Raw genomic sequence first — 144,179 nt, forward strand, 5'->3', positions numbered from 1 at the left:
TTACTTATCCAATCTTACCTCATGATTAAACATTTTCATTTTTGACAGAATCATTACTGCAGTGACACTCTCATCAAAAGGAAAATACTTTAATCCTATCACTTGTATATGTAGTGCTTGTCTTCCACGCAAAGCAATTCTCTCTCACTTAAGCATGCTGTGTATTGCAATTATTGAAAAAATATTAATTTCAGATTTACTTAGGCATCTTAATCTTTTTACTTAAAATCTTAGACAGTGCATGTGAAATGTGATTCATTGACTGATTTCAAATTCCTATGTGGATTAAACAGTCCAAAACCTGAGGTTAAAAAATGAGATTTTTCTTCAGATACAAACCTTTAAGATTTTAATGGAAGACAGGAAAAGCATACAATTAGGATGGACGTCTGCATAATTAAGTGTGACTGAAATATGCCCTGGGTTATTATTTCAGTAACTTTGCTTTGCCTCTTACACATGGAGAAATTCCACTACCAAAGCTACCTAAAGAGTTCAAACATATAGCCTTGCTGCAAAAAGCCCACCAGGAGATCCTTGCATTGTCATCATCTCCGTTATTACCTTTTGCAGCGTGGACATGGGGGTGCACATAATATATTGCATAATGCCATATGGGAAATGCTTATTGTATTGTACTGCAATTGTATTTAAATAGCACTTACTTACCACTGAAGAGGCGTTGAAGGGCTTTTCGGCAAGTAGCATGCTACTCCAGAACCCAAAAGGATTAGTGATGGCTTACTATAGGGAAATATGAGTACATTATTAGTATTAGTATGAGTTGATTTGGGCAGAGGATAAGTGAGTTTGTTAATCGGTTTAAATAGAATAAATGGAGGAATAGAGGAGGGAAGAATTCAGAAGTGTTAACTGGGAATTTATAGCATTAGGATGAGGCTTGGGATGAGTAAAGGAGAGATGGAGAAGGAAAGAGTCTGCAGAAAGGGGTTAAGGAGATCATAGCAGTAGAAGGGGTTTTGGGTGAGTCAAAGGTGAGATAAATGAGATAATTTAGTAGGGTTGTTTGGGAGATCAAACTTGTAAACTGAGGTTTGGGGTGAGCCAGAAACAGTAGAGGAGGGAAGAACTTAAGTAGTGTTATTTTGGAGATCATAGTAATAGAATGAGTTTGGGTAGAATCAGAGAGTGGGGATGGAGGATAGATTGATAAAGGTATAGGGTGATGGGAGACAGAGTAAAGCTTACGAGAGAGATTCTGAAAACATTTTTTTATGTATTTATTTTTCCCCCTCTTGTAAAGTAAGGCTAAAGTAATAAATAAATACTCCATGTCCCAGGCACCTCCGTGCTTTCCCTACACCTGGGAACACTTGCAGATGCTACAAAGCGCACTGCGCAACGCCGCTGCCTCCTGCTAGTGCCTGGTGGGACTCCAAGTCCCAGGCACCTCTGTGCTTTCTCCACACCTGGGGACACTCGCGGGCGCTACAAAGCGCACCGTACAACGCCGCTGCCTCCTGCTAGTGCCTGGTGGGACTAAAAGTCCCAGGCACCTCCGTGCTTTCTCTACACCTAGGGACACTCGCAGGCGCTACAAAGCGCACCGCGCAATGTCACTGCGTGGGACGCGCGCGGGCCGCGCTCGGCAAAGCCTGGGCCAAGGGCAGGCCTGTCTTTCACCCGTCAGCGACCGACTGAGGCCGGGCCATCCCTCTTTAATTTTTGCTTCGGCCCTAGTCTTTGGTTGTGGATACCACGCAGTCAGTAATGGGGAAGTGGAAGGCAGATGATGTTCCTGCGCCACACTCCGGTGCTAAAAAACACAAGAAGCGAGCTAGTAGGAAAGCAGACGACCCTCCTAAGCCCATTAGGAATCAATTTCAAACTATTGACTCCTTGTTTGAGGAAGTAGAGGCAATATTGAGGAGTCCATCTATCACTACCCCCCATTTCTGCCACTTTGACCCATAGGAAGATTCCGGATCTATTTAATAAAAAACTGCGGACACCTCATTCGTCTGTGAAAGTGGACCTCCATTCACCTCCCATATCCCAGGCTGCAATTCTTTCACCACTAATGAGGCATACTTCGAACGCTGAAGTTGTAGAATGTACCCAATCCAGGGACTCTCTGCATTCAGGCTCCAAGACTGTAATTTCTAGTGATATTCCCTGTTCAAACAGATTTCAACCCCTATCTACTTCTAGTGAGAGCCTAGGTTGCTCTCCACCTTTAATTCCAGCGGAACCTGTTACAGAGGAATTGGACTGGCCGACCCAACGCAAAAGGTCACTTGAACTGGAAACTGTTTCCCAGAAGCTGGATGACTTAAAATCCTTGGTAATGGTAATTTTGGGTAAAATTTCTGGACTATCTGATCAGAAGGTAATATGTAATTGTAAATTGCCCAGTACGAATGACCACATCCCTGAGCTGACCGGGGGGTCCAACAAGCTAGCAACATTAGACACTGGGGATAACTTAACTTCTTTCCCCAAATGCCTAAAGGGCATGGCAACAAATTAAAAGGGGAGTTGTCTATTTTTTCCCGTTGATAACCCCATAGATACCGGCCGTATGCTTAATCCTGCCTCAAAAAATAATGATCAGCATCTTCCCTGTATAAATCCCTTGTCCATGGAAGCCAAGGACGGTAAGGGTGCACAAGTGCCTGTAAGTCCACTCAGAGTTTTACGTCAAGGTCAACCTAGACTAACTCAGGCAACTGATTCAAAGGGGAGATATGACCAGAGTAAAAAGGATGCTTACATTTGCATGACAGGGGTCCCCAGGTCTGCTGGTCAGAAAGAGTCTCACAAATCTCTCATTAATAAAGTTATTTATTTGATTTGCATACAGAAGAAATGTCTGTCTGTTATCCGTTCTGATATTCGGGAAGTACGCAGATATGCCCAACCAGACTCACATTTTGATTATATCTCAATTCTTCTTTTCGATACCTCCATGGTCGATAATCTTATGGCTTTCAATTTACGGACCAGTTTTCTGAAATCTGGTAGAGTAATCGGAATTGGCCTCTGTATGTATTCTCCGGGGGTGAAACATGAAGGATTGATAGACCATCTAATGTCCTTGTGGGAGGGGTTCAGGGTCCACTCAAGAGTAATCGACCAGTTTTGACCGAGATCCGTTCCCCCGGGTTATCTGATTTAGACTGACTAAATGCTGTTCCTCCCTCAGTGTTCCCCATTGCAGTTGCTACAGCCCACAGAGGCAAACGACCAAGGGCTTTCAATTTCACTGTACCCCTGAGAGCTAGGCCCACATTTGTGCTTCCTGAACTTAACATTATGGGGGTGATTCTGATTGAGGCGGGCGGCGGTAGCCGGCCGCCTCGCGGGAACCGCCATATGGCTGCTCCGCGGTCGAAAGACCGCGGAGGCCATTCAGGCTTTCCCGCTGGGCTGGCGGGCGACCGCCAGAAGGCCGCCCGCCAGCCCAGCGGGAAACCCCTCCCCACGAGGAAGCCGGCTCCGAATGGAGCCGGCGGAGTGGGTATGTGCGACGGGTGCAGTGGCACCCGTCGCGTATTTCAGTGTCTGCATAGCAGACACTGAAATACATAGTGGGGCCCTCTTACGGGGGCCCCGCGGCACCCCCTACCGCCATCCTGTTCCTGGCGGGTCTCCGCCGCCATGCAGGATTCACAAGGGCAGCGGAAAACCGGCGGGAGACCGCCGGTTTTCCGCATCTGACCGCGGCCGAACCGCCGCGGTCAGAATGCCCTGCGGGGCACCGCCGGTCTGTCGGCGGTGCTCCCGCCGACCCTGGCCCCGGCGGTCTCTGACCGCCGGGGTCAGAATGACCCCCTATGTCTTGGAATGTGGCTGGAATGGAGAAAAAGATGGGAGATCCCGGATGGGCCTAGGCCCACATTTGTGCTTCCTGAACTTAACATTATGTCTTGGAATGTGGCTGGAATAGAGAAAAAGATGGGAGATCCCAGATGGGCCAACCTTATCACTAAGCAAGATTTATGTCTTTTTCAGGAAATCTGGGCGGAAGAGATAATATATGTTGAGGGGTTTACAACATATTTTGTCGCAGCTCAACCTGCCTCTGGAGGCTTTGGTAGACCTATGGGTGGGCTCATGATTTTAGTGAATAAGAAATTGCAATGCGACCATTCTGCACTATCCCTCAACTCGTTAGACTTATTGGGTGTTAGACTTACATTTCAGCCTGGTTTTATAGTGATTATGGTCAATGTGTACGCAAGGTCCATCCCCCGCAGCATGGAATCTAGGGTACTTGCTCAGCTAGCTGAGTATATGGAACTTTTGCATCCATCTAATCATCTGGTGATGGGGGCGATATAAATTGTTCCTTCATATTCAAGAACCTTATAGGCAATTTGACAACTGAAGAAGATGAATCTTGGGGTATTCCCCAAACGAAGGATGATACTCTCAGCATCAGTTCATGTGTTGCCGCGCTGATGGCCTCCGTCTGTTTACGTTTTGGACTCAGAGAATGTAATGGTCGCACTAGATCTGATCCAAATCGTGCCCCCACTTTTAAGCGTGATTGTTCTTCCAGCATTATTGATTATTTTTTGGTCGACATTAGGCTCTGGTCAAACACTCTGGATTAGAGGTGGAACCCCGCTATGATAGCAACCACCACCCCCTATGTCTTACTTTATCCTGATGTTCCGATCCCTTGCCTGAACCTTAGGCAAACTCACGTCAGTTTGCCAAAAGTTACATCTAATCCATTCCTGATCAAGCTAATTTATTCTTCCTTTCTACAGCTGTTCTCCGGTTTTGATGAGCAAGAGGTCGATAGCATTCCAATCTTGAAAATCCACGTCGAATTTATAAATATCCTACAGAACTTTTTCTATAAAGAAACCACTTTTAGGTATACTCTCGATACCATCCGATCTAGAGAATGGTTCAACAAAGATTGTGACCTTGCGAGGCTCAATCTCAAATTGGCCCTCCATAAGCACTCACAGGAGGAGATCAGGGCCGCTAGATCTAGTTACACCAATGCCCTGGATCTAGCAAAGAAGAATTGGGAATTTGAGATCTGGCAGAAGCTGCTGGAGGTAGTCGAAAATCGAGACAAGGGCTCTTTTTGGAGGTTGCTGACCAACAGGCATAGGGAGGGTAATGTCACTTTAAATCTCCATATCCAGCCCGAAAGATGGGTGGCTCATTTCTTCGAGATCTACACTTCATCCATACAGCAGGACCATGAGGACCATAGGGGCGATGAACGCAGACCTCTCATTGAAGGATCTACGGAGGGCATTGTTTTCACAATTGCTGAAACTACAGCAGCTATTAGTTCTCTGAAATCCGCTAAGGCTCCTGGTCCTGACAAGATACCGGGGGACCTGTTTAAGTCAGAACCCGTTATTTGGGTGTGGTATATAAATACATTATCAAATGCCATCGCAGCAGGTGGCCCTATTCCGGATTCGTGGCTCAGGCTGAAATTATCCCTATCTATAAAAAAGGAGATGTGGGACTGCCCGTAAATTACCGCCCAATTAGTCTCATTGACAATCTACAAAAGATTTTCTCTAAGCAAGTCCTAGACAGGCTTATGGACTGGGTCCAAGCAAACCAGGTCCTATCCCCCCTCCAGGCTGGTTTCCGTTCAAGAATTAGTACTATGGACCAAGTTTTTAGATTCTTCCTGCTACTCTGGAAATACATTACTTTGGCCAAACAAAACTTGTATGTTGCTTTTGTTGACCTAAAGTACGCTTTTGATCTCGTTCCAAGAGAGAAATTGTGGGAAGTCCTAAAAAAAATTGGTGTCCCGAGGAATCTGGTGCACCTAATCCAAAGATTGCACAAGAACACCTATGCTCGAGTAAGATGGGGTAGTCAGGGGGAACTTACCGATCATATTAATATCAGACGGGGGGTACGCCAGGGCTGTGTCCTGGCACCCACTCTTTTTTCCTTGTTCATTAATGAGGTGGTGCAAGTTGTAACTGATTGCCAAAATGATGGTCCTTCATTGAACAACCTAAAAGTTCCAATTCTCTTATTTGCTGATGACTCCCTCTTGATCTCTAAAACACCCATGGGCCTTCAGGTTCTCCTGGATAGGTTCAGTGTGTTCTGTGCAGACCATGGATTGGAGCTCAATTCTAGTAAAACTAAACTTATGATCTTTGGTCTGGGTTGCACCAAACGATGCAATATCTTATATAATGAGGTTCCTCTCAGCAAGGTATGTTCTATTGATTACCTAGGGGTGAGAATCAGCAATGACATGAACTGGCAGGCCCAGGTAGGAAAAAGTTGAGCTCTTTTAGCACATAGGTCAGGGGCAATTTTGCATTTTCAAAAGTCTAATACTGTGAACGTTGTTTCCCCAGCTATTAAAATGTATCTAGCAAAGGCTCAGAGCGCCGTGGTTTATGGCGCAGAGGTTTGGGGCTGTTTTAAAACTAGATCGCTCTTGGTTATGTCCTCGTAGTACGCCCTTGGTTCCAGTGTTTTTGGACTTAGGGTTCCCCCACATTTCTGATGTAATAGCCCTAAGGCCTCTAACTTTTTGGGTTCGTATCTGGAACACCCCTGAATTAGTTATATATAAGGAGTCCTTGCAAGATTTATTGGATAGACCAAACATACTCTCTATCCCTTGGTTTAAGTACATTTCGGAATGGTTTCACACCCTGGGACTTAGTGACTTTTGGAGCCAGCCAAATAATTTAAGGAGTGCTCACAAGGATCATTTAAAAAATCAGTTTACTGGTCCCATGTTAGGAAAAATTATCTGTTATGCACTTCATATGGTAGGTTGACGTCTCAATTTCTTGATTTCAAGTGGTTTCCCCACTTTGAACCCTTTTTAGATTTGATTACCGATCAACTAAGCAAAAGTTTGTATGTTCGGTTTAGGTATGGATGCCTCCCCCTGAAGTCTTTTACTAGTTCATGGTGCTCTACCCCGCTAATCGATCAATGCCCAAGTTGTAACGGCTCTGTAGAAACTGTAGTGCACTTTATGTTTATTTGTCCTGCCTATGGCCTTGTTCGGCGGAAATGGCTCCATCCCGCTTGCAGGAATATGGGGTTGAGAACGCGCAAAGATGCCCTAAGGTTGATGTTGAGAGACTGTTCCCCCTTCCTAATTTGTGCAGTCAGCAAGTTCCTTGCGTCCGCATGGCATATATGTACACATTTCTTAAAAAATCATAGTGAATTGCTATTAAATGAACTTTGATCTTAACTTATTTAATTTTATTACTGTTCATATGATAGTTTTAAACCCAATTAATTTTTTATCAAATTATCGATGAGGAAGTTAAAGGTAGCTAAAATTTGACGATTCCTCCTCATATATAGGATGGGAGACACATGTGAAGATTTTTATAAACACCTTTTTGTATACTCGCAGATCTTTTATTTTATCCTCATTATTACTTTCAAACTTTTATTATATATTTATTATATACAGATCATGGTTTTATTGTTGTAGTTATTGCTTTGATGGTTTAATTGGACCGAATAAAGCTTGTGTGACTTGATACATAAATACATAGTGAGAGAATATATGTGTAAGGAATATAATAATGGATATACTATTTTGAGATTTAAAGTTGTGTTGTATAAACACAGACTTTCAAGATTAGCAATATTTGAGATCAATTTATTTGTGTACTTTTCTAACATTATTTTATCTTTTTTCAGTTTTCAATAGCAACTTATCTAGGAACTATGCAATGACCTATGAACATGTTAAGTACAGAATAATGTACACATTAATACATATCCATACACATACATTATACATATTTGTATATACATATACACATGCATATATACACACATACACATATACATTTAACTGTGGGTAAATATACATTTGTTCAACAGGGTTAAAGAGTATGTACATATTTTATTATAATGAAATAGTAATTATACATATTTCTTAAAGAAATTCACATAGCTAGCTATATACAAATAATCAGATTATAAATGTTTACCAACTCGGGCATATGCAGTCCGTTGCTATTAGGATATGGTGGTCATAAAGGAAAGAGCCAACTCTTGAGTAGTCTTCTGAAGACAAGATAGTTATCTGTGGATATTATATTTGGGGTTAATGAATTCCATAGTTTGGCCGATTGAACAGAGATGGATGTACTAGCTATGTTCTTTTCCTTATATCGTGGTGGTTTAAGGTGGGTTGCCAATCTTGAGCAGAAGTTTCTTTGTTGAATTTATTTGGTGATTTTATTCCTGATGAGAAGCGGTCCTGTTCCATGTATTGCCTATGGTTATACTCAGGGTCTGCTATGGTAAATTACTTTGGGATTTCGAAGCATACCATTCACAAAATCAAAAGCTTTGCAACTGCAAAACATGTATCACAATGTAGCAAAAATAATTTGCGAGTCAGAAAAGTGCTTCTAACAACCAAATTGCATGCTGTAACACTTACTGAATCGGAAAGGTAATGCACAAAGTCAAGGACAGTCCCTTCACCATTGTAAGTTAGTAAGCAACGCATTAGTGATTTGTAACATAAATTATGGATGCAAACAATTGTAGTTTTACGGAGACTCAAAAGTTGTTGGTGAAAGCTATCACAGAGGGACAGCTTCCACCTTGTAGATGAAGGCTGCTGACATCAAGACGAGTAGAAAGTGGAAAATGCTACAGGGGACTGTGATGTCTTCAACATGTGAGTTCTAACTTGGAATCACAGGCATAGAAGAATAAGAACGTGGAATGTAATGATGTGATGTGTTCTTTGTCAGTTGCTCTGACTTGTTTTCTAGTGTCAGTTGCTCTTAGCTGTATATAGGAAAGTTAATCTAAAATTAACTTGCACTTTAGTTTTCACCTATCTCCTGTGTAAGTGCAGTTTCATTAAATTTCACAGGGGTCAATGTCATTCACTGCATGCTAACCTTTCATTTTGATTTCTGTTCTTCTCCAAAACACAAAGGTTTGTTTTTAACAAACAGTTGCAGTGAATGTGAATACAGGTATATAGGTCTGCTGACCTTCACTGGCCTTCCTCTCTGCATTTGCAGTATCCACATGACTTACAAGCAGACTTCTTCCTACTGAATATTAATGAGTCAAGGGTTTTGCAACACCTAGCAGATCAGCATTTTGTGATGTGAAACACAATCGGAATTCTCATATTACACTGCCTGACTTGAAACCCTATTCCTTATAATACCATTACTCTCTCATAGCCCTCCCTTAGATAATTTGCGTTTGACAGATTGCTGTAGTGTTTGTCTCAGTCATAGAGAAAAATTCTCCTTATCCTCAACTACTCAATACAGGTCTACTGCTCATGCTCTGTGCAAGAGGTTGGTACACATTTTCCACCATATGCCACCTCATGTACCCTGGCAAAGTAGGTCCTTGACTGACCAATACTAATGACTGGGTTGTGAGTTGCCAATTACATTTTGAATCTGTAGACCAAAGGTGGACCACCTGTCATGGTAAGAAAAGCTGATCTTAGCCTGTCTTTTACCAGTCAGTGGAGTCCTTCCATCTTCTCCACTAGCCTTACAAAATTAAAGTTGAGCTACTTGTGACAAATATAATCTGTTTATGCCACTTTGTAGCAGTTAGCTACTCTCAAAAATGAGCTGTCAATTATATATATAAAATACATGGTCGGTTTCAATACCTGTATTAAAAATGCATCTCATTTCCTTATTACAATCCAGTTTTAATAATAAGAGTTCTGACATCACAGTGCCTATTACCAGAGCCAGCAAAGTGTGAAAGCAGGTCACGTAGCAGCATTACAATTGCCCCTTACACATTTAACTGGATAATTAGCTTTGCAGTTTTCTGTCTTTTAAAGCTATTACCATGAAAATACAGATTTACTTGAAGGTGAACGACATTCATGTTCCAGTTTTAATGTTGTAATTGATTACAAGAAAGTAGGAAAATGTCAGCATGTTATGACATGTTCTTACCCACAATAGGTTTGAAAAGTATCTTACATTTCACTCCTTAAGATGTATGCTTATGACCCAGAGACAGCGAGAGCGAAAAGCCCAATACCCCAGCATAAGTAAATGATTCCAAATTGAAGGAAGTAATGTTGATACATTGAATGAAAATTACAGCAACTTCACTGCATTTCTTCATTCGGCAAAGAAGGTGAAAAATCGTATATCCCAAGGCACTCGCTGCTGCCTGATCTGAAAGGACAGTATCAGTAGTCCACTCCGCCGTCACAAAAACTAAGCCAAACCTATGATGTCTAATGAGATCACAGACGTCCATTGGATTTTTAACCAATAACCATAGCTGCCTGTAACCCCCACCCTGGAAAGACGATAGGCCCTTCTGTCCACTAAAGAAGGACTGCTACCCTTTGCCTTGCCCTGGGTTACATGCCAGAGGCCTTTCTCAATAACCCCCACCTGACCCAATTCTTCAACCATTTTTTAAATGTTGACTAACTTTCCCCTTGACTAAACCAAGCGAGTAGCAGTACTAACCCTCAAAAGTAGGCCCTCATTATGAGTGTGGTGGTGTTAAGACCGCCACACTTGTGGTGGTGGTTGGACCACCGCCAAAGTGGCGGTACGACTTCCACATTACAACTGCAACAAAAGTGCCACGGTCGGACCACTTTTGGCAGTGCAGGCGGTCTTAATCCGCCAGGGCAATGCTGTTAGCAGCGAAGATTCTGAAGATTATGACCCCTTAGCATGGCAGTGCAGGGGCCCCCATGGACAGCCCCGTTGAGCTTTTCTCTGCCTGAATTACAGGGAGTGAAAAGCGTGATGGGTGCTTTCGCACCTGATGCACCACAACATTGCCGCTGGATCGATTATGAGCCAGTGTCAATGTTGTGGTGAGTTCCCACTGGGCCAGCGGGTGAAAACAATGTTTCCACCTGCCGGCCCAGCAGGACACTTGTAATAGGGCCAGCGGGTAAAACCTGAGTGGTGATGTTCCGGCCCAAAGAGTTTGGCGGGCAGCCTCCTCCGCCGCCTGCCAAACTCGTAATGCGGCCCGTAGTCTCCTAATGTACAGGTCTCGGCAGCAGTGATGGTGCTTTGCAAAGACAGTGCATGGTCGGGCACAAACAGGCTTGTCTTTGGCATGCCGCTGGCAGTGGTATAGCAGGCTCACCTAGGTAGCTGACCAAGGGTCCTGGCAACTAGACCACCAACAAAAATGTCATTCAGTCACATCTAGGCCAGCAGAGAAGAATGATAGATAGATACCTCTCACCAATCTAAAGATGTATGCTGAACAGAGAATGAGAGTCATTCCAGGTACAACGTCAACAGTACAGGAGTATCATGTGGAAAGGAAAACCAAGGGAGTCTCGTCTTGACAACCTTAAAGACATTATGTTAAATTATGTAAAACAGGTATAAAAACAGTAACAAATGAAATATACCAACATCACAATAAATGACTAAACATAGGTTTACTCAGGCACTCTGAATATTTCATAGGTGTAACCAATTAACAACTGACTAACAACTAGCTCACCACCCTCTAAAATTAATTTAGGTGGAATATACTGCCAAACCACACTGCTTATGGTTGTTGCCTGTGTGCAGAGGTGGTTGTCTAACTGTAGAGGGGTGTGTGCTGAATCTGTCCGAATGCCAAGTGTTATGGCCCACCCCAGTCACTTATGGCCAAAGGCCATGTACTGTGGTGGTTGACTCCATGCAGGGCTGGGTGCAGGGCCTGGCCACCAGTCTGTCCCTATTTCCAACCACATCAGTGCATGGCTCAAAGCCATGCTAATCTCAGGATGAGTGGTTGTTTGAACAAAAGAACCGTTGCACATGGAATATAGTAGCAAACACTGAAAGAACAATGGTGAAAGGGGATTTGAGGGTAGCTTTGGTAATGTGACATGTCTTCTCATCTGTAAGATGATTTACATTTGTAAGTCCATCTATTTCATTAAGGGTAAGGTCAAGTCCATTGTACATAGTGTGTGAGTTATGGTTTGCATGGCTGTTGTGTGAGTTATGGATTGTGGTCCTAACCATACCTTGTGAATTTCACTAGCTTTTAATTCTTAACCATAACTGTCCTTTAACTGTGTATTTGTTTAGTGAATAAATATGTCATGTTATGTTATGTTTTTTGGATTTATATGCCCAAAGGCCTCGCAGCGCTCAAACTTGAAGCAAAAACATAGAGCAAAAATAAATAAAAGTTCAGACCCTGAATAGCTATGTTTTGAGGGCTTTGCGGAAAGATAGTTCATGGTCCATTGCTCATATGCTAGTCGGCAGTGAGTTCCACAACCTTGCCCTCTTATATGCCAGAGAGCTTTCCCCCATCTGGCGTTCTTCACTTTAGGAATGACTGATGAGGATCTAAGTGATCTGTTGGGGAGGTAAAAGGTCGCTAATGAGCTCAGCATTACAGGACCACGGTTGTGCAGAGTTCTATGCATATGGCATAAAGTTTTGAACTGTATCCTCTTGTCTACTGGCAGCCAGTGCAATGATGAAATTCCATCTTTAATGGATTCCTGTTTAGGAATATTCACTACCAGACGTGCTGTAGCATTTTGGACTCTCTGCAATCTTTTAATGACATAATCCCTGGAGCCCATAAACAGCACATTACCATAATCAATTTGGGAGCCATTTAATGCCTGTGCAATTATCCTTCTAGCTGTGAGCAGTAGGGTGGTAAAGACCCTTATCAACAATCTAAGAAGGCCAAAAGAGGAAGACACTATTTTATTAGCTTGATGTGCCATTGACAATTGTGGATTGAGCCAAAACCCTAGACTTTTAATAAAATCCTTAGGTGAGGGTAGAAAACGAATTTCTTCAGTCACGGAAGGATTCATTATGGGCTTTCCTGATTGTCCGAAAATCATCACCTCTGTTTTATTGTCATTCAATTTGAGTTTACTTTCAGTCATCCATGCTGCCACCGCTTGGAGACATGGACCAAATGCTGACTCTATAGAGCAGGAATACTGTGAAAGAGATATAACTGGTTGTATGTAATCTGCGTAAGACACCAAAGTTAGCCCAAAGGGCTGGACTATTTCTGCCAATGGTAACATGTAAATATTGAATAGCGTGGGGCTGAGAGAAGACCCCTGTGGAACTCCACATCGGCTCTGCGTATGATCTGAGAAATATGACCTATCTAGGACCCGAAAAGACCTATTTTTAACAAATGATCCAGTCTAGAGCTGTCCCGGATAGTCCAATATCTTGTATCCTATTCATTAGTACTGTATATCTAGGTCTACTGTATCAAAAGCGGCACTGAGATCTGGAATAATAATAGCTGTTTCTATGCCCCTATCTAGTCGCTTTTCAACTTCTTCCGTAACAGCAATTAACACAGTCTCTGTCCAATGTAGTGGTCTGAAGCCCATTTGAGTAGCATGTAGAATGTTATACGCTTCCAAAAAAATAGACAATTGAGTTTGAACATGTTTTTCAGCTATTTTAGACAGAGGGGGTTATTCTAACTTTGGAGGAGGTGTTAATCCGTCCCAAAAGTGACGGAAAAGTGACGGATTTACCACCAGCCGTATTACGAGTCCATTATATCCTATGGAACTCGTAATACGGCTGGTGGTATATCCGTCACTTTACAGTCCCTTTTGGGACGGATTAACACCCCTCCAAAGTTAGAATAACCCCCAGAATCGGCAATAGAGAAATAGGCCTATAGTTACTGAGAAGTTCTGGATCAAGATTAGGCTTCTTCAGCAGAGGCTTGACAATGGCATGTTTCCACTGCTTCAGCACTATACCAGCAGTCATTGAGAAATTAATGGCATTTGTCATAAAAGGAACTTTCATAGTTTCGCCTAGTAGTAGTACCTGGGGAGGAGCTGGGTCCAAAGGTGATCCTGATTTAATAGCTTGAAGGTGTTTTTCACATCATCCTCCAATATCGAAGGAAAAGCTGATAAGGAAGTAGTGTACCCTGATTCTTGTTTAGAAGCCTTCTGTCACTGGTTCATGACATCAGGAAAGGTTAGGTATATATCTAGCACTTTTTGTTGGAAATATGATGCAAGATTATTGACATGCTCCTTGGATGCATCCAAAAGTATCTTATTCTCTTGGGGCTGAGTAATCTCATTGAGAACGCAGAAGATCTATTTAGTCGAGTTAGCTGCCTGTTCAATCTTTTCTGTGTAGTATCTGGTTTGAGCTGATTTAATTTCAGTATGATAAATCCGAACGGCTTTTTTATATTCATACTTAAAAGATTTAGTATGTGACTTCCTCCACCTCCTTTCCCATTTCCTGGATTCTCTTTTGAGAAATATATATATATATATATATTTTTGTAAAAAAAACACTTACCTTGAAAGACAGAAAGAAAAGGTGCTCTTGGTGTAATAATACCTGATGTAAAAATATGTGATGTAAAAATGGCATTCATTAATGTATCGCATACAGGTTATGTGATACTTTTTGCTACCTAAAGCTTTTTAGATGAGTACACTTTGCAGTCTGCAGGTTTTCAGGTCATAAAAATGGTTTTCAAGGTAAAACTATAAGCTCTAGAATACAATGTGCTTTAAAGTCACAAAATCCTGCACTATTCTAGTTCCCAGTGATTTATCACATTTAATATGCACTTTAGAGGAGAATCTTACATTGTTCGAATCCCTCCACTTTTTCCTCTGCTCTGCTACTACTAATATTTTTCTATGGGAATTTTTACATTGTTTTGTTTCATTTGCTGCATAATATATATGGAAGTGAAATTTTTATTTTCCCTATTGCACTAAAATCATCTATTCACATATTCAACAACTGTCTTCACCCCAAATCTAACCATAAAAGTCCTAAGGTAGTCAGAAGTGTCTTATGACTCTAGAGCGAAGTTAAGTGAATATTTGGAAGAGAAATTAACTATTTGACCCACTTTTTCCAAAACGTTCTTGTGCAGAATCCCTCTGAACCTCTTTTCATGAAGGTAGGGTCACTCACTTCACTAGATTGCTACAAGTCAGCATTGGGTACTGTCTATGTGGCTGTGGGTGGTGCTTTATCAGTGCTAAACATTGACAGTGTCAATGATGAAAGTAGGTGCCACCAGTGGGAAAGTGGATGATGGTGGCTGCCTAAGCAACTTTCTACGTATCTCCATTTTTTTTTTCTTTTTTACAAATTAAGCATTGCACCTAGTTTTTATTCCCCGGATTTGAGTGCAATGTTTTCTTGGGGTTCTTAAACTGTCAGGACCATGATGGGTGTTAACTTGTCCTTAGACTTCCAAATGAAACAAAGCACCTTCGTCTTTTTTTGAGGTTCTGCTTACCTCCAGCTTAAGTTCATGCCTCTCTGGAAAATGTGGTGATATTCATGTGAGATGAATTATGGGCATCAACCCGTTCTAGCAGACAGCAATTTCACAACCTGTTTCCTTGATAGCACTACGGCTTGAAGTAGCAAAATACTATGAGTCACTCACATTAAGGGACAGATTTATACTTTTTGACACAAAACTGTGCAAACGCAATAGCATCAAAAAGCTACACTAATAGAACAAACGGTGCGAAGGAGAGGCAAAGCCAGGAGAGACCCCAGACAACCAGGAACCAGCCAAGAGGACATTGAAAAGACCTAGGGGAGAGACAAGAAAAAGAAAAAGTGTTGCTTCAGCGCAGTTGAGCATGAAATACTGCTGAGAGAGGTGACGGAGCACCAACATAAACTCTTTATCAACTCTAAAAGGCCAATTGGAAGGAGAGAGGCAATTTGGCAGCAGATTGTGGACAAGAATAACAGTGTGGCAGAGGTCAGGAGAACTGTCATTGAGTGCAAGAAATGCTGGCATGACTGAATGTGGAGGACAAAGGAGAAAATGGCAAGAAACAGGAAGGGAGCACTGCAGACTGGAGGTGGGAGTCCAGCACCACAAGAGGATCTGGACGAGATGGAGGAGATGGTTGTAGCCACCATCCTGGAGGAAATCGTCACTGGTATCACAGGACAGGACAGCACAGATTACTAGGAAATAACAAATATGCAGGGTAAGTTGCATGGGGGACAAAAATGACAAAATGGCAGGTGTAAGAAGGTAGAGGCACATAGCTACTACACAATGCATGTTAGTCCTGCAAATCTGCCAGGTGCTTGGGCGGTGCAGGGGCATCCAGGGGCAAAACACAACACCAACAACCTTGCAGGGGGGGGGGTACACAACCATGCCAAGGCTGGTGGAAATACTGAAGCAGACCAGGAGGGTAGTGTAGAACGTAAAACTGGTCTTGTTTCACAGGACAGCTCGTATTGTCAGAATGTAACCTATAGCAAAAGTGGCTCAAGCGGCATTCCCCATTGACAACCGTTGCCACAACTACCTGTGATGTTTGCGCTGGTCAAGTAGGAAATGGCAATTAGGTGCCCAAAGAACAAACACACTTGAAATGAGGGTTCAGTATGACTACATGATCAATCCCAATCAATCCCTATCCAAGTGCAACTCCTGTCAACTGGTCATGTCCATAGACTCAAAAACCATCAGGCACTGTCACATACATAATGATGTACACAGCAGTAATCTCATACCCATGTTGGCCATCCCTGGGTTTACTGGGTTTACCCCAGTGCCTGTGTCACATTAGCTGCAATGCCACCATGCCACATCTCAGGTATCATGGTGCAAAGACAACTGCATTGAGGACATATGTGTGTAGGACGGCAATCACACCTGCACAGTCACAAGAGGAAATGGAACTCTGCCAGGTCCATCAGTGCAATGCAATGTAGCACACGTATGCAAACATCAACATGAGAAACTAACAATTGTAACAAGTGCATTGTCTCCTGGAAATGCCATGCATGGTGTGGTGTGGTGCAAGGTCTCTGCACCACATTGGTGTATGTGGAAAATTAAAGACTGGGACAGGGCCATATTGTCATGTGTGGTGCTGTGGCATTAGCACACCAACATTGATTGCATGGTCTCACCATGCAAATGGAAGCAAAGGGAGGGTTGATGGGGACAAGAAGGTGGCAACCCACACCTAGAAGAAGTGACAAATACAATTGCGCAAACTGCCCTTGACTACATGTGACATGCAGGTGGGGCATAGGGCTGAGAGACTGCAAACATTAATGACAAGAACAATGCAAGGGTACCAAGATGACAATGTACCACCAATAGGAAGTCAGTGACGTCACATTACAACTGGCACAAAAAAGACACACTAATTGTACAATATCTCATTGCAGAGGACAATGGATCACCTGTGGATCTGCCTGTCCTGGGCGACCCTGATGACCTGCATGACCAGCTGACAACCATCAGCCAAGAAACCCTCCAAAAGGCCCTGTGAACCCTCCAGACACCACCTCCAGTCATAAGGAGGAGCATTTATGTAGCAGCCATCCCAGAGGACCCACCCACCACCCCAATAGAATGACCTGCCAGCTCAAATGCAGCTAAGGACTCTGGTGACACAGGGACCACCTTTGAGTGGACAGTACTGGGAGTCCAGCGGGAGCTGGCGAAAGAGGTGCAGGTGGGGATGCAAACTATGGCAGCCAGCCTTGAGGGTTTGCACATGTGCATGATAACAGCTAATGAACAGACAGCAGCCAAACCAGGCACACAATCACCACTGCATGGAGTCCAACAGTGTGTGAGGGACTTAACCACTGCCATGAGGGAGTTGCCACAACACCTGCCTTCCCAATCTTGCTGCTGCATGCATGACAACAAACAGGACTCTATGCACCGGGAACTGGACTCCCTCAGGGAAGACATGGCTGCCTACCACACGGATGTTGCTGCCATACTCGATAATCAGCAGCTCCTCCTTGCTGCAGTGATGTCATATGAAGTTCCACAGATGGTAGCTGCCGGGAATTTGGTGTCCACTTCTCCAGCCACTGAAGTGTGTGTGGCCCCCCCAACCCCACCACCACCACCATCAAGGACAGAGGAGACACATCAGAGGATGAAGATGTGGAACAGATCATTTTTACCCATAGGAGTACCCGGTAGCACCAGCCCATGTCACTTTGGCAGTGATTTCCTTTTGTCCTGTGCTTGACAACATGCCAGTGTTGCTACAGCTGGTGACATGCACTCTTCACCAACACACTGTTAACCTTTACACTATGGACTGCAACTGTCTCTCACTACTCCATTGGCAAATCATGTTCCCCTGCATGGAATGACACTTCACCTCAACATGTCCAATGACATGTCCCTCAAGCCTGCACTTATGTTGTGTCACAATAGAATGGTTTACACTAATTGGGTCACAGACCTGGAAACTTTAAATATTGCACTACAGCGCTTTAAAATAAACAGCTCCTACACAACCACTTTGTCTCTGTGTAATGTGACACATCTACTTTGCAGGAGATTTGTGATGTTTGTAACATTTCTATAGTCACAGAGTGTCAGTACAAGAGTGCCAAAATATTGTAGGCACATATCTATGCACAAGGTATATACATTATGATCGTCAATGCTGGCTACATCTCCTACAAGTAAGTCACTGTGTATGTGACATTTGTTTCAAAACACATATGCCTCACCCACTAAATACAGCAGGAATGGCTGTGTAAGAGTGCTCGGCCAATAATGTCAGCTGGGAGTACAAATGAAATACATTGGTGTGAAATAATTATACTTGACCTCGTCTGAATTTGGCACTGCTGAGTTTAGCAGTGTTGACATGAACTTCAGGCTGCAGGCAGACACCCCACAGTGCCCAACAACCCGATACTGGATCCAAACAATTACAGCTTCAAAAGCACACCTACCTGTTCAATACATGGGAACCAGAGTCACATTGAGTGGTGAGTACATTGGATGGCTGATGCATTTAGAAGTAGGTTTGTTGTATCTGCCAGTGTGACAGCTCAGTTGGACGTGGGAATTCACATGTTAAGAGAGGGATCTGGATGTAGGACAGAATCCCCAGGCCAACAGACAATTGGCACTGTACACTCATGCGAAGACACTGAGCCCCCAGCGTATTACACATGCAGTAAGGGAGTACCCACATTTGTATTACATATGTATGAAGCTGAACTTAAAACTATGTTAAAAACCTATACTAACCTAATCAATCCTACCTATACATTACCCACAACTGGCCCTAACTAACCTATGCTAAGCTTACTTATCACATTTAACAACACACTCTAAACATTGCCCCCCCACCCCCTTATATGACAAGAAAAATGCAGGACAACATATACCAACCTAAACATATACTACCTAATCCTAAACAAATATATATATATTTATTTTTTATATATATTTTTTTTATACACAAATTCCCCAACATTAACTCCATACCCACAAACTAACACGTAATAATATGAAAAACAACCCCCAAACCTACTTATCCTATCTAAATAACTAACCTATCACTGACCCCTTTAAACCCGCTACAGAACGTGATGAGGAATGAGGAGGAAGGGGACTGAACTAGGGGTGAAGGGAGGCAGTGGTTCAGAGGTTGGCCCTCCTGAGTGTCCTTTTGATGGCCTTCAGTCTCTTCGTATTGCGTCCACATCCGTCTGTAGGCTGTCCAGCTTTTTAAGGACCTGTTTCATGTCCCTCTGAAGCTCCTTTATTTCTGCCATGCCCATTGCAGCAGGCGTGGTGGGCAGTGATGCTAATATTGATGGTGCTGCAGGTGGGTCAGAGTGACGGTGGCGGCTGTGGTCCCCTGTGCTGGTGTGATGCTGGGTCCACTCTTTGAGGCCAATGCGGGACCCCTTTGGCTGAATGCCCTCCATTCCCCAGTGACTCGCTCTTTTCAATAGCGTCATGCCATCTTGCTGTACCCAGACTCAACATCCAATATGTGGCGATATCACACTGCCCTCTTTTGGAACACTCTGGGCCATATTTATACTTTTTGACGCAAAACTGCGCTAACGCAGTTTAGCGTCAAAAAATTTAGCGCCGTCTAACGCCATTCTGAAGCGCCATGCGGGCGCCGTATTTATTGAATGGCGTTAGCCGGCGCTACCAGACCGGCGCTGCCTGGTGTGCGTGGAAAAAAACCACATACACCAGACAGCGCCGGCGTAGGGGGAAAATGGCGTATGGGCGTCTTAAAATGGGGCAAGTCAGGTTGCGTCGAAAAAATCGTCTTAACCCGACTTGCCCCATTTTTTAACGACGCCCATCCCCCATCAACATGACTCCTATCATTGTAAAGATAGGAGTCATGCCCCCTTGCCCAATGGCCATGCCCAGGGGACTTCTGTCCCCTGGGCATGGTCATTGGGCATAGTGGCATGTAGGGGGGCACAAATCAGGCCCCCCTATGCCACAAAAAAAAAAAAAAATACTTACCTGAACTTACCTTAATGTCCATGGGATGGGTCCCTCCGTCCTTGGGTGTCCTCCTGGGGTGGGCAAGGGTGGCAGGGGGGGTCCCTGGGGGCAGGGGAGGGCACTCTGGGCTCATTTTGAGCCCACTTGTCCCTTAACGCCATGCCTGACCCAGGCGTTAAAAAGCGGCGCAAATGCGCCGTTTTTGGCCACGCCCACTCCCGGGCGTCATTTTTGCCCGGGAGTATAAATACCACGTAAAGGCCTGGGAGTCATTTTTTAAGACGGGAACGCCTCCCTTGCATATCATTAACGCAAGGAAGGGGTTCACGCTAAAAAATGACGCACACTCCGGGCACTTTGGCGCCCGAAGCGTCTAACGCCATAGTATAAATATGGCGTTAGTTGGCGTTAGTTTAGCGTCGAATTTGCGTCGAAAAAAACGACGCAAATTCGGCGCAACCAGAGTATAAATACGGCCCTCTGAGTTCCGCAACATCCATGTTGGCATTTGTAAAATTGAGACAGGCAACCATCAGTGTGTGATGTATGTACACATGATATTCTAACACTTTGCCTTGATTTGCACATGCAGTCTGAGTCACAGTTCAGATAATACAATGTCCCTGACGAAAGTAATGGCAACGCTGCCCACCCAACATGTCATTCACACCAAAGCAAAGCACAACAAGAGTTGGAATCAAAAAAACTAATCTGTGCATTGATTCAATGCAATGTGTCAAACAATGCAAATGGCAGCAACTACTTCACATGGGCCAGGCCCACTAATGTCTATCATCTGAGTAAACTTCAAAGCACACAACACCAGTGACTAGTAGACGTAATTGGCAGCATGTTATACAGTTGCTAATCATAAGGGGTCAGTGTTGATTGGGACACATGCAAGCCTGAATGAGATGACTGACATCTACACTGTGACCATCACATCTACCTATATATATGTTGTTCTCCTACCCCTGTGCTTCGAGGTCAGCCATGAAGACATATACACTTATACATGGATTTAGTGAGTAGAACACATGTGAAGAGGGCTGCCACCTAGGAATAAAGTATCCATAGGTCATTCATTTCTGCATTCATGTGTCCAGGTGTGGACACCCATCAACACCTGATCTGCCAACACAATTCCAAAAACACCCACATTGATGCCAGCACACGCCTGGCCTTGACCTGCATGCACGTGTATTACATACCACATAAGTGTCACGTAAATGGAGTACTACTTATGGGGCTACATGCTGGGGGACTGTTACCCATACAGTCCTACATGTACATTACAATAGAGGGATGCACCAATTTGTGTGGATAACTGGTGCCTCACAGTGTTGTGAGAATGATGGTATGACCAAGTGCAAATATACTGACACTGGTGCACTTCCAAGTCACATGTGGGCCTACATGTGGCTACTAATCACCTTGTTCACATGCTGCTGCCTATTGCACATCACAAGACTCCCAAGATATGACCCTCTGCTTGTAAACGTGTAACCCTTGTACAGGACATTACGTCACCATCCAGCCTACTAAGATATCTGATCACGTGCCAGCTCATCATATCTTGCAATGAGTTCAACACACAAGAGTCACTCACACAACAGCAGCAATCACTACACGGACAGACATTATCACACTTATGGGCATATTCATACTCTGTTTGCACCAAATTTGCGTCAAATTTCTTTTTACTCTAATTCGCTGCAAAACTAACTCCATATTTGCACTTTGGTGCTATACCCGTCTAGCGCCAAATTTATGGAGTTATAGTCATTTTTTGGAAGTGGAAACCTTCCTTGCCTTAATGAGATGCAAGGTAGGCGTTCCTATGCAAAAAATGCCTCTATGGCCTTAACACCATATTTATACTCCCATGCAATAATGGTGCATGGGAGGGAGGAGGGGTCAAAAAATGGTGCAAAGCTTGCTTTGCCCCATTTTCTAATGCCTGGGTCAGGCTTTAGGGGACCAGTGGGCCTATTTCCATGGTAGAACACCATGGAGTAAGCCTCCCCAGGTGCCAGGAACACCCCCCCCCCCCCCACACCAGAGGGACTGTGGAGGATGGGTCCCCTGTGCTGGCCTTTGGGGTGGTGGGCAGAACTCCTGTCTTTTCTAAGACAGGAGTCATGTGGTATGGATGGTTTTGCATCAGAAAATGACTCTAGGCTGGTTAGAGTCATTTTGTGGACTCTAACCTGCCTGGCATGATTTTGTGGTGCAAACCCCCTTCTTCCATAGTGCCAGCCCCACCCAACTAATGTCATTTTTTAGCCCACCCTTTGCACTGGATTGCACCATTCCATAAATATAGTGCCTGGCTGGTGCACAGAAATGGTGCAAGCAGGTGAAAAACCTTTTGGTGCAAAACTGCGTTAGTGCAGTTTTGCACCAAGAAGGATAAATCAGGGCCTTACTGGATACATTTGGGTCCTGAAATCTGGCTACTTCTCCGATGGTATAGGGGGAGGCCCACCTGCAACACATGGATGGAAATATATGCTCAATGTCAATTCACTGTACATACGAGTGGACAACATATCACAGTGTGTAACATTTTACATGAGTGAGCTAGTGATCCTGCATGTAGACAGTACAACAGACATACCACTGCAAACTCACATTGACACTGACACTCCGGTGAGTGAGAGCCACACATCCTCCCACATGCACTGGGCCTAACAATCATGTGGTGATAAACCCTACAGCAACCATATGTGGCTAATCCACTTAAGATGGTACTCCAAGGTATGATTTGTATTTTGGTGAAAAATTCCATGGCACTTCCCTGGTGAACTCGAGTATTGTGGCTTGGGCCTCAAGGGACACTGACTTACTGTGTGATGGACATGTGGCTCAATTTTCAGTCTGCAATTATCATGCATTCAGTGGTCCATGACAGATGTGGCACAGTTCTATGTTGGTAACAAATGCCCCATTGGCAATGTCCCCTAAGCCGGGTATGTCTCCTTTGCCAACATAATGGCAGGGATCATGTGTGTGTCATGATGACAATGTAGCGCTAAACATGGATTGCCCACTTTGCTGTCCGGATCCACTGAAATATGGTATGCTGAAGGTGTCTTAGCTGATCATCATTGACAGAATGCATGGGCACAGGTCTTGCCATGGCTCCTGAAATGTGTGACTAAGGGCCAGATGTACGATAATCAGGTTTTGTGAATCGCAAATTGCGAGACTTAGCGACTCACAATTTGCAAGTTGGAAAATCTGGTGTACAATACTGTCAAAGACACTGTTTGCAATTCACAATGGGGTGGCAAGTGACCTACCTCATGAATATTAATGAGGTAGGTCTCAATTAGCAAACCCATGGGGAATGGCGGCACTCACAGGGATGGTGGCCTGCTGGGGTCAGCAGACAACCATGTCTGTGACTGCTTTTAAATAAAGCAGTATTTTTTTTAATGCAGCCTCTTGTCATTAAAGGTAAACAGAATGAATGTGAAAAACAAATATTATAACTTTTATTTTCATTTCTACAGAGAAGATAGTGGTCCGTGGGACCACTGCCTGCTCCGAACCAATGTTTTTGCATGCATTCACAAAGGGGAAGTGGTCCCTTTTGAGAATGGGTTAGCACCAGCTTGAAACTGGTGGTAACTGCAATTGTTTTGTGAAGGCATTCGCAGTCACAAAACAATCAATCATCGGACTGTGACTCTCAAATAGGAAGGGAACTCCCCTTCCTAAATGCGACTCGCAAACCCTGTTTTGTGATTCGGTAATGGGATTGCAGAATGGCAAAATTGTGTTTGTGCATTGTAAAAAACATTTTTTCTCATCACAAATGGCCCAATTCTGCAAACGGAACCGTTTGGAACGATAAAAAAGAGCTTCTCACATGTGGCCCTAAGTGAGAGCCATACATGACTCAACAAACCTCTGACCTGCATTGTTAACATGTATCGACATGTGGACTCCGTTTCAGTACTGGGACACTAACACTTTGCTCTGGTTGCATTCAACCTGGCTACAAACATTGCATGCAGTATGCCAACACATCTGCTACTGTCACTCCACAGCATGGGTACTCACAAACATTTTCCCAGGGGCCACAAAGTTTGGTCTGTGTTACAACTGAGGGTCGCATTGATGCTAGCAGCATGGTGATCAAAGGGAGGGGGGCTCTGGGTGGGGAGGGGTTGTGGTGTTATGGTCGAGATAGGGGGCAGCAAAGCATGTAGATCTAGTGTCTGAATCACACAATGTGAAACCAGAAAACTTGGTGTTAATCTCAGCTTCCCCACTTTACCAAATTGTGTGATCCTAGGCAATTGTTTTATTTCACGTTCCCTTCTTTTTCTTCATTATTGTAGGTAGGAGGACCTCACAATGCATGACTTAGGTATGTGTGCTGTTCAAACCCTTGTCCTGTGTTTGATTTAATAAACTATGAAGTTGTTCATGAATAATAGCAAATCAGTCCAATCAACGAGTGCAGATAACTGACTTGCCTCTTAGTTCACTATTGGCATTGTTATCAAGGTTGTGGTAAGAATGAATGTTTCTGAATTTAGGTTTGAAATCTATCGTTCTACAAAAATACTTCTCCATGCACTGTTATAACCTTGTGTACTAAGATGAAATGGTTCTGCGTGTAAATGAAATACATGTTTTGAATTTCTAAGAACAGTTATCATAGTTGTAGATATTTGCTGCAAGATTCCTGAAACAATGAAAGTGTTCCTGCAGTTAAAGTGGTGCAGGACAACTTCCTTGCTTCCTTTCTTTATCTTCAATAATGCTTAAATAAAGTATCCCTGATGAGTAAACAGCAGCCTGGGGCTACTGCTACCCTGAGGGCTACATGTAAAGATCAAAAGGGCCGTACTTTGAGTAGCTCTGCTCCAGAGCATTCTACTGTACACATTTGTCAATGTGATACTCACCAACAGGGCCACCGATCACTAAACCCAGGTGGTTCAGCAGATCCTGCTCTCTGGCCACCATGTCATCCCAGCGATGCTTTAGCTGGTGCTCATTCTGGCTCGTATGGTACACCCTCTTCAGGTGGTGGAGCACCTTGCCCCACGGCAGCTGCCTCTTCTCTGTGTGATACCCCTGTATCACCCAGCCACCCATCTAGAGAATCATGGGTAGGAAGTGGCACACAAGCCACACAAAGCCCCCAAGTTCCTCCTCCCCCATCCCCGCCCTTCCTGACATGTCCCTCAACCAAAATTTCAATTTCACATACACTTGTACAAGTATCAAACAGATTTCACAACAAACACCACAAGATACAAAAATCACAATCAACACACGAGCAACACCGAGACACAGCCACACAGTCAACAAGTGCACAGACTGTAAAGTGAAAGTGAAAGTACACCCACTGTACCATGCCTGTAAACAAGATTTCCTATTACATCACTTCCTGTCCCCTTGCTACACGATTTACGTCATGCGTGTATTTTTTGACACATAGTACGTTTGCATGAATATTTTTTACGCATCACCTACATGTGCCGCAATATACAACGCATTACCTGTATTCCTCAATTTCAATGGATATCCGCATGGGTGTGGTGCACGGGTGGAATTCACGATAAGGGCCCATGTACGGTTAGTTTGTATTTGCGCGTGTTTTCGACGCATTTGCATCAACATTTTTGACTCTATCTGTGATTGTGTGATTTTCTAATATTTAACATGGATGCACCCTGTAGCAACATGAAGATAGGATGGTATGGCCTGCAGTATGTAATATAGTGTTTGGCCACGTATGGTAGAGCGTGCTACTTTGTGATTTGGGTGTGAATGGTCTGTAACAACGATGTGGGTGTTTCTGAAGGACCAGCATGCAATATTTTGGACATCATGCAAATGTATGATTGTGTGCCAAATGTGTATCTACATTTGAGGACAATCAGTGATCTACACCAGTCATGTTATGTGTTTGTGACACGTGTTGACTAATGTGATGTGTGTAGTGGTTTGACTTAGGGGAAATTACATTTCACACGACAAACTCAACTCAGGTATCGTTGAGGATGGTTGATGACTGCTATGTAGGATATGTTACCCCTCATATGTCATTAAGTGTTTGTTATGAGTTTATGGTGACTTGTGTGTGGATTACACAAATGTCTGACATGTGTACATGTTTGGTACGTACTGTGTTTAAAACACTGTGCCTAAATTCCACCCATGAAATGTTTGGTACACATCAGTTTGACTCATTACAATTAGCTATGTTACTTGTGTTGCTTTGGTGGACCTGCTGCCATAGCTGCATGTTTTCACATATTTTCAGATGTGCATTGCACAGAAGTTTCCAGTCCAAGTGTGTGTGCCTATGTACCCTGTGTCAGGATTGGGCTTCATGGCAGTGGCAGGACTGATTTCCAGGGATGGATTGTGCAGAGCATGTGTTGTGAACATTGCTTGTCATACCTGGGACAATCATGCTATATATTGTCACACAAGCTCCTTGCAGACATTGCAAGTGTCACACATAGTAATGTCAGAGGTCTGTTCATACATTCATGTATGTTGGAAAATGGGTTATTGGTAGGGCAGGTAGGTACCTACACCTAGCAACAAGCCACAAACCTTCACATAAGTACAGTTAGGTCTCAGTAAATTAATCCCAGCTCTACCCTTGGTAGCTTGGCAACGAGCGTAAAGGCTTAACTTAGGAGACAAAGTGTAAAGCATTCAAATATCACAAAACAGTAATTAAATAAAACACAGAAAACAGTTTAAAAATCCAAAACCAATTTATAAAAATAGTTTATATTTTTATCTTTAAAATGACACAAAAACGATTAAAATCGGTTCAGGGGAACCGGAGATATGAATTTTTAAAGAATTATTACTTTTCTAGCGCTTAGAAACAAAAAGCGCCAATCGGGTCATCTGGTTGCACCTCGACCGGGGCAAAGTCAAACTTTCAGGCCGACCGCGATGGAGCCCTGCTCGGCTACAGGTCGCAGGAGGCCTCGGTTAAAAAGTTACCTTCTGACTTAGTCTTTATTTTGAAGTTTTTCTTCACCGGGACGAACCTGCCAGTTGAATCCGACCTCCTGGAGCCCTTGTCCGGATACGCAATGTGGGTTTCCTCGGTGGAGACTTTTACCTTCGGACTTAGTCGTTTTTTCGAGATGAAAATCCTTCGACCGGGGTAAACCTGGATCTTGATCCGACGTCCATGGAGCCCTTCTCGGATACGATGGCTGGGAGGTCCCGGTCAACTTTTTACGTTCGGACTTAGGGGGTCATTCTGACCCCGGCGGCCAGGGTCGGCGGGAGCACCGCCGACAGGCCGGCGGTGCTCCCAAGGGCATTCCGACCGCGGCGGTAAAGCCGCGGTCGGACCGGCAACACTGGCGGTCTCCCGCCAGTGTACCGCCGCCCTTTGGAATCCTCCAAGGCGGCGCAGCTAGCTGCGTCGCCGAGGGGATTCCGACCCCCCCTACCGCCATCCAGTTCCCCGGCGGACCGGATGGCGGTAGGGGGGGTCGCGGGCCCCTGGGGGCCCCTGCAGTGCCCATGAAACTGGCATGGGCACTGCAGGGGCCCCCGTAAGAGGGCCCCTACAAGTATTTCACTGTCTGCTTGGCAGACAGTGAAATACGCGACGGGTGCAACAGCACCCGTCGCACCTTCCCACTCCGCCGGCTCGATTACGAGCCGGCATCCTCGTGGGAAGGGAGTTTTTCCCTGGGCTGGCGGGCGGTCTTTTGGCGACCGCCCGCCAGCCCTGGGAAAAACTTAGAATACCCTCTGCGGTCTACTGACCGCGGTGCGGTATTTCGGAGGGGGGAACTCTGGCGGGCGGCCTCCGCCGCCCGCCAGAGTTAGAATGACCCCCTTAGTCTCTTTTTTGGATGTTTTTCTTTACCGGGACGAACCACGAAGTCAGGCCGGGTCGCGGTTGAGGCAAGCCGGCTAGAATTTCCGCGGCGGGTCGGTCCCTCTCTGGAGCTTTTTTCCAAAAATTCTCAAATCTTTTCCAAACTTCTGGGGCTTCACCCAGATGTTCTTTTAATGTTCTTTTGGGGTCCACAGCTCACCCCAAGGGTCCAGAAGTTCTGTGATGGTCCTTGGGGGGTGCGGACTTCAACTCCCAGAATGCACCTGGCGCAAACTCCTTTTTGGCCACTGGACAGTGGTCAGCTGGTCGCTTTCTTCAGGAGTTGGTGCAGGGGACTCTGGTTTAGCAATTTTTCACCTGTAGCAAACAGGGAGTCCCTCCTTGAACCAGTTGAAGCCAGGCAAAGTCCTTCTTGTGGTGAAGCCCAAGTGTGCAGCTGGTGCAGTCCTTCTGAGTGCAGGTTCCAGGTGCAGGCCAGGGGTCCAGCAGGGCAGTCCTTCTTCTTCTTTAGTTCCTTTCTTGTTGAATTCTGGAGGGGATCTGAGGCGTGGGTGCAGGTCTGCCAGTTTTATCCTTGCTCCTGGGTGAAAAGCGGGGGGGCCCTGGTTCTCCAATCAGGGACAGGGTCGTCCCCCTGTGATGACCACTTCCTGGGAAGTGTGGCAAAAATCCATCCCAGAAGGCAACAGTCTCTAAAAATCCAAAATGGATGAATCTGATTTTTGGAGGAGAGATCTGGCTGAGCCCACCCACTGGTGTGGCTAAAAATCATAAACACACCCCTCTCCTGCCCTCTCCTAATCTAATCAAGGGTGCACCTAGCTGTCTGGGGTTGCAGGATGTGGGGGTGTTGCTGGGTGCTCTAGATGTCCTTCTCTGCCTTTGAAGACCAGTTTGGCAGCCCTCCCCCTTCCTGCCTCACCATCTGCTGAGGGGAGATTCTCTCCCCCAAGCACATTCCTTTGTGTGAAGCCAGGCCACTTCACACCTCATTAAAGTAGCCTGGCAGAAGCTGCTGCAGGCTGGCCAATCAGAGCACAGCAGCAAAAACAATGCAGAGCTGAAATTGGCAACTTTTTAGGTAAAGTCTAAACTTTTTACCTGGACAAGTTATATTAAATCCAACAACTGGAAGTTGTGGGATTTATTACAACAATCAATTTGATACCAAATTCTTGGTATGTAACATTTAAGGAGACTTTAAAATTTAAAATAAAGTCTGCCCATTCTAGCCTATGAAGGCCATTTACTTCAATGAGGGAAAAACGAATTTGGCTGTTTTTACCTCACCAGGGCTTATAAATCTATTTTTATAAAGTCCCTGCTTATAGTTACATGGCACCCAGCCCTAGGGGCACATAGGGCATACCTTAGGGGTGACTTATATGTAAAAATAAGGTAGTTTAAGACTTTGGAAGTACCTTTAATTCCAAAGTCGAATTTGCATATAACTTTAATTTAAAAGCAGCCAGCAAGGCAGGCTTGCTTTTAAAATGACACTGGGCACCTCAGCAATGCATCTAGGTGTGCACCACCTACGCTGTGGTCCCTAAACCTACATGCCCTACCATATACTAGGGACTTATAGGTAGGTTAACTTAGCCAATTATAATTAGCCTAATTTGCACATCCATTTTACACAGAGCACTGGCCCTGGGACTAGTAAGCAGTACCCAGGGCACAGCCAAGAGTCAGTAACCACCAGTACCTATCCAGAAAGAGTGGGGGTGATCAGGCAAAAAAAAGGACTTTCCTACACTGCCCCCCCCCCAGATGAAAGGTGATGGGTACTAACCTACACCCTGGTAGTCCTCATCAGCTAAGTGGAAAAACCTGGAAAGGCCATCTGCATTGGCATGAGCAGTCCCAGGTCTGTGCTCTACTGTGAAGTCCATCCCCTGTAGGGAAATGGACCACCTTAACAGTTTTGGGTTCTCCCCCCTCATCTGCATCAACCATCTGAGAGGTCTGTGGTCAGTTTGTACACGGAAGTGAGTGCCAAACAAGTAAGGCCTCAACTTCTTCAGGGACCAAACCACAGCAAAGGCCTCCCTCTCAATGGCACTCCATTTTTTCTCTCTGGGGAGTAGTCGCCTGCTGATGAAGGCAACTGGGTGATCATGGCCCTCTTCATTAACTTGTGCTAACACTGCCCCAATCCCTTCCTCTGAAGCATCTGTTTGCACTACAAATTCCTTGCTATAGTCAGGGGCCAGTAACACTGGTGCTGAACACATAGCCTGTTTTAGGGTGTCAAAAGCTTTTTGACACTCTGGGGTCCAAATGACCTTCTTGGGCTGTTTCTTGGAGGTAAGCTCAGTTAGAGGGGCCACTATGGTCCCAAAATTTTGAACAAACCTCCTGTAATACCCAGTCAGGCCAAGAAAGGCCCTGACCTGAGTCTGGGTTTTTGGAGCCTCCCAATCCAGGATAGTCTGGATCTTGGGCTGGAGAGGTTGTACATGGCCTCCACCAACAAGGTGGCCCAGGTACACAACAGAACTTTGCCCTATCTGGCACTTGCTTGCCTTGATAGTCAGGCCTGCTTGAAGCAGGGCCTGAAGCACTTCCTTCAGGTGGACCAGGTGGTCCCTCCAGGTGGAACTAAATACAGCTATATCATCCAGATAAGCTGCACTAAAAGATTCCAACCCAGACAGGACTCTATTCACCAACCGTTGGAAGGTGGCAGGAGCATTTTTCATCCCGAAGGGCATCACCTTGAACTGAAAGTGGCCCTCTGATGTGGAAAATGCTGACCTCTCCTTAGCTCTTGGACTTAAGGCAATCTGCCAATATCCTGAGGTCAGATCAAATGTGCTCAGGAATTTGGCAGCCCCCAACCTGTCAATGAGCTCATCAGCTCTAGGTATGGGGTGAGCATCAGTCCTAGTGACTGCATTTAGACCTCTGTAGTCCACACAGAATCTTAATTCTTTCTTCCCACCTTGGGGATTAGCTTTGGGCACCAGTACCACTGGACTGGACCAAGGACTATCAGAGGGCTCAATTACCTTCAGGTCCAACATCTTAGCCACTTCAGCTTTGATGTTGGCCTTGACCTGGTCAGACAGCCTGTACAGCTTGTTCTTGACAGGCAAGCTGTCACCAGTGTCAACATCATGGACACACCAATTGGTGAGTCCAGGGGTCAGGGAGAACAGACTAGCAAACTGTCCCAAGACTTGCTTACAGTCTTGTTGTTGCTGATCTGTCAATTTGGGAGAGAGTACCACTCCCTCCACTGACCCATCTTTTGCCTTTGAGGACAGGAGGTCTGGCAGAGGTTCACCCTCCTCCTCCTTCCCTTCATCAGTGACCATCAGCATGGTCATGTCTGCCCTGACCTGGTGGGGTTTCATCCTGTTTACATGTAGGATCCTGTGAGGATTCCTGGGGGTGCCAAGGTCCACCAAGTAGGTGACCTCACCTTTTTTCTCTAGGATTGGATAGGGCCCAGTCCATTTGGCCTGTAGTGCCCTAGGAGCCATGGGCTCCAAAACCCACACCAGCTGTCCTGGGTGATACTCAGGCATGGTAGCCTTTTGATCATGCCAGAGCTTCATGAGCTCCTGACTGGCCTCCAGGTTTCTGCTTGCCTTCTTCATATACTCAGCCATGCGAGACCGCAGGCCTAGTACATAATCCAGCACATTCTCCTTGGATTCCTTGAGAGGCTTTTCCCAAGACTCTCTCACCAAGCACAATGGGCCTCTTACAGGGTGCCCAAACAGTAACTCAAAGGGGCTGAATCCAACCCCCTTCTGTGGCACCTCCCTGTAGGCAAACAGCAGGCATGGGAGGAGGACATCCCATCTCCTCCTGAGTTTGTCAGACAAACCCATGATCATGCCCTTCAGGGTCTTATTGAATCTTTCCACCAGACCATTGGTCTGTGGATGGTAGGGTGTGCTGAACTTATAAGTAACACCACACTCCTCCCACATGGCTTTCAGATAGGCTGACATAAAGTTTGTGCCCCTATCTGAGACCACCTCCTTTGGGAATCCCACTCTGGTGAACACACCAAGTAGGGCCCTAGCCACTGTGGGAGCAGTGACTGTCCGGAGGGGTATTGTCTCAGGGTACCTGGTGGCATGGTCCACTACCACCACAATGTACCTGTTACCTGAAGTAGTTGGTGGGTCTAGGGGACCAACAATGTCAATCCCCACCCTCTCAAAGGGAGTCCCAACCACTGGCAGTGGAATCAAGGGAGCCTTTGGCTTGCCCCCTGTCTTGCCACTGGCTTGACAGGTGACACAGGAGCTGCAAAACTCCCTGACTTTTTCTGACATTTCGGGCCAATAAAAATGGTTGACCAGCCTGCTCCAGGTCTTGGTCTGTCCCAAATGACCAGCTAAGGGGATATCATGGCTTAAGGTAAGGAGGAATTCTCTATACTTTTGGGGGACCACTACTCTCCTAGTAGCCCCTTCTTTAAGGGCCCTTGCCTCAGTATAGAGAACTCCATCCTCCCAGTAAACCTTGTGGGTACCACTGGTATCCCCTTGTTCTTGCCTGGCAGCAGTCTGCCTCAGGCCCTCAAGAGTGGGACACTCTCTTTGTCCCTGGCACAAATCATCTCTGGTGGGCCCACCTGCCCCTTGCAGTTCTGCCAAGTCAGGCAGAGTTTGCAGGGAAGGTGTCCCTCCCTCAGAGTTCAGATCCTCCCCCTCAGGGTTGGATTCTTCCTGACCCTCTGTACTTGTTGGGGCTGGCAAGCCAGACCCAGTGCCTTTTCTCTTTTTCTTGGAGGCTTGGCCCATTGTTCCAGGGTCCAAGTGTCCAGCATTCCCCTGTTGTGCCGCCTGTGACCTGGTCACAGCACACACCCATTCAGGGAGGTCCAGCATCTGTGCATGGACCCTTCTTTCCACTTCTGACCACTCAGATGCTTCAAGATCATTTCCCAGCAGACACTCTACTGGGAGGGCAGGAGCTACAGCTACTTTTTTAGGGCCAGTCACACCTCCCCATTCCAGACTTACCATAGCCATGGGATGGAGTTTGGTTCTGGTATCTGTATAAGTCACCTGGTGGAAGACACCAGGTAAGACCTGCTCTGGAGAAACCAGCTTTTCTGCGACCATTGTCACACTGGCTCCAGTATCTCTCAGAGCTTCCACTTCAGTCCCATTGACTTTAGGCCTCTGCCTATACCTCTCCATGATGGGAGGTAAGGTGGCCATAGTTGCAATGTCCACCCCACCCACGGATACTAAGGTGACCTCAGTGTACCCTGATTCCACCCCTGGGCCAACTTCCACCCCCAACCCTACACTAGCAATCCCCTGGGATTGCCCACCAGTGGGGGGCTTCTTGGAGCAAATAGCATCTCCTCTTTTATGTCCTGGCTGATGACAGTCAAAACACTTGCCGGCCTTAGCAAGCTCCTGAAACTTTCCTGCTTTAGCAGGATCATAATTCTTTCCCTGATACCCTTTCCCTTTAAAAGTGAATTGGCTCGGGGCTCCCCCTCCCTGAGAAGTTTTTGGGGACTCTTGTGAGGACTCTTTGGGTTTTTTGTCATCTTTCCCCTGGTTCTTCCCCTGAGAAGAACCATGTCCTCCCTTTTTCTGATCACCCCCTGGGGGTTTCTGGTTAACCCTAGTTCTTAACCAGTCATCTGCTGCCTCCCCCAGCTCTCTGGGGTTGGTCAACCTAAAGTCTACTAGATACTGGCGGAGCCTCTCTTGGACACAATTAGTTAGAAGGTGCTCCCTCATAATCAAATTGTACAGCCCCTCAAAGGTACTTACCCTGTTGCCCTGTATCCAGCCCTCCAGTGCTTTTACTGAAATGTCCACAAAGTCCACCCAGGACTGGGTGCTTGTCTTTTGGGTGTCCCTAAACTTAAGCCTATACTGCTCTGGGGTTAGACCAAACTTTTTAGTCAAGCAACTCTTCATACTGGGGTATGAGTCTGCATCCTCCCCACTCATGGTTAGGAGCCTATCCCTCCCAGAGTTGGGAACTAACTCCCAAAGGAGTGAACCCCAGTACTGAGGCTTGACTTTCCTCATCTGGAGGGCCCTCTCAAAGGCCCCCAGCCACTTATCTATGTCATCCCCCTCTACATAGGTAGGAACCACCCCTTTGGGTAATCTGGGGGCAAAACCCCCACCCAGGGACACCTCAGTTTCTTTCTCGCTGCCTCCATCTTTTTTTTCTTTGCTTGCCCACTTTTTCTTTTCTAGGGCAAGCTTATCTGCTTCCAAAGCTATGTAGGCTAGCTGGGCTTCCAGCTCTCTTTCCCTGATGGATGGGTTCTCTCCTCCTGAAAGGACCCCCTTCCTACCACTAGCTTTGGGTCTGGTCCTAGTGACTGTATCCACTGAGGACCGTTCCTCCTCTTCCTCACTTGGGGTCTGATGCCTTCCCTCCCCTGAAAGGTTAGAGCTAGCATCTTCCCCTTTTTCTTCCTCCTCTGGAGCTTCCTCTGTCTCTACCTCTTGGGCCTCAGCCCATGCTGTCAGGGATTTAATCAGGATTTGCTTCCTGAGATCAGTGGTTGCAGGCAACCCTCTCTCAATACACAACCCCCTAAGCTGGACTACTGTCAGTGTGGGTAGGCTAGCCAGATCAAGCTCCATGGTTCCCTTGTTTTGTGTCAACAAAAACTTTTTGCAAAAATTGGTAACTAGAATTTAGAAAAATTACAAAAATTCAATAATTGAAATTAATACAAATTAATAATTAATAAAAAAAATTAAAAATTAAAAACAATTTTTGCACTAGGACAATTTAAAGGATTTTTAATTTGTTTTACCTAAAACTGTAACGTGATATTGAACACAAGTACAGGATCCCGTCGCTGCTTCCAATTATGTTGGAAAATGGGTTATTGGTAGGGCAGGTAGGTACCTACACCTAGCAACAAGCCACAAACCTCCACATAAGTACAGTTAGGTCTCAGTAAATTAATCCCAGCTCTACCCTTGGTAGCTTGGCAACGAGCGTCAAGGCTTAACTTAGGAGACAAAGGCCCTCATTCCGAGCCTGGCGGGCGGCGGAGGCCGCCCGCCAGGCTTCCCCCCTCCGAAATACCGCTCCGCGGTCGTAAGACCGCGGAGGGTATTCCGAGTTTTCCCCTGGGCTGGCGGGCGGTCTTCACAAGACCGCCCGCCAGCCCAGGGGAAAACTCCCTTCCCACGATGACGCCGGCTCGTAATAGAGCCGGCGGAGTGGGAAGGTGCGACGGGTGCAGTTGCACCCGTCGCGTATTTCAGTGTCTGCTTTGCAGACACTGAAATACTTTTAGGGGCCCTCTTACGGGGGCCCCTGCCGTGCCCATGCCATAGGCATGGGCACGGCAGGGGCCCCCAGGGGCCCCGCGACTCCCCCTCCCGCCATCCGGTTCCCGGCGGGAGAACCGCCAGGAACTGGATGGCGGGAGGGGGAGTCGGAATCCCCATGCCGACGCAGCATGCTGCGCCGGCATGGAGGATTCCTTTGGGGCAGCGGGAAACCGGCGGCAGACCGCCGGTTTCCCTTCTCTGACCGCGGCTGAGCCGCCGCGGTCAGAATGCCCCGCGGGGCACCGCCGGCCTGTCGGCGGTGCCACCGCGTCCCACGGCCCTGGCGGACTTGTTCCGCCAGGGTCGTAATGACCCCCAAAGTGTAAAGCATTCAAATATCACAAAACAGTAATTAAATAAAACACAGGAAACAGTTTAAAAATCCAAAACCAATTTATAAAAATAGTTTATATTTTTATCTTTAAAATGACACAAAAACGATTAAAATCGGTTCCGGGGAACCGGAGATATGAATTTTTAAAGAATTATTACTTTTCTAGCGCTTAGAAACAAAAAGCGCCAATCGGGTCATCTGGTTGCACCTCGACCGGGGCAAAGTCAAACTTTCAGGCCGACCGCGATGGAGCCCTGCTCGGCTACAGGTCGCAGGAGGCCTCAGTTAAAAAGTTACCTTCTGACTTAGAGGGTCATTCTGACCCTGGCGGCCGGTGGCCGCCAGGGCCACCGACCACGGGAGCACCGCCAACAGGCTGGCGGTGCTCCAACGAGCATTCTGACCGCGGCGGTTCAGCCGCGGTCAGAAGCGGAAAGTCAGCGGTCTCCCGCTGACTTTCCGCTGCTCGTGTGAATCCTCCATGGCTGCGGAGCGCGCTCCGCAGCCATGAGGATTCTGACCCCCCCTACCGCCATCCTGTTCATGGCGGGAAAGCCGCCATGAACAGGATGGCGGTAGGGGGGGTCGCGGGGCCCCTGGGGGCCCCTGCCGTGCCCATGCCAATGGCATGGGCACGGCAGGGGCCCCCGTAAGAGGGCCCCGCAAAGTATTTCAGTGTCTGCCTTGCAGACACCGAAATACGCGACGGGTGCCACTGCACCCGTCGCACCTTCCCACTCCGCCGGCTCGATTACGAGCCGGCATCCTCGTGGGAAGGTCGTTTTCCCCTGGGCTGGCGGGCGGTTTTTCAGCAACCGCCCGCCAGCCCAGGGGAAAACTTGTAATACCCGCCGCGGTCTTTTGACCGCGGCGCGGTATTTTGGAGGGCGGCATCCTGGCGGGCGGCCTCCGCCGCCCGCCAGGGTCATAATGAGGCCCTTAGTCTTTATTTTGAAGTTTTTCTTCACTGGGACGAACCTGCCAGTTGAATCCGACCTCCTGGAGCCCTTGTCCGGATACGCGATGTGGGTTTCCTCGGTGGAGACTTTTACCTTCGGACTTAGTTGTTTTTTCGAGATGAAAATCCTTCGACCGGGGTAAACCTGGATCTTGATCCGACGTCCATGGAGCCCTTCTCGGATACGATGGCTGGGAGGTCCCGGTCAACTTTTTACGTTCGGACTTAGGGGGTTATTCTAACTTTGGAGGAGGTGTTAATCCGTCCCAAAAGTGACGGAAAAGTGATGGATTTACCACCAGCCGTATTACGAGTCCATTATATCCTATGGAACTCGTAATACAGCTGGTGGTATATCCGTCACTTTACCGTCACTTTTGGGACGGATTAACACTCCTCCAAAGTTAGAATAACCCCCTTAGTCTCTTTTTTGGATGTTTTTCTTTACCGGGACGAACCACGAAGTCAGGCCGGGTCGCGGTTGAGGCAAGCCGGCTAGAATTTCCGCGGCGGGTCGGTCCCTCTCTGGAGCTTTTTTCCAAAAATTATCAAATCTTTTCCAAACTTCTGGGGCTTCACCCAGATGTTCTTTTAAGGTTCTTTTGGGGTCCACAGCTCACCCCAAGGGTCCAGAAGTTATGTGATGGTCCTTGGGGGGTGCGGACTTCAACTCCCAGAATGCACCTGGCGCAAACTCCTTTTTGGCCACTGGACAGTGGTCAGCTGGTCGCTTTCTTCAGGAGTTGGTGCAGGGGACTCTGGTTTAGCAATTTTTCACCTGTAGCAAACAGGGAGTCCCTCCTTGAACCAGTTGAAGCCAGGCAAAGTCCTTCTTGTGGTGAAGCCCAAGTGTGCAGCTGGTGCAGTCCTTCTGAGTTCAGGTTCCAGGTGCAGGCCAGGGGTCCAGCAGGGCAGTCCTTCTTCTTCTTTAGTTCCTTTCTTGTTTAATTCTGGAGGGGATCTGAGGCGTGGGTGCAGGTCTGCCAGTTTTATCCTTGCTCCTGGGTGAAAAGCAGGGGGGCCCTGGTTCTCCAATCAGGGACAGGGTCGTCCCCCTGTGATGACCACTTCCTGGGAAGTGTGGCAAAAATCCATCCCAGAAGGCAACAGTCTCTAAAAATCCAAAATGGATTAATCTGATTTTAGGAGGAGAGATCTGGCTGAGCCCACCCACTGGTGTGGCTACAAATCATAAACACACCCCTCTCCTGCCCTCTCCTAATCTAATCAAGGGGGCACCTAATTGTCTGGGGTTGCAGGATGTGGGGGTGTTGCTGGGTGCTCCAGATGTCCTTCTCTGCCTTTGAAGACCAGTTTGGCAGCCCTCCCCCTTCCTGCCTCACCATCTGCTGAGGGGAGATTCTCTCCCCCAAGCACATTCCTTTGTGTGAAGCCAGGCCACTTCACACCTCATTTAAGTAGCCTGGCAGAAGCTGCTGCAGGCTGGCCAATCAGAGCACAGCAGCAAAAACAATGCAGAGCTGAAATTGGCAACTTTTTAGGTAAAGTCTAAACTTTTTACCTGGACAAGTTATATTAAATCCAACAACTGGAAGTTGTGGGATTTATTACAACAATCAATTTGATACCAAATTCTTGGTATGTAACATTTAAGGAGACTTTAAAATTTAAAATAAAGTCTGCCCATTCTAGCCTATGAAGGCCATTTACTTCAATGAGGGAAAAACGAATTTGGCTGTTTTTACCTCACCAGGGCTTATAAATCTATTTTTATAAAGTCCCTGCTTATAGTTACATGGCACCCAGCCCTAGGGGCACATAGGGCACACCTTAGGGGTGACTTATATGTAAAAATAAGGTAGTTTAAGACTTTGGAAGTACCTTTAATTCCAAAGTCGAATTTGCATTTAACTTTAATTTAAAAGCAGCCAGCAAGGCAGGCTTGCTTTTAAAATGACACTGGGCACCCCAGCAATGCACCTAGGTGTGCACCACCTATGCTGTGGTCCCTAAACCTACATGCCCTACCATATACTAGGGACTTATAGGTAGGTTAACTTAGCCAATTATAATTAGCCTAATTTGCATATCCATTTTACACAGAGCACTGGCCCTGGGACTGGTAAGCAGTACCCAGGGCACAGCCAAGAGTCAGTAACCACCAGTACCTATCCAGAAAGAGTGGGGGTGATCAGGCAAAAAAAAGGACTTTCCTACAATGTACTTCTGATATTTCACATCCACTGGCTCATGTATGGGGCCCTTATTTACCTTATGATTGGAGATGTCCTAGTTGTGTGTCATGTGGTAAAGTTGAAAATGTTGGCAACGTGGATGTTACTCATATGTTGCGGTTGACTGATTGTGTCCTCCATTTGTGACATTCAAGAGATGACCATTTTTTATATGTGTGTGATGTTTGCTGTACAATCGAACGCATCACATGTGATGTTGAATCAGAAGTAGTCAGATTTGTCTTTGTAACATGTTCCCGGAGGTCATACTCACAATCCTAAGGTACATGTGATGGAGAATGAAGACACCAGAGCAGGATTGTGTGATCAAGTAAGGTGTTTATTTACATATCTTAACACGGTGTGTAGAGTGACTATTAAGTAAAAAAGTTGTGTACAATTTGCTGTCTGCTGTGCATTCCTGCAGCTGTGTTCTGTTGTTCCCCCTCATTTTCCCTGCCACCATCCTCCTCCTCCTCCTCAGGAAGTTCTTGGTCCAGTTCATAGAATGGGATGTTCATTCTCACACAAATGTTGTGCACGGTAGCACAAGTCAGTATTATTTTACACACAATGTGTGGGGCATATAGGAGGCTCCCTCCTGTGATGTCCAGGCACCTGCATCTGGACTTCAGGATGCCAAACGTCCTTTCCGCAAGGGTGCATCTCCTCAGATGTGCCTCATTATAGGTATGCTCTGCTGCTGTGCTTTGGTGGGGGAATGTGGTCATGATCTATGGCTGGATCCCATAACCCTGATCCACTGCAAAAGATAATAGGGGTGAGTATTTTGTTAGTGCTTGTAACAGGAATGTCATGTAGCATGGCTGTTGATATCTTGTATTGCCTGTGAATCATATGTGTTTGTGGTATTGTGTGAGTTCCTGAGCTTCTGTGAGGTCTTCTCTGCACTGGGTTGTTTGACATGACAACTTGTGTTTGGCTCATTGACCTGGGATCTATGATTTGGTTTCCGAACTGTTCGTCAGTGGTAAATACCATGCATTGTGTAGTGTCCCACATGTATCAGTGTGCTTTCACTGGAGGGTACATGATACATCCACACACACACAATGGATTCAGATGTGGTGGTAACATGGTTGCAATACATGGACTGGACATTCCATCCATTTAGACATATGCCATTGCAGATGAAATGTGATACTGAGGCCCTTTGAATTGGGTAGGTGATAATGCACAACACATCTCCATAAGTTGGTAGCACTGAGCTGTTCAGTATTGTCAATGCACAATTGTCCCATGTGTGACTTGTTTCTAGGCAAGCCTTTGTTGTTTCCTCTGTCAATAACTCATGTGTAACTGTGCACCTACACTACTGCACCAGGCTCAAGGTCAATCAACTATGAATGTGTCAGATAGATTATGGCTCAGTAGTAACAGTTCTGATTTTTCTGCACAAAGGTACAGATAATTTGCCATTCTTTGGACTATGTCCTTGTCTTGGAAAATAACACCAGATCAAAGAAGCATCTGGTGACCCAAAATACTTTGTAGTGTAGTTGCATACATGTTATTCATCTGCCCCTATCTTTTACAGGTAAGTGCAAAATAAAAGAGGTGACAGGGCGCAGTCTTGTGGGACTCAGCATATCAGAGTGCTCACATATAATGAAAATTGTCCCAACTAAACCTTATGGCACTATTCAGTTAAAAAAGACTAAAGCCATTCTAGGACTACCCTTGTTCCCACTAACTGATCGGGGAGCTCAGGAAGCAACTTGTCTACCGTATCAAAGTCAGGTGATGAATCGACCAAGACAAGGATTACTGTTCAACACCTGTCTTGCAGCTTAAGAAATTGTTCTGATGCATCCCTTGCTGCAACTGCTGGCTCTCTCAGAGAAGGAGATTTTGATTATGCTTCTGAAACAATGTGTGCTGTCTTCCGAATATCTCTCCAGCTTTTAGGGCCTGGATACAAGGCAGCAGGAGAGGTATTCCCCAGGTGGGATACTGCTAAAACTGTTATGACTGGTTGTGTGTTGCCACATCCAGTGTTCCCAGGTGTAGGAATACCAGTTACGATTTTACTTTTCAGTAATCTCATCCCTTCCTTCACCCTGTACAGAAGCCAACATTAAACCTCACAGAATTAGGAATTCCTCGCAGCCTTGCAGTCCACCATCACTGCTTTTTTAAGTCAACCACAAGCCATTGCAAATAGCAACCCGCATACATAGCAACTTATTTATGGGGAATTGGTGTAGGGCAGAGCTGCAAGTTTTCTTGCTGAACCGCACTATCCCAATGTGAAAGGGCAGGAATGCACTGTATTTATGCAATATGGTGCATTCCTGTCCTTTTCCCTTGTGCTGGCACACAATTGGCTACCTAGCGCCAATGCAGGCACCCTTACATCATGGTGCAAGGGTGTCTGCAGTTCTTCCAGGATTGTTTTTGTGCAAGAAGGCTCTCCTTCCTGCACAAAAACAATCCAGAGAGGTGTTTTCCTCTTTCCATGGGTGCTACAGAACGCAGCACACGTGGAAAGCCGAAAAATCGAGGAGAAATGAAAATATTTCTCCTTGTTACACCTGCTCTGAGGAGGTATACGATTTAGGTGCTGCCCCAGAATTCCATGATTGAGTAAATCTGGGGCAGTATCAAAATCCTTAGGTGATGCATGGGAAAACCCACTGCAACACTGTGGAAATGCCTCCCTGGAGCAGAGTAAGGCAACGCAGTGACGTGTGCTGCTCTGTCTTACTCCATATGTTTGAGGCCATTCAAAGTCACGCCTCATAGTATTCTCACTCCAACCTAACCAACAGTAGGGGAAATTTTGGACTCTGAAGCAGTCAAATTTACTATTCCTACCCTAGCACAAGCAACACTACAGAAAGTGTTGGACTTTGAAAAGCCACAAGTACTATTTACACTTCAGCATTAGCTACAGTAGGTACAATGTTGGACTTTTGAAACCTTATATTTATTACTGCAAACAAATAATAGTAGCAAAATATTACCAATGCATAGTATTTTAAAAGAAGACATTAATAAAACTATCAAATTAATTATTATACAAAAAAATACGAAATAACACAACTAATAATTATAAAAAATAACAACAGTAATTACATCATTTACCTACTTAGTTATCTACTTAAAGAATACACAATTTTAAAAAGTGCAATTTTTTTAAAGAATATGTTAAATAATGAAAAAACTAATTTCTGTATTTAACACCTTAACTGCTGAGTCGTTTTCATTCTCTGCTGACCCCTTCTTTCTATTTTGGGTACTTCGCACTTGCACATCCATACCTTTGTTCCACATAATTTATCCACACTAAATATGTGTCCTTTTTTCTCCAACAACATAGAATTTCCAAAGGCACCCAAAGTTTGTGGAGTCCCCTGGAGGAGACCAAGAAAAAAGGCAAACTATAACCTAATTTTGGGATTTTAGGGAAAATTGGGAAAGAGGTGCTGGAAAAAAGTGAAAGTAACTGCCAAATGGCTTTAACAAAAGGTCATCAGCTGTGCTAAACTCTCCCCAGCTTTCAGGAACAAGCAGAGCTGTATCAACAAATAAATAACCAGAGTTTAGGAATTTTTCTCAGTTGAAATAAAAAATAGCTATTGAATATCAGTAGAAAAAAACCCATTTGTAACAACATTTTTATCTGTAACTTCCTAATACTATGGCTGATTTGCAAAAGTAGTATACTGCTACATCCGCTAGACCCTTCTAGTTGTGAAGATATACAGGGATTGTAAATTCTCTTAGAACCCGAGGTATTGAGCATCAACAACTGAGTCAACAACTGAGCTGCACTTTAAAATACTTTTTTTATGTACTGAGTACAGAGAAATTTATATGGAAAAATGTAAAGAGTGAAAAATAGGTATGTAGAAAACCTATGAATTTCTGAAATGTACACCAGATACTGAGCTAAGGATCAGTAGTTATTTGTACACTTCTGAATTTGAGGGTACACATACTAGCATGAAATGTAGAGGACATTTTGCAAAAAGTCTTCTTTCTTGCACACTGGCTTACATGTGGATGCACAAATCCAGATAAATTATGTTTGTAATAATAAATGTTCTACTATTCTGTGTTCCCCGCTTGTCTCCTGATAAAAAATGGAACCCCACCTGTGCGACTGGGAATAGCGCCTTCAACTCAAAACACTCCAAAATGTGACCTGTCAATAGCACATATATCCCAGCAGACACCATGGTTTTATTTTCACAGTGTGGGCTAGCTTGAGATTTTGGGCTCTAACCTGGGTAACCTACCATAATCAGACACCTGGGGTTGTCCAAGGTGGAGTGGCTTATGTGGTCCTAGGTTTTATTACCCAGAAGCCCTCACAAACCTCAAATTCTGCCTAAAAACACACGTTTTCCTCGTATTTAAGTTAGGGAAAGTTCTGGATTCTGTGGGCTCCACAAATATCCTACCAGTCAGCGTCCTCCAATAAAATGTTCCCTGATGTAACAAACGTTGTGAGTGGGCCTTGTGCCTGCGAAAGGAAAAGGACCAAAAAGCAACATGGACAGATCAAATGTTTCTACCCCAAAAAATCTATCCTTTTCTTGAAATGTTGGTGGCTGCAGAATTTGGGCTGTAGCTCAGCTGACGCGCTGGGAAATCTAGAAACCTGTACCTAAAAACTAGCTACCTGAGGAGTCCAGGATGGACAGCCTTACATGGATCCCATGACGTTTTCTTATCAACAATGCCCTGTAAACCTCAAACTTTAGCTATCAACTGAAATTTTCCTCACATGTCTGTGAAGGAAAGATCTGAAATGGGGGGGGAGCCACAAATTCCAACCACCCAACGTTCCTCCATGTATCCCGATAAAATTAATTCCTCATATGTGTGAGTGCGCCTTGGTCCTGGTGCAGGAAAGGTCCCAAAACACAACGTGGGCAGATCAAACTTTTCTTCCCAAATGAAAATCCTTTTTAGAAATGTTGGTGGATGAGGAATGCAAGTCCTAGCTCAAACAGCACCAAGGGAAATCTATCAAACTCTCATGTTTCTAAAAACTAGACAACCGCAGAGTCCATGGTGTTATGCCTTGCGTGGATACCATGACGTTTGCTTACCTACAATGCCTTGCAAACCTCAAACTTTGGTTGACAACACACTTTCTCACATTTCTGTGAGAGAATGTTCTGGAATCAGCAGAGAGACACAAATTACCTGATTACAAGTTTGGGGGTCTTGGTATCGCCATGGCAGCAGCGAAAGAGACCCTGCCGCAGAGTTGGTGGTCCGAAAACCATATTACGATGATTGGGATTACATAGAAGAAAGACTGCTATCATCCTGCCCACATTGCCAGCAAATCTAGACTGCGGCGAGATAGGCCAATGCGTCTGTTGGAGGGAAGACCGCTGGTGTTACCCCATGACCAATTAAGAAGTGGCTTTCTGCAGAGGTTACTGAGGTGGTCCAACCACAACCTCTGAGCTGGTGGAAGGGGATGTATATAAGGCTGAAATTTACCTGCACTCAGGTTCACACATCCTGTGCCGCCTTGGAGCCAATTGTACATGTACATTATCTGCTTATGCTGCTTGATGATGCCAAAAAAACAAGACCGTTTTGGACGCAACCGATTGTAAGCTAAACACTTACCCATTTCCATCAGCTCCACAGCAAATATATGCCCCACCATAGACATGGTATGGGGTCTGTGGTACATGGATGAGACATATTTTGTGGGTCCCTGTTCAGAGTTGTTCTCAATGTATGACTCAATCACAGCTCTATAATGCCCTCTTTGGCCATGTCACTGACACTGCATAGCCACACTCTACAAAAGTTGATATGTGTGTACATCCCATAGTAAGGAATGGTGATTTGTATGTTAAATTGTGTCATCCAACAGGAACTCCTCATGAATATCACACCTGTTAATGTAAGTGACACCTTCACATTGCTCACATGCCATGGCCTGTTGTGATATAAAAGATACATCTGTATCGATGTGTCATTAAACTGAAACACTTCTTCTCTGTAATTGATTTCCACATATCACCCACATTTCAAGGTTATATTAGGTAAATGAGATGGACAATAATCAGTGTAAGAAACATTCAAAGGTCACAATGTAAAGCATCCCTGCAGAATAGGTATGCCTCTCCCAAAGGGACCCCTGGAAAATTCCACTTTCACATGCCTCAAATCCACTATTTGCACAGGGGCAAGTGTAATCAAGTGTCATGCATATGTTGGAATTGTGCATGTCTTGAAAGTGAATACAGCAGGAACAGCGTGGGGCAAACATCTAGATAAAGCAGGTGTAAGGTACACACATACAAATGGACACATGTCCATTACAATGAATGTATACAAATGTATGATAATTGAACACCCTCCATTTGTGGAAAAACAAATCTCTAGTTTGCAAACATTCAGTAAACATTAAACAAATGCTCTTCCTATATCACAGGAAGAAATGGAACCCAATAGATGTTGACATTGGTCAAGCCAAGATGAAATACTTACCACATGAAATACCACCCAATGCAATGTCAGCCGCAATAGGATTACATCCCACATATCCATCCATTGAACATTTCCCCTTGTCCTGAGTGACCCCAGCACTGGTTTCAAGGGCAGATCATACCAACCACATCAAATGGATCATCAATCAGTGTGACACAAACACAACTGTAGTCCTACATCCCAAAGTATCCATGATCACGAAAATGGTAGAAAAGTAATGTCAGGACTAATGTGTGGGAAAGCTAGCAACACATGTAGTAAAGGTCAATGGCCAGTACAATAGTACAATATGTGGTCCAGCACACTTGTGTGCCACTAAACTTGCCTCTCAGAACACAGCCATTAGAACTTTCCCAGGAAGGAGAATCTAGTGGGCAATCCAGGCACCTCAATGATTTCATTTGGGAGAGGTGTGGTCGAATTTAGGATGGGTGGGTTTGTTTTTAGGAGATTGGGCTTGACCTTGGGAGGGGTGTCCTTGTTTTTTGGTTTATTTGGGGCATGGTTGGGTTTAGTGGGGAAAGGTGATCAGGTTTTACAGGGGAAGACTTGGATGTGGAAGGGATGGTTTGGGGTGTGGGCGAGGTCACTTTGGCTTTGGGCGGGGGTGGTTTTGACAGGGGTAAGGGCAAGGTCCAATAATAAACTCTCCTTGGGAAAATGGGTGGGGTCCATTTTTTGGTGTGGATGTGCTGGATATGTTGTGGTTGGTGGATGGGTCTCTTGGTGTTGGTGGTGTATGGGGTATGTTGGGGATGGTAGATAGGTCTTTGGGTTGATATCTGAGGGTATATAGTGGGGTGGTGGTTGTTGTGAGGGGATGAGTGTCTGGTGAGTGGTTGCTTGCTTATGTGTTTTGTGGTGTTCCTGTTTTCATGTGCTGCTTTGGGCTGTTGAAGTGGGTGTGTGCTTATGTGTGAGTGTGCTCGAGACAGTTATGGAAATAGGGAAATTGGATGGGGAAGAGGCAGGTGGTGGGATGGAAGTCTGGGCTGGGTGGTAGTCTGCTGTCAGTGATGGGCCAGAGCCCGAAAATATGTCTGTAGGGCAGACATAGAACTGCAGATGCCTTCCAGGTAGGCCACAATCTGTTACAGATGGCTGCCCTACACCTGGATGGCATTCAGTAGTGCTGTCTGACCCACAAAGGTGTTTCTCTGGAGGTAAATAGCCTTCTCAATCAGGCAGTGGGGTAACGGGGGCACGGGCTGAGGTGCCTTGAGCAAAGGAAACTGCTCCCCTCTTGGGTGAGCTGGCCTAGCCAACTGGGTGGGGAGCAACAGGTAGGTTGGGGATGGTAGTGTTGATGATGGACAAGGATGATGTAGGAACGGGTCGTGTATGTTCCGCCAACATTAGGGAGTGTCCACTGGAGCTTGACTCCGATAATGAAGACTTTGAGCGTGTGTCCTCTGTGGCACTCCCCTCACACTCTGGGACACTGGGTCCCTCTGTGTTTGTAGTGTTACAACCTGAGGTACCATGGCCAGCTGATTCCCCACAGATGGTCCTGTCTGCTCTACTTACCTGGGATGATGTTGAAATGACAAATACCAATAGGTTCATTGCATGTGCCAGAACACACTTGACCAACAACTTTGATCACAGAACATTACCATAGTGTATAGTAGACCCCAGCTACAAGGTACACTAAAGTGGCTCCAACATTAGCAATGCCACTTGCGTGCCTGCTGCATAACCTGTAAGCAGTTGCCCACAGTAAAGTCAGAATCACAGACAGCTCCAATTGCATGAGTGAAGTTGTCCAACCACAATGTCCATGTATCAAGTAGGAGACCTCATCACCTTAAATGGTTTGGCTCTTGTAGCATACCTCAGTAACCTGATGTCAATTAATAGTATGACAATGCCAAATGTATTGCTACAGATTCCACACAAGGCCCTGCAATCAGCAAATGTTCATATGACTAATACCACATCATGATGAAATGATGGTCAAGTAATACAGCTATGATGCAGCAAGATGTACAGTAGCAGGAAAAAGGTGACATGGAAAACCTCATGTCACACTGTAGAAACATCCCAGTTTTAACTTCCCAATATGTCCATTGTCAGAACAGTCTCATGAAAGTTGTACTAATATAGGTTGGCTATGTAACACATGTCACACAGAAAAGGAGACTGGAGACAATCTGGGCAAACTGTTTTGGAGATTTGTCTACAAATATTGTCAGAATAGTTCAGTAGAAGTTGTACTAATGTAGTTTTGCTATGTCAACCATGTCGCATAGAAAAGTAGACTGGAGACAATCTGGGCAAAATATCTCGGAGATTTGTCTTCAAATATCCACAGCATAATGAATCAGCTAGGACTAGGGAAATCACCAGCCTTGGCTGGTATAGGTGAGAACACAGTTCCAACATTGCATAACTAAAAGCCAATGGTTCATTGACTGTTGTTGAGGCTCAGTGAATCTCCATGACCTGAAGAGGTGGTTTAATCTGTTTCTCAATGGGAAGGCACATCACTATATCTTTTTTCATGCAAACACAAATGCCATTATATTACTGAATGTGCACACTGACATAAGATTCCAATATTTCTGCATGTCACTCCAAGATGCATGTCTACTGGCAGTTAATGAACCTTCACCAATAAACATGTGCAAATAATTTAGCTGAATAATTCCACATCAATGGCATGGAAAATCACATAATGAGAAAATACTGTAGTTCTACCTGTCATGTTCTTCATTGCTTCAACAATTAAACATGACTAATGACATTGAGTAATGACTTAAGGTATGTGTGACCCACCAAATAATGTTTACACACTCCTGTCTGTGGTTACACATGAACTGTATGCCCATCACATATAACTATTTTCCATTACAGTTTGACCTACACACAGATATGTGATGGAATCAGACATCGTCCTATGAAGACATGTTGATCATGTGTGAAACATAGTGTAAATGACACTACAAAAGTGAAAGGTACACATGCCAACATGTAGGCACAAATACCGATAGCAACAGCGTTGTTTGCTAACTCATGTAACTGTACATTCCCCATTTACCAATGGGAAGTATTGCACAGTGACTGCACCCAAAGTAAACTGTACGCTATGTCACATGTAAGAGGGTCACTATCACATGAGACACAGTAGTGAGGTAGCATGACTTCTGACACACTGGAGAGAAGTGGCCTGTTGGGTACAAATGTCACCCACAACATCAAGCATAATGAGTTGCTTGATCACTGTACTAAGCCATGTGTCTGCTCAAGAGAGTATATTGGTAGTAGTCTGGACTCTGGTGTGTTCCTGGTCATTAGGACAATAGGCAAAGCACATCAGCATGCACCTACTACCAGACCTACGCAATTTCTCTTCTTGTGCGTCGCACATGGGCCTCCTCCAATATTGATGGGGAAATGGCTGCCTGTAAAATACAAATTTGGCAATGTAATGTATGATTCTGCCCAGGACTCACCCCATTGTAGCTGCTGTGATTCCCTCAACCACCCATCAAGCTCCAGGTAGGCCACTGCAAGTATGCAGACCATTAAGGGGATCAGGGTCCAATGCTCTCCCTGTCCATGTTGAGAAGACAGACTCAGCTGGACCGCCGTGATCTTCCAGTTCAAGCATTTCAGGTCCTCCCACCTTTTGTGGCAATGGACACTGCACCGGCAATAGACCCCCAGGGTCCACACCTTCCGGGTCATGGCTCTCCAAATGGCTTGCTTCTGATAGGCATTGACCTGTATGGATGCAACAGAAATATAAAGAGATCATAATTGCATATTTTAGGATATCTGTTTGGTTAATACACATTTTGCATACACCTAGCACAAGCATTTCTAAATTGTTAACACACTACATATGTAAATCTCACATGCCAAGTACAGGGATATGAATACACACTTTGTAGTCATGTACTGACTATCCACCACAGTGGTCATGGCCTAAACTGACTAAGCCAGCCCAGTAAGTTCATGTAGCCCAGGGCCAACTGTCATGTACTGTCGTGTGAGCCACTATAAAACACAACACACCATTGTGACCTTCTGATGGGTAAACTACTTGTGCATGGCTGTACAGACACCTTTAGATCCAGGAACATTAACAAGTTGAATGCAGTCCATACAGGCTACTACCATAGTATACACTACACCCTAAGACTTAGGTGACAATGAAGGGGCTGGCATGGGTGTCACTGACAGCTTCCTCTCTGTGGATGTGTGGATATGTGGACTACCTAATGGAATCTCATGCTATGCCTGATTGAGTTAGTGTGGTATGCACTGGTATAACAGGATACCCCTTGTACCATATGTGGCAATCTTTCAGAGATATTTTGATTGATTGGTTAAATGTAACAAAGCTAGTGATTCACATGTAATGATGTCTCCATAACTAACCAACTACCTGCACTGTACATTTGTCACTTGTGCAATAGGCATTTATAGTGCAAACATGACTTATGGAAAAGTGACAACAGACCTGTGGGAGTAAGGGACCTGTCATTAGTAACTGTCACACATTGACAATGTGGGTCAATGCAAACATGTACCAGGTGTGGGGGTTACCTCAGCCACCATTCCAAATGTAGTCTATGTAAAAGCATTCAGAGCTACTATTGGTCCAGAAGACTCATTTTGGGAACATCCAAGGATTTTCAGGTCTACAGGGAGATTACCCCGTGCATCAGTTGTATTGCCACAGTAATTCTGCCCCAGCCTTGGCGATGGTTCATAATCAGATAACCTGTTTGTCAGGACTTGTCCTCTGCAGGCCGAGGATACTGAATCCACATGAACATCACATTTCAATCACTTTAATACATAACAGTACATCTTGTGTCCATCTTATATGTGACCTCAAAGTTGTGTGGCACTCTGGAGGGGTCAGTGAAATTTAGCTAGCTCTCAGACAACAGTTTGCCAAGGCGGGATCTGGGCTGAGTGATATGTGGGAATACACATTGCTAACATCCTCTTCAACTGCTTCCAATAGTATACATACACAGCTCATGCTGTAATGTGAATACATTTATTTTCTCATTTACCTACATCTGATCATCAAATATATAACTGATACCCTGAAACGTTTACTTGCGTAGATATGTGAATGGAACGGAAGAAGTATCTAGGACTTATCACACATAACAATTTAATGGTGATTCAAACTACGCAAAGTGCAGGGCTCCAGAATTCATAAAATTTTCATCCTATGTATGGACCACAAAATGTAACTACAGTCCTCTAACAAACTCTTTGGGTCTCAGGATCTCATTTTAGCCAGTGGGAAAAAAGATGGAGTTGAACAGGGTCAAATGTGTATATGAGGTTGTTACCTGTTCCTCTAGTGAGTAACAGAGCAGACCACATAGGGGAAAGACTCCAACAAGTTTCTCTTGCTCCTCTGTAGAGAAGGTAGGGGCCCTCTCATCTGCTTGGCCTGGCATGATTGCTTCTAGAGGAGGCAGACAGCAGCTATAGTGGAGGATGTGTTGATGTCAGGAGGCAAATTAGTTATTTTTTCAACCATGGGGTACATGTACGCCACGTACATGGCCATCAGCGTAGAATGAGCACAGCAATTGGCCCGCAACTGCAACTGTCAACAACTTTAGCCTATGGCTGTGTCCACCGTGGATGAAACTGCCCATCAGGCAGTTGATGTCTGCCAGCAGCGGCATCTTCCAAAAGTCCATAATATGAGGTCAGGTATCCGCCAATATTAGAGGTTGAAACTACAGTAATGGTGACTGGTAAATGCATCATTACCACTACAAATGAGTTGTAACATGTTCACATATGTACTACTCCATTGATCTGTAAGTTTTCTACACAATCATCAGGGTAGTGCATTATTGGTCATGAATGCCATATAACCGCAGTGCACTGTACACCACCGGTGACGGTATTCTGGGAGAAGAAAACATACCTTTTAATATCAAGGTGAATATGAGGAACATTTAAGTGTATAATGTGCACATATCTGTTGTAGACACCTGTAGACTACAATGGGGATTATAGCTGGATTTTGGTTAGTATACAATTGTAATGTGAATTGTGTATAATGTTTTTTTTTGCAGCAGTACGTTTTTGTCACATGACTTTTGGCTTACTCATCATATGCTATTATGGACACTGCAACTAATGTTCCAATTTATTTGATTCCACATATAGGTACCCGGTGAGAGGGGGGTGCAACAACCTTCAGTGTACAGGCCATTTCCACACATTCAGACCATGGAAGAAAAGGATGTTATAAAGAAGTTTAGTCTGAATAGGAAAACAACAAAAGATTTATGTTGTCCTTGGGAGCCTTGAATCACTGAACCAACATGTATACCACCTAATGTGAGACTCATGTCAGTTTTACAATTTCTGGCCACAGGATCCTTTCAATATACAATAGCTATATTTAGTGGGATGTCACAATCTATGTACAGTGGTGTATTAAAAGACGTGCTTTTGGCAATGATGAAACACATTGACAGCTATATCAGGTTCCCCAGACGTGAGGATTTAGCCAATCTGAAGGTTGACTTCTATTGATTTACTTGCCCTACACATATGGTGAGAGCCATTGATGGCTCCCATATTGCGTTAGTACCATCGCAAGGCAGTGAACAAGTCTATCGAAACAGGAATCACTTCCATTCTATCAAGGTGCAAGTTGTCTGCTTGCTAGATTTGTATACTTCAAACATATGTGCCCGGTTCCCTGGTTCAGCCCATGATTCATTTGTAATGCCGAACAGTACCATACCCCACCTGATACCACAACTAGAAGCGGGCAGGCCTGGCTTGTTGCTAAGTAATATCTGTCCTAACTTTGTGTATGCAAAGTCAGGTGCTATAATCAGTAAAGTGTGTGACTCAGTGTAGCACGTAGGTCTTTTTACAAAACAGGAAACTCAGCATATCCCAACTGTCCTTGGTTGTTAACAGCACTGAGCAGTCCAACTACACTAGGGGAAGTGCACTTCAATGAGGCCCATGAAAGAACATGGCGGCCAGTGGAGTGGGCTTTTGGGCCCCTGAAGGCCAGATTTTACTGTCTGGATAAGAGTGAGGGAGCCCCCCTCCATTCACCCGGGAAGGTGTGTCAAATCACTGTGGCCTGCTGCATGCTCCATAACATCACCCTGCAACTGAACATCCTTTACATCGCAGAGGAGGGAGAGCCTGAAGTGCCACTGAGTAAGAATTCTGAAAAGCCAAATAATTATGACACTGATGAAGAGGATGGAGCTGACTTGCAACAAGATTTCAACTGCTTCTTCTCATGAGTGTAAGTATGTCATGAGATGTCATGACTTTGACTGTACTATACATTTTTGTTGTGATGATGTGAGGAGTATGGTTGCTGTAAATGTTAGGAAGCTGAAGCTCTGGCAAAATCTGGCAAAAGGTGTTTATTGAGGAAGGTTGAAACATTCTCAATGTGTTAATGTTGCTTTGTTTAGGTCAGATTTTTGTAATGGACTGCGGTCTCCAGAAGTTTGCTTTGTGAATTGTGTCATATGTATGGGTTCATAGATAAACTCTTTGTTTTTGCCTTCGTTTAGGTACCTTCACCATGGCATCTTCATTTGGACATTTCAGAGTTGTGACATTAGCAGGTCTATGGTGCAGTTGGGACATACAAAGTGGATATGGCTTTTTCCGGGGAATGTATGCCACAGACTTTGGGTATATAAAAACTGTGCCAAGACAGCTTACACAGTGATAGGATGGAAATTAAGAATACTCCATTGGACTTGTTCCTTGTTGTGTGGTGGCCGTAATGTGTTATTTGTGTTATCATGTGGTCAGACAATATGTAGTTGTAGGCCGAATTCATGTTAGTTTCCCTTCACATTAGCTAAATACTCTTTTTGTATGAACCTTATATAGCTGTTGATGTGTTTCATCATTGTAGGCCAAAGTGCCTGTGGCACATCACTGACATTTATTTGTGTCATACCACCAGATGCATAAGCACTAGATTGTAATGACCCTGTCATCAGGAACTGTTGTACTGCTATTTGTCTTGGCTCTTGCTTTATATAATGTAGGATTCCTTTTGTGAGATAGGTGATATGGCTCCAGATAACGGGCTGTACCTGTAAATGTGATCATTTACATAGTATAACTCCACATGAGTGATTTGCAATGTGTCTGACATTATGCCAGCCTATCTTTGAAACAATGTAATATACATGTTATTAGATAAAACACCTGCCTGTATGTGTTGGTGAGGCATGGTGATGATCCTGATCAAAACATTGTGTTCATGCAACATATCAATGCTTACACAAGTAGCTTGTTTTGTCATTGTATAGATTGCATGGGATTACATATCTACATTGCTAAATGTGAGATTTCCTACAGCAGACAATGAGTTTGTGACTTGTGAATTTATTAAAGTGGTAAAGGAGAAGACATACTTGGTTTAAACACAAACATAAAAGAAAAGTGAAGTAGTCAGTCATGGTGAATGAAACCATAGATGTAGATGCCAAAACATCTGAAAACCAAACTCCATATTACTCCTCCCATCAGAAATGGAAGAGTGTCCAGAATTAGTCCACAGAGTGAATGTGTGACACACAGTGGGGGAAATTAAGGTTGAGGTTTCGTGCTGGCGGTGGTGGGTGGGTTTCTTGGCAGTCGCACCTCCCGGATATTTACATGGATGCTCCCACTTGCGAGGGCAGGGGGGGTCAGCTGCTGCAAAGGCAGTGGTGTCTGAAGGTATTTCTTACTCTGGCAGGGCCTTCCTTTCTGTGGCTGCTGCAGATATAGATGGCCTTGATGTAGTTGCATTATAGGAAGGGGTAGATGATGGTAGAAAAAAACCCTACTCAGGGTTGTATTGATGTCCATCAGCACCCCTGCAGGGGAGCCCATGTTGGAGTTATGGGCCTCCATCTGTTGGTACACGTTCCTCTGCAGCTGCTTAATTTCCCAGAGTTCAGTAACTATCTGGCCCATTACCCCTTGGAAGTTGTGATAGACCACAAGACTTGGCTAATGGTGTCCTGGTCGTGAGTAGCCCCAGTGGCCTCACTCTGCTGAGCCACAACATCCCTCCCACAGACCCTACCCACACGAGCCTGTGCCCTTTCCCAGAGTGCCCTCTTCAACTGGGTCTTGGTCTCTCTGTGTCAGGGCTAGTGATTTGCACTTCAGGATCCAGAACTAAGGGGCACAACATTTTACTAACTGTGCTAGGTACACAGGTTGGGGGATATGGTGTTGGCTCAGATGTTGTTGCAGCTGGGATGAGAGGTTTTAGTGTGGGCACAGTGAGACTCACTGTTGCAGTCTGCCAAGGCTGACCAGATGTGCAAGGTCCATCATCCATGTCCACATGTGCAGGAGTGTTGTCTTCCCTGAGGGCTTCATCCTGGGGTAGGTTGGAGGTCTGTTTGGTAGACAATCTCTGCCCAGGTACTGTTCCAGATCGACCTGTTGTGAAATAGAGAACATTGTTATTGGTGAAAGTGTGGAATCTACATCCAAGTATTTTGTGTCACAGTAAGTAGAGACCTAGGAAAATGTAAATAAGTAGGGTTTCCCATTGTGATTTATTTCTATGGTATTGAACTTGTTGACAAGACATTTGTTGAGGTTACAAAAGCTGAATTAGAATGGAGCAACTGATTAGATGCGCTGATAAGTTGCATTTCAAATGAAAGAATGAACATGTCATCGAACATACAGTTAAGCCAACACACTGGAGAAGTAACGTGTATTTGACCATCCCAAGGCTTAGTTGTCTATGATACAGGAGAACATACAACTTGCTTGTATATGTTACAGTAGTCATCATGTAAGCAGTACAGAGTCAATGGGTTACCTGCCACTTCCTATTGGATTGAGCAGCTTAATGCCTTTCGAATAATTGATGTACACACTTGGTAAGGTGTCATTCATGCCAACAATCGTTTTAATTGAAGATACCAGGACAACATATAGCTAAGTAAGCAGACATATCTCTGAGTTAAGCATGATATGTAGATTGCTCAGTCCATGATGAGTGAACATCAGTTGTGATATGGCAAACAAGTGAATATAGGCAAGAGAACAATGGCCTCTTGTTTTGATTTACAGAAAAAGGTCCTCATAGTAGTTGTAGTCATGTCATTTTCTAACTCCTAACACTAGACAAATGGTAAACTCCATGAGTGAACATCAGTTGTGACATGGGAAACAAGTGAATATGAGCAAGAATGCGATGGCCTCTTGTTTAGAGCCACAGAAACAGGTTCTCAAGGTGGTTGTGTTCATGTCACTTTCTAACTTCCAGCACTAGAAAAATAGGAAACTCCATGATGAGTGAACATCAGTTGTGACCTGGCAAACAAGTGAATTTGGGAAAGAGCACAATGGCTTCTTGACCAAGTTACAGAAACAGGGCCTCATGGTAGTTGTAGTCATGTCACTTTCTAACTCCCAACACTAGACAAATGGTAAACTCCAAGAGTTAAGATCAGTTGTAACATGGCAAACAAGTGAATATGGGCAAAAGCACAATGGCCTCTTGTTTTGAGTTATAGAAATGGCCTCATGGTAGTTGCAGTCATGTCAAATTCTCTACTTCCCACCACTTGACAAATGGTTAGTCTTTCATACCTGTTGCCACACTGCAGTTAGGTTTGACCATACATTTACATATTGACTCATGTCATGGGTCCTGCAATGTTATTTTGATAGTAAAACACTTAAAGATCCCATTCCAACATATGGAATTTCATGGAAATTGATACATGTGATGTTATGTTTGAGAATACACATTGACAATCTACATCCCTGATATTTTGGGTATCACATGTTAGGAAATTATATGGACAACACAATGGCAAAAGTTAAGATGTGAGCATACAGGACATCGAAGGTTTGTGCTAGGTATTGTGGTGTAAGTTATTAGACTCTGCTCCTCCATCAGTTGCTTTCAAGCCGTCAGGATGGCGAAGACCTTCTCCTCCCAGGGAAAGAGTTGTAATGTGGTCCTGGGAGGACCACAACCAGTCTTCTGGGCCTCCATGTGTTGCTTGGAAGCCAGAGAATACCCTTTCCAGGTCAGGTCATTCCACCTCTTCCTAAATCCTCCTTTGTGTGCAAGGTGGTGCCTACAGCATTCACTCTGTTGATTATCATTTGCCACATTTCCATTTTCCTACTGAGACGGGTATTTTGGACAAAGGCTCCAAACATTTGTGGCTCTAGCCTTATGATTTCATTCACCATTACTCTCAGCTCTGTCTCAGAAATAAACTGTGGATTTTTACAATGTAACATGAATGTAAATTGAAGTGGGCAACAAACAATAAAAAACATAACAATTGATATAGGGAATATAAATGAGAAGAAGCGTGCGTAAAGTGTTAAATGTGATGGAGAAAAAGGGCTGCCTTATCTCACACAAATGAAAGAATGATGTGTGGTCTCTGTCCTACTATGCTGCAGTGGAGATGCAAACGTTCAAGGTTTGGGCAGGGGTGTGTTTTATAGTGAGAATTGCAGGTGTGCCCACTTGGCCAACGGATGTCAGCTGTGTTGTTTTTAATCCATCCAATGGGCACTGTTCTTGTGCTTTCAGAAGAGCATACTGTGATAGCCTACCTCTGTCATCTAACTGCAGCAAGGGGACCACCAGTACAACTGTGTTTTTGTAATGCGCTCGACGGTTAGCTGCAGCCATGATGGTGACGGAGTACGCTCATCAACATTGCGGCCCGCTGCACCGGTGGCAGGCAGCACTCTGTTTACTCTGTCAGCCATTCCAAATGCAAACATTGTAATGCAGTGGGTGGGAGACCACCGACACAGTGCTCTTCTTGGGACCGCCGTCATGGCCGACTGGCGATCCGACCACCAAACTCATACTTGGGCCCAAAATTCCTACCACCCAGCTTTCCTCTCTGTATATCAATAAAAAATACCTCACTTGAGTGAGTGGGCCTAGAACTAGGAACAGGAGAGAGCTCAAAACGCAATGTGGAGACATCAATATTTCCAGTCAAAAATATGACCTGATGTGGAAATATGGGTAGCTGAAGTATTAGGGTCTGGGATTGGTGGCCACCCATGCAAACCTGCCAAATCCAGACATTTCTGAAAACTAGATGCCTCGGTGAGTCCAGGGTGATGTGCCTCGCTTGGATTCCATAAAGTTTTCTTACTCACAATGTGCTGCAAACCTCAAATGTTTGCCAAAAGCCCACCTTTTCCTCATATGTCTGCGAGGAAAAGCTCTGGACTCTGCAGGGTGCCACAAATGTAATATCACCAAGCATGCCCGCAGGTATACCAATAAAACTGTAACTCACTTGTGTGGGTGGTCCTAACACCTGCCACAGGAAAGGGTTCAAAACACACATGGAAAAATCAAAATAGAAAAATAGACCAGAACTAGAAAAGCAACCAGAAAAATACCTGCTACTCTAAGAAGATTTGGACACATAAAAAACCTTTAAGACTTAACATTAGCATCGTGAAAGACACTTTCTTTGTGAACAACATTGGTAACAATGAGAGAATAATAATAATATATGCTACAAACAATAACCTACTAAAACTTACCCAGAGCAACACATGGATGAAGAATGACATGGTCAAATCGTGCCCTCCACCATTCCCAGAAATCAACACACTCCATGGTGAATACTAAAACTCCAACATCTCCTTTGTCTAACACTTTTACCAGATGAACAAAGTGCAACATACCAAATACAAAGAATTAAATAAAATACAAAAGCAACAATTTCAGTCCACAAGTAATTATTATCAACGTCAAAATCAGCGACACCTGAGGGGAACATGGTGGCCGGCTGACGGGGCAGTTGAGGAGCCCTGAGCCGGCCTGGAGGTGTGTATGCAGAGCGCGCTCCACCCCTCGCCCAGTTTCTCAGGGGCGGCGGCCACAGCAGAGGTGATGAGGGACAGAGAAACAGAATCTTTGTTGCGGCCTGCGATTTGGACGTGGGCTGCCCAGGAACTACAACGCGGAAGACACATTGTAGCAAAGATTAATCTTTGGGGAGAAAAGGGAAGCATCAGCACAAGCTGCACTCCCGTTTCCTGGTCAGAGGACACTGCGAGGATGGAAAAAAAGGACGTTTGGAGCTCCGGAAAGATTCTGCCCTTCCATCAAGCTACTACAGAGGATAGAGGTACCGGGCGTTTGCAGAGGTGGTTATATATATATGTTTTAAACCCCAGCAGCTGTTATTTACCCGGTATAGAGTGGGTCCCCCTACTAATGGTAGGATGCAGAACACAAAAGGGGTAATCCTAGGTAGAAGGAGAGGAGGAGGTGGAGGTGGGAATAGGAGAAGTGATTTGGGCTATTCCCTGAGAAGTAATAAGAAAAACTCAACCACAAAGAGAAGCTCAGTACCTCGGGGTGTATCTCTGCCATCTGTAAGGGGCTGAAGAATTAGCGAATCGGGGTGGCTGCGGAGCAGTCACCGGGGAAGACCAGTAGCTCTACTCAACTAGGAGGGACTCGTCCAAATTCTAGACATTTAGGGCCAGATGTAGGTAGGTCCGAGATTGCGACTCTGAAATTGCGAGTCTGTCCGACTCACAATTTCCGAGTCGCAATCTCGGATGCAGAACGGTGTCTCAGACACCGTCTGCGACTCGCTATGGGGTCGCAAAGACCCACCTCATCAATATTCATGAGGTGGGTTGCATTTTGCGACCCCATAGCGAGTCCCTGCACTCACAGGGATGGTGGCCTGCTGAAGTCAGCAGACCTCCATATCTGTGACTGCTTTTTAAATAAAGCAGTTTTTTTTTCATTTTGCAGCCCGTTTTCCTTAAAGGGAAACGAGTTGCTAAATGAAAAAAATACGAAACCATTTGGTTTCATTTTTTCAGGGTAGGCAGTGGTCCATAGGACCACTGCCTGCTCTGAATTTTTTTTTTTTTAGACATTCACAAAGGGGAAGGGGTCCCATGGGGATAAGGACTGCCAGCCTTTCAGATAGGAGCACGTGTATGCATTTAGTTGTTCTTTTTTTGGGGGGGGTTATCTCCAGGATGGTGGAGCCTTCCAACGGCAAGTTGCCGTGTCAGGAGAAAGGGTGGGTTCTCTCAGGGAAAGGGTGGTGGGGGTAAGGGGAGATTGGGGGATGGGGGAGGTTGGAGAGGGGCACAGGGTGGAGAGCATGTGGGAAAAAGAAAAAAAAAGTTGTCCTGTTTCAGTTAGGAAATGGTTACTATATTCTAGGGAAAGGGTGAGAGTGTGTGTGAGGAGAGGATATTGGGGATGTAAGATGAAGAATTAAGGCTTCTCTCTTGGAATGTAAATGGTTTGAGAGTAAGGGCCAGACAACAGAGGTTATTGCAATATTGTAGGTACTCCCAAGCTACAGCGATAGTTTTACAAGAGACACATTTGTCCGGGGATGAGTGCAGTAAGTTGTTTACCCCCTTCGCTGCCAGGCCTTTTCCCCCTCCTGTGCCAGGCCTTTTTTTGCTTATTTGGGGCAGTTCGCGCTTAGGCCCTCATAACTTTTGTCCACATAAGCTAACCAAGCCAAAATAGCGACCTTTTTTTCCAACATCCTAGGGATTCTAGAGGTACCCAGACTTTGTGGGTTCCCTTGAAGGAGGCCAAGAAATTGGCCAAAATACAGTTAAAATTTCGTTTTTTTTAAAAAAAATTGAAAAAGTGGCTGCAGAAGAAGGCTTGTGGTTTTTCCCCTGAAAATGGCATCAACAAAGGGTATGCGGTGCTAAACTCAGTAGCTTCCCAGCTTTCAGGAACAGGCAGACTTGAATCAGAAAACTCAATTTTTCAACACAATTTTGGCATTTTACTGGGACATACCCCATTTTTGCAGTATTTTGTGCTTTCAGCCTCCTTCCAGTCAGTGACAGAAATGGGCATGAAACCAATGTTGGATCCCAGAAACCTAAACATTTCTGAAAAGTAGACAACGTTCTGAATTCAGCAAGGGGTCATTTGTGTAGATCCTACAAGGGTTTCCTACAGAAAATAAGAACTGAAAAAGAAAAATATTGAAATTGAGGTGAAAAAAACATAAATGTTTCTCTACGTTTTACTCTGTAACTTTTCCCTGCAATGTCAGATTATCGAAAGCAATATACCGTTACGTCTGCTGGACTCCTCTGGTTGCGGGGATATATAGGGCTTGTAGGTTCATCAAGAACCCAAGGAACCCAGAGCCAATAAATGAGCTGCACCCTGAATTTCGTTTTCATTCTATACCGGGTATACAGCAATTCATTTGCTGAAATATAAAGAGTAAAAAATTGCTATCAAGAAAACCTTTGTATTTCCAAAAAGGGCACAAGATAAGGTGTTGAGGAGCAGTGGTTATTTGCACATATCTGAATTCCGGGGTGACCAAACTAGCATGTGAATTACAGGGCATTTCTCAAATAGATGTCTTTTTTACACACTCTCCTATATTTGGAAGGAAAAAATGTAGAGAAAGACAAGGGGCAATAACACTTGTTTTGCTAATCTATGTTCCCCCAAGTCTCCCGATAAAAAAGATACCTCACTTGTGTGGGTAGGCCTAGCGCCCGCGACAGGAAACGCCCCAAAGCGCAACGTGGACATATCCAAATTTTTGGAAGAAAACAGAGGTGTTTTTTGTGAAGTGCCTACCTGTAGATTTTGGCCTCTAGCTCAGCCGGCACCTAGGGATACCTACCAAACCTGTGCATTTCTGAAAACTAGAGACCTAGGGGAATCCAAGGAGGGGTGACTTGCGGGGCTCGGACCAGGTTCTGTTACCCAGAATCCTTTGCAAACCTCAAAATGTGGCTAAAAAAACACATGTTCCTCACATTTCTGTGGCAGAAAGTTCTGGAATCTGAGAGGAGCCACAAATTTCCTTCCACCCAGCGTTCCCCCAAGTCTCCCGATAAAAATGATACCTCACTTGTGTGGGTAGGCCTAGCGCCCGCGACAGGAAACGCCCCAAAGCGCAACGTGGACACATCCAAATTTTTGGAAGAAAACAGAGGTGTTTTTTGCGAAGTGCCTACCTGTAGATTTTGGCCTCTAGCTCAGCCGGCACCTAGGGAAACCTACCAAACCTGTGCATTTCTGAAAACTAGAGACCTAGGGGAATCTAAGGAGGGGTGACTTGCGGGGCTCGGACAAGGTTCTGTTACCCAGAATCCTTTGCAAACCTCAAAATGTGGCTAAAAAAACACATGTTCCTCACATTTCTGTGGCAGAAAGTTCTGGAATCTGAGAGGAGCCACAAATGTCCTTCCACCCAGCGTTCCCCCAAGTCTCCCGATAAAAATTATACCTCACTTGTGTGGGTAGGCCTAGCACCCGCGACAGGAAACACCCCAAAGCGCAACGTGGACACATCCAAATTTTGGGAAGAAAACAGAGGTGTTTTTTGCGAAGTGCCTACCTGTAGATTTTGGCCTCTAGCTCAGCTGGCACCTAGGGAAACCTACCAAACCTGTGCATTTCCGGAAACTAGAGACCTAGGGGAATCTAAGGAGGGGTGACTTGCGGGGCTCGGACCAGGTTCTGTTACCCAGAATCCTTTGCAAACCTCAAAATTTGGCTAAAAAAACACATGTTCCTAACATTTCTTTGGCAGAAAGTTCTGGAATCTGAGAGGAGCCACAAATTTCCTTCCACCCAGCGTTCCCCCAAGTCTCCCGATAAAAATGATACCTCACTTGTGTGGGTAGGCCTAGCGCCCGCGACAGGAAACACCCCAAAGCGCAACGTGGACACATCCAAATTTTTGGAAGAAAACAGAGGTGTTTTTTGCGAAGTGCCTACCTGTAGATTTTGGCCTTTAGCTCAGCCAGCACCTAGGGAAACCTACCAAACCTGTGCATTTCTGAAAACTAGAGACCTAGGGGAATCTAAGGAGGGGTGACTTGCGGGGCTCGGACCAGGTTCTGTTACCCAGAATCCTTTGCAAACCTCAAAATGTGGCTAAAAAAACACATGTTCCTCACATTTCTGTGGCAGAAAGTTCTGGAATCTGAGAGGAGCCACAAATTTCCTTCCACCCAGCGTTCCCCCAAGTCTCCCGATAAAAATGATACCTCACTTGTGTGGGTAGGCCTAGCGCCCGCGACAGGAAACGCCCCAAAGCGCAACGTGGACATACAAATTTTTGGAAGAAAACAGAGGTGTTTTTTGCGATGTGCCTACCTGTAGATTTTGGCCTCTAGCTCAGCCGGCACCTAGGGAAACCTACCAAACCTGTGCATTTCTGAAAACTAGTGACCTAGGGGAATCTAAGGAGGGGTGACTTGCGGGGCTCGGACCAGGTTCTGTTACCCAGAATCCTTTGCAAACCTCAAAATGAGGCTAAAAAAACACATGTTCCTCACATTTCTGTGGCAGAAAGTTCTGGAATCTGAGAGGAGCCACAAATGTCCTTCCACCCAGCGTTCCCCCAAGTCTCCCGATAAAAATGATACCTCACTTGTGTGGGTAGGCCTAGCGCCCGCGACAGGAAACGCCCCAAAGCGCAACGTGGACACATCCAAATTTTTGGAAGAAAACAGAGGTGTTTTTTGCGAAGTGCCTACCTGTAGATTTTGGCCTTTAGCTCAGCCAGCACCTAGGGAAACCTACCAAACCTGTGCATTTCTGAAAACTAGAGACCTAGGGGAATCTAAGGAGGGGTGACTTGCGGGGCTCGGACCAGGTTCTGTTACCCAGAATGTTTTGCAAACCTCAAAATGTGGCTAAAAAAACACATGTTCCTCACATTTCTGTGGCTGAAAGTTCTGGAATCTGAGAGGAGCCACAAATGTCCTTCCACCCAGCGTTCCCCCAAGTCTCCCGATAAAAATGATACCTCACTTGTGTGGGTAGGCCTAGCGCCCGCGACAGGAAACGTCCCAAAGCGCATCGTGGACACATCCACATTTTTGGAAGAAAACAGAGGTGTTTTTTGCGAAGTGCCTACCTGTAGATTTTGGCCTCTAGCTCAGCCGGCACCTAGGGAAACCTACCAAACCTGTGCATTTCTGAAAACTAGAGACCTAGGGGAATCCAAGATGGGGTGACTTGCGGGGCTCGGACCAGGTTCTGTTACCCAGAATCCTTTGCAAACGTCAAAATTTGGCTAATAATACACATGTTCCTCACATTTCTGTGGCAGAAAGTTCTGGAATCTGAGAGGAGCCACAAATATCCCTCCACCCAGCGTTCCCCCAAGTCTCCCGATAAAAATGATACCTCACTTGTGTGGGTAGGACTAGCGCCCACGAAAGGAAAGGGCCCAAAACACAACGTGGACACATCACATTTTTTTATAAAAAGTAGTGCCTACCTGTGGATTTTGGCCTGTAGCTCAGCCGGCACCAGAGAAAACCTAGCAAACCAGTGCATTTTTGAAAACTAGAAACCCAGGGGAATCCAAGATGGGGTGACTTGCGGGGCTCTGACCAGGTTATGTTACCCAGAATCCTTTGCAAACATCAAAATTTGGCCCAAAAAACACTTTTTCCTCTCATTTCGGTGACAGAAAGTTCTGGAATCTGAGAGTAGCCACAAATGTCCTTCCACCCAGCGTTCCCCTAAGTCTCTCGATAAAAATGGTACTTCACTTCTGTGGGTAGGCCTAGCGCCCACAAAAGGAAATGGCCCAAAACACAACGTGGACACAACATATTTTTTCACAGAAAACAGAGGTGTTTTTTGCAAGGTGCCTACCTGTGGTGTTTGGCCTGTAGCTCAGCCGGCCCCAGGGGGGGGGGCAGAAATGCCCTAAAATAAATTTGCCCCCCCAGCCCCCACCCTCCCCCGCCGGGAGCGACCCTTGCCTACGGGGTCGCTCCCCCTGCGTGACATTGGCGCCTAAAAACAAATCCCCGGTGCCTAGTGTTTTCTGCCCCCTTGCAGATTGACCTAAACTCTGCCAATCTGCCCCCAGGGGGGCAGAAATGGTCTAAATACAATTTGCCCTCCTGGGGAGCGACCCTTGCCTGATGGGTTGCTCCCCATCTCTAAAAAAACAAACAAACAAAAAAAAAAAACACACATTTTTTTTTGCCCTGGCGCCTAAAGGTTTCTGCCCCCCCGGGGGCAGATCGGCCTCATAATAGGCTGATCTGCCCCAGGGGGGGCAGAAATGGCCTAAAATAAATTTCTCCCCCCCCCCAACCCCCACCCCCCCGGGAGCGACCCTTGCCTACAGAGTCGCTCCCCCTGCGTGACATTGGCGCCAAAAAACAAATCCCCGGTGCCTAGCGGTTTCTGCCCTCTTGGGGGCAGATTGACCTAAAATCAGCCAATCTGCCCCCAAGGGGGGCAGAAATGGCCTAAATACAATTTGCCCCCCAGGGGAGCGACCCTTGCCTGATGGGTCGCTCCCCATCTCTAAAAAAAAAAACAAAGAAAAAAAAAAACCAAAAAAAAAATTTCCCCGGCGCCTAGAGGTTTCTGCCCCCGGCGGGGGTCAGAAATGGCCTAAAATAAATTTGCCCCCCAACCCCCACCCCCCCCGGAGCGACCCTTGCCTACGGGGTCGCTCCCCCTGCGTGACATTGGCGCCAAAAAACAAATCCCCGGTGCCTAGCGGTTTCTGCCCCCTTGGGGGAAGATTGACCTAAAATCAGCCAATCTGCCCTCAAGTGGGGCAGAAATGGCCTAAATACAATTTGCCCCCCAGAGGAGCGACCCTTGCCTGATGGGTCGCTCCCCATCTCTAAAAAAACAAACAAAGAAAAAAAAACAAAAAAAAAAATATTTCCCCCCGCGCCTAGAGGTTTCTGCCCCCCCGGGGGCAGATCGGCCTAACAATAGGCCGATCTGCCCCCAGGGGGGGGCAGAAATGGCCTAAAATACATTTGCCCCCCACACCCCCTGGGAGCGACCCTTGCCTACGGGGTCGGTCCCCCTGTGTGACATTGGCGCCAAAAAACAAATCCCCGGTGCCTAGTGGTTTCTGCCCCCTTGGGGGCAGATTGACCTACACTCTGCCAATCTGCCCCTAGGGGGGCAGAAATGGTCTAAATACAATTTGCCCCCACTGGGGAGCGACCCTTGCCTGATGGGTTGCTCCCCATCTCTAAAAAAACAAACAAACAAAAAAAAAAAACACAATTTTTTTTTTGCCCTGGCGCCTAGAGGTTTCTGCCCCCCCCCCCGGGGGCAGATCGGCCTAATAATAGGCCGATCTGCCCCGGGGGGGGCAGAAATGGCCTAAAATAAATTTCTATCCCCCCCAACCCCCACCCCCCCCGGGAACGACCCTTGCCTATGGGGTCGCTCCCCCTGCGTGACATTGGCGCCAAAAAACAAATCCCCGGTGCCTAGTGGTTTCTGCCCCCTTGGGAGCAGATTGACCTAAAATCAGCCAATCTGCCCCCAAGGGGGGCAGAAATGGCCTAAATACAATTTGCCCCCCAGGGGAGCGACCCTTGCCTGATGGGTCGCTCCCCATCTCTAAAAAAACAAACAAAGAAAAAAAAAAACAAAAAAAAAAATTTCCCCGGCGCCTAGAGGTTTCTGCCCCCGGCGGGGGTCAGAAATGGCCTAAAATAAATTTGCCCCCCAACCCCCACCCCCCCCGGAGCGACCCTTGCCTACGGGGTCGCTCCCCCTGCGTGACATTGGCGCCAAAAAACAAATCCCCGGTGCCTAGCGGTTTCTGCCCCCTTGGGGGAAGATTGACCTAAAATCAGCCAATCTGCCCTCAAGTGGGGCAGAAATGGCCTAAATACAATTTGCCCCCCAGAGGAGCGACCCTTGCCTGATGGGTCGCTCCCCATCTCTAAAAAAACAAACAAAGAAAAAAAAACAAAAAAAAAAAAAATTCCCCCCGCGCCTAGAGGTTTCTGCCCCCCCGGGGGCAGATCGGCCTAACAATAGGCCGATCTGCCCCCAGGGGGGGGCAGAAATGGCCTAAAATACATTTGCCCCCCACACCCCCTGGGAGCGACCCTTGCCTACGGGGTCGGTCCCCCTGTGTGACATTGGCGCCAAAAAACAAATCCCCGGTGCCTAGTGGTTTCTGCCCCCTTGGGGGCAGATTGACCTACACTCTGCCAATCTGCCCCTAGGGGGGCAGAAATGGTCTAAATACAATTTGCCCCCACTGGGGAGCGACCCTTGCCTGATGGGTTGCTCCCCATCTCTAAAAAAACAAACAAACAAAAAAAAAAAACACAATTTTTTTTTTGCCCTGGCGCCTAGAGGTTTCTGCCCCCCCCCCCGGGGGCAGATCGGCCTAATAATAGGCCGATCTGCCCCAGGGGGGGGCAGAAATGGCCTAAAATAAATTTCTATCCCCCCCAACCCCCACCCCCCCCGGGAACGACCCTTGCCTATGGGGTCGCTCCCCCTGCGTGACATTGGCGCCAAAAAACAAATCCCCGGTGCCTAGTGGTTTCTGCCCCCTTGGGAGCAGATTGACCTAAAATCAGCCAATCTGCCCCCAAGGGGGGCAGAAATGGCCTAAATACAATTTGTCCCCCAGGGGAGCGACTCTTGCCTGATGGGTCGCTCCCCATCTCTAAAAAAACAAACAAAGAAAAAATAAAAATAAAAAAAATAATTCCCCTGGCGCCTAGAGGTTTCTGCCCCCCCCCGGGGGCAGATCGGCCTAATAATAGGCCGATCTGCCCCTGGGGGGGGCAGAAATGGCCTAAAATAAATTTCTCACCCCCCAACCCCCACCCCCCCCGGGAGCGACCCTTGCCTACGGGGTCACTCCCCCTGCGTGACATTGGCGCCAAAAAACAAATCCCCGGTGCCTAGCGGTTTCTGCTCCCTTGGGGACAGATTGACCTAAAATCAGCCAATCTGCCCCCAAGGGGGGCAGAAATGGCCTAAATACAATTTGCCCCCCAGGGGAGCGACCCTTGCCTGATGGGTCGCTCCCCATCCCTAAAAAAAGAAGAAAAAAAAATTGCCCTCATCAAAATAGGCCAATCTGCCCCCAAGGGGGGCAGAAATGGCCTAAATATAATTTTCCCCCAAGGGGAGCGACCCTTGCCTAAGGGGTCGCTCCCCACCTAAAAAAAAAAAATGAAGAATAAAAAAAATAAAAAAATAAAATGGTCCCTGGTGCCTAGAGGTTTCTGCCCCCCCTGGGGGCAGATCGGCCTAATAATAGGCCGATCTGCCCCCAGGGGGGGCAGAAAAGGCCTTCCTGAAAAAATGCCCCCCATGGGAGCGACCCTTGCCCAAGGGGTCGCTCCCTTTTGTGAAGATCAGTAAAAAATCCCTGGTGTCTAGTGGGGTTTCAAAAGCCGGATTGCAAGCAATCCGGCTTTTGAAACCCTCGGAGAGACTTCAAAGGGAAGGAAATACTTTTCCTTCCCTTTGAAGCCCCTCCGGGCCTCCCAAGTGATTGAAAGAGAAATGCTTTTGCATTTCTTTTTCAATCGCGCTGGAAGCAGAGCTTCCAGCGCGACGAGGGAGGCCCCTGTGACTAATCAGCGCACGCGCGCGCGCTGATGTCACGGGGGGGGTGAGGGGGGGTCGGGGTTGGAAGGGGAAGGTCTTCCCCTTCCATCCCTGACTTGGGGAGGGAGGGGGGGTGCACGGGGGCGCGCTAGCGTGCCCACAAGTTCCCCTGTGCCATGGACGAGATGATCTTATCCAAGGCACAGGGGAACTGTAGCCTTGGACGAGATCATCTCGTCCAAGGCACAGAAGGAGTTAATCCGCTTGGTTGGATTCAGCATATTCTATGCTCCTCTCAGGCAGGGGGGTAACAAGGGAGTGGCCCTATTAGTAAAGAACCATCCCGAGATCTCTTTTCAAGGGGGAATAGCGGACAGAGCCGGGAGAAGGATAATAGCGAGGTTGCTGGCTTTTAATCAGCCCCTCACGTTAGTGGGATATTATGGGCCAAATAGGGATGATGTCCGACCTTTGTGAGAAATATATTATCACCTACTTCAATTTACAGATCCAATAATTTGGGCAGGAGATTTTAACATTGTACTGGACTATGAACTTGATCGGTCTGAGTCGAGCAGGGCGAAAATGAATGAGAAAATGAGATCTCAGGTACTGAATATGATGTCCCATTTTGGATTGCATGATATCTGGAGAGAGAGGATGGGAGCCAGGCAGGGTTATACTTTTAATAACAAGAAGTATAAACATCAATCCAGGATTGACTATGTATTAGTGGACAGGAGAGTAAAGAAGTGCGTTGAAGAGGTTCTACATGTGGGAGTACATTTGTTGGACCACTCAGCATTGAGGTTGTGCTTCAAGTTTGGCAGGAGGGTAAGGTAGTTTAGGTGGACATTAGATAGGACTCTCCTCTTATATGAAGCTATTGTGGGAGAGTTAAAGAAGTACACAGAAGAGTATTTTAGGCTAAATGAAGGCTCAGCAGCACCAGAGGTGGTTTGGGATGCCTATAAGGCATTTTTGCAAGGCAGATTGATGAGAGCAGCCTCCTTTAAAAGGAGGGTATATACAAATAAGATTACAGGTTTGGAAGAGCTTATACAGATAGCGGAGGAACAACTATTAGGCAAACAAGGTCAGGAGGAAGAAAAAGAACAATTAGCCAAGACACTCCAAGAACACCACAATAAACTCATAGCTGAATAAGACAGAAGAGTCAAAGAGAGGTGTGAGGTCAACAAGAGGACCCTCTTTGAATACATGGAAAATTGTGGAATAATACTAGCGTGGCAAACAAAAGCTAAGCAGACGAGGAATAGAGTAGTGGAGATTCAGGGGCCGAACGGAGGATCTTCCTTTACAGGGAACAAGGAAATATAGGAGGCGTTCTGGGAGTACTTTCGGGATCTGTATGGGGAAAAGTTAAAGGCTCCTCGAGGGAGGGTACAAGTCTGGTTGCAGGGTGTAGATCTCCTGTCCCTGGGTGATGAGGACGAAGATAGAGGGAACTTGAATGAAAGAATTAGGCATTAGGAAGTGGAAGGAGTGATAGCCTCTGGGAAATCTGGGAAGGCGCCATGCCCAGATAAACTACCTCCGGAAGTGAATAAGGTTTTAGGAGATAGTATAACTGAGGTTTTGGTAGGATTGTGTGATGGTATTTTGAAGGAGGGGGCACAGTTTCCTCCATCTTGGAGGGAGGCAACTATCACTTTAATTGCCAAGCCAGGGAAAGACTCCACAAGAATCATGTGAATCATACAGGCCCATCTCCCTGTTGAATAGTGATTAGAAAATGTTCGCAAAAGTCCTGGCAAATAGATTGGGTAAGCTTGTTGGTAAATTGATCCATCTATATCAGAAGGGGTTTACGAAGGGAAGATACATGCATGAGCTAACACATGGTTTAATAGGCACAATAGACCTAGCAAGTACATTTAGGCTCCCTTTGGCGGTTGTGATGATTGATTCCGCCAAGGCTTTTGATATAGTCAATTGGTCTTTCCTGGTTACGCTTTGTGAACATTTTAATTTGGGTAGCAGATTCATAAGGGCACTACGGATTACATACCACGACCCGGTGGCAAGGGTTTTAGTTAACGGCTCCCTAACTAGTCCTGTTAGGATCGAGAGAGGAACAAGACAGGGGTGTCCGCTATTCCCCTTGCTCTTTAATGTATATATTGAGTCCCTGGCTAATCTCATCAGACGTAATTCTGCGATACTCCCCTTTCAGTATGGGAATTGGAATAAGAAAATAGCTTTTTATGCAGACAATTTGTTAGTTTATATGAGCAATTTAAGTCAATCGCTACCCGTATTAGAAGAATAGGTTATAGAATTTGGGGAAATAGCGTGATATTTGGTTAACAAAGAGAAAACAGAGGTCATGGTCTGGAACATGCCCAAGATCACCGCTCTGGGGAACATCAGGATAAGTAGAGAGGTGAAGTATTTGGGAATTTTGTTTACAGAAGACTTGGGGGTGACCGCTGAAAGAAACTTTCTGAGGGTTACAAGCGAAGTGTGTAAGCAAATGAAGAAGTGGGGCAATCTGCCGCTTACGATCTTAGGTAGGGTCGGCCTGGTTAAGATGATGCTCCTGCCAAGGCTGTTGTTTATTTGTAATGCACTACCACTGAGATTTAATGAGGAGTGGACACAGAAATTTCAAGGTAAAATCTGTAGTTTTATTTGGGGCAACAAACGTGCCCGTATAGCATGGAGAAAGTTGAGGCGGAGGAAAGAGAAAGTGAGTTTAGCACTGCCAGGTGTACAGTTGTATGCATGGGCAACTTTTATAAAGAATATGAGGAAGGTTTGCAGCGGGGCTGCCTCCTCTGATCTTGGGTCACTTTTCAAGTTAATGATGAAGGTGGCAAAAGTTCCAGAGGAAGGCTTTTTGTATAAATTTGGAGATCCTAAATTCTTCAAGCAAGTGAGGCTTAGAGTATTAGTCGACTCAGCACAGATTTGGTATGAAATAAGGAGAGGTACTAACTTGCCATAATATAGCAAATGGGCACCCATTTGGAACTCTCCTGGGTCACCTGAGTGGACAAAGGATATCCTGGCTGTTCCGTTGCGGGAGTTTGGGTTTTCACATTGGGGGCATTTATGTACAGAAGAAAACTTGGCTCCTTATAGCGAACTTTTAAGGGGTACAGCAGGGAAGTTATCTACGTTTAAATACTGGCAAATGAGGAGTTGGGTGATTCAAGTTAAAGGAGGAGTGGGCAGCACAAATCCAGTGGAGGAGCTATTACAGGAAGAGGAAGTTGGTAAAAAAGAACTCTCAAGATGGTATTGGACCCTCCTGGAAACGCTGGATTGTGATCCTGTGCTGCCTGAAAATAAGTGGAAAGATCATCTCCTAGGAGTGCAGATTTCAGAATTATGTCAAGTATCTCTAGCTTTGTTGTACTCTACTGTCAAGCCAGCTTGTTTACGAAGGAACCATTTATTTACAGTCTACAGGGTTGGTAAGACATGGTGATGATCCTGATCGAAACATTGTGTTCATGCAACATATCAATGCTTGCACAAGTAGCTTGTTTTGTCATTGTATAGATTGCATGGGATTACATATCTACATTGCTAAATGTGAAATTTCCTACAGCAGACAATGAGTTTGTGACTTGTGAATTTATTAAAGTTGTAAAGGAGAAGACATACTTGGTTTAAACACAAACATAAAAGAAAAGTGAAGTAGTCAGTCATGGTGAATGAAACCATAGATGTAGATGCCAAAACATCTGAAAACCAAAGTCCATATTACTCCTCCCATCAGAAATGGAATAGTGTCCAGAATTAGTCCACAGAGTGAATGTGTGAGACACAGTGGGGGAAATTAAGGTTGAGGTTTCGCGCTGGCGGTAGTGGGTGGGTTTCTTGGCAGTCACACCTCCCAGATATTTACATGGATGCCCCCACTTGCAAGGGTAGGGGGGGTCAGCTGCTGCAAAGGCAGTGGTGTCTGAAGGTATTTCTTCCTCTGGCAGGGCCTTCCTTTCTGTGGCTGCTGCAGATATAGATGGGCTTGATGTAGTTGCATTATAGGAAGGGGTAGATGATGGTAGAAAAAACCCTACTCAGGGTTGTATTGATGTCCATCAGCATCCCTGCAGGGGAGTCCATGTTGGAGTTATGGGCCTCCACCTGTTGGTACACGTTCCTCTGCAGCTGCTTAATTTCCCAGAGTTCAGTAACTATCTGGCCCATTACCCCTTGGAAGTTGTGATAGACCACAAGACTTGGCTAATGGTGTCCTGGTCATGAGTAGCCCCAGTGGCCTCACTCTGCTGAGCCACAACATCCCTCCCACAGACCCTACCCACACGAGCCTGTGCCCTTTCCCAGAGTGCCCTCTTCAACTGGGTCTTGGTCTCTCTGTGTCAGGGCTAGTGATTTGCACTTCAGGATCCAGAACTAAGGGGCACAAAATGTTTCTAACTGTGCTAGGTACACAGGTTGGGGGATATGGTGTTGGCTCAGATGTTGTTGCAGCTGGGATGAGAGGTGTTAGTGTGGGCACAGTGAGACTCACTGTTGCAGTCTGCCAAGGCTGACCAGATGTGCAAGGTCCATCATCCATGTCCACATGTGCAGGAGTGTTGTCTTCTCTGAGGGCTTCATCCTGGGGTAGGTTGGAAGTCTGTTTGGTGGACAATCTCTGCCCAGGTACTGTTCCAGATCGACCTGTTGTGAAATAGAGAACATTGTTATTGGTGAAAGTGTGGAATCTACATCCAAATGTTTTGTGTCACAGTAAGTAGAGACCTAGGAAAATGTTAATAAGTAGGGTTTTCCATTGTGATTTATTTCTATGGTATTGAACTTGTTGACAAGACATTTGTTGAGGTTACAAAAGCTGAATTAGAATGGAACAACTGATTAGATGCACTGATAAGTTGCATTTCAAATGAAAGAATGAACATGTCATCGAACAAAAAGTTTAGCCAACACACTGGAGAAGTAATGTGTATTTGACCATCCCAAGGCTTAGTTGTCTACGATACAGGAGAACATACAACTTGCTTGTATATGTTACAGTAGTCATCATGTAAGCAGTACAGAGTCAATGGGTTACCTGCCACTTCCTATTGAATTGAGCAGCTTAATGCCTTTCGAATAATTGATGTACACACTTGGTAAGGTGTCATTCATGCCAACAATCGTTTTAATTGAAGATACCAGGACAACATATAGCTAAGTAAGCAGACATATCTCTGAGTTAAGCATGATATGTAGATTGTTCAGTCCATGATGAGTGAACATCAGTTGTGATATGGCAAACAAGTGAATATAGGCAAGAGCACAATAGCCTCTTGTTTTGATTTACAGAAAAAGGTCCTCATAGTAGTTGTAGTCATGTCATTTTCTAACTCCTAACACTAGACAAATGGTAAACTTCATGAGTGAACATCAGTTGTAACATGGGAAACAAGTGAATATGAGCAAGAGTGCGATGGCCTCTTGTTTTGAGCCACAGAAACAGGTTCTCAAGGTGGTTGTGTTCATGTCACTTTCTAACTTCCAGCACTAGAAAAATAGGAAACTCCATGATGAGTGAACATCAGTTGTGACCTGGCTAACAAGTGAATTTGGGAAAGAGCACGATGGCTTCTTGACCGAGCTACAGAAACAGGGCCTCATGGTAGTTGTAGTCATGCCACTTTCTAACTCCCAACACTAGACAAATGGTAAACTCCAAGAGTTAAGATCAGTTGTAACATGGCAAACAAGTGAATATGGGCAAAAGCACAATGGCCTCTTGTTTTGAGTTATAGAAATGGCCTCATGGTAGTTGCAGTCATGTCAAATTCTCTACTTCCCTCCACTTGACAAATGGTTAGTCTTTCATACCTGTTGCCACACTGCAGTTAGGTTGGACCATACATTTACATATTGACTCATGTCATGGGTCCTGCAATGTTATTTTGATAGTAAAACACTTAAAGATCCCATTCCAACATATGGCATTTCATGGAAATTGATACATGTGATGTTATGTATGAGAATACACATTGACAATCTACATCCCTGATACTTTGGGTATCACATGTTAGGAAATTATATGGACAACACAATGGCAAAAGTTAAGATGTGAGCATACAGTACATTGAAGTTTTGTGCTAGGTATTGTGGTGTAAGTTATCAGACTCTGCTCCTCCACCAGTTGCTGTCAAGCCGTCAGGATGGCGAAGACCTTCTCCTCCCAGGGAAAGAGTTGTAATGTGGTGCTGGGAGGACCACAACCAGTCTTCTGGGCCTCCATGTGTTGCTTGGAAGCCAGAGAATACCCTTTCCAGGTCAGGTCATTCCACCTCTTCCTAAATCCTCCTTTGTGTGCAAGGTGGTGCCTACAGCATTCACTCTGTTGATTATCATTTGCCACATTTCCATTTTCCTACTGAGACGGGTATTTTGGACTAGGGCTCCAAACATTTGTGGCTCTAGCCTTATGATTTCATTCACCATTACTCTCAGCTCTGTCTCAGAAAAATAAAGTGGATTTTTACAATATAACATGAATGTAAATTAAAGTGAGCGACAAACAATAAAAAACATAACAATTGATATAGGGAATATAAATGAGAAGAAGCATGCGTAAAGTGTTAAATGTGATGGAGAAAAAGGGCTGCCTTATCTCACACAAATGAAAGAATGATGTGTGGTCTCTGTCCTACTATGCTGCAGTGGAGATACAAACGTTCAAGATCTGGGCTGGGGTGTGTTTTATAGTGAGAAGTGCAGATGTGCCCACTTGGCCAACGGATGTCAGCTGTGGTTTTTTAATCCATCCAATGGGCACTGTTGTTGTGCTTTCATAAGAGCATACTGTGACAGCCTACCTCCGTCATCTAACTGCCGCAAGGGGACCACCAGTACAACTGTGGTTTTGTAATACGCTCGACGGTTAGCTGCAGCCATGATGGTGACGGAGTTCACACATCAACATTGCGGCCCGCTGCACCGGTGGCAGGCAGCACTCTGTTTACTCTGTCAGCCATTCAGACTGCATACATTGTAATGCAGTGGGTGGGAGACCACCGACACAGTGCTCTTCTTGGGACCGCCGTCATGGCCGACTGGTGATCCGACCACCAAACTCATACTTGGGCTCAAAACTCCTACCACCCAGCTTTCCTCTCTGTATATTAATAAACAAGACCTCACTTGAGTGAGTGGGCCTAGAACTAGAAACAGGAGAGAGCTGAAAAGGCAATGTGGAGACATCAATATTTCCAGTCAAAAATATGACCTGATGTGGAAATATGGGTAGCTGAAGTATTAGGGTCTGGGATTGGTGGCCACCCATGCAAACCTGCCAAATCCAGACATTTCTGAAAACTAGATGCCTCGGTGAGTCCAGGGTGATGTGCCTCGTTTGGATTCTATAAAGTTTTCTTACTCACAATGTGCTGCAAACCTCAAATGTTTGCCAAAAGCCCACCTTTTCCTCATATGTCTGCGAGGAAAAGCTCTGGACTCTGCAGGGTGCCACAAATGTAATATCACCAAGCATGCCCGCAGGTATACCAATAAAACTGTAACTCACTTGTGTGGGTGGTCCTAACACCTGCCACAGGAAAGGGTTCAAAACACACATGGAAAAATCAAAATAGAAAAATAGACCAGACTAGAAAAGCAACCAGAAAAATACCTGCTTCTCTAAGAAGATTTGGACACATAAAAAACCTTTAAGACTTAACATTAGCATCGTGAGTGACACTTTCTTTTTTGAACAACATTGGTAACAATGAGAGAATAATAATAATATATGCTACTAACAATAACCTACTAAAACTTACCCAGAGCAACACATGGATGAAGAATGACATGGTCAAATCGTGCCCTCCACCATTCCCAGAAATCAACACACTCCATGGTGAATACTAAAACTCCAACATCTCCTTTGTCTAACACTTTTACCAGATGAACAAAGTGCAACATACCAAAAACAACGAATAAAATAAGATACAAAAGCAACAATTTCAGTCCACAAGTAATTATTATCAACGTCAAAATCAGCGACACCTGAGGGGAACATGGCGGCCGGCTGACGGGGCAGTTGAGGAGCCCTGAGCCGGCCTGGAGGTGTGTATGCAGAGCGCGCTCCACCCCTCGCCCAGTTTCTCAGGGGCGGCGGCCACAGCAGAGGTGATGAGAGACAGAGAAACAGAATCTTTGTTGCGGCCCGCGATTTGGACGTGGGCTGCCCAGGAACTACAACGCGGAAGACGCATTGTAGCAAAGATTAATCTTTGGGGAGAAAAGGGAAGCATCAGCACAAGCTGCACTCCCGTTTCCTGGTCGGAGGACACTGTGAGGATGGAAAAAAAGGATGTTTGGAGCTCAGGAAAGATTCTGCCCTTCCATCAAGCTACTACAGAGGATAGAGGTACTGGGCGTTTGCAGAGGTGGTTATATATATATGTTTTAAACCCCAGCAGCTGTTATTTACCCGGTATAGAGTGGATCCCCTACTAATGGTAGGATGCAGAACACAAAAGGGGTAATCCTAGGTAGAAGGAGGAGGTGGAGGTGGGAATAGGAGAAGTGATTTGGGCTATTCCCTGAGAAGTAATAAGAAAAACTCAACCACAAAGAGAAGCTCAGTACCTCGGGTTGTATCTCTGCCATCTGTAAGGGGCTGAAGAATTAGCGAATCGGGGTGGCTGGGGAGCAGTCACCAGGGAAGACCAGTAGCTCTAGTCAACTAGGAGGGGCTCGTCCAAATTCTAGACATTTAGGGCCAGATGTAGGTAGGTCCGAGATTGCGACTTGGAAATTACGAGTCTGTCCGACTCGCAATTTCCAAGTCGCAGTCTCGGATGCAGAACGGTGTCTCAGACACCGTCTGCGACTCGCTATGGGGTCGCAAAGACCCACCTCATCAATATTCATGAGGTGGGTTGCATTTTGCGACCCCATAGCGAGTCCCTGCACTCACAGGGATGGTGGCCTGCTGAAGTCAGCAGACTTCCATGTCTGTGACTGCTTTTTAAATAAAGCAGTTTTTTTTTCATTTTGAAGCCCGTTTTCCTTAAAGGAAAACAAGTTTCAAAATGAAAAAAATACGAAACCATTTGGTTTCATTTTTTCAGGGTAGGCAGTGGTCCATAGGACCACTGCCTACTCTGAATTTTTTTTTTTTTCGACATTCACAAAGGGGAAAGGGTCCCATGGGGATAAGAACTACCAGCCTTTCAGATAGGAGCACGTGTATGCATTTAGTTGTTCTTTTTTTGGGGGGAGGGTTATCTCCAGGATGGCGGAGCCTTCCAACGGCAAGGTGCTGTGTCAGGAGAAAGGGTGGGTTCTCTCAGGGAAAGGGTGGTGGGGGTAGGGAAAGATCAGGGGTTGGGGGAGGTTGGAGAAGGGCACAGGGTGGGGAGCATGTGGGAAAAACAAAAACAAAAAGTTGTCCTGATTCAGTTAGGAAATGGTTAATATATTCTAGGGAAAGGGTGAGAGTGTGTGTGAGGAGAGGATATTGGGGATGTGAGATGAAGAATTAAGGCTTCTCTCTTGGAATGTAAATGGTTTGAGAGTAAGGGCCAGACAACAGAGGTTATTGCAATATTGTAGGTACTCCCAAGCAACAGCGATAGTTTTACAAGAGACACATTTGTCCGGGGATGAGTGCAGTAAGTTATTTAAGCCGCTTGGTTGGATTCAGCATATTCTATGCTCCTCTCAGGCGGGGGGTAACAAGGGAGTGGCCCTATTAGTAATGAACCATCCCAAGATCTCTTTTCAAGGGGGAATAGCGGACAGAGCCGGTAGAAGGATAATAGCGAGGTTGCTGGCTTTTAATCAGACCCTCACGTTAGTGGGATATTATGGGCCAAATAGGGATGATGTCCGACTTTTGTGAGAAATATATTATCACCTGCTTCAATTTACAGATCCAATAATTTGGGCAGGAGATTTTAACATTGTACTGGACTATGAACTTGATCGGTCTGAGTCGAGCAGGGCGAAAATGAATGAGAAAATGAGATCTCAGGTACTGAATATGATGTCCCATTTTGGATTGCATGATATCTGGAGAGAGAGGATGGGAGTCAGGCAGGATTATACTTTTAATAACAAGAAGTATAAACATCAATCCAGGATTGACTATGTATTAGTGGACAGGAGAGTAAAGAAGTGCGTTGAAAAGGTTCTACATGTGGGAGTACATTTGTCGCACCACTCAGCATTGAGGTTGTGCTTCAAGTTTGGCAGGAGGGTAAGGTAGTTTAGGTGGACATTATATAGGACTCTCCTCTTATATGAAGCTATTGTGGGAGAGTTAAAGAAGTACACAGAAGAGTATTTTAGGCTAAATGAAGGCTCAGCAGCACCAGAGGTGGTTTGGGATGCCTATAAGGCATCTTTTCGAGGCAGATTGATGAGAGCAGCCTCCTTTAAAAGGAGGGTATATAGAAATAAGATTGCAGGTTTGGAAGAGCTTATACAGATAGCGGAGGAACAACTATTAGGCAAAGAAGGTCAGGAGGAAGAAAAGGAACAATTAGCCAAGACACTCCAAGAACACCACAATAAAATCATAGCTGAGTAAGACAGAAGAGTCAAAGAGAGGTGTGAGGTCAACAAGAGGACCCTCTTTGAATACATGGAAAATTGTGGAAAAATACTAGCGTGGCAAACAAAAGCTAAGCAGACGAGGAATAGAGTAGTGGAGATTCAGGGGGGGAACGGAGGATCTTCCTGTACAGGGAACAAGGAAATAGAGGAGGCGTTCTGGGAGTACTTTCGGGATCTGTATGGGGAAAAGTTAAAGGCTCCTCGAGGGAGGGTCCAAGTCTGGTTGCAGGGTGTAGATCTCCTGTCCCTGGGTGATGAGGACGAGGATAGAGGGAACTTGAATGAAGGAATTAGGCAGGAGGAAGTGGAAGGAGTGATAGCCTCTGGGAAATCTGGGAAGGCGCCATGCTCAGATGGACTACCTCCGGAAGTGTATAAGGTTTTAGGAGATAGTATAACTGAGGTTTTGGTAGGATTGTGTGATGGTATTTTGAAGGAGGGGGCACAGTTTCCTCCATCTTGGAGGGAGGCAACTATCACTTTAATTGCCATGCCAGGGAAAGACTCCACAAGAATCATGTGAATCATACAGGCCCATCTCCCTGTTGAATAGTGATTATAAAATTTTCGCAAAAGTCCTGGCAAATAGATTGGGTAAGCTTGTCGGTAAATTGATCCATCTAGATCAGAAGGGGTTTACGAAGAGAAGATACATGCATGAGCTAACACATGGTTTAATAGGCACAATAGACCTAGCAAGTACATTTAGGCTCCCTTTGGCGGTTGTGATGATTGATTCCGGCAAGGCTTTTGATATAGTAAATTGGTCCTTCCTGGTTACGCTTTGTGAACATTTTTATTTGGGTAGCAGATTCATAAGGGCATTACGGATTACATACCACGACCCGGTGGCAAGGGTTTTAGTTAACGTCTCCCTAACTAGTCCTGTTAGGTTCGAGAGAGGAACAAGACAGGGGTGTCAGCTATCCCCCTTGCTACTTAATGTATATATTGAGCCCCTGGCTAATCTCATCAGACGTAATTCTGCGATACTCCCCTTTCAGTATGGGAATTGGTATAAGAAATAGCTTTATATGCAGACGATTTGTTAGATTATATGAGCAATTTAAGTCAATCGCTACCCGTATTAGAAGAATAGGTTATAGAATTTGGGGAAATAGCGTGATATTTGGTTAACAAAGATAAAACAGAGGTCATGGTCTGGAACATGCCCAAGATCACCGCTCTGGGGAACATCAGGATAAGTAGAGAGGTGAAATATTTGGGAATTTTGTTTACAGAAGACTTGGGGGCGACCGCCGAAAGAAACTTTCTGAGGGTTACAAGTGAAGAGTGTAAGCAAATGAAGAAGTGGGTCAATCTGCCGCTTACGATCTTAGGTAGGGTCGACCTGGTCAAGATGATGCTCCTGCCAAGGCTGTTGTTTATTTGTAATGCACTACCGCTGAGATTTAATGAGGAGTGGACACAGAAATTTCAAGGTAAAATCTGTAGTTTTATTTGGGGCAACAAACGTGCCCGTATAGCATGGAGAAAGTTGAGGCGGAGGAAAGAGAAAGTGGGTTTAGCACTGCCAGTGTACCGTTGTATGCATGGGCAACTTTTATAAAGAATATGAGGAAGGTTTGCAGCGGGGCTGCCTCCTCTGATCTTGGGTCACTTTTCAAGTTAATGATGAAGGTGGCAAAAGTTCCAGAGGAAGGCTTTTAGTATAAATTTGGAGATCCTAAATTCTTCAAGCAAGTGAGGCTTAGAGTATTAGTCGACTCGGCACAGATTTGGTATGAAATAAGGAGAGGTACTAACTTGCCATAAAATAGCAAATGGGCACCCATTTGGAACTCTCCTGGGTCACCTGAGAGGACAAAGGATATCCTGGCTGTTCCGTTGTGGGAGTCTGGGTTTTCACATTGGGGGCAATTATGTACAGAAGAAAACTTGCCTCCTTATAGCGAACTTTTAAGGGGTACAGCAGGGACGTTATCTAAGTTTAAATACTGGCAAATGAGGAGTTGGGTGATTTAAGTTAAAGGAGGAGTGGGCAGCACAAATCCAGTGGAGGAGCTATTACAGGAGGAGGAAGCTGGTAAAAAAGAACTCTCAAGATGGTATTGGACCCTCCTGGAAATGCTGGATTGTGATCCTGTGCTGCCTGAAAATACGTGGAAAGATCATCTCCTATGAGTGCAGATTTCAGAGTTATGACAAGTATCTCTAGCTTTGTTGTACTCTACTGTCAGGCCTTTAAGAAGGAACCATTTATTTTCAGTCTACAGGGTTTTTTGGACCCCGGAGAAGCTGTCAAGATTGGAGTTGGGCAATAAGATATGCTGCCGCAAATGTGGAGCCAAGTCGGTAGGGGACCTGTAAATGTTTGTTAACTGTCCCTGTCTTCAACATTTTTGGTCTGAGGTGGGTGAAAGTATTAACCATATTTTACTTATGGATTGCAAGGTAAGCCCTTCCTTGATTATTTTTGGTTATTCTCAAGGAGATAACAGGATAAAAAAAGATGGTGCTAAGCTACTGTTTTATATGATTTTATTGGCTAGAAAGGAATATGCAGGAAGTGGATTAACTCGTTGCCACCAACTCTGGAAGACTGGAGAGGCTCACTACTGTATAATTTAATATGTGACACTAAAGAAGGTGATATCAGTAAGAGTTCGGGATTTTGGGAGCCATTAATCAACTGGTTTGCAAGTAATAACTTTTAGCTGGTCCTATGATTATACTCTTAATACTCCAAGAAGTGGTTCACCCACTATTTTTTCGGAAGGTTACCCAGCCTGAAGAAGAAATTTGCCCAGGTCAAGACACTCCCGAGATAATCTAGACAAGGTGTTTGGAGGTGGTCTTGACCAGGGAATTAAGGGAATGAGGACAAAAAAAAATCAACATTGAGCAAGCAATGATTTGTAGCATTCTAAAAGTATACCCTCATAGGGTGTCACTTCCACTTTAAACAAAGTCATATGGAAACATCTGCAAACATCACCATAATTCGTAGAATATACCCCAATTGCTGAATTTGCCCAAAAATAAAAAATAAACTCATTGCCCAGCTTATGTCCTGGTAAGTGAAGAAGCAAAACATTACAAGCTACCAAGAGGGGCTCTTATAAATTAACATCTCATGGAGCTGCATTGGTGACCAATTAAGGAGACGATACAGTTTGAATATCTTCTTCTGGCCAATAAAGCCTACTACCAGTGTGGTCTGGCATATCTTATCAACAGGCTGACTCTATACCTTCCTCTGATGCAATTTTGGCTGTGGTGTCTTGATTTAAAAGGAAAAGATGGGGATGCACTTCCTTCTTATATCTCACTGCCACCACTTGGAATGACCCCCTTTACACCCTTACAGGCTATGAAAGATGAACTGTGCTTTAAGCAAAATTAGAAAGCATGGATTTTCTTCTCAGCATATGAGTAGGTGTCTTTGGTTATGATGGGTCATTGAATCTGCTTAGCGCTGGGACACTCTCTGAGTAGCCGCACACCGTATAATTTTTATATCAATATTACTAATAGAAACAGATTACTTCCAAAGACATAAAAAATCCCCTACTAGACTACTTTGAAGATACTTGGGTTGGCAGACTGTACTTTCTGGTCACTGATGCCATCCCAACCAGAGACATCTAAAAAATGCATCCAAAACATGTATTTCATTGGTGACTCAAACAATAAACCTGCAAAAGAAACATAAAATACCCACCTACACAACACATAAACCCCATAAACATTACAATGCAATAGACATTTTTGAAAAATACATACCATCAATAAATATCAGTACAAACACAATAACCTTTTACTCTAATATAATGAGGTCTACCACACTGACTAACACAACTGCAACATATGGGGCCTGATTACAATTTTGGCAGATGGGATATTCCATCAGAGACATGAAGGATATCCCTTCCGCCGTATTACAAGTTCCATTGTATCCTATGGAAGTTGCAGTACAGCAGGTGGGATATCCATTGTGTTTGTGACAGAGTATCATAATCTGGTCCATAGTTTTCAGAATGTACTGTCTTAGAAATGTACGGAAAATGTGTGTTTTTCAGCCAAAGTTTGAGTTTTCAAAAGCCTGAATGGTGAGAAAATGTCATGGGATCCATGTGAATCATATCACCCTAGACTCTCCTACAAAGTTTTGGTTTGGCAGGTTTCCTGATTGGCTACGGAGCCTAATCCTGAAATCCACATTGCAAAAAGGTTCAGTTTTGAGTGGAAATTCTCGCTCTGCCCATGTTGCATTTTGAGACATTTCCAGTTGTGTGAGCAGGGACCACGAGGCAAGTAGGGGGCTGTTTTTCTTGGGAGAAGTGGGGGAACTTTTTGTGGCAGGAAATGTGTAGATTCCTTTAGATTCTGGAGAATCCACTCACAGAAATGTGAGGAGGAGTGTGCATGTTTTCCCATAGTTTCAGGTTTGCAAGGCCTTATGTGTAAGAAAATATCATGTGATCCAAGAGACTCACCACTCTGCATTTTCCTGGAAGTCTAATTTTTAGGATTTTTACAGTTTGGTAGGTTTTACTGGACGATGACAGATCCCGGACCCAAATTCAGCATCTACTCACAATGCCAGACTAGATTGGTTTTCTATCAGATATACTGGTTTCCAAATGTTGTGTTTTAGGGCATTTTGTGCTGCAGGTGCTATGCCCAGCAACACAAGAGCGGTTCCATTTTGTACCTGGAAAAGTGTGTAAATGCAGGGTGTTGGAAGTTTGTGGATCCCTGCAGCTTCCAAACATTTGCTTATAGAAATATGAGGAAAATGCATGTGTTTGTGTTTTTAGTCAAATTCTGATATTTGGATGCTCCTGTAGGTAAGAAAGTGTTGTGGAATCCAGATTGGACTGCTAGACTCCTTGGGTGTCTAGTTTTCAGAAATGTCTAGGATTGTTAGGTTTCTCTGGGTAGCAGCTGCACTGGGGCCCGAATTCTGCAGCTACCCACACTATGAAAAAAGCATAGATTTTGGTGGGTGAATGTTGCTGTCTTGAGGTCATGTTTTGGTGTGCTTTGTGCCACAAGCAGTAAGCCCAGCCAAACAGGTATGGCATAGTTATTATTAGGAGATATGTGAGTACACAGAATAGTAGAAAAATTGTTATTACCAATTGGAATTCTGTGCATTTTGCATTTGTGGCTACCAAATATAAGCTAGTATACAAAAAAACACATTTTGCAAAAAGCTCTCTGAATCTAAAACAGCTAAAATGGCCATCACTTGCTCTATCTAGTAGGGAGCAATTGTCATAAGGCTGAAATAATGATCAAAGATCAAAATGGCATTCCAAAATGTCCCTGTTTGACAGGGAACAGAATTTGGTTATCAATCCAATCTTTTCAATATTGCGACATAATTTTAACGTACACTTTTGCCCCTTCATTCAAACTTATTAAGCAATAATTTTTAGGTAAGGCAGGATCATCTGTTCCATGTATAGATTTGATTACTGCATCTCTCCAAATTTTAGGAGAACAACACTAGATATTTTCTCAACAATATCCAGCTAAAATGAATTTGCTGCTGCAGAGAAGCTCCAAGAAGGACACAAGTTTTTTCAGCCAAGGGAGGTTACACCTTCAGTGGATTGACTCTGGTGGTTGGTTCCACTACTGTACTCCAGAGGTCCAAATTTAAAAGAGTTTGGTTTCTTTTTCCCTCAACTCTTCATGTAAGGCTGCCAGATGTCATAGGAAGTTCCTAAGATTTTTAGGGCTTTCTCCTACCAAAGTTTTGTAGTGTCCAAGGCTGGTCCAGTTGGAACTGGGAAGCTGGTCTTCCAGTAAAACATTTTTTCAGCTTGTTTTGTCCCTGTAGCAACAAACCATGATATTTGATACTTGGGTTCGCATCGGTGGCTGTAACAGTGCAGTCTACCATTTCAAACATCTTCAAAATAGGTTTTGAAGTTCATGTATTTGGTTAGGAACACTGCATGAGAAAAATGTAGTGGTTAGGTACTTCTGTGATTGGTACATATGCTAGGGCTATTCATTTTGTTCCATCTCATTAGCAAACTGAGCATTTAGAGAATAATATATAGTTAGTGCAGATTTTTGAAGGTATCTCCAAATACTATGGATAAAATAGTGGTAAAATCCCTGTATGGCTGTGTGTGGGTAGATTTTTATTATTACACTTATTATTGCTTGCTCAAATTCAATGGTACCTTTTTGAGCATAGTAATTGATCATTTTGGATTTAATTTGGGTCCTAGTTTCCAGCACATTGTTTGGTAGGAAGAGTGCATACACTAAGGGCTTCATTATGAGGCTGGCGGTCTTCAGACCACCAGCCCCGCAGTGGCGGTCATGACTGCTGCTGCTGAGGCAGTCCAACTGCCACATAAAGACCCTAGCAGTCAGACCACCAGAGTTCCACCAGTACCACTGGGATCCATGGTCCCAATGGCCTTCTGGTGGCAGAGATCGCAAACCTCCAGGGCACCCCTGCATGCAGCGCTGCCATGCAGATCACAACCTAGTTTTCCGCCAGTCTTTCCACCATGAAAAGGCTGGCGGTGAATACGTGCTGGGGGCCACAGGGGGCCCCTGCACTGCCCATGCACTTGGTATGGGCAGTGACAGGATCCTCCTGCCCAGCACCCTACCATTGCAATGTTTACTGTCTGCCTTGTTTGTATTGTGATATTCATAATGTATGGTGTCTATATGCATGAATGATGGTGGGTATGATTTAAAAGTGCTGTCCATCATCCACCTCTGGTGTTGTGTTAGTCTTAGTAAGTTATTTATGTAGCATAAATCATTATTCTCTTGTCATTGTCATCAGTAAGAGTCTTCCCTATGTACAATAGTTAAATAAATAGGAATATGTATGTCTTGGAACTTTTTAAAAGCTGCATGGGTTTCTGTTGTAGCGTGTATGTCTTTTTAATTGTGGGATAGCTGGCAGTTGCCTGTAGTGTTATTAGGAACTTTAGTAAAGATGTTTAAAAAAATAGTTCCTGCTGCTTTTAAGGAACAAATGCTTGTTTCTCTAATGTCTTGCAAAATATTTCTCAAATCTATTTAAATCACATTTGGTGGGTGATTATGCTCTATGGCATTATAACAACATCATTTTTAGTAGTAAACCTGGCTTGACAAGCATTAGCATAGTAGTATGGGCATTTTCAATGCATATTTTCTGTGATTCTGCTCTTTTGATTGTAAGTATATCCCATGTGCAACAGTAATTGTTTTCCTTTTTGGAAGGTGATGTAAGTTGACCTTTCTATCATTCATTTTGTAAATATTGCTGTTCTGACATAATATCAAGTTTATATTTTTTGTGGCACAAAAATATTGTGTCACATTGTGTGGCATTGTTAGTTCAGAAATATAGGGCCTAATTACGAGGCTGGCTGTCTCAAGACCGACAGTTTAGTGGTGGTTGTCGGACCGCCATGGGTGTGGCAGTCTGACCGGCATTTTATAAGGTCAGAGGGCAGACCCGCCAACCTACTGCCGTCACCACCAGGATCTCTGATCCCGATGGGCTGATGGCTATCTTGGTTGTGATCAGCAAGGGCGATGCTAAACTCAGCACTGTATGGCTGGTTGCAACCAAGTTCTGTGCCACCCTTTTCATGGTGGTTTACCCTCCATGAAAAAGCTGGTGGAGAAAAGGTGCAGGGGGCCAGAGGGGGGGTCCCTGCACTGCCCACACCTGTGGCATAGGCAGTGCAGGGTTACCCCTGCCCAGCACCCTTGAAATGCACACTGTCTGCTGTCGATTTCGAGGGAGCTATTGGACCCTGCGTGCGGAGCACTGCAGCCGGCTCAAATATGAGTCGGGGATAATGGCGCCACACCTTTCCCATTGGGATGACTGGCAGAAACCTTGGTTTCTGCTGGTCAGTGATGGAAAGAGGATTATTGGTAAGGACAGGTAAGTACCTACGCTTAGCAATAGGCCACTAACCTCCACTTAGGTTTAAATAAATTAAACCCAGTTCAACCCTTGGTAGATTGACAATGAGCGACAAGGCTTAACTGAGGTGACAAGTGTGTCAAGCATTTAAAAATCACAAAACACAATAAAAATGCAACACCAACTTATATAACTAGAATATATTTTTATCTTTAAAGTGACACCAAAACAATTGAAATCGGATAAGGGGCACCGGAGTTATGAATTATTAAATAATTAATGTTTTCTAGCGCATAGAAGCATCTACCACTCAAAGGGGTCAAAAAGGTCACACTGGACAGGGACAATGTCCACAGTTCAGGCCACCCACGAGTAACTCTGTTGCACTTACTTACAGAACTGTTTCTTGATTTAGGAAAGTGGTGTACAGCACCAGTGAAGGGTTCAGAGGCTCTGGTTTGCCTCTTGGGGTCTGGGACTACAACTCCCACAATGTACCTCTTAAATTTATGGAGTTGCTTCAAACGTCTCCAAGCTTCTGGATCTTCTTCCAGAGGTCCTTTTTGGGTTCTTGAGGTGTTCACAACTTGATCCAAGGTTCCAGAAGCTCTGAGGTGCTCCTTCAGATTTGGGACTACAATTCCCAGAATGCACCTAGTCAAAATTATTCTCAAATGGCCACTGGATGCTGGTCAACTGGGCTCTTCTTTCAGGACTTGATTCAGGGGGCTCTGGGCCGCTCCTTTATACCTGTAGCACACAGTGAATCCCTTCTTTAAGCAGTAGCAGACAGGCAAAGTCCTTTTAGTGGTAAAGCCCAAGTGTGCAGCTGGTGCAGTTCTTCAGAGTGCAGTGTCCAGGTACTGTTCAAGGTCCAGCAGGGCAGTCCTTCTTCTTCTTTGTCTTGTTCCTTATAGGGATCTGAGGTGTGGGTGCAGCTCTGCCATATTTATCCTTGCTCCTGGGGTGGAAAGCAAGGGGTGACTGTTCAATCACAGGCAGGCTCCTTACTTCTTTGATGACCACATCCTAGGAATTGTGCAAAATCAATCCCGGGGAGCAACATTCTTCAAAAATCCAAAATGGCTCAAACTGATTTTTAGAGGTTAGATCTGGCTGAGCCCACTTACTGGTGTGGCTAAAAATCCTGAACACTTCCCTCTCCTGCCCTCTCCTAATCTAATCAAAAGGGCACCTAATTGTCTGGGGTTGAAGGAAATGGGGGAACTCCTTAGCTGCTCCAAATGTCCTTCCCTGCCTTTGAAGACCAGTTTGGCTACTCTCTCACATCCTGTCTCAGCATCTGCTCAAGCACCCCTCCCCCAGACACATCCTTTGTGTTCCCCCTACGCCACTTCACACGTCATCAAGGCAGCCTGGCCAGGCTGCCAGAGGTTGGCCAAACAGAGAAAGGCACTACAGAGCTGAAATTGGAAACTTTCAGGTATAGTTTTAAAACTCTTTACCTGAACTAGTTATATTAAATCCAACAGCGCTAAGTTGTGGGATTTATTATAACAATTAATTTGATACCAAACTCAAGGTATCTGTAGGTTATGGGGACTTTGTTCATTAAAATAAAGTCTTCCCATGTTAGCCTATGGAGGCTATTCACTACAGTGAGGGAAAAACAAATTTAGCTATTTTATCTCACCAAGACTTATAAAACAACTTTATAAGGTCCCTCCTTATAGTTATATTCTACCCACCCCTTGAGCACTTAGGGCAAACCTTAGGGGTGACCTATATGTAAAAATAGGGTAGTTTAACACTTTGGAAGTACTTTTAATTCCAAAGCTGAATTTGCATATAACTTTAATTTAAAATCCTCCAGCAAGGCAGGCCCATGACCCAGGGCACCTCAGCAGAGCAACTATGGGTGCACCACATATGCTGGGGTCCCTAAACCTACATCCCCTACCACGTACTAGGGACTTATAGGTAAGTTGACATAGCTAATTATAATTAGCCAAATTTGCATATTCATTTTACACAGAGATCAAGCCCTGAGACTGGTTAGCAGTACCCAGGGCACCATCAGAGTCAAGAAAACACCAGCAAAAAGTGAAAAATGGGGTTAAAAAGTTAGGGGGCCTCTGCAATCAGCCCTGTTTTCTCACAGTCAGCATAGTGGGAAAGTCGGAATAGGGCAGGGGGGGAGAGAGCCTGGTCTGTGACGGTCTCCTCACCATGGGTCAAGCAGTCGAGTTTTCCAACTGCTAAACTCGTAATCAAGCCCATAGTGTCACAGAACATCTTTTTTTGTTTTAAAATGTTGTTGTTTAAAGTATTTTTTTATTTTCTAATATTGCTTACCTAAATATAGTTGCATTAAAATATAATATTTGTGTAATTTAATATGAATTAGTTGTAATGTTAAATTTAGAATTAGTATTGTTAGTATCTTTTTTTTTTTTTATATAATTTGCAATTATTTAAAATATTTATTTTTGATAAAGTTTCTAATTTATAATGTAATAGTGGGTTGTTGGGTTTTGTCGGGGATACGATGGGAGTAATTTTAATTATAATTACTTTAATGTTATTTTTAAATATTTTTATATTGAAAAGTAAATGTTTATTTGATTTACAATTATTTAAATTGTTTCTTAGTTATTTTATGTATTCTAAATGTAACGAATTTTATAATATAGTTTTTGTTTTTTACATTTTGATTTATTTAATTTATTGTAGTAGTGGGTTATTGGTTTTAATTTGGGAATAGGATGAGATGATTTTTAAATTACATGTTTTTCTTAATCCTAATTATTTTTAATTCTTCAATAATAATATAATTGATTGCTACTAATGTAAATTGCCTTATTTTATTAATTGTTACAATAGTTTTGTAAGAAATGTTTTACAGTACAGTTACATTTTTGTTTGTTTTTGGTAGTTTATATTTTAGTAGTGGATTGTTGGTCATGTTGGGAAATATAGTGGACAATTATTTAAACTATAATATATTTTAGTTTTATGCTAATTAATGAGTAATTGTTAAATATGTAAGTGAATAATAATTATGTAAATTGTTTTAATGTATAATTGTTTTATTAATTTATGTTTTTTAAATGTTAACGTATATTTAAATGTTCATGTTTTTATTAGTACTATATTTTACTAACTGGTCATTGGTTTTGTAGTAGAAACGGTTGGAAGGTATTGCTATTATAGTATTTTAGAAATTAACATTATTTCTTGTATTTAATAATATAGTAAGGGATCTTAATAATTGTGTCTGTAAAGAAGAGTTTTAATGACTTTTTTAATTAAAATAATATTTACAAAAATAATTTGCAGTATTAATTTTTTTGGGTGTTTCCTGTTTTTAGTGATAAAGAAGTACATTTTATTTACATGTATTTTTATTTTTTAAATTGTATTTGATATTTGTATAGTATATGATATGTCATTTTAATTTATAATCTGATTATTTTTTATTTTACATATTTATGTCTGTTGTACAAAATAAGGAGGAGGTGAAATGTTATCTGCAGCTCCCCCAAATTCCTATGTTTTCTGTACTGTTGGTTTCCCTAGAGTGTGAATAGTAAATGTAACCCCTTTGGGATCAAAAACATTTCCTACTCTGGTGTGGATTGGAGTGGGAATAGTAAATCAACCCACTCCATGGTCCAACACTTTCCTTACTTTTGTGTATGTTGGAGAGGGAATAATAAATCTAACTTCTACTGTTATGTAGATTGGAGTGAGAATAATAAATCTAACCCCTTGGAAGTCCATTACTTTCCCTATTGTTGTTTAGAATGGAGGAGAAATAGTAAATCTAAACGTTCTGGAATAAAACACTTTCCCTACTGTTGCTTAAACTTGAGTTAGAATAGTAATTCTAACCCTTCTGGAGTCCAGAACTATCCCTACTGTTGTGCAGATTGGAGTCAGAATAGTAAATCGAACCTCACAGGCGTCTAATATTTCCCACACTGTTGGTTAGAATGGAGTGGGAATAGCAATTCTAAATTTTCTGGAATACTGTGCTTTACCTACTGTTGTTAAAGTGGCGTGAGAATAGTAGATATTTTGAGTTAAACACTTTCTGTACTGTTGCTTAAATTGGGTTGGGAATAGTAAAGGTAACCTCTCCATAGTCCAACACTTTTCTTACTGTTGTGTAAATCAGATAGGGAATAAATACTCTAACATTTCCATATTTTCGTAGATCATTGTGGGAATACTAAGGGCCTCATTATGACTGTGGCGGTCTGACCGTTGGAGCTCCGCTATGGAGGTCAGGAATCTGGGGCCTTGACCGCTGTATTATGAGTTTCCTGCCAGGTCGGTTGACACCAACAGTATGGCGGCATTGGCTTCAGCTCTTGAGGAGAACCAAGGCCAATGCCTTTGCACTGTTGGTACTGACAGCACACTCAGAATGCACATTGTCTGCCATGGCAGACAGTACGCATTCCGAGTGTGCTAACAGGGGGGGCCCACTGCACTACCCACAAGATGGTCATGGGCAGTGCAGGGGTCTCCTGTGGACTCGTTCCTGCCCTTCCGCCAGCCTTTTTATGGTGGTGACCCCACCATGAAAAGGCTGGCAGAAAGGCGAGTCATGATCAGCATCGGCACCCTTGTGCTTGACCATGACTTGCAACGCTGCAAACCTGTAGGGGTCCCTGATCCTGGCAGTGGTGGCGGTCTCCTGGCCGTTGAACTGCCATGATTGCAGAGATTGGATCGCCACTACGAGTATAACGGTCTTATGACATTTCAATATTTCAACAGTTTCCCTACTGTTGCTGAGATTGAAGTGGGATTAGTAAATCTAACCCCTCTGGAGTCAAACACTTTCCTTACTGTTGCTTATATTAGAATGACAATAGCAAATTTAACCCCCATAGTGTCCATCACTTTCCCTACTGTTAAATAGGATGAAGATGGAATAGTAAAAAAAAATTTGAAATGAAATAGTTTATATATTTATATTTTATATTTTAGATATTGTTTGTCGATTTGTGTTTATAGTTGCTTTGCTATTTATTGTTGTATGTTTTAAAAAGAAAATTCTATTGTTTAAGGTTTGTATTTATACATTTTATACAACTCAATTGTTTTGTATTCATCATGTATATTATAAGACTTTAATGAATTGGTCAGTTGGTAAAGCCGATGGAGCAGATCATTAGTGAAATACAAGAACAAAGTATTCCTCTCACTCATACTTACTACATATTTGCTGTTGTCATAATTTGTAGAATTATTTCTTCAAGTTGTCATTTATGCTGAGGGTAGAGACAGGAACTTAATTTGTACCTGTTAAATAAAAGTTAGGGCCTGATTACGAGTTTGGCGGTCGCACCGCCAGCCCACAGAAGGGGCAGTCGGGAGAACGTGCCAAGTCAGCGGCATCCTGAACACCCATTACAAGCTGACAGTGTGTTGGTGAGGCAGTCAAGGCGGCATGGCTTGGCTCTAGGAGAGAGCCTGAAGTGAATGCTGGATAAAATACTGTGACTTCTGCTAGTATGGTGCACACGGGTCTATTTACCATAGAGCCCTTTTTTGTGGCCCTTTACCTGCCTTTCTGCTGACCTTCGGTCTTTGGTAGAAAGGCAGGTCATATAACACATGGCGGTGCCAACACCTGTATCTCCACCATTGACCGTTGTGGTCACTACCACCGTGGCAGATCAAATGTCACTGGTGGAGGCGGTCTGACTACCCTGATCATGATCAGGTGGATAGACCGCCACTGCCATGGCAGTCTCCGGACCGCCAAACTCGTAATCAGGCCCTACGTTTTTTATGTAATATATAAAAAAAGGTATTGTTTAATTTTATCCTCACATTTATGTTTGGTTTATTTTGGATTTTTTGAGGTTTAGCGTTGTTTCATTTTTAATTCAATTAACAGATTTCTTTCCATTTGTTTGTGGAGTTTTTCTTTTGAAAAGGTAGTGTTTTTATTTTGTAGGCCAAACTCGTAATCAGACCCTAAGTTTTTTATTAAATGTGTAAAAAAAGGTATTGTTTAATTATAGCCTTACGGTTATGTTTTTTTTTGTTTTTTTTAGTTTGTGAGGTTCAGCGTTGTTTACCTTGTCCTTCTATTAACTGATTTTTTACCATTTGTATGTGGTGTATTTCTTTTGAAAAGGTAGTGTTTTTCTTTTCTAGATGGGTATTTTGTACTTGATATTTTGATGTTAACTTTGGTTGGGAAATAAAAATCATGGTTATTGTATTGGCTGAGCTGTTAGTAATATCCCTAACTACTTATGTCCCCTAAGCAATGTATCTATCCTATGCCAACACAGAAAGCTAATAGGCCAGCAGTCAGATCACCTGCATGTCTCATAGTTCCGTAGAAGTTGCACTAATGTAGCTTTGCTATGTAACACATGACACAGAGAAAAGTAGACTGGAGACAATGTGGGCAAAATATCTGGGAGATTTGTCTACAAATATCCACAGCATAATGAATCAGCAAGGCCGAAGAAAATCAGCAGTCTCAACTGGTACTGGTGAGAACATAATTCTAACACTGCATAACTAAAAGCCAATGGTCCATTGACTGTTGTTGAGGCTCAGGGAATCTCCATGACCTGAAGAGGTGGTTTAATCTGTTTCTCAATGGGAAGACAAATCACTGTATCTTTTTTCATGCAACCACAAATGCCATTATATTACTGAGTGTACACACTAACATGAGATTCCCACATTTCTACATGTCTCTCCCTGATGCATATCTACAGGCAGTTAATGAACCTTCACCAATAAACATGTGCAAATCATTTAGCTGAATAATTCCATATCAGTGGCATGGAAATTCACATAATGAGAAAATACTGTAGGTCTAACTGTCATGTCCTTCATTGCTTCAACAATTGGACATGACTAATGACATTGAGTAATAGCTTAAGGTATGTGTGACCCACCAAAACAATGTTTACACACTCCTGTCTGAGGTTACGCATTAACTGTATGCCCATCACATATAACTATTTTCCAATAGGGTTTTACCTACATACATATATATGATGGAATCAGACATCATCCTATGAAGACATGCTGATCATGTGTGAAACATAGTGTATATGATACTACAAAAGTGAAAGGTGCACATGCCAACATGTAGGCACAAATACTGAGAGCAGCAGCGTTGTTTTCTAACTCATGTAACTGTACATTTCCCACTTACCAATGAGAAGAATTGCTCAATGGCTGCACCCAAAGTACACTGTATGCTGTGTCACATGTAAGAGGGTCACTATCACATGAGACACAGTAGTGAGGTAGCGTGACTCCTCACACAATGGAGAAAAGTGGCCTCTTGGGTTCAAATGTCACCCACAACGTCAAACACATTAGTTGATTAGTCACTGAACTCATCCATGTGTCTGCTCAAGAGAGTATATTGGTAGTAGACTGGACTCTGGTGTTTTCTTGGTCATTAGGACAATAGGCAAAGCACATCAGCATGCACCTACTACCAGACCTACACAATAACTCTTCTTGTGCGTCGCACATGGGCCTCCTCCAATATTGATGGGGAAATGGGTGCCTATAAAATACAAATTTGGCAATTTAACGTATGATTCTGCCCAGGACTCACCCCCTTGTAGCTGCTGTGATTCCCTCAACCACCCTTCATCTCCAGGTAGGCCACTGCCAGTATGCGGACCACTGGGGGGATCAAGGCCCGATGCGCGCCCCGTCCATGTTGAGTAGGCAGACCCGGCTGGACTGCTGTGATCTTCCGGTTCAAAAGTTTCAGGTCCTACCACCTTTTATGGCAATGGACACTGCACCGTCAATAGACTCCCAGGGTCCACACCTTCCAGGTCATAGCTCTCCAAATGGCTTGCTCTGATGGGCATTGACCTGTATGGATGCAACAGAAATAGAAAGAGATCATAATTGCATAATTTAGGATATCTGTTTGGTTAATACACATGTTGTATACACTTAGCACAAGCATTTTTAAATTGTTAACACACTACGCATGTACATCTCACATGCTGATAAGTACAGGGATATGAATACACACTTTGTAGTCTTCTAATGACTATCCCCTCAGAGGTCGTGGCCTAAACTGACTAACCCAGCCCACTAAGTTGATGTAACCCAGGACCAACTGTCATGCTCTGTGATGTGAGCCACTATGAAACACAACACACCATTGTGACCTTCTGAAGGGTAAACTACTCTTGCATGACTGTACAGACACCTTTACACCCAGGCACATTGACATGTAGTATGCAGTCCATACAGGCTACTACCATAGTATACACTAAACCCTAAGACTTAGGTGACAATGAAGGGGCTGGTATGGGTGTCACTGAGAGCTTCCTCTCTGTGGATGTGTGAACATGTGGACTACCTAATGGAATATCATGCTACGCCTGATTGAGTTTGTGTGGTATGTACTGGTATAATAGTATACCCCTTGTACCATATGTGGCAATCTTTCAGAGATGTTTTGATTGATTCGTTAAATGTAGCAAAGCTAGTGATTCACATGTAATGATGTCTCCATAACTAACTAACTATCTGCACAGCACATTTGTCACTTGTGCAATAGGCATGTATAGTGCAAACATGACTTATGGAACAGTGACAACATATCTGTGGGACTAAGAGACCTGTCATTAGTAAATGTCACACATTGACAATGAGTCAATACAAAGATGTACCAGGTGTGGGGGTTACCTTAGCCACCATTCCAAATGTAGCCTTAGTAAAAGCATTCAGAGCTACTATTGGTCCAAAAGACTCGTTTTGGGAACATCCAAAGGTTGGGAGGTCTACAGGGAGATTACCCTGTGCATCAGTTGTATTGCCACAGCAACTCTGCCCCATCCTCAGCGATGGTCCATAATCGGCCAAACTCTTTGTCAAGATTTGCTTTCCGTAGACTGAGGATACTGAATCCACATGAACATCAAGTTTCAATCACTTTAATACATAACAGTACATCTTGTGACTATCCTATATGTGACCTCAAAGTTGTGTGGCACTCTGGAGGGGTCAGTGAGCTTTAGCTAGCTCTCAGACAGCAGTTTGCCAAGGCGGGATCTGGGCTGTGATATGTAGGAATGTACACATTGCTAACATCCTCCTCAACTGCTTCTAATAGTATACATACACAGCTCATGCCATAATGCAAATACATTTATTTTCTCATTCAGCAACATCTAATCATCAAATATATCACTGGTACCCTGCAAACATTTACTTGCATAGATATGTGAATGCAAAAGAAGGATTATCTATGACTTATCGCACATAACAATTTAGTGGTGATTTGAAATACACAAAGTGTAGGGCTCCACAATCCATAACATTTTCATCCTATGTATGGACCACAAATGTAACTACAGTCCTCTAAAAAAACTCTTTGGGTCTCAGGGTCTCATTGTAGCCAGTGGGAAAAGAAAAGATGGAGCTGAACAGAGTCAAATGTGTATATGAGGTAGTTACCTGTTCCTCTGGTGAGCCAGAGAGCATACCATATAGGGGTAAGACTCCTCAACAAGTTTCTTCTTGTCCTCTGGAGAGAAGGTAGGGGCCCTCTCATCTGCTTTGCCTGGCATGATTGCTTCAAGAGGTGGCAGACAGCAGCTAAAGTGGAGGAGGTGTTGATGTCAGGAGGCAAATGATCGTAGAATGAGCACCGCCATTGGGCCACAACTGCAGCTGTCAACAACATTAGCCTATGGCTGTGTCCACCATGGATGAAACTGCCCATCATGCGTTTGATGTCCGCAGAAGCTGCAGCTTCCAAAAGTCCAATTTATGAGGTCAGGTACCCGACAATTTTAGAGGTTGAAACTACATTAACGGTGACTGGTAAATGCCTCACCTCCATTATAATGTGTTGTAACATGTTCACATATATACTACTCCATTGATCTGTAACTCTTCTATACAATCATCATTGTAGTGCATTACTGCCCATTTATGCCAGCTCACCGCAGTGCACTGTACACCACAGGCGACGGTATTTTGGGAAAAGAAAACATACTTTTGAATATCAAGGTGCACATGAGGAACATTGAAGTGTATAATGTGCAAATATATGTTGTAAACAAGTGTAGACCACAATGAGGATTATAGCTGGATTTTGGGTATTAGACAATTGTAATGTGAATTGTGTATAATGGTTTATCAGCCACTAAGGTTTTGTCACATGACCATTGGCTTACTCATCATATATGCTACTCTGGACACTGTGACTAATTTTCCAATTTATTTGATTCCACATATAAGTACCCTGGGAGTGGGGGGAGACGACAACCTCCAGTGTACAGTCCATTTCCAGACATTCAGACCATGGAAGAAAAGGATATTATAAAGAAGTTTTTGTCTGAATAGTCAAACAACACAAGATTTATGTTGCCAGTTGGAGCCTTGAAACACTAAACCAACATGTAAAACCACCTATTGTGAGACTCATGGCAGTTTTACAATTTCTGGCCACAGGATCATTTCAATAAATAGTAGCTATATTTAGTGGGATGTCACAATCTATTTAGCCAATGTGAAAATTGAGTTCTATGGATTTAGTTGCCCTCCACATGTGGTGAGAGCTATTGATGGCATTCATATTGCAATAGTGCCATCCCAAGCCAGTGAACAAGTCTATCAAAACAGGAAGCGCTTCCATTCTATCAAGGTGCAAGTTGTCTGCTTGCCAGATTTGTATATTTCAAATAAATGTGTCTGGTTCCCTGGTTCAGCCATTGATTCCTTTGTAATGCAGAACAGTATCATACCCCAGCTGAAGTCACAACTACAAGCGACCAGGCCTGGCTTGTTGCTAAGTAACATCTGTCCTAACTTTGTGTGTGCAATGTCAGGTGCTATATTCAGAAAGTGTGTGACTCAGTGTAGCACTTAAGTCTTATTACAAAACAGGAAACTCATCATATCCCAACTGTCCTTGGTTGTTAACACCACTGAGGAATCCAACTACGCTAGGGGAAGTCCGCTTCAATGAGGCCCATGAAACAACATGGCGGCCAGTGGAGTGGGCTTTTGGGCTCCTGAAGGCCAGATTTCACTGTCTGGATAAGAGTCAGGGAGTCCTCCTCTCTTTACCTGGGAAGGTGTGTCAAATCACTGTGGCCTGCTCTATGCTCTATAACATCACCCTGCAAAGGAACATCCCTCACATCGCAGAGGAGGGACAGCCTGAAGTGCCACTGAGTAAGAATTCTGAAATGCCAAATAATGATGATAGTGGTGAAGAGGAAGGAGCTGACTTTCAACAAGATCTCAACAGCTTCTTCTCATGAGTGCAAGTATGTCATGAGATGTCATGACTTTGACTGTACAATGAATTCTTGTTCTGGTGATCTGAGGAGTATGATTGCCGTAAATGTTAGGAAGCTGAAGATCTAGCAAAATCTGGCAAAGGGTGTTTGTTGAGGAAGTTTGAGATGTTCTCATTGTGTTAATGTTGCTTTGTTTAGGTCAGATCTTGGTCATGGACTGCAGTCTCCAGCAGTTTACTATGTGAATTTTGTCATATGTATGGGTTTGTAGATAAACTCTTTGTTTTTGCGTTTGTTTAGGTACCTTCACCATGGCATCTTCATTTGGACATTTCAGAGTTCAGACATTAGTAGGTCTATGGTGCAGTTGGGACACAAAGTGGACATGTTTTTTTCCGGGGAATGTATGCCACAGACCTTGGGTGTACAAAACCTGTGCCAAGACAGCTTACAAAGTGATAGGATGGAAATTAAGGAGGCTCCATTGACTTGTTCCTTGTTGTGTGGTGGTCATAATGCATTATTTGTGTTATCATGTGCTCAGACAACATGTAGTTGTAGGCCAAATTCATGTTAGTTTCCCTTCACATTGGCTGAATACTCTTTTTGTATGAACTGTATGTAGCTGTTGATGTGTTTCATCATTTTCGGCCAAAGTGCCTGTAATATATTACTGACATTTGTTTTTGTCATACCACCAGATGCATAAGCACTGGATTGTAATGACCCTGTGATCAGAAACTGTTGTACTGCCATCTGTCTGAGTCTTGCTTTATATGATGTAGGAGTCCTTTTGTGAGCTAGGTGATATGGCTCCAGATAATAACATCAACCAATTTCATTTTTGGCTGTTCTACAGGCAAATGTCTGATATATCTCTTCCTGCCATGTTGTGGAGGTCTGCACCTGTAAATGTGATCATTTACATAGTATAATTCCACCGTGTATGATGTGCTGCTGTTTCTGACATTTTGCCAGCCTATCATTGGATCAATGTAATAAACATTTTATCAGATAAGACACTTGCATATATGTGTTGGTGAGGCATGGTGATGATCCTGATTGAAACATTGTGTCCATGCAACATATCAATGCTTACACAAATAGCTTGTTTTGTCATTGTATAGTTTGCATGGTATTACTTATCTACATTGCTAAATGTGAAATTCACTACAGCAGACAATGAGTTTGTGACTTGTGAATTTATTGAAGTGGTAAAGGAGAAGACATACTTGGTGTAAAAACAAGCATAAAAGAAAAGTGAAGTAGTCAGTCGTGGTGAATTAAACCATAGATGTAGATGCCAAATCATCTGAAAACCAAAGTCCACATTGCTCCTCCCACCAGAAATTGAGTAGTGTCCCGAATTAGTCCGCAGAGTGAATGTGTGACACACAATTGATGAAATTAAGGTTGAGGTTTCTTGATGGCGGTGGAGGGTGTCTTGGCAGTCCCTCCTCCTGGATATTTACATGGACGTCCCAACTTGCGAGGGCAGGGGGGTCAGTTGCTGTGGAGGTAGTGGTGTCTGAAGGTATTTCTTCCTCTGTCAGGGCCTCCCTTTCTGTGGCTGCTGCAGATGTAGATGGGATTGATGCAGGTGCATTACAGGAAGTGGTAGATGATGGTGGAAAAGTCCTACTCAGGGTTGTATGGATGTCCTTCAGCACCCCTGCAGGGGAGCCCATGTTGGAGTTATTGGCCTCCATCTATTGGAACATGTTCCTCTGCAGCTGCTTATTTTATCCCAGAGTTAAGTAACTATCTGGATCATTACCCCTTGTAACTTGTGTTTGGCCCCAAGACTTGGCTAATGGTGTCCTGGTCATGAGTGGCCCCAGTGGCCCACTCTCCTGGGCCACAACATCCCTCCACGGACCCTACCCCCACATGACTGTGCCCTTTCCCACAGTGCTCTCTTCAACTGGGTGTTGGTCCCTCTGTGTCAAGGCTAGTGATTTGCACTTCAGGATCCAGAAATGGGCGGGGCACAAGATTGTACTAACTGTACTAGGTACACAGGTTGGGGGAAATGGTGTTGGGTGAGATGTTGTTGCAGCTGGGATAGGAGGTGTTAGTGTGGGCACAGTGAGATTCACTGTTGCAGTCTGCCGAGGCTGACCAGATGTGCAAGGTCCATCATCCATGTCCACACGTCCAGGAGTGTTGTCTTCCCTGAGGGCCTCATCCGGGGATAGGCTGGAAGTCCGTTCGGTGGACAATCTCTGCCCAGGTACTGTTCCAGATCAACCTGTTCTAAAATAGAGAACATTGTTATTGGTGAAAGTGTGGAATCTACATCCAAAAGTTTTGTGTCAAAGTAAGTAGAGACCTAGGAAAATGTTAATAAGTAGGGTTTCCCATTGTGATATATTTCTATGGTATTGAACTTGTTGACAAGACATTTGTAGAGGTTGCAAAAGCTGTATTAGAATGTAGCAGCTCATTAGATGTGATGATAAGTTGCATTTCAAACGAAAGAATGAACATATCATCGAACACAGAGTTAAGCCCACACAGTGGAGAAGTAACGTGTATTTGACCATCCCAAGGCTTAGTTGTCTACAATACAGGACAACACACAACTTGCTTGTATATGTTACAGTAGTCATCATGTGAGCAGTGCAGAGTCAAGGGGTTACATGCCACTTCCTATAGGCTGAAGCAGCTTAATGCCTTACAAATAATTGATGTACAGACTTGGTAAGGTGTCATTCATGCCATCAATAGTTTTAATTGAGGATACCAGGACAACATAAAGCTAAGTAGGGAGACACGTCTCTGAGTTAAGCATGATATCTACATTGGTCAGTCCAAGCTCAGTGAGCATCAGTTGTGACATGGCAAACAAGTGAATTTAGGCAAGAGCACAATGACGTCTTGTTTTGATTTACAGAAAAAGGTCCTCATAGTGGTTGTAGTCATGTCATTTTGTAACTCCCCAAACTAGACAAATGGTAAACTCCATGATGAGTGAACATCAGTTGACACATGGCAAACAAGTGAATATGAGCAAGAGTGCAATGGCCTGTTGTTTTGAGCCACAGAAACATGACATCAAGGTAGTTGTAGTCATGTCATTTTCTAAATCCCAACACTAGAGAAATAGGAATCTCCATGATGAGTGAACATCAGTTGTGATATGGCAAACAAGTGAATATGGGCAAAAGCACAATGGCTTCTTGACTGAGTTACAGAAACAGGACCTCATGGTAGTTGTAGTCATGTCACTTTCTAACTCCCACACTAGAAAAAAGGTAAACTCCATGATGAGTTAAGATCAGTTGTAACATGGCGAACAAGTGAATATGGGCAAGAGCACAATGGCATCTTGTTTTGAGTTACAGAAACTGCCTCATGGTAGTTGCAATCATGTCACATTCTTTACTTCCCACCACTTGACAATTGGTTAGTCTTTTATAACTGTTGCTACACTTCTGTTAGGTTGGACCATACATTTACATATTGACTCATGTCATGGGTCCTGGGATATTATTTTGATAGTAAAACACTTAAAGGCCCAGTCCAACATATGGCATTTCATGGAAATTGACAAATGTGATGTTATGTATGAGAATACACATTGACAATCTACATCCTTGATACTTTGGGTATCACATGTTAGGAATGTAGATGGACAACACAATGGCAAAAGCTGAGATGTGAGCATACAGGACATTGAAGTTTTGTGCTAGGTATTGTAGTGTAACTTACCATACTCTGCTCCTCCACCAATTGCTGCCAATCCCTCAGGATGGCCAAGACTTCTCCTCCCAGGGAAAGAGTTGTAAATGGGTGCTGGGTCTTCTGGGCCTTCATGGGTTACTTGGAAGCCAGAGAACACCCTTTCCCCCTCAGGTCATTCCACCTCTTCCTAATATCCTCCTTTGTGTGCAAGTTGGTGCCTACAGCATTCACTCTGTTACAATGTGACATGACTGTAAATTAAAGTGGGTGAGAAGGACTAAAAAACAAGACAAGTGATATTGGGAATCCAAATTAGAAGAAGTGTGTGAAAAGTGTTAAATGGGTTAGGGGAAAAGGGCTGCCTTATCTCACACAAATGAAAGAATGATGTGTGGTCTCTGCCTACGTATGCTGCACTGGAGAGGCAAACGATCAAGGTCTGGGATGGGGCGTGTTTTATAGTGTGATTTGCGGTTGTGTCCACTTGGCCAATAGATGTCAGCTGTGTTGTTTTTTAATCCATCCAATGAGCACTGTTCTGGTGCTTTCATAGGAGCATACTGTGACAGCCTACTGCCGTCATCTAACTGCCGCAAGGGAGCCACCAGTACAACTGTGTTTTTGTAATACGCTCGGCGGTTAGCTCCAACCATCATGGTGATGGAGTACGTACACCAACATTGCGGCCCGCTGCACCGGTGGCAGGCAGCACTCTGTCGACTCAGTCAGCCATTCAGACTGCATACATCGTAATGCAGTAGGTGGGAGACCGCCGACACATCGTCTTCTTGGGACTGCCACCACTGGCAGTCCGACTACCAAACTCATGCTCTGGTCCAAACTTCCTACCACCCAGCTTTCCTCACTGTATTTCAATAAAAAAGTACCTCACTTGAGTGGGTGGGCCTAGCACTAGGAAAAGGAAAGAGTTCAAAACGCAATGTGGCGACATCAACATTTCCAGTCAAAAATATGACCTGATGTGGAAAAATGGGTAGCTGAAGTATTTGGGCCTGGGCTTGGCGTCCACTCTTGCAAACCTGCCAAACCCAGACATTTCTGAAAACTAGAAGCCTCGATGAGTCCAGGGTGGTGAGCCTCGCTTGGATTCCATAACATTTTCTTACCCATAATGTGCTGCAAACCTCAAATGTTTGCTAAAAGCCCACCTTTTCATCATATGTCTGTGAGGAAAAGCTCTGGACTCTGCAGGGAGCCACAAATGTAATATCACCCAGCATGTCCCCAAGTATACCAATAAAACTGTAACTTACTTGTGTGGGTGGGCCTAACACCTTCCACCGGAAAGGGTTCAAAACACACATGGACAAATCAAACTAGAAAAATAGACCAGATCTAGAAAGACAACCAGAAAAATACCTAGTACTCTAAAAAGATTTGGACACATAAAAAACCCTTAAGACTTAACATTAGCATTGTACGTGACACTTTCTCTTGTGAACAACATTGGTAACAATGAGAGAATAATAATAATATATGCTTCTAACAATAACCTACTAAAACTTACCCACAACAACACATGGATGAAGAATGGCATGGTCAAATTGTGCCCTCCACCATGCCCAGAAATCAACACACTCCATGGTGAATATTAAAACTCCAACATCTCTTTTGTCTACCCCTTTTACCAGATGAACAAAGTGCAACATACCAAAAAACACTAATGAAATAAAATCCAAAAGCAGCAATTTCAATCCACAAATAATTATTATCAACATCAGCATTGAGCAAGCAATGATTTGTACCATTCTAAAAATATATACTCACTCAAGGATGTCACTTCCACTTTAAACAAAGTATATGGACACATCTGCAAACATCAGCCTATGCGTAGAATATTCCACAAATGCTGAATTTGCCCACACTTTAAAAAAAAACTCATTTATCTAGCTTATGTCCTGTTAAGTGAAGAAGCAAAACATTACAAGCTACTGAGAGGGGCCTCATATAAATTAACATCTTATGGAGCTGCATTGGTGACCAATTAAGGAGAGAATACATTTTAAAGATCTTCTACTGGCCCATAATCCCTACTGCCAGTGTGGCCTGGCATATTTTACCAACAGGTTGACTCTATACCTTCCTCTGATGCCATGTTGGCTGTGGTGTCTTGATTTAAAAGGAAAATGTTTGGGGTGCACTTCCTTGGCCTCCTTTACACCCTTATGGGCTATTAAATATAAACAGTGCTTTTAGCAAAATTTGACAGCATGGCTATTCTTCTCAGAATATGAGTAGGTGTCTTTGGTTAAGATGGGCCATTTAATCTGTTTAGCCCTGGGACACTCTCTGAGTAGCCGCACACTTTATCATTTTTATATTATTATTATTAACAGAAACACATTACAATCAAAGATATATAAAAAATCCAGTACTGGACTACTTTGAAGATTCTTGGATTGGCAGACTGTACTTTCTGGTCACTGATGCATACCCAACCAATGCATCCAAAAAATCTATATCTTTGATGACCCAAAAAATAAACCTGCAAAAGAAACACAAAATACCCGCCTACACAACACATAAACATTACAGTACAATAGACAAAAAAAAATACACATCATCAATAAATATCAATACAAACAGAATAACCTTTTACTCTAATATAATGAGGCCTACCACACTAAGTAACACAACTACAACATACAGGACCTAATTATGATTTTGGCAGATGGGATACTCCATCACAAACACAAAGGATATCCCTTCTGCCGCATTACATGTTCCATTGTATCGTATGGCAGTAGCAATACAGCAGGTGGGATATCCATCATGTTTGTGACGGAGTATCCCATCTACCAAGATCATAATCTGGCCCATAGTTTTCAGAATGTACTCTCATAGAAATGTGAGGAAAATGGGTGTTTTTCAGCCAAAGTTTGAGTTTTGAAAAGCCTGATTGATGAGAAAATGTCAGGGATACATGCAAGTCACATCACCCTAGTCACTCATAAAATGTTTTGGTTTGGCAGGTTTCCCTGATTGGCTGCGGAGCCTAGGCCTGAAATCCACACTTAACCACATTGCAAAAAAGGTTTGGTTTTAAGTGGAAAATCTTGCTCTGCCCATGTTGCATTTTGAGACATTTCCTGTTGTGTGAGCAGGAACCACAAGGCAAGTAGGGGGCTGTTTTTCTTGGGAGAAGTGTGGGAAATTTGTGTGGCAGGAAATGTGTAGATTCCTTTAGTTTCTGGAGATTTCACTCACAGAAATGTGAGGAGGAGTGTACATTTTTTTCCCATAGTTTCAGGTTTGCAAGGCCTTATGTGTAAGAAAATATCAAGCGACCCAAGAGACACAACACTCTGGAATTTCCTGGAAGTCTAATGTTCAGGAATTTTACAGTTTGGTAGGTTTCACTGGACGATGACAGATCTCGGACCCAAATTCAGCATCTACCCACAATGCCAGACCAGCTTGGTTTTCTATCAGATATACTGATTTCCTCATGTTGTGTTTTAGGGTGTTTTGTGCTGCAGGTGCTAGGCCCAGCAACACAAGAGGGGTTCCATTTTGTATCTGGCAAAGTGTGTAAATTCAGGGTGTTGGAAGTTTGTGGATCCCTGCAGCTTCCAAACATTTGCTTACAGAAATAAGAGGAAAATGCATGTGTTTGTGTTTTTAGTCTAAGTCTGATATTTGCATGCTCCTATGGGTAAGAAAATGTTGTGGAATCCAGAGTGGACTGCTGGACTCCTTGGGTGTCTAGTTTTCTGAAATGTCTAGGATTGATAGGTTTCTCTGGGTGGCAGCTGAACTGGAGGCCAAATTCTGCAGTTACCCAGATTATGAAAAAGCATAGATTTTGGTGGGTGAAAGGTGTTGTCTTTAGATCATGTTTTGGTGTGCTTTGTGTCACAGGTTGTAGGCCCAGCCAAACAGGTATGGCATAGTTATTATCGGGAGATATGTGAGTACACAGAATAGTAGAACATTTATGATTACCAATCGGAATTCTGTGCATTTTGCATTTTTGGCTTCCAAATATAAGCCAGTATACAAAAAAACACATTTTGCAAAAGGCCCTCTGAATCTAAAACAGCAAAAATTTCCATCTCTTGCTCTATCTATTAGGGAGCAATTGTCGAAAGACTGAAATAATGACTAATGATCGAAATACCACTCCAAAGTGTCCCTGTTTGACAGGAAACAGAATTTGGTTATCAATCCAATCTTTTCAATATTGCAACATAATTTTAGCATACACTTTTGTCTCTTCATTAAAGCTAATTAAGCAATAGTTTTTAGGTAAGGCAGTATCATCTTTTCCATGTATAGGTTTGATTACTGCATCACTCCAAATTTCAGGAAAACAACACCAGATATTTTCTCAACAAGGTCCAGCTAAAATGAATTTGCTGCTGCAGAGAAACTTCAAGAAGAGCACAAGTTTCTTCAGCCAAGGGAGGTCACACCTTTACCGGAATGACTCTGGTGGTTGGTTCCATTACTCCAGAGGTCCAAACTTAAAAGAGTTTGGTTTCTTTTTACCTCAACTCTTCATGTAAGGCTGCCAGACGTCATAGGAAGTTCCTTAGATTTTTAGGGCTTGCTCCTGCCAAAGTTTTGTAGTGTCCAAGGCCGGTCCAGTTGAAAATGGGCATCTGATTTTCCAGTGAAAAAGTTTTTTCAGCTTGTTGTGTCACTGTAGCAACACACCATGATATTTGGTACTCAGGTTGGTATCTGTGGCTGTAACAGTGCAGTCTACCATTTCAAACATCTTCAAAATAGGTTTTGAAGTTCATGTATTTGGTTAGGAACACTGTATGAGGAAAATGTAGTAGTTAGATACTTCTGTGATTGGTACATATGCCAGGCCTATTCATTGTATTCCATCTCATTGGCAAACTGAGCATTTAGAGAATAATATATAGTTAGTGTACATTTTTGGAGGCATCTCTAAATACTATGGATAAAATAGTGGAAATATCCCTCTATGGCTGCATGTGGTTAGATTTTTATTATTACACTTATTATTGCTTGCTCAAATTCAATGGTACCTTTTTGAGCATAGTAGTTGTTCATTTAGGATTTGATTGGGGTCCTGGTTTGTAGCACATTGCTTGTTAGGAAGCAGTGAATACGCTAAGGGCCTCATTACGAGGCTGGAAGTCTTCAGACCCCCGCCCCGCAGTGGCAGTCAGGACCGCTGCTGCTGAGGCAGTCAGACTGCCACATAAAGACCCTTGCAGTCAGACTGCCAGAGTTCCACCAGCAACACCGAAATACATGATCCCAATGGCCTGCTGGTGGCGGAGATCGTTATCCGCCAGCGCTGCCCTGCAGATTACAACCTAGTTCTCCGCCAGCCTTTTTATTGTGGTTTCAGCAACTTAAAAAGGCTGGCGGAGAACAGGTGCTGGGGGCCATAGTGGGGCCCCTACACTGCACATGCACTTGGTATGGGCATTGCAGGGGTCCTCCTGCCCAGAACCATACCCTCACAATGTTCACTGTGTGCCTTGTTTGTATTGTGATATTCAGAATGTATGGTGTATATCTGCATGAATGATGGTGGGTATGATTTAAAAGTGCTGTCCTTCATCCACCTCTGGCTTTGTTTTAGACTTAGCAAGTTATTATGTAGCATAAATTAATATTTTCTTGTCATTGTCATCATTCATGAGGAAGGGTCTTCCCTATGCACAATTGTTAAATAAATAGGAATATTTATGTCTTGGAACTTTTTAAAAGCAGCATGGGTTTATGTGGTAGCTTTTATGTCTTTTTAATTGTGGGATAGCTGGCAGTTGCCTGTAGTGTGATTAGGAACTTTTGTAAAGATATTTTAAAAATTGGTTCCTGCTGCTTTTAAGGAACAAATGCTTGTTTCTGTAATGTCTTGCAAAATATTTCTCACAACTAATTATATCACATTTGGTGGGTGATTATGCTCTCTAGCATTACATCAACATCATTTTTAGTAGTAGACGTGGCTCGACAAGCATCAGCATAGTAGTGCTCTTCTGATTGTAAATATATCCCATGTGCAACAGTAACTGTTTTCTTTTTTGGAAGGTGATGTAAGTTGTTCTTTTCACCATTAAAGTTGTCGGTCTTGAGACAGCTAGCCTCACTGGTGTTCTGACAAAATATCAAGTTTATGTTTTTTGTGACACAAAAATATTGTGTCACATTGTGTGGCATTGTTAGTTCAGAAAAGTAGGGCCTGATTATGAGGCTAGCTGTCTCAAGACCGACAGCCTCACGGTGGTGGTCGGACTGCCGTGGGTGTGGCGACCTGACCGGCACATTATACGGTTGCAGGGCAGACCCGCCAACCTACAGCCGTCACCACCGTGATCCAAACGGGCTGACATCTATCTTGGTTGTGATCAGCCAGGGCGGCGCTAAACGCAGCACCACCTGGCTGGCTGCAACCATGTTCTCTGCCACCCTTTTCATGGTGGTTTAACCTCCATGAAAAGGCTGGTGGAGAACAGGTGCAGGAGGCCAGAGGGGGGTCCCTGCACTGCCCACGCCTGTGGCATAGGCAGTGCAGGGGTACCCCTGCCCAGCACCCTTGACATGCACACTGTCTGCTGTGCATTTCAAGGGAGCTGGTGCACCCTGTGTGCGTAGCAATGCAGCCGGCTCATATTTGAGCCGGGGACAATGTCGCCACACCTCTCCAATTGGGATGACTGGTAGAAACTTTGGTTTCCGCTGGTCAGTGTTGGAAAGTGTATTATTGGTAAGGGCAGGTAAGTACCTACACTTAGCAATAGCAGGGGGGCGACTGTTCAATCACAGGCAGGCTCCTTCCCCCTTTGATGACCACATCCTGGGAAGTGTGGCAAAAATCAATCCCAGGGAGCAACGTTCTTCAAAAATCCAAAATGGCTGAAACTGATTTTTAGAGGTTAGATCTGGCTGAGCCGACTTATTGGTCCTGCCCTCTCCTAATCTAATGAAAAGGGCACCTAATTGTCTGGGGTTGAAGGAAATGGGGGAGGTCCTGAGCTGCTCCAAATGTCCTTCCCTGCCTTCGAAGACCAGTTTGGCTATTCTCCCCCATCCTGTCTCACCATCTGCTCAAGCAGATCTCCTTCCCCAGGCACATCCTTTGTGTTCAGCCCATGCCACTTCACACCTCATCAAGGCAGCCTGGCCAAACAGAGAAGGGCACTACAGAACTGAAGTTGGCAACTTTCAGGTAGAGTTTTAAAACTCTTTATCAGAACTAGTTATATTAATTCAAACAGCACCAAGTTGTGGGATTTATTATAACAATTAATTTGATACCAAACTCTAGGTATCTGTCGCTTATGGGACTTCGCAAATTAAAATAATGTCTTCCCGTGTTAGACTATGGAGGCTATTCACTACAGTGAGGGAAAAATAAATGTGGCTATTTTACCTCACCAGGGCTAATAAAACAATTGTAAAAGGTCCCTGCTTATTGTTACATCCACCTACCACTAGGGCACTTAGGGCACACCTTAGGGATGACTTATATGTAAAATTAAGGTAGTTTAAGACTTTGGAAGAACTTTTAATTCCAAAGCCGAATTTGCATATAACTTTAATTTAAAATCAGCCAGCAAGGCAGGCCTGCCTTTAACATGACCCAGGGCACCTCAGCAGTGCAACTATGGGTGCACCACATATGTTGTGGTCCCTAAATCTACATGCCATACCACATAGTAGGTCTGTATAGGTAGATTGACATAGCCAGTTATACTTTGTCTAATTTGCATACTCATTTTATACAAAGAACAAGTCCTGAGACTGGTTAGAAGTACCCAGGGCACCATCAGAGTCTGGAAAACACCAGCAAAAAATGAAAAATGGGGCCAAAAATATAGGTGGCCTCTGCAAACAGCCCTGTTTTCTCACAGTTAGCCTAGTGGGAAAGTTGTAATAGGGCAGGTGGAGAGAGCACCAGGACTGCAACGGTCTCCTCACCACGGGTCTAGCGATCGGTGTTCCAATCGCCAAATTCGTAATCAGGCCCATAATGTCACAGAATGTGTTTTTTCATTTTGAAATATTGTTTAAAGTAACATTGTATTTTTTAATATTGTTTACTTAAATATACTGTAGTAAAAATATAGGGGGCATTATGACCCCGGCGGTAGTACCGTCAACAGGCTGGCGGTACATACCGCCACATTATGAGAATGCTGGGTTGGCTTCAGCCAACCCGCCACTTTGCCATTCATACCACCATGGCGGTATGAGCTGCCGGGCTGGAGATATCAATCTCTAGCTCAGTGGCCAGCACAGTACCTGCGGCGGCATTATGAGCATGTCTACCACCATGGTTTTAGCAATGCAACGAAAACCATGGCGGTAAGCCCTACAGGTGACAGGGAATTCCTTCCCTGTCACTGGTAGGTGGCTCCCCCACCTCTCACAACACACACCCAACACCTCCCAACCCCCTCCATCCAGAGCCCCAAACCTATATACACACTAACCCCCTGACATTCAAATACACCCCCTCACCCGATCCAAACACACACCCCCACCCCTGACCCAAACACACCCACCCAGCCCCTCAGATCCAAACACACACACCCCACCCCCAATCCAAACACACACCCTCCAGCCCCTCCGATCTTCTCACTCACCCCCCACTCCAATCCACACACACACCCTCAGATACGCACCACACATACACCCAATCACTCACACTGGCATACACGTATGCATACACGCATACTTTCAGACATACTCGCACGCATTCTTACAACCAATCACACTGACATGCAGACACACACTCACTTTACCATTCTTACACGCATTCACTCACACGCATCCAACCACGCAAACAACACAACACCACCATATGGATTCACACACTCACTCACTCAGACACACACACACAACACCCCCCACCATCCCACCCACCTCCCCTGTTGGAAGCCCGACTTACCTTTGTCAAGGAGGTCTTCTGGCACGGAACAGGAAGGGGCACTGCTACTGTCAGCAGCACCCCACCAGCAGAACACCGCCAGGCTGTATCACAGGTCATGATACGGCTGGCGGCATTCTACTGGTGTAGCAATGCTGGTGGTAGCATCGCCACCTTACCATCATCCACCACCATGAACACTGCTGCATTTCCGCCCTTCTTGTGGCAGAAGTCTAGAAGTGCTCATAATATGGTGGACGGATGGTAGCTGCGGTGGTGGTATTTTGGCGGCCATCACCGCGGTAGTAGGCAGTTTTTCCCACCAAAGTCAAAATGACCACCATAATTTTTGTGTAATTTAATATGTATTAGTTGTAATATTAAATTGAGAATTAGTATTGTTAGTATCATTTTTATCATTTTTTATATATTTTGCAATTTAAAATATTTATTTTTGATAAAGTTTCTAATTTATATTGTAATAGCGGGTTGTTGGGTTACAATGAGAAGTAATTTTAATTATAATTATAATTATTTTAATGTTATTTTTAAACATTTTTATATTAAAAAGTAAATGTTCATTTGATTTATAATTATTTAAATTGTTTCATAGTTATTTTATATATTCGAAATCTAATTCATTTTTTAGCATAGTTTTCATTTTTTACATTTTGATTAATTATATTTATTGTATTGGTGGATTATTGGCTTTAATTTGGAAATAGGATGAGGTGATTTTTAAATTACATGTTTTTATTAATCCTAATTAATTTTTAATTCTTCAATCACAATTTATTGATTATTTCTTATGTAAATTGTCTTATTTTTTAATTGTTACAATAGTTTTTTAAGAAATGTTTTGCAGGACAGTTAAATGTTTTTATTTGTTTTGGTAGTTTGTATTTTAGTAGTGGATTGTTGGTCATGTTGGGAAATAGAGTGGACTGTTATTTAAACTATAAGATATTTTAGTTTTATGCTAATTAATGAGTATCTGTTAAATATGTAACTGAATAATAATTATGTAATTGTTTTAATTTATATTTGTTTTATTAATTTATGTTTTTTAACCCCTTTAATGCGGGCGTCGGCCACTGCCCAACGCCTGCACTACCTCCCTGGTGCGGGTCACCTGAGGATTTTCTTTTTTTTTTTTAAACCCTGGGAGACACGGAAGAGCTTCCGTGTCTTCCCCCCTCCCCCACCCACCCCTTTGTGACGTCAGCGTGCCGCGAGGTGCGCTGACGTCACAGTGTTGTTTTCCCCATCGGAGCAGGAAGCTGCCATAGGGCCGCTTCCTGCTCCGATGGGGAAAACGCCCGCAAACGGCCCTCCCCACGTTCGGGAAGGCCTTGTATGAAAGGGGACATAAGAGGCCTTCCTGAATGTGTTTCCTGGCCTTCGGTCGCAGCACAGCTGTGATCGAGGGCCAAGAAACACCACTAGACACCAGGGATTTCACTTGGGGGGGTTAGCCCCCCTAGGAAAACAGGGCGCCCCCAGGGGCTAATTTCTTTTTTTTAAATTAAAAACGTAATTGATAGGGTGTCGCCCATATGCAGGGCGCCCCCCTGTGGGGCCATATTTTTGAATTTTAATGTGGGTCTCCTGGGGGAGGCGCGATCGCGCCACCCCCAGGGGCTAGTTTAAAACACAAAAAAAATAATATTGACAGCGGGTTGCCCATAGGCAGGGTGACCCCCTGTGGGGGCAATTTTTTTTTTAGTAGTTGTAGGGTATCCCTGGGGGCCATTTTGGCCCCAAGGAAACCTACAACTGCCCATAAAAATACAGATCTCTATATATATATATATATATATATATATATATATATATATATATATATATATGTATATAAATATATATATATACAGAGAGAGAGAGAGAGATATTTATATATAGATATATCAATCCATGTAAATAGATATGTCTATCTACATGGATATATCCATATATATATATATATATATATATATATATATATATATATATATATATATATATATATATATATATATGCATATATATATCTATATATATACATATGCATATATATATATATAGATATATGCATATATATATATATATATAGATATCTATATATAGATATATCCATGTATATATATATATATATATATATATATATATTCCATCCAAAGTTTAGCAGTGCACTCCATCAAGGTACGAGTAATTCTTGATTTAATTTGAAACAAAGGAACAGAACAATGCGTTTCGACCGTATGGTCTTTCTCGAGTTCAAACATCCAATTCACACTGCAAATTTCTTTTATAGTGGAAAGTATTATACCAACATGATGCATGCTGGGAATTATAGTTCAAACGTAAATAAGTAATTTTAAAGCAGAATTTCACAAGTTAATTTTTCTAAGGGAGAATACAATCATAATAAAATACTAATATTATATACAGAAGTAACCAAAAAACAAATTCACTTCATTTTTCATTTACAACTCAACTTCTGTTATTCTCGCCATTAATTCAATTAATTTTATACTACCATTTATTTCATCCTACATTTTCAAACAATTTTATAATGAATGTGACTTTAATAAATAACCAAAATATTGTTCCAAATTTAAATCACGTGTGAATCAGGACTTACTTAAAAAAGAAAATTTCTATCGAATGCTCACAAGATAATTGAGACAGTTAATAAAATTCTCAACATGATCAAAGCATTGTTTAACATTACAGATTTATTATATGTATTATTTGGATGGTGCACCTATAAATGAACATAAAGTTCTTCATCATTGTTCATCCCAAAAAGGGCCTTAGTTTTCATCCGAATTATGAATCTCAATTCTAATTGCCTCAACTTTCTAACTCGATCCCCTCCTCTTTCATGATCTGGGATATGATCTATACCGTAATATCTCAGTGTCTTCCAATCACTTAATGTATGTGTTTGTAGATGTCTAGCTGTTGCATATGTGTTATCTCTATGAATAATAGCTCTAATATGTTCAAGGATTCTTTTCTTTAGCGCACAAATTGTGCTGCCAATGTATTTAAGGCCACAATGACATTCTATAATGTAAATTACATATTATGTGTCACATGTAATTTTGTGTTTAATGAGCCATTCCTGTCCATTTGATAATTTGACTTTTTTCATTGATTGTCCTATTTTACATGCTTTACAGCAATTACATTTAAAGAAACCCTTTTGCTCCACCTCTAGCCAATTGCTATCTTTTTCTAACACAAAGTGACTTTTCACCAATATATCCTTGATGCTAGGTGCCTTTTCGTATGAGAACATAGGTTTTGGGCCTACTATGGGTCCTAAATCCGGATCTCTACTTATTATTCTCCAATGTTTATACAAAATATTTTTAATTAGTGTACTCTCTTTGGTGTAGTGCATGATCATTCACACTGTTTCTTTGGATTCTCTTTCTCTTTTATTAAACAGGAATTCTTCTCATTTTTTGGACTGAATAATATTTAGATTTCTTTTAAGGATCTTTTCATTATATCCTCGAGTCTTAAATCTCTCATATGTTTCATCAAGTTTCAAAATATATATATGTCACTTTTGTCAGTGCATGTGTGGTTTCCCTGGGGGCTGCAATCGGCCCCCAGGAAAACCAGACCCACATATAAAAGTGATCGAAATATATATATATATATATACATATATATTTGCCACCAGTTGTCTTGCAGTTGCAGCTTGCGTCTTCAAAGCAGTGCACATACTTAAACTGACGCATTTCAAATGTAGCTTTTAGGCAGCAATAAAGAAATCAAATAAGTCTTGTGATTATGTTTCTGCTACAAAAGGATCAGACTTTTGTCTAGTGGCAGTTTTAGTGCCATAAAGAAGCGCAAAAGGTTTATATGACTACTGCAAAGAGCAAATCTGTATTTTATGTAAATAGCTGAGTATGTAAGTAAAGTCAGCCACTACCTGCGCTATAATACAAATGAAATGTATGTGCGGGGTGGGGGGTGGCTATGGAGAGATGAAGAGCACGTTTGCTGGGTGGTAATGAGGGATCCGAGATGGAGGACATGGGAGTGGGAGCACCAATAATGATTGTTGGACTGGGCGCAGGAGGTACTAAAGACTGTGACGAATGGTAAGTGACAAGGTGCTTGAGTGTCTTGAAAGAACGTGCTGATTGAGGAAAGAAGCGCAGGTAAGGTAGCCTATACTGTTGCACGTATCCCACACACACACCAGCAATTTTGTGACTGTCTATGTAGGCTAGTGTTTTAGATCAACAGTTTAGCCAATAGCAGAGATGGCATCTTGATGGATGACTGCTGCTGACGTCACTCTAGTTATAGAGGTCTGCTCTGACATAGGATCAGAGACTGAGACAGCAGATACTGAGACAGCATCTGAGGGATAGGACAATGGCGCAGACTCTGGGAGTGATTTTTCAGTTGGAGGAGCCCCATTGGATGACTCCTTCCAGTAAATTGTGAGGGAGGTGATGAGGGCAGTCCTGTTGTCCCTTCGCAAGCACAGTCTGTGCAACAGGGCAATAGTGGGTTAGCCCAACCCAGAGAGCAGGTGAATGTGGGGGCAATCACAGAGAGGGTGCTCTCTTGGGAGCTCCCCAATTTAGATCAGCTCCGAATTCCACTGCCCAAATTGTATCGTGGAGACATCAAAATTATCAATCACAAAACAAACTGGTTTTGTAAGGCAGGCACTTGTGTTTTTGGTCCTGGGTTCGGCGGCTATATAGGGAAACATACTAAACCCAAACATTTCTGGAAACTAAACATCTGGGGGAGTCCACAGAGGTGTGACTTGTGTGGATTCCCCAAAGTTTTCTTACCCAGAATACCCTGCAAAGCTGAAATGTTGAATAAAAACTATAATTTTCTTGCATTTCTGTCATACAAACTACAGGAATATGCTGCGATCCACAAAATTCCTTCCACCCAGTGATTCCTCACCTGTCATGATAAAAACACTACCCCACTTGAGTGCCTATACATAGTGCCTGCGTAAGGAATGGATCACCCCAGGGTCAACAGTTGCCTCATGTAAGTACCAACATTGACCGTTGTGTGATCTATTCCTGTCGCGGGCACTAGGCCTACCCACACAAGTGAGGTACCATTTTTATCGGGAGACTTGGGGGAATGTTGGGTGGAAGGACATTTGTGGCTCCTCTCAGATTCCAGAACTTTATATCACCGAAATGTGAGGAAAAAGTGTATTTTTGGCCACATTGTGAGGTTTGCAAAGGATTCTGGGTAACATAACCTGATCCGAGCCCCACAAGTCACCCCATCTTAAATTCCCCTAGGTGTCTAGTTTTCAAAACTGTGCAGGTTTGCTAGGTTTCCCTAGGTGCCAGCTGAGCTAGAGGCCAAAATCCACAGCTAGGCACTTTGCAAAAAACAGCTATGTTTTCTTTGTGAAAATGTGATATGTCCACGTTGTGTTTTGGGGCATTTCCTGTCGCGGGCTCTAGTCCTACCCCCACAAGTGAGGTATCAATTTTATCGGGAGACTTGTGGCTCCTCTCAGATTCCAGAACTTTCTGTCACCGAAATGTGAGGAAAAAATGTTTTTTGGGCCACATTTTGAGGTTTGCAAAGGATTCTGGGTAACATAACCTGATCAGAGCCCCACAAGTCAGTCCATCCTGGATTCCCCTAGGTGTCTAGTTTTAAAAAATGTGCAGGTTTGGTAGGTTTCCCTAGGTGCCGGCTGAGCTAGAGGCCAAAATCCACAGCTAGGCACTTTGCAAAAAACAGCTCTGTTTTCTTTGTGAAAATGTGATATGTCCACGTTGTGTTTTGGGGCAATTCCTGTCGCGGGCACTAGGCCTACCCACGCAAGTGAGGTATCATTTTTATCGGGAGGCTGGAGGGAACGCTGGGTGGAAGGACATTTGTGGCTCCTCTCAGATTCCAGAACTTTCTGTCACCGAAATGTGAGGAAAAAGTGTATTTTTGTCCACATTTAGAGGTTTGCAAAGGATTCTGGGTAACAGAACCTGATCAGAGCCCCACAATCCAGCCCATCCTGGATTCCCCTAGGTGTCTAGTTTTCAGAAATGTGCAGGTTTGGTAGGTTTCCCTAGGTAGAGCTAGAGGCCAAAATCCACAGCTAGGCACTTTGCAAAAAACACAGCAGATTTTAATGTAAAAATTTGATGTGTCCATATTGCCTTTTCTGTCACGAGCATTAGGCCTATCCACGCAAGTGAGGTACCATTTTTATCGGGAGACTTGGGGGAACACAGAATAGCACAACATGTGTTATTACCCAATGTCTTTCTCTACATTTTTTCCTTCCAAATGTAAGACATTGTGTAAAAAAGACGTCTATTTCAGAAATGGCCTGTAATTCACATGCTAGTATTGTCGCGTGGGCTCTCATTATCCTAAATGAGACTACTGGATTTCTAGGCAGCAGGATCGATCACGGTGTGGGGGACTGAGTCGGACCCACGTGTAAGGAACTCTGTCACCCTAAATCCGATTTTTGCTCCGGCTAACTAGCAGTGCCTCATTTCTCCCAAGGGGAAGAGATGATTGGGCAGCCGAGCGCATGACATCTTTGGAACTTCTCAGGGAAGTCGTGGTCACTCAGATCCAAACCAACTCTCTCATTTACAGTATGATCTCATATACAAATGACAAAGGCAGTATGGCCCGTATTTATACTTTTTGACGCAAAACTGCGCTCACGCAGTTTTGCGTCAAAAAAATTAGCACCGGCTAACGCCATTCTGAAGCGCCATGCGGGTGCCGTATTTATTGAATGACGTTAGCCGGCGTTAGCTGCCGGCGCTGTCTGGTGTGCGTTGAAAAAAACGACGTACACCAGGCAGCGCAGGCGTAGGGGGATATGGGGCTTGGGCGTCAAAAATGGGGCAAGTCAGGTTGAGGCAAATTTTGCGCCTCAACCCGATTTGCGCCATTTTTTCAACTCCCAACCCCCATAGAAATGACTCCTGTCTTAGCAAAGACAGGAGTCATGCCCCCTTGCCCAATGGCCATGCCCAGGGGACTTCTGTGCCCTGGGCATGGTAATTGGGCATAGTGGCATGTAGGGGGGCACAAATCAGGCCGCCCTATGCCACCCAAAAAAAAAAAAAATACTTAATTGAACTCACCTTCATGTCCCTGGGATGGGTCCCTCCAGCCTTGGGTGTCCTCCTGGGGTGGGCAAGGGTGACAGGGGGTGTCCCTGGGGGCATGGGAGGGCACCTCTGGGCTCCTTCAGAGCCCACAGGTCCCTTAATGCCTGCCTTTTCCAGGTGCTAAAAAACGGCGCAAAAGCGGCCGTACGTCATTTTTTTTGACCCGCCCACTCCCGGGCGTGAATTTTGCCCGGGAGTGTAAATACGGCGCACATGCCGCGGAGTCACTTTTTTAGACGCGAACGCCTACCTTGCATCTCATTAACGCAAAGTAGGTGTCCACGCTAAAAAATGACGCTAACTCCATGGACTTTGGCGCTAGATGCGTCTAACGCCAAAGTATAAATATGGAGTTAGTTTTGCGTCGGAATTGCGTAAAAAAAAACGACGCAATTCCGGCGCAAACGGAGCATAAATATGCCCCTATAAGTTTTATATAATGTTTTAATAAAGCGACTGCATTTTAGATAATAAGGCGTGAGCCGCAATAACCAGAACCATACAACACAGTAGGATTGAAATAGTCACCAGGAGAGTAAAACATAAGAACAAAGCTATCATGGTGTCTAATAGTTTCTACTCTCCCTCTGCTTGGTCTATTTCGAGCACAGCATGTTAAGCTTCTAACTTGCCTTTCTGAATCCCTGGGGAGACATCCGCCCTCATACCTGAGCAAAGGCCTGTGATCTTGGTTCAGCATCTGCAAGGAGGCAGTCAGTGTCTAGTTGTGGTTCCCTGGTCGGAATCTCCCTCTCCCGTGTATTGGGACAAGGAAGTGTTTTTATAACTAACATGTCAGCGTGATCACAAAATGTCCCTACGCAGGAATGCCAAAGACTAAACTCCTACCACGTCTATCGGCAATGTACCAGACTGTATCCTTGACTGAAGCACAGAGTGAACAAGAATGTGTTATGGAGAACTCCAGTGCTGAAGTAGGCTAAACAGTGTGATATGAATATAAAACAAGACCGTAGAACTGGCTATTTGAAAAATAACAGTACGATGCCTAATAAAAAGCATGTAGAGCAAAGTGCACAGAGGCTCTAAGCTGCAAGCAAATGAATAAAAATACATCCAGGGCAAAGTGCACAAAGGCCTAAAGCCTGAAGCTAATGAGCAAAGGATACGTAAAACTAACCACACTGCACCCTCACCTTGTCGGTAGCAAGTGGTTCCAATAATATAAAAGTATGCCCCAGTTATAAACAACACCTAAAAATATATATATTTCGACAAGGTCAGGGGACAACAAAGTCATAAATGTGGGAAGCATGTGACGATAAAGCCAAATACAATATAATGTCAATTTTCGAGGGAAAAAAAATATGCAATTGTCAGACAGAAGCAATAGAAAGCAGGAGCTCCTCCACTTCGATATATGTCAATATCGGAAGATCCACGCCAAAAAGTACCATGGAGCAGGTGTGTTCCAAAGCCCCAAAACCATTCAGGGCGGCACGCCGTGCAGGGCCTATGAATGAGACAATACCATCTTTCTCCAGGAAGGGAATCTCATAAACTGCCTCACGAAGCAAACGCAACCGTAGTGCACAAGTCTGGGAATGAGCCCTAATCGGGAATATCAACAGATCAGTATCGACCACTGGAGGGCGCTGCAGTGAGAGACAGAGAGCCAGTGCATGTTCAAATGAGCACAAAAGGCACCGAAACACAGGTTGCACACAATCCAAAACTGGTCGGAATGACAGTGACCAGTCACACTCCAAATGTCCCAGGAGTGTTGCGCCAAAATACTGCATCATGCGTTCACGACACAGTTGCACTGACGGGAGCAGCAATATAGGATCTCGTCGTGGTGGGACAGCCATTGCGGAAGAACAGCAGCAATAGCAAGACTCCAGCCAATAAAGCCAAAGTAATCGGGAAACCCCCAAAAATGCTTCTGAAAATAGAGTGTATATCCAAAGGTATTAAACCGAATATGGAAGAGAAGGTGTGAGCAAAACCAACACCAACGGCTTTGAAAAAATGTGCAATTCCAGCAGTGCTGCATGCATTAAATATACGTCCCACAAGTTCACCAAAGTGACTCGGAAAGTTCGTATTTAAAAGGGACTGTATTTCCGCCGACGACCTTGCCACCTGAAGTGCGTAGGTCTCACTAGCAGATGTAAGGGCCACATGCTTTTGAAACAATATAGCCTTTAGTCGACTCAACTTTTCGAAATTCACCTTGGAAGTAGCAATATGAGGCCAGATGTCTGCTACCTCCCTAATTTGAGTGGGGGGAAACAACACATTCCCGCAGCATGTAATGGCCTTGGTGACAACGACCACGTAAACTATTCCGGCACGCATGCCACAACAGCGTTCGCTGTTAAGAACAATGTAACTGCCGTTAGAAAGCACCTGGAAAGTGTTTTTAATAACCGGGACTGGAACTCCCTTCAGATAACAAGCTAAGTTAGCAATCGAAGCGTTACACGCCCCGTGCAAGGACAGCTGTTTACAAACCATGGAATGGCTGACAGAAGTTTCGCATTCACTACCACTAAGAAAAACCTCCCTCAAACCATTAATGCATCTGTATAGAAAGGGAAGCTCCCACACCTTGTGTATGTAACTGTCTCCCAACCGTTCATATCTACCCACCGGAATGTGCTTCAAACAAGAAGTAAATTGCAGAGTGGAGATAGGCAGATTAATTACTTCATGAATCAACCACTCAGCTGACGGAATCTCAGCAACCGTGAAAGGCAGTTTTTCCAATTTTTCAATATTCAACATGACATACGTCGCTTCCTTTTTAGCCATCAGCTGTTGTTGATGAGTTAAATTAAAGGAGATAAAGATCTCTCTGGCACGAATGGGCTGCCAAGGAACGCGACCTGCCTTCAAGGTCTGAAGAGTCCAACCCAGCTGCATGATGGACCGCGTCTGACTCTGCCCATGATATAAAGAAGACATATCTGATTTAATAATGTCTATAGCAGAGGAAACAATGCTGTCAATTGTGTAAACACAGTCAGAAAGGGTATGCATGCCATTATCTACAACAGACAAAGCCTGCATCAGGTTTTCCTGATCAATTTGCCTCAACCGGGCCGCTGCCTCCTGCTGTGAAAGCTTCCAAATCTCATTATGTACTTCATATAAAAAACGTTTCTTCCGTGGTAACGTGAGATGTGATTTAACTGCATCCAGCGTGGACGACTTCAACCATTGCTAACAAAGCTTTCCCACGCTGTATGTAGTTATGATATCAGCATGTTCTGGTGAAATGTAACGAGGGTCTGCCCTACTAGTTCTGAACCCCCCTGAAGAGGTGACAAAACGTTGATGACACTTATTAGTGTCTACAGGCCATAATAACCACCCGCCCGGATGTACCAATGAAGTGTTAAGCGTACCATTCTGGACCCAGTGTGTAATCTCACTAAACGTAGCATTAACATATCGCTGCCAATTGTTCAATTTGGAAGGGACAGGTATACTAGGCAAATTTAACTCTCTAATCGTTGCCAAGCCCAAACAGCTAGTCTGTTGTACCGTTTCATTGAGGAAAATCATCTGCACAGGGATAATACATGCTCTAAATAATGTGTCCCTGCCCTGCATTTGCCAATTTTTCGTTCCCCAGACACTTTTCAAATCAACAGTCTTAAACCAATATTCCTACCCCTCAACCAAACGTTTAGACTCAAACAAATTCGAATATAGTAATTTAGTATCGGTCAATAACATTTGCTTATTAGCATATGGAGTAACTTTAAAATAGTAAGACTTAGCATTTTGTTGATTATGCCCAGAGAAGTATGCAAATTTATCATAATACGTTTTTGAACTCCCTTGTGGAGGAGTTGGGCAATGTTCCCATTGCACATAATCAAATATGGACTTAGGTCTACTTGCTTTATGAATAAAGTGGTGTCCATAATAGTTGTAGAAAAACATGTCACCATGATTATCTCTAAATAGGTAAGCATCTTCATCGTCATAGACAGTATAATATTGCAATTCTGTCAGCATAGAATCTACTGTCTTCACATCCCAATCATCCGAAACAATGCCTGGTATAACAATATCATTCATTGATAACTTGAGAACATACAGTATTTGAATTAATTCATAGGGACCATATATATCAAACATTACTTTATCCCACACAATCCCATCCGGAATCGGTATCGCAGAAATGTTTACATTGGACAAGTCTCTTCGAACCATATGAGACGAAAAATGTGGTTCTAACACTGTCTCCACGTGCTCAATGTCAGATCGTTCAGGAAGAAAATGACCATGTATAACCAGAAAAAAAGTAACCACAAATCCCAACCACAAAAAAAGAGTCATTACAGCCATAAAAAGCCACAAATAGTTCCAAGGAAAAACTAAATATGTGCGTTTAAGCCAACACAGCAGCTTACGTGGACCTCGGATTGAAGATAGTGAGGACGAGGAGTTTGACACGGCATCATCAGTGTCGTTGAAGCAGCCAGAGGCAGTTCTTGCAAAAGGTGCAACTGTGAACAAAGAAGCAGATGGAGGCTCTCGCCTTGGCACACTGTAAACCACATGTTCAGAAGCATCAGTAGAACATACAGCGACTTGATCAAAAGATCCCAAATTAATCGTCGACTGTGGAACAATCGCAAGATCAGCTTCCACCCTCCCCAAGCTCGGAGAGGAAACAGCATCGGTGCAAATAACCTGCAGCGGGACTTCTTCCCCAGTAGTGAGAGGGATTCCGTAACTACTGGGTGTCCCTCTTGGTCTGCTGTGTAGAATCGGCCACATGTTGTAACTTGACATTATCAATAGAAACTAAGCGATTTCCTTTGGCCCCTTGCAGCAACGGTAAAATCACAGTTCTCGTGCCGCTAACCCCTAACACTGGGACAGGTGCTCGATAAGAAGGACCAAATTCTTTCTTTACTGCGACCTTTTCACGCACTAGATCCCCAATCCTGGGTATCCAACCAGTAGGAGTTACTGGCTCATCCTTAATTCCTGAGGAGGCAGCACTTGCAGAAGAGTTATCTTCACGGAATTGTTGTAAATCCTGCAAAACAGTGACACGATCATTTATGTCAAAGGGCGTATCTGCCGCCTCCACACCAGGACCATCTAGATCAGGAACATACATTTGTGTTCCAAAAAGGCACTCATATGAAGTACGACCCCCCAGTGACCTTCTAGGCAAGTAATTAAGTGCTCTCTGTACTCCATACAGGTGGGCTAGCCAACTACGACCCGTACCTATAACTCTGGCCGTTAAGGATTGCTTTAAATCACGATTTAAACGCTCCACTACAGAATTTCCCTCGGGATGAAATGGAGAAGAGAATTGGAGTTGGACCCCCAACGAAGCTATGGTGTCACTGAATCCTTTAGAGGCAAAAGCAGGGCCCTGGTCCGAATGAAAATCCGCAACTGCAAATGTATCGACAAAGATGCGCAAAGCTTTAATAACAGTCCGAGCGTCAGCCGAGCGTTGTGGCCAGACCCACACAAATCTGGAGCACGAATCTACAGCAACCAAAATATATTTGTATGCACTATCTGGTGTCAGCGGACCACAATGATCCAAGTACACACACTGTAAAGGTTTATTTGAAATCAGAAGGGGCGTCTGCTGCGGGCGTCTAGCTGTCGAAGCTTTAATTTGTTGACAGACGTCACAACAAAGGACATACTGCTTTGTCTCTTTATAGAGACCAGGCCACCAGTAACGAGCCTGGAAAAGTGAAATCGTGGCAGCAACACCAGCATGTGCAGATGCCGCCCCCTCATGTGCTGCAGAAATTAATCGAGGTCTCTCAGTTTTATTGGGCATATCACGTACACCAATGCCTGGAATGTTAACAACAGCATTTAGCGCACCACCCAAGCAGTAACTATATTTAGAAGGGAATCCTTTAGGAAAGGGCGTGCCATCAGCCGTAGCCTTTATGGCAGCCGAAATCTCTGTGTCTGGTTTGGAACTCGAACGAGTCACTGCAGCCACAGTGGCGACAGCCTCTGCCGACTTTGCGGCTTCATCAGCCAAAGTGTTCCCAGCAACGTGTATACCAACACGCTGGTGTCCAAGTGTATGTACAACATGGACTTTAGGAAGCGTTTCTTTCAGACCCGCAACCTTACCCCAAAGCAATTTGTGTTTAATGGTGTTGCCTTTAGAATCTCTGAACCCATTCAACCTCCAGTAGTGTAAATATTAATTGAAAGACTGAACACAGTAGTAGGAGTCACAAACCAGCAAAGTTAGAGTCGCCGGATCTGCGTGTTCCAATGCTAACAATAGAGCTTTGAGCTCAGCCAGCTGTGCCGTACAATCTCCCAAGGTCTGTGTATAAGTATGTCGGGGGAAGGACACTTCCCCCTCCATGGTGCCGCGCACCACCGCACATGCAGCAGAATACTGCTGTTTAGTCCCAACCGCTGGTTGCGCAGAGCCATCGGTATACATGACCACTTGATATTGGTCAATAGGCAATTTGCCAGTGGGAGCTGGGTACTCCATTTCATATTGAAGGAATTATTGAGTCTGCAGTTTAGGGTCAAATATGTAATCTACATCAGTGGCTGTCAAAGACGTAGCCCATTGTATCCATCGCAGGTGTAAAGCTTTCGAATTAGGGACACTCGCTTTTGTAACAGCCTCTAAGGCCGGAATCGAGGAAACTACAATAATGCGTTGGCCCTGGGCAAGAGGTCTTTCTTTAATCACAGCCATCTGTACGGCAGTGAGTATTTTCTCAGTTTGCGCAAATCGTTGTTCTGCAGCAGAATACAAGTGGGACTTGTATGTAATCGGGACTGTCTCACCCTCATTAAAGGTGACATATGTAAACCCAACAGCCCCAGGTATCACACTGATGACTAAATGCGTTTTATTGTCCTGTGTGTGTAAATGTTTAACTGCTAAGAGATCAGTTTGCAAATCTCGTAGTATATGTGTATGCTCAATCGTCCAAAATCTACTCGAAAAATTCAGGCGAATCAACTCGTATAAGGATTTTATACGTGTAGCATAATCAGGAATGTAAGTTCTGCCAAAATTCAGAAACCCCAACAATGACTGGAGCTTCCGAACCGTATTAGGAGGCTGCAATAAAGCACATTTCTCCAAAAAATGTGGCGCTAAGCTCTTGCCCTCACTCGACAACTCATATCCCAGGAAAATGACGCTGAGGAAGGCAATCTTCGATTTCTTAAAATTAAACTTATAGCCAATTTCAGCAAACCCCACAACAATGCGTGCTACACGCCTTAGATGTTGCAGAATCTCATCGTCTGTCAAATATATGTCATCAACATATGATAACGCCTCAGGGTCCAACTCGTGCAGAATTTCAGTTACACGAGCAGAAAATATTCCTGGGCTATTCTTATACCCCTGAGGCAAATGACAAAACTTTTTTTGAGAGCCAAACGCACTGAAACTGGTTTAGTCCCAACTTTCGGGCGCTATATTTTGGCAGAAAAATCCATTCAAGATATCCAACGTCGTTTTGTATTTTTTACGCACTATATTATTCATAAGCGCTGCGCTATGTGAATTCTGTATTGCATATGTGCGTGTATGTCCATTTAAATGTCTGTAATCCACCACTATCCTATATGAATGGTCCGGTTTAGCAACTGGAAATAAGGGATTATTCACCGGCGAGACACAGGGCTCAATTACACCCTGGTACTCCAATTGTGTAAGAATATTCCTAACCGATGCCCTTGCCTCAAATTTGATAGGATACTGCGGCTGTGGCTGAGGTTCCCCATTTATTGGAATTACATGATAAGGTGATTGCCCATCCCACCCCACGTTATTTCTATATAGGGCGGGGCCTGTGCTAGAGCCCATGATTTACTATAGGACTCCGCTAGTTCTCTCGGAGCAAGTGATGAGAAAGAAGGCGTAACAACCTCCTCCCCAGCTGGACAGTCGCGAACAAAGTCATGTGGCCAATCTTGTTCGGCCAGCAGAACGTCATATGATTTTACCACATGGTCCCAAAAGATGGCGTGTACAATGCGGTCAATATCCCCTTCTAATTGCAAAGTCACATTATATACCCTATCAGGATCAGAGACATGCATATCTGCCGTTTCGACTTGTATGAAGTCATCAGTTGCTTTCACCTCCAGATGCTCTAGAAGACTCTGGCGAACTATTGTGACCTCTGCCGTGCTGTCTAACAGTGCCAATGCCCATGTCTTGTTCGTCAAGAGAACTCTCTTCTTGAGTGGCATGTCTAACTGAGACTGCTGCCACCTTCTTCTTTTTAAATTGTTGTTTTAGTTGGAGAGGTTTCTCTTCCTGTTTAACAGAAACCTCAGTTGAGCGTTGTGATTCCTGTCTCGGTTTCACGTACTCAGATCTCCACTCTGACCACCCACCTCTCTCACTTCTCTTGTCCGAGGAGTCCTGAAAGGAACGAGATTGGCGTGTATCAGTATATTGATATCTATCAGGGGTCTTCAAATTATCCTTATTCCTGAGATTATACCTATTCTGCGGGGTCTCCGGTTGCGGAGACTGTCCCCCATCTTTCTTAGGTGTTTGCTGTTGTTTTTTATCCCAGCGCTTTTTAGTACCCTCAGGTTGCTGTTGTTTAGCATTGTCTTTATTATTTTTACCCTGTAATTGGGGTTTTTGTGGTCTATTCCCTAGGCTATCACGACCAATACTAGAATATGTTTCTGCAATTATTCTCGGGAGTTCCCGCTCTTGATTAATCTGCGGAACGTCCCGAAGACGCATTCGCACTGCTAGCGCTACTGCCTCTCCCTTGAGATTACTCAAAATAATAGAAGAAACCACGGAAAAATTGCCCATCAACTGCATGCCCAAATCTAAGGCAGGGGCAGCCCCATATTCATCTTGAATTTATTTAAGCACTTCCGGTAAATTAGCTAACGTCGGTGTACCGTGTGCCGTAGTGTAGAGCGCGGCAAACACCGTGCCCCAGGTATTACAAAGGTCCACCGGAGGAACCATCCCATACGGCAAACACATCATCAATATACTATGTTTATCCTGAGGTCCCGTATGGGGAAATACTGCTTCCAGCGTATTAATTTTTTGCGCCAGCCAAAATGGAGTTTCCTCACGTTTAGCCGGTACCTTACCCATAACTGAGTGTACAGTGGCCGGATTGATACCCGGAACCACCACCTGTGGGTGCGCCGGAGCAGCACGCGCTGCATTAGTATTTAATGCCTGCATTACAAACTGAACCAGTCTTCTGTATGTAGTTTCCAAGTCTATATATAAACGACGAACATCAGCCACTGCCAAGTTAGCAACCGCAGGATATGGTGTGTAAGTAGCCAATAAAGGCCAGGTCGGACCATCATTACTCAGTGGACCTAACCTTACCTGTGCTATTGTGTGTGGGAGGGCGCCATCAAGCCAATTATGGTGTTCTTGATAAGATAAAGGTATCTCTAAGTATGCATATGCCCTGTACTGTCCAGGGACATTCGCAACAGTGTATTCGTGAAAAGTGTTTGTACCCCCATCAACTGCTGGAAATACGACCCAAGAATAAAAAAGTTCTGTTCTATGGGCTGCATGGGCATCCACCACAAAAGTGACCAGACCCCCCTGGACCGTCAGGCCATGTGCCACCAGATGTCCTGTGAGCGGTTGTCGCATATTGATTGCTATATTCACTACATTAGGATTCGCCATTTGTAAAAAACAGCACTAGGTCAGAGAAGGCACACCAATATCGGGTTTTCCTTTCAAAGTTCAAGCTTGAACAACCAACCACTAAGTAATAGGATGTACCTATCGCGTGGTGGCGGAAATCCTCAGCCCCATGGACGTCTCCGCTTACGGAACCGAGGAGTCAATATATATATGAGACCGAGAGAGTCAGCCGGACCTAAAAATTAGAGCCAGACCAATCGTTGGCGGCGCCATGTCGTGTGGGCTCTCATTATCCTAAATGAGACTACTGGATTTCTAGGCAGCAGGATTGATCACGGTGTAGGGGACTGAGTCAGACCCACGTGTAAGGAACTCTGTCACCCTAAATCCAGTTTTTGCTCTGGCTAACTAGCAGTGCCTCATTTCTCCCAAGGGGAAGAGATGATTGGGCAGCCGAGCGCATGACATCTTTGGAACTTCTAAGGGAAGTCGTGGTCACTCAGATCCAAACCAACTCTCTCATTTACAGTATGATCTCATATACAAATGACAAAGGCAGTATAAGTTTTATATAATGTTTTGATAAAACGACTGCATTTTAGATAATAAGGCGTGAGCCGCAATAACCAGAACCATACAACACAGTAGGATTGAAATAGTCACCAGGAGAGTAAAACATAAGACAAAGCTATCATGGTGTCTAATAGTTTCTACTCTCCCTCTGCTTGGTCTATTTCGAGCACAGCATTTTAAGCTTCTAACTTGCCTTTCGGAATCCCTGGGGAGACATCAGCCCTCATACCTGAGCAAAGGCCTGTGATCTTGGTTCAGCATCTGCAACGAGGCAGTCAGCATCTAGTTGTGGTTCCCTGGTTGGAATCTCCCTCTCCCGTGTATTGGGACAAGGAAGTGTTTTTATAACTAACATGTCAGCGTGATCACAAAATGTCCCTACGCAGGAATGCCAAAGACTAAACTCCTACCACGTCTATCGGCAATGTACCAGACTGTATCCTTGACTGAAGCACAGAGTGAACAAGAATGTGTTATGTAGAACTACAGTGCTGAAGTAGGCTAAACAGTATGATATGAATATAAAACAAGACCGTAGAACTGGCTATTTGAAAAATAACAGTATGAAGCCTAATAAAAAGAATGTAGAGCAAAGTGCACAGAGGCTCTAAACTGCAAGCAAATGAATAAAAATACATCCAGGGCAAAGTGCACAAAGGCCTAAAGCCTGAAGCTAATGCGCAAAGGATACGTAAAACTAACCACACTACAGTATGGGCACCCCAGAATTCAGAGATGAGCAAATAACCACTGCTGCTCAATACCTTATCATATGCCCATTTTGGAAATACAAAGGTTTTCTTGATACCTATTTTTCACTCTTTATATTTCAGCAAATGAATTGCTGTATACCCGGTATAGAATGAAAACCCATTGCAAGGTGCAGCTCATTTATTGGCTCTGGGTACCTAGGGATCTTGATGAACCTACAAGCCCTATATATACCTGCAACCAGAAGAGTCCAGCACATGTAACATTATATTGCTTTAAAAAATTTGACATTGCAGGAAAAAGTTACAGAGTAAAACACTGAGAAAAATGGCTGTTTTTTTAGCTCAATTTCAATATTTTTTCTTTTAGCTGTTATTTTCTGTAGGAAAACTTTGTAGGATCCACACAAATGACCCCTTGCTGAATTCAGAATCTTATCTACTTTTTAGAACCACTTAGGTTTCCGGGATCTAGTGTTGGGTCCATACCCATTCCTGTCACTAACTGGAAGGAGGATGAAAGCACCAAAAATAGTAAAAATGAAGTATGTCCCAGTAAAATGCCATAATTGTGTTGAAAAATGTGGTTTTCTGATTCAACTCTGCCTGTTCCTGAAAGCTGGGAAGATGGTGATTTTAGCACCGCAAACCCTTTGTTGATGTTATCTTCAGGGTAAAAACCCCAAGCCTTCTTCGGCAGCCCCTTTTTCCCATATTTTTGAAAAAAAAAAATTTTAGGTGTATTTTGGCTAATTTCTTGGTCTCCTCCTGGGGAACCCAGAAACTCTGGGTACCTTTAGAATCCCTAGGACGTTGGATAATAAGGACGCAAATTTGGCGTGGATAGCTTATGTGGACAAAACTTTATGAAGGCCTAAGCGCAAACTACCCCAAATAGCCAAAAAAGGGCTCAGCACTGGGGGGGGGAGGAAGATCCAGCAGCTAAGAGGTTAACATGTTAAAGTATATTCAAATGTTTATGTTTTTATTAGCACTATATTTTGCTAACTGGTTATTGGTCTTGTAGTGGAAATGGTTGGAGGGTATTGGTATCATAGTATTTTAGAAATTAACATTATGGGGGTCATTACAACATTGGCGGTATAAGGTGCTTACCGCCATGCAGACGACCGCCAATACACCGCTGCGGCAGACTGCCACAGCTATTATAACACACATAACGGAATCCGCCGAAATTCAGACACCCACACTACACCGCCACACGAAAGGTCAGAGATAAACTGGCGGAAACAAATTCTCCACCTCCACGCCAACAGAAACACGCGCATGCTATTACGACCCACGAATCCATGCGGCGGTCTTTCAACCATGGTATTCCATTGGTGGTACACACCGCCACGCTCAAAATACACACACATATACAAAACACCGCCACATTGGACATTTCCAAATACACACACCTGATACACATACACATACCACTCCCACACACCCAACACAATATAAAATACACACCCACATCACACACAAACCCCTACAACCAGAAATTCTGAGAGAAGGGCAGAGAGACAGCACAGCTATTGACTACCCCATCACACAGAGGCACACAACACCATCACTCACGCAACATCCATGCACAAAACACCACATACCACTACACTCACCACACTCATCAACACATACACCACCCCACACACAACACCCCATGTCACGCCAAAGACACCCCCGCTTCTCCGAGGAGGAGCTCAGGGTCATGGTGGAGGAAATCGTACGGATAGAGCCACAGCTATTTGGCTCACAGGTACAGCACACATCAATAGCCAGGAAGATGGAGCTATGGCGCAGAATAGTGGACAGGGTCAACGCTGTGGGACAGCACCCAAGAAATAGGGAGGACATCAGGAAGAGGTGGAACGACCTACGGGGGAAGGTGCGTTCAACGGTCTCCAGGCACAACATCGTGGTGCAGCGGACTGGTGGCGGACCCCCACCTTCTCAACCACAACTAACAACATGGGAGGAGTAAGTCCTGACCATCTTGCATCCTGAGGGCCTCGGAGGAGTCGGTGGAGGATGGGACACTGGTAAGTCAAATCTTAACTATCACATCCCCACCCTACCTGCATGCTATCACACACCCCCACCCTCACACCCTCCCCTATCACCCCAAATCCTCACTAATCTACCCATGACACCAAGCACCCATCCCAACACCAAGCCCTGCATGACACAACTAAACATGGGCACCCCTCACTAAAGCATGCCCACTGCACATACCCAGAACACCCCCCCAACCATCACCACACAAGCCCCCACACAGGAATGCCTGCACTGGGGATCACGCACACCCAACCATTGCACACCATTACACACACAGATGCAATAATCATGTTCTTATACCACTGCAGGAACCCGAAGGAACGTCACCACACCAGAGGGTCCAGACAACGCCACTCCACCCCCAGAAGAGGCCCACAGTGACGACAGCATCTCTGCCCCACTGGATCCTGATGACCAGCCCGGACCATCGTGGGCCTCAGGACAGTCGGTTCCCCTTGCCCAGCCACAGCCCAACACCGAGCTGCCCCCCTCTGGTAACACCAGCACAGCACCCACCCAGCGGGCCCAAACCTCCCTACCCAGGACAGGTCAATCAGCGGTGTGTCCCCCACTACAGGGCACCCAGGCTAACCCACCACCCCAACAACAACAATCAATCAATCAATCATTAGATTTATAAAGCGCGCTATGTACCCGTAAGGGTTTTGAGGCGCTAGGGGGATAGGGGGGTAGCTGCTATCGTTCGAAGAGCCATATATTGAGGAGTCTCCTGAAGGTGAGGAGGTCCTGGGTCTGGTGTAGTGAGGTCGGGAGTGAGTTCCAGGCCTTAGCGGCGAGGTAGGAGAAGGATCTGCCGCCAGAGGTCCTGCGCTGGATTCGGGGGACGATGGCGAGGGCAAGGTTGGCAGAGCGTAGTTGGCGTGAGGGAACGTAGAAGTTGAGTCTGGTGTTCAGGTAGGTGGGTCCGGTGTCGTGTAGTGCTTTGTGTGCGTGGGTGAGGAGTTTAAAGGTGATCCTCTTGTCTACGGGGAGCCAGTGGAGGTCCTTCAGGTGGTGGGAGATGTGACATCGGCGGGGTATGTCGAAGATCAGGCGGGCGGATGCGTTCTGGATGCGTTGGAGTCGTTGGATGTCTTTAGTTGGGATGCCTGTGTAGAGTGCGTTGCCGTAGTCAAGTCTGCTACTGACAAGGGCTTGGGTCACCGTCTTTCTGGTTCCTGTTGGAATCCACTTGAAGATTCTGAGGAGCATGCAGAGGGTGTTGAAACAGGAGGAGGAGACTGCGTTGACCTGTTTGGACATGGTGAGAGCGGAGTCGAGGATGAAGCCGAGGTTTTGTGCGTGGCTGGCTGGGGTGGGTGGGGGGCCCAGGGCGGTGGGCCACCAGGAGTCGTTCCAGGCCGAGGGAGAGCGGCCGAGGATGAGGACTTCTGTTTTTTTGGTGTTTAGTTTCAGGCGGCTGTTGCTCATCCACTCGGCGATGGATTTCAGTCCCTCGTGGAGGTTGGCTTTGGCGGTGTGTGGGTCTTTGGTCAGGGAGAGGACGAGCTGGGTGTCGTCGGAGAGGATGCTGAGGTTGTGCTGATGGGCCAGTTGTGCGAGGGGGGCCATGTAGACGTTGAACAGCATTGGGCTTAGCGAGGAGCCTTGGGGGACGCCGCAGATGAGGTTGGTGGCTTCGGAGCGGAAGGGTGAGAGTCGGACTCTCTGGGTTCTGCCGGAGAGAAAAGAGGATATCCAGTTGAGGGCTTTGTCTTGGATACCGGCTTCGTGGAGGATGATTTAGTAGGCTGCGGTGGCAGACCGTGTCAAGGGCAGCGGAGAGGTCTAGGAGGATGAGGGCTGATGTTTCGCCGTTGTCCATTTGTTGTCTGATGTCATCTGTGGCGGCGAGGAGTGCAGTCTCTGTGCTGTGGTTGCGTCTGAAACCGGATTGCGAGGGGTCTAGGATGGAGTTGTCTTCGAGGTAGTGGGAGAGCTGTGCGTTGACGATCTTCTCGATGACTTTTGCTGGGAAAGGGAGGAGGGAGATCGGTCGGACGTTTTTGAGATCGTTGAGGTCAGCCTTAGGTTTCTTGAGGAGGGGTTGTATTTCTGCATGCTTGGGACCACTACCACTGCCCCCAGGGACCTGGGGGCAGTGGTAGTGGGCACACGGTCCAGGGGATGGAGGCACAGGAGCACCGGGGAACTGGGAGGGCTGCTGTGCGACAGAGGGAGGACAGGCCAAGGGAACCAACTCTCCACGAGGCCCTATCCTCCATCATGGGAGCATACCACCACTCCCAGGAGACGATGGCGATGGTCCTGGACAAGTTGCAGGAGACCCTGCGTCTGCAGGACGAACTGTATTTGGGGTTCAGGGAGGAGCTCAGGACCATCAGCTCCGCCCCGGGCACCATTGCAGGGGTGCTGACGGACATTCAAAAGACCTTGAGGGACACCGTGGCACTCCAAGGGGCCCCTGACACAAGCCAGGACGACGAACTGCCCACCACCTCCGCCGGTGGTAGTGGACAGGACGCCCCGCCACAGGACTACCACACCAGCACCCCCATCCCCTGCAGACGGACAACCACCACGCAAGCGGGCCCTGAGATCCAGGAACAGGACAGAGTAAGATGGCAAGACCCCCACCAGGAAATAAGACCACCCTGATTGTCCCCCCACTGTCCCACTTTGTCACCCTGTCCAGATTGGAACTGCCCCAGCTCCACTTCCAATGCCCAGATGGGCAGTGCACCTGTGAGACTAATAGACTGGACTCTACCATGGACATTCCTCCACCATCCCCATTTTACAACCTTCCTTGATTTTGTTAGCACTTAAATAAACACCCTTGAAAGCCAAAAAAATCTGGAGTCAGTCTATGATTTGGAACTTTGTATTATCAATTACAGTGTCATAATGGGTTACCCATTGTAAGGCTAACATACCAATGTCACACATCACAAACCCTTGAAGGATGCAAGCAGTTGACACGTAGGTTACCACACTTGTGAAACTGAAATGGAAGGGTACAACTCAATTAACAAATAGTGAGTGAAATGTAGGTACAGGATAGAGGTAGACGTGTGAAAGTTAATGTAATGTTAAACCAGAAAATGTTCTCACCTGTGTGTCACTGGAAATATTGCTGTATGACTGACTCCCTGTTGTCGTTTTCATCATCCTCAGCTTCATCCTCATCACTGTCCACTGGCTCCACAGGCTCCACAGCTGCCACAACACCGTCATGCAGAAAAGGCACCTGGCATCGCAATGCCAAATTATGGAGCATGGAGCAGGCGATGATGATGTCGCACACCTTCTTCGGTGAGTAGAATAGAGATCCACCAGTCATATGGAGGCACCTGAACCTGGCCTTCAAGAGGCCGAAGGTGCTTTCGATTACCCTCCTAGTCCGCCCATGGGCATCATTGTACCATTCCTCTGCCCTGGTCCTGGGATTCCTCACTGGGGTCAATAGCCAGGAAAGGTTGGGGTAACCAGAGTCCCCCAATAGCCATACACGGTGCCTCTGGAGTTGACCCATCATATCAGGGATGCTGCTATTCCGCAGGATGTAGGCGTCATGCACAGAGCCAGGGAACATTTACCTGCGAGATGTACTGGTCTGCCAAACAGACCATCTGGACATTCATCGAATGATAATTCTTCCTGTTCCTGTACACCTGTTCACTCCTGCGGGGGGACCAGAGCTACATGGGTCCCATCAATGGCACCTTGACATTCGGGTTATGTCCAAGGGCATAGAAGTCACCTTTCACTGTAGGCAAATCCTCCACCTCAGGGAAAATGATGTATCTCCTTACGTGTTTCAGCAGGGCAGACAACGCTCTGGACAGCACGTTGGAAAACATAGGCTGGGACATCCCTGATGCCATGGCCACTGTTGTCTGAAAAGACCCACTTGCAAGGAAATGGAGCACTGACAGCACCTGCACGTCAGGGGGGATTTATTGGTGACATCAGGTCTGGCTCCAACTGGGTACATAGTTCCTGGATTGTGGCACAGTCAAACCGGTAGGTGACGATGATATGTCTTTCTTCCATTGTCAACAGGTCCACCAGCGGTCGGTACACCGGAGGATTCCGCCATCTTCTCATATGTCCCTGCTGACGGTGCCTAAGAAGGACAACAGCGAAGAAGAAGTCTCTATTCCTCCAGATATGTACCCACAGTTACACACAAGACTACACCAGAAAAAAACCCTTCCTGTATGAGTATAGGCCTAGCTATGCGTGACGCAGTAGTAAATGAAGCCATGTGGGCCCCTGAAATGGCGGCTGCCTGACCTCTAAACTGGGACAATGGGATTGTGGGGTAACTGCGCTGGCGTTGCACACCGTCGCGGTAGGCGGTCGTAGACCGCGGCGCAATGCTGGATTGGTTAACATTGAACCCTATGGGTCCCAGGAGCCAATGAACAGGTGCGCCGGTGGTGATGATGCGCACCGCCGCGGACGTCACCGCCCCGGACGTCACCGCCGCGGACGTCACTGCCATGTTCTATCTGTTCACTCACTAGATACCTGACCTTCGACAGGAGAGGACCTACACTGCTAGTGCTGCTGTGAACTCGGTCTGGAAGCGACGATGGCTGCTGCGTCTGTGGAAAGGGCCCTGCCTTCACTGCACAGGAGTTGGAGAAACTTGTGGATGGGGTCCTCCCCCAGTACACGCAACTCTACGGTCCTCCAGACCAACAGGTTAGTACACAGGGAGCACGTTGTATGGGCTAGGCCTGGATGGAGAGGGCTGGGTAGAAGAGGGAAGGGGGCAGAGTACATAGAACAGTTATGCATGGGAATCAATGGGCCACATGGCCAGAGTAGGGAGGGGGCCACTCACATTGACGGTGCAGTTGGTAATGACTGTTCCTCTTTCCTTGTGCATGTCAATTAGGTCAGCACCCACCAGAAGAGGGACATTTGGCGTGCCATCGCCAAGGAGGTCCGGACCCTGGGGACCCACCAGAGACAGAGCACCCACTGCCGTAAGAGATGGGACGACATTCGCCGCTGCAGCGAGAAGACGGCGGAGGCTCAGCTGGGGATGGCCTCCCAACGTGGGAGGGGTGCCCATCGCACCATGACCCCCCTGATGTTCCGGATCCTGGCGGTGGCCTACCTGGAGTTGGATGGGCGCTTGAGGACATCACAGCAGACACAAGAGGGTAAGTACAACCTTATTCAGCGGACTTTGCATGCAGTGGAGGGGTCTGGGTGGGGAGGTGGGCTGTGGGTGTCCCTAGGCCAGGGCGAGTTAGGTAGGCAAGGCCCCTCTCTAATGTAGGCCATGTGGCACTCAACCCCACCCAAGCAGAGTGCCAAGTTGAGGTATAGTTGCCCCTGTGGCATCCATGTGCGCAGATTTCCACCATTGCCATGTAGGCCATGTCCCAGAAATTGCATGTGCAGAGGTCAGGAGCATGGCGTAATGCAGGGGGCTGCTGCGTCTGTCTTGTCCACCAACGGTAGCGGCATGCCATGCACTAAAACTCTCTTTGTTCTGTCTCCCCCCCTTTTCCTGCTCTCCCTGTCCTTTTGTACATCAGCATCATCAGGCAGAGGTACAGTGGCACCGGAGCACAAGGGAGCTGCATCCACCATGGCCATGGAGGGCCACACCACAGACTCTGAATGCACCAGTGGGACGGAGGGCGAGGGGAGCTTTATGTCGGCCACCGGATCACCAACCAGCGACACGGACTCATCCGCCAATGGGAGCTCCCCTGTGGTGGCGGCACCACCTGTGTGCCCCACTTCTACAGGTACAGCCGCCACCCCCCCACCAGCACCGCCCTCCCAGCAGCCCCTCAGCATTCGCCCCGTGCCTGCTCACCCAGGAGGGTGGGCATCACCTTCGCCCCAGGCACCTCAGGCCCTGCCCCAGTCACCCCTGCTGCCCTCAGTGAGGAGGCCATTGACCTCCTCAGGTCACTCACTGTTGGGCAGTCTACCATTGTGAATGCCATCCAGGGTGTAGAAAGGGAGTTGCAACAGGGTAATGCATTCCTGGAGGGCATTCATTCTGGTTAGGCTGTCCTTCAGCGAACCCTGCAATCTCTGGCCTCAGCACTGATGGCAGCCATTGTCCCTGTGTCTAGCCTCCCCCCTCCAACTTCCTCCACCCAGACCCAATCTCCTGTACCCCAGTCCATCCCAAGCACACCTACAGACCAGCATGCACACAAGTCAACACACACAAGTAGTTCAAGCAAACACAGGCACCACACACACCACAGGCACTCACGTAAGCCTCACCCACATACAGACACAGCAACATCCACTGTCTCCACTGTGTCCCCCTCCTCCTCTTCTCCCTCCTCCCTCCCAGTCTCGTCAACACACACACCTGCATGCACCACATCTACAGGCACTAGGACTCGCACCAGGACACCCAGCACCACAAGCCGCTCACCTGCACTCACCACCTCCACTGCCATTTACACGTCCCCTGTGTCCTCTCCCAATGTGTCTGTGACGCCCCCTCCCAAAGTACACAAACACCGGCAATCACTCACCCAACATCCATCCACCTCACCACAGCCTCCAGTACCTGCACCTGCACCCAAAACACCTAAAGTGACACCTCCTACAACCACCCTCTCTTCCTCCACTCCCAGACACCCTCCAGCTACCCATCCCAGTGTTCGTCAGAAACTGTCCCTCTGTCAAATTGACCTTTTTGCCCCCACCCCCCTCCAATTCATCAGTCCCGTCGTAGCGCCTCAGCCAAAAAGCCTCCAGTACCAGTGGTGAGTGTTCCAGGTTTTTGGAGTGCACCGGCCACCAGGGCAGGCAGTAGGACCCGGAGCCAAGGCACTGGCAGCCCACCCCCTGTAAAGGCTCTGAAAATGGAGAGTGGACGACGGGACCGTTTTAAGAATCCTGGTGCGACAACAACTGACATGGGTTCGAAGGGGATTGGTGAGTCAGCTGTAACTCCAACAAAAGTGGGGAAGGTCCAGAGGAAGTCTACCCAGCCTGTTGTGAGTGTCACGGCGGAGAACTGCGCCATCATTTCCGGCGGTCCAGACACATCCCCCAGCACCGTCATCACTGGTCCAGAGACCACCGCCAGAGTCACAGCCCAGGAGGGCACAAGTATCGTCACTGGTCCAGAGACCACCGCCAGAGTCACAGCCCAGGAGGGCACAAGTATCGTCACTGGTCCAGAGACCACCGCCGGAGTCACAGCCCATGAGGGGCCAGGATGCCACAGCCCCGCTGGGCAATGATGGAACGTCATGCCACACACCAATGCCCATTGTAGAGATCGTCATGCCACACACCAATGCCCAGTGTAGAGATCGTCATGCCACACACCAATGCCCAGTGTAGAGATCGTCATGCCACACACCAATGTCCGTATCAGAACCGCCATGTCAAAGCAAGGCTGAACGATCCTGAACCGCCATGTCAAAGCACCGCTGAACAGTCCTGAAACACCATGTCGAAGCACCGCTGAACAGGGCAAAGACCGCCATGGCAGAGCACCGCTGAACAGGGCAAAGACCGCCATGTCAAAGCACCGCTGAACAGGGCAAAGACCGCCATGGCAAAGCACCGCTGAACAGGGCAAAGACCGCCATGGCAAAGCACTGCTGAACAGTCCTGAAACGCCATGTCAAAGCACTGCTGAACAGGGCAAAGACCGCCATGGCAAAGCACCGCTGAACAGTCCTGAACCGCCATGTCAAAGCACAGCTGAACAGGGCAAAGATTGCCATGGCAAAGCACCGCTGAACAGGGCAAAGACCGCCATGTCAAAGCACCGCTGAACAGGGCAAAGACCGCCATGGCAAAGCACCGCTGAACAGTCCTGAAACGCCATGTCAAAGCACCGCTGAACAGGGCAAAAACCGCCATGGCAAAGCACCGCTGAACAGTTCTGAACCGCTATGTCAAAGCACCGCTGAACAGTCCTGAAACGCCATGTCAAAGCACCACTGAACAGGGCAAAGACCGCCATGGCAAAGCACTGCTGAACAGGGCAAAGACCACCATGTCAAAGCACCGCTGAACAGGGCAAAGACCGCCATGGCAAAGCACCGCTGAACAGGGAAAAGACCGCCATGGCAAAGCACCGCTGAACAGGGCATGCACCTTGTAGGAATGAATGGACCGCCACATCAGGCATCCTTATCCCATGTGCAGCTGGGACAGTGACAGGACAGGCACTTTCACATGGAGACTCATCCAGTCTGGGCACCAGTCCCCCTCCAGAACCAGTGGAGACCTGCATCTACTTGAGAGACTGTGGCTTTGCACTCCCCAGGATGGCACAGTAGGCAAACCACCCACTGTAGTGACTTGAGAGACTGTGGCTTTGCACTCCCCAGGATGGCACAGTGGGAAAACCACTCACTGTAGTGACTTGAGAGACTGTGGCTTTGCACTCCCCAGGATGGCACAGTGGGCAAACCACCCACTGTAGTGACTTGAGAGACTGTGGCTTTGCACTCCTCAGGATGGCACAGTGGGCAAACCACACACTGTAGAGACTTGAGAGACTGTGGCTTTGCACTCCCCAGGATGGCACAGTGGGCAACCCACCCACTGTAGTGACTTCAGAGACTGTGGCTTTGCACTCCCCAGGATACATCAATGGGCATGGAGCCCCGTTGTGGATCTGGCTTCGCATTCATCTGGCTGAGGTGCCCCCTCTTCCCTTCCCCCTGAGGTGCCTGCAGTGTTTCTATCTGATGCCCCGGTAGTGTTCTCTCCGATTTTGGTCAGGTATCTATTGTGGGCCTCGCCCATGCATTTTTGGACTGTTGGTGCAAGGACATTGTTGTGTACATATCTGCACTACTTCTCGGATTGTATGTGTAAATAAGAGTGATTTTGAGATATATATATCTGTATATTTTTGTATGACATGTATATTGGCACATTACAATGTTTGCCCGAATTTCGCATTGTCTTTGCATTCTTCCGGGGGGATTGTGGGTTGTTACTGTGATTTTTGTGACTGCATTGGTGTGTATGTTGTGATATGCGAGGGTGGGGGTGAGGGTGTTTGGTGGGTGTCCCCCTAACTTTTGCCTCCCCCTTCCCCCGTGTCGTAGGTGCAGTACTCACCGGTATCTTCTGCGCCTACGTAGCTGTTGGTCGTAAAGGAGCAGAAAAACAAGGGCAGGTAGGATTTGTAATTCCGTGGTGTCCTACTTCCTTGTGGGATGTGTTCAGGTGAGCGTTTTCCCATAGCAAAAGCTGTTTCCGCCGTGTTTTTATCCGTGGTGCATCCGCCCCGGAAAAGGTGGCGGATTGGCGGGTTGTAATAGTGTGGGCGGTACATTGTCTCCCACCTGTCTGTTGGCAGTAACTGCTGCGCTGCTTGTCTGTACCGCCGTGGCGGGCGGTGTGTTAAAGTGGCTGTCTTTGTTGGCGGTTTCCGCCACGGTCATGATTCCCTTTTTTTCCGCCGGCCTGTTGCGGTATTACCACACCTTTAACACCGTCCGCCAGGGTTGTAATGACCCCCTATTTCTTGTATTTTATAATATAGTAAGGGATTTTAATAATGGTGCCTGTAAAGCACAGCTATAATGACTTTTTTCATTTGAAATAATATTTACAAAAATAATTTGCTGTTTTAATTTTTTTGGGTGTTTCCTCTTTTTAGTGATAAAGAAGTACTCTGATTATTTTTACATATTTATGTCTGTTGTACAAAATAAGGAGGAGGTGAAATGTTATCTGCAGCTCCCTCAAGTTCCAATGTTTTCTGTACTGTTGATTTCACTAGAGTGTGAATAGTAAATGTAACCCCTTTGGGATCAAAAACATTTACTACTCTGGTGTGAATTGGAGTGGGAATAGTAAATCAACCCACTCCAGGGTCCAACACTTTCCTTACTTTTGTGTATGTTGGAGAGGGAATAATAAATCTTACTTCTACTGATATGTGGATTGGAGTGAAAATAGTAAATCTAACCCCTTGGGTGTCCAATACTTTTCCTATTGTAGCTTATAATGGAGGAGGAATAATAAATCTAGATGTTCTGGAATGGAATACTTTCCATACTGTTGCTTAAACTTGAGTGAGAATAGTAATTCTAACCCTTCTGGAGTCCAAAACTATCCTTACTGTTGTGCAGATTGGAGTCAGAATAGTAAATCGAACCTCACAGGAGTCTGATAGCAATTCTAAATTTTCTGCAATACTGTGCTTTACCTACTGTTGTTAAAGTGGTGTGAGAATAGTAGATATTTTTAGTTAAACACTTTCCGTACTGTTGCCTAAATTGGGTTGGGAATAGTAAAGGTAACCTCTCCATAGTCCAACACTTGTCTTACTGTTGTGTAGATCAGAGTGGGAATACAAATGTAACATTTCCATATTTTTGTAGTTCATTGTGGGAATACTAAGGGCCACATTAAGACTGTGGCGGTCTGAGCGTTGGACCACCACTACGGCAGTTGAGAATCCGGTGGCCTCTTGACAGCCATATTATGAGTTCCCCGCCAGGTCGGTTGGCACCAACAGTGTGGCGCCATTGGCTTAGGCTCTTGGTAGAACCAAGGCCAATGCCTCCACACTGTTGGTGCCGACAGCACACTCAGAATGCCCTGTGGATTTGTTTTCAACAGTTTCCCTACTGTTGCTGAGATTGAAGTGGGAATAGTAAATCTAAACCCTCCAGAGTCCAACAATTTCCCTACTGTAAGATAAGATGAAGATGGAATAGTAATTTTTTGTTTGTAATGAAATAGTTTATACATTTATATTTTATAATTTAGATATTGTTTGTCAATTTGTGTTTATAGTTGCTTTGCTGTTTATTATTGTATGTTTTAAAATGAAAATTATATTGTTTAAGGTTTGTATTTATACATTTTTTACAACTAAATTGTTTTTATTTTTATCATGCATTTTATAATACTTTAATTAATTAGTCTTTTGGTAAAGCCGAAGGAGCAAATTATTTGTGAAATACAAGAAAAACTGATTCCTCTCACTCATACTTACTACATATTTGCAGTTGTCATAATTTGTAGAATTCTTTTTTCAAGTTGTCATTTATGCTGAGGTGAGAGACAGGTACTTAATTTGTACCTGTTAAAAAAAGTTAGGGCATGGTTACGAGTTTGGCGGTTGCACCACAGCCCACGTAAAGGGCAGTCGGGAGAACGGTGCTAAGTCAGCGGCATCCTGACTGCCGCATTATAAGATTTCCATTGGGCTGCGGTGTGTTGGTGAGGCAGTCAAGGCAGCATGGCTTGGCTCTAGGAGAGAGCCTGAAGCAACTGTCGAATACACTACTGTGCCTCAAGCTAATTCAGTGCACTGCTTCCATGCACCATGTCATGCATTGCAAACTGTGCGTGCATCGTGTGGAACAACATGGGCCTCGGCCACAATCTACATGTGTCTATTCATCCTGGAGCCTTTGTTTGTGGCCCTTTACTTGCCTTTCTGCTGACCTTCGGCAGAAAGGCAGGTCATATTACACACGGCGGTGCCAAAGCCTGCATCGCCACCATTGACCATTTTGGTTGCTACCACTGTGGCAGCTCAAATGACACCGGTGGTGGCAGTCTGACCACCCTGATAGTAATCGGGTGGTCAGACCACCACCGCCATGGCAGTCCCCGGACCGTCAAATTCATTATCAGGCACTACGTTTTTTATTATATGTTTAAAAAATGTATTGTTTAATTCTAGCCTCACATTTATGCTTGTTTTATTTTGGAGTTTTTTAGGTTTAACGTTGTTTAATTTGTAATTCTATTAACTGATTATTTACCATTTGTTTGTGGAGTTTTTCTTTGGAAAAGGTAGTGTTTTTCTTTTGTAGGTGAATATTTTGCACTTGATATTTTGATGTTAACTTTGGTTGGGAAATATAAATCATGGTTATTGTATTGACTGAGCTGTTAGTAATTTCCCTTACTAGTTATGTACCCTAAGCAATGTATTTATCCCATGTCAACACAGAAAGCTAATGGGCCAGCAGTCAGATCACCTGCAAATCTCATCCACCAATCAGTCTTAGAGTTGGCCTGTCCCAAATCCCTGAGCTCCTTTATGCCTTTCTCCCCAATGATTGCCTATGGGCAGGGAAGTGGGAGCTCTTGTGCAGCTTCTCAAACCTGTACTTCCAGAGCTCAAACAATGAGCTTTATTACGAGTTTGGTGGTCAGACTGTTAGACCGCCATGTTGGCAGTCCTGAAAAGACCACCATGGTGGTGGTGTTACAAACCGCAGTATTACGAGTTACACAGGCAGGACCGCTGACCTTCAAGCAAAAATGTCAGACCGGCAGTGGCGTGAAGGCCTGGAAATAGGTGGTCCAAACTCGAGCCCCGACAGCTCAGCGACCAACCACTGACTATTACAAACCCAAAGTCACAGTGGTCAGTCAGTGGCAGTCTGATCTATAGTGGTTCGCGGTCACCAAAATAATACACAACTGCACATTGGATGAATTTGAAAACAATACAGCTGCAACACATTGCTACACTGGACACACCAGCAAAGGATACTATAAAACACACCTCTTCACACACCAGAATCCTTTGCATTTATAGTGCAAGATCCAACAAGAAGGAGTGTCTCTTTTCCTGCACTGCCCAGATACTAGGCACCATTGGTTTTACTGTCACATACAACCCCCTGCACAAACTTTTGTCCAGTCACACTCTCTTGCACTACCCCATTTTAGTAAGCCACTGTCAATCTTCTAAATTTCAATTGTGTTCTTTTTTCCCACCATGTCACATTCCAAAAACCCCTGTTTCACAGATGAAGAATTAAGAGCACTGGTGGATGAAATTCTAAGAGTAGAGCCACAATTGTTTGGAGTACAAGTCCAGTACACTCCTCTCATTAGGAAAATGGAAATGTGGGACAGGATTGTCGACAGAGTGAATGCTGTAGGCACCACCCTGCGCACAACGGAGGACATTAGGAAGAGGTGGAATGACCACAGAGGAAAGGCCCATTCCCTAGTCTCCAGGCACCAGCTGCAGGCCAAGAAGACTGGTGGTGGCCCTCCCAGTGTCCCATTACAACTCTATCCATGGAAGGAGAAGGTCTTGGCCATCCTGCATCCTGACGGCTTGACAGGAATACCTGGGGAGTGGTAAATCACAACACTAAAAATGTCACTAAAAGGCGAAGTCATACATGCTCACTGCTCACCTTTTGCCACCTTCACTGTCACTCCACTCACCAGCCCAGTGCCCTCTTGCCAAAAGACCCCTGTCTAGCATCTCACAATTGAAGTGTACTCACCTGGGGGGATAACATCTGTATGTAGTGTATGTATTACAGGGGGTTACATGACTACAAGTCCCAGCATGCACTCTACTACAACTCCAAACACAAGACCAGTGTATCCTTTACCAAATACCCTTGTTTGTTAACTCCCAATTGTGGTGTACTCACCTGGGAGGATAACATATGAATAGTGAGTATAGTAAAGGGATTGACATGACTGCCAAGGCCAGGAGGCACTGTTACTGTAACTCCACTCAGCCAGCACTGTGCCCTCTTCACCAAATACCCTTGTTTGTTAACTCCCAATTGTAGTGTACTGACTTGGTAGGATGACATTTGTATAGTGTGTGTACTAGAGAGAGTGACATGACTGCAACTCCTGGCAGGTCCAGTTTCTATAACTCCAAACAACAGCACAGTGTTCTCTTGTCCAAAGTCCCCTGTGTCTTAACTCTCTATTGACTTGCACTCACCTGGAAGGATATCTTTTGTATAGTGTGTGTATCACAGGAAGCTACATGATTTCACAGGAGGCTCTTTTACTGCCACCCTAACTACCAGTCCAGGGTTATCTTCTCCAAAATACATGTTTTGGAACTCACACATTAAGTGTACTCACCTGGGGGGATGACATTTCTCAGGTTTGTGAAGTAGAGGGAGTTACATGACAACCAAGGTCAGAGGCTCTCTCTCTCTCCTACACAACACACAAGCCCAGTGTTTACTTCTCCAAATACCCTTGCTTGCCTACTCTCATTGGAAGTGTACTCACCTGGGAGGAGAACATTTGTATTCTGTGTATAACACCGGGGGGTAACCTGACTGCAACTCCCAGGAGTAGCGGTTCCTATAACTCCAATCACCAGCCTAGTGTGCACTTGCCCCAATGCAT

Source organism: Pleurodeles waltl, chromosome 8 (assembly GCF_031143425.1).
Source record: "Pleurodeles waltl isolate 20211129_DDA chromosome 8, aPleWal1.hap1.20221129, whole genome shotgun sequence".
NCBI lineage: Eukaryota > Metazoa > Chordata > Amphibia > Caudata > Salamandridae > Pleurodeles > Pleurodeles waltl.